Below are 121,896 nucleotides of genomic sequence, written 5' to 3'. Positions count from 1 at the left end.
CACACGCGCGCGCGCGCACACACACACACACACACAGCAGGGGTGACTGGCACCGTGGAGCACTTGCTCACGAAGGCCGCGTTTCTCGTCACCTTGTCCTGAGCAGCGCGCGCATAGAGCGCTGCTTACGCTCACGCCGTGAGAATCCGACAACGCCGTTCCTTTGAAAACATAACTTTTAATGAGTTAATTTCTCCAGGAGGGAAAGGCCTTACAGTGCAGTGTGCAAACGCCCCCAATGTTCACCACCCCGCATAAGACCATGCACTTGTATCGATGAAGTTTTCCTCAAAATTCGTTGAAGTTCACCTTAAAATTTCTTGAAAATTTCCTGAAAATTCCTTCAAATTCCTTGATATTTCCGAAAAATTTCTAGAAATTGCCCTTGGAATTTCCTTCTTGATCACTTTTTCACGTACAGGGTACAGAAAGGGCGTCAAACTTCCCCACCCCCTTCATAAAAAACCTTGTCTGGGCCCGAACACCGAGCCCGTTGCCGAATGCTCGCTCGCAGCGGACATCGCCGTCAGGAAGACGAACTGACGTGGATGCGTCCCGCCGCGTCCCGCCGCGTCCCGCCGTTCCGACAACGCCCTGTTCCTGGCCGTCTGTGGCTGTCTCGCCGACTGACGTCCGTCACCCGTCTAATTGTATCATTACCTCTCTCTGCCAGAGTCGCTAAGGGATCCACAACAAAACGATCATGGCCTCCCTCGGCCAAGCGCGCCAAGCGGGCTAATTTGCGAACCTGCGTCACACCTTCCCCTCTCCTTTCTCACTCCGTCTCACTCGTGTGGATGCAGAGCATTCCAGCCCACTATTTAGTTGCATGTTCGAAGAGATAGTTCGTAGATTACGAAGTATTTTCCTTTTGCTCAAAGAGCTACTTTTCCCCTACTTTCCTTTGCAAGTCCTGTGCGAGGTTTTGAGAGTGCAGTGGGCGTCGCCCAGTCGGGTCTGCCTTCCCGTCTGGCCGTCTCCGAACAAGCCATCCGCAGCCACCAATTTGGCCACTCGGCAACAACAGGGGCGCCGCCCGCCTGGAGCGCTCCTGCAAGCGTCGCCAGGGGACGGAAAAAGGTCATGCTCAAGGGGAAATAACTCCAGCCAAATTTGTACACCAAAATTCATCAAACATGGAAAATTCAGTAAAATTCATTAAAATTAATCGAAAAAAAATTTGACTAAAATTCATTGAAATTTGACTGAAATTCATCGAAATTTGACTGCAATTCATCGAAATTCGACTGAAATTGATTGGATTTGTACAATGAAATTCACAGTGATTTCCCTTTGGTCATGCTGACGTCAACTAGCTCAAATTGGTAAAATAAAGTCCCGCATGAGTGACCCCTCAGGACCTCAATCCATTTAGGTATTTAGTGTCAAATTCGCATCACCTAGCCAAACCTGACTTCGACCGCCGGGTCGGGAACGGTGTCATTTCGACACTTATCATCCGGGTGACCTTTTTGTCTGTTACTTGGGTCTGTTTACTTCGGGTGGGACGCAGAAGAAAGCAGCGAACTCCATCACCTGGCCGGGGCTTGCCCTGGTTTCAGGCCAACGGCGTGCTTGTAACGAAGCGCCGATTGAAACGAGGACTTTGGAGACATTTTGGCTCATCGTTAGGAATTCTGGGTTCCGTGCTAAAGAGGAAGTCTGCAGGAAAGCGTCACCGCGCGGCCTTGCGGGCAAATAACACAGCGCGCCTCGTTTCTGGGGAATCGATTAATCGAATTCGCTCTGAATCGCAAACTGGCTCTTATCGAGTAATCGATGTGCGAAGAGCGCGCCTCCGGGTCGCCCAGCCCGCCCAGCCTGCCGCTGCAGGACGCTGCAGGAGAGTGCTCTGCGCCGCTCTGCGCCGCTCTGCGCAGCGGAAACTCCAAGACGTCAGTGCCACCTGCACTGCACTGAGGCTCCCCGGCGGCGCACCGCGACGCCCTGAGTCACGGACGGCCTGCCAAGTGGACGCTCCAAACTGGTTTGTAGGTCCGCCAATCCAAGGGATTCCCTCGGGGCCGCCAGGGCGCAAGGATGCTGCCTTGACGTCACGACGTCACCGGTGGCCGAGTCGATGACGCACTCGTGGACTCAGCTCGCGTCACTACACCGCCAAACGGACGGACAGACAGACTGACAGACAGAGCTAGGCAAAAAGAGCTCGGCCGAGCCGCCCGAGAGAGTTTAACCACGACGAGGACCGGCCCGGTGTCTTTGTCGGGGAGAAGGTAGAGCCAAAAGCTAAATTCGACGAGGCCAAATGATTAAAGAGGCCAGAAAGGTCCAAGATCCTCTTGGCAGTGGGGAACGAAGAACAAGACCAAAAGCGAACAAGGTAAGAAACGACAAGAAAACGAACGAGGAGACGCAGAGACTTTTCACCTATCCCGTGTTGCTAAGCCACAATGTAGTGCCTCACCTGATAAAGCGACTCCTAGTTCCACGCTTTTTTAGAGTTGCTCTCCGTTGCTCGACTCATTTCTATCGTAATTGGACCATTAAAAAATGTGGCAAAAGGCCAGAGGTTGTTTTTGCGAATGCGCGAGGCGGCAGACAGACGGTGTTGGTCTCGGCCACCGATCGGCACATCATGCATAGGATAAACTGCACGCGGCGCGATGGCGGATGCACACACTGCGAAAATTTGCTGTCGCTGCATGAAAAAAGCGTGGATGACATGATGACACTTTCCTCACAAATCGACGAAATGTTCACCAAGGCTCCATACTTATTGCATGAGGTTGTCACAACCATGTTATCAACAGAATTGATGACATTAACGTCGGGAAAATTTGCCTTGAAATTGACGAGGAAAATTTTTGCAGTGCAAGTCGGCAAGGCGCGACGCTCAAGAGCAAAAACTTGCAAAAAATGAAGGAGGAAGGGAGAAGAAAATGGGAACCGTTGTTGTCGACGGCGAGGGAACAGCCATGGCACAGCCTTGCGATTATCCGCACCCATGACTCACTATTCGCAGGGCCGAGAAAAAGGGCGGGAAAAAGAGCACCCTCGTGACGCACGTTGTTTTTCCCGCCTTTTCCTGCGGATAGTGAAAGCGGTATTGGCGCTCTGCGCTGCGAACAGTCCCCGGTCACCTTCAGGCTCAGGCTTCGGGCACCGGTAACGCTTGACCAGCTAGCCGCTATCCGTCCGAGAAAACACATCCTGCCCCATGTTAATCTCGATTCAAGACTGCGCAAGGTTTCAACCACAGAAAAAATAAGGTGATTTAGCTGTTGGTCTCTACATGAATTCAATGTGCTGAAAAGAAAATCAAAGTTATGAGAGGATGATAAAAACGGTTTTGATTACTTAAGAATGGTAGTAAATTTGATCACAAATCGATGACATTGTCAAAGCTCCATGTGTGACAGCATTCTTTTAAGGAAAACTAGCCTTTAAATCGACACCAAAAGACAACTAAAACCGAGGGGCAAACAACTTCGTCAAAATTTGTACACCGTTATTTCAAATTTACGTTATTTCACGTTATTTCATTGTTATTCCAACGTTATTTCAAGGGTATTTCAACGTTATTTCGCGTTATTTCGTGTTATTTCACGTTATTTCGCGCTATTTCACCGTTATTTCACGCTTATTTTGGCGTTATTTCAACGTTATTTCACGTTATTTCACGTTATTTCACGGAAAATGTACACCTAAATTCAAGTTGTTTGGCCCTCGACTAAAACTTTCCAAGTGTATTTGCCGCTGCGTTTGGCCGAGCGGTGATTTGAGGAAGTCACCGCTTAATAGGCGAGCACGGTAATCACAAGCTTGCTTGTTTATCGGCTTGAACTCGCACGCCTCAGCGGCTTTGTCGCTCTGTCTCTCACGGGGCGTTCCGTAGGGGTGCGAGAGAGACGGCTGGCGACGCCGGCGGCAATGCAACACCCTCCAGCAGGCTGATTTTCCAGGACGGTGCTTCCTTGCTGTCTCTCTCGCTCCCTTCCGAGGCGCCCCACGAGTGCGAGAGAGACAGCGCGACTGTTCGGAATCAGTCTGCTGGAGCCTGGGAACCGGCCGTGACGTCAACGATCCGGGGGGAGGAGGGGGGGGGGGCGGAAAGCAACCGTGATGGTGTGCCTAGTTTGACGAGGACTGTTTGCCCTCAACGATAGTCTTAACGAGTTTCTGAGTCAGAGCCGCCGAAACACTCTCCAGTTGGGCACCACAGCAACTGCAGCTTCGCCAGTCGGCACGAGGCGCTCCGTGTCAAGGAACCATTAATTGAGTTTTTGTCGCATTTAAGAGAGTCGAACCTCGGGTCGCGCATGCCTTGCCATACGATTACGGTGCCTTGCCTCGCTTTCCGACTCGCTGAAAGATGCCTTCCCGGTCTTGGTAAAAAAAGGTTAAAAAAACGTTGCCTTGCAAAACCGAGGGGTGGCTTTCGTGTGGCGTCTGAATTGCCATCATGAGAGTTTCTTAGAGTTAAGGGATGAAGAGTTCAAAAAGAGAGAGATGAAAACAAAGCAAAGAACTCCAGTTGCTCAGGCAGTCTGATTTTCTTGTATTTTTTTTGCGCACGCCAAGATCCACACCCAGTTTGCATTAGCACCTATCCCCTGAAGCCTTTGCCGGCCATCGTGCTGACGACAACAACAACGATTCTGGCTTCCAAAAGAAGGCACGACATTTTACACAACTGTGTCTTAATTGCCGGTCTCCGTTTTTATTCCCGACTGGCTATTCTGGTCATACTGCGGCCTGTCCGTCCCCGTCCGTCCGCACGCGAAAAGGAGTGCTCCTTTTGGAACAGGGCTCCTGCCTTCAAATGTACCCACGCCAGTCCGGCGCCAGTCGCAGTGGTAATCGCTGTTCACAGCCTTGCTGCTCCTACACTGTTTCCGTGCGGTGTTCAATAATTTCACGCCGTAAAGGCTTCGGTTTCAAAGATCTATGCGCCTCAAGGCGGCGCTAGTTTGAGGGGTAACATTGAACCCCCCAGAGAAAACAGTGCATTCCCTTGTCTGTTTTTGTTTTGCTGCTGGTTTTTTTTTCCGCCGCGTGGATAGAGAGATTAGCCCTGACAAGATAAGCACTTTTTCGATCGTGCGGTGGAAGTAATCTCTCGGCAGGGATTGCTGCTGCGGGGTGCAGGGCTTTGGCTACCGGGCACACAGTGCGCCACCAATGGATTTCCTCGTTCGCAGAGCAATCCATTGGTGGGGTAACACGCTCGGTTCGAGCCCCATTTAGCGACTCTGGAGCTCAAAACGCGTTCGGGATTTTGCCCGCCTGCACCGGTCTTCTGGGCCACTGTGGGGCAGAGGGAAGACCACGGGAAGGGGGTATCGCCAGGCCGAGTCCTGCGCCGCTGGTGCCCGTCCCGGCCGCCAGGCGGCGCTGCCCCGCCGCGCCGTGCGTCGCCGTGCGCTACTGACTGCCCTACCCCCACCGCGACCCTTGGGGCGGGGGCAGCGGGGGCAGCGGGGGCCGCGGGGGCCGCGAGGGAGGGGGGCACATGCGGGGGCCGGGCGCGGCGCGGAGAGCGGGCCGAGTGAGCCAGTGTTGTCGGCGGCATCGGCGCGCGTAGACCGACCGCGTTCGTCCCGTTGGTGCTTCAGTTTCATGGATTACCGCCCCCCAGTGGCCACATCGTCATCGTCATCCTCGTCCTCCGCGAGGTAAACAACGGGGAGGCCGACGGCGTGCTGCGCCAGCATGCGCCAGCTGGGCTGCTCGCCGGGCGGCGGCGGAAGCCCCGGCCCTGGTGGCTCGGCAGGGCGGTGTCCTAGTTTGCGAGTGTCCTGCCGCCCGCCCCCGCCCGCCCCCGCGCCCCGCAGGACCCCGCCGCGAAGGGCGCCCTTCCGTCTGCCGTTCCCACGCTGCTCTACGATCATTCCCGAACCCTCGCCGCCGTTGGTGCCGAAAACCCGATCCTGGCCGTGCCGGCCGTGCCATAGTCCGTGCGGTGCGCCCAGTCGCCCAGTGCACTGGGCTTGGTGCACCACGCCTGGGCCGGGAAAGTGCCTCTTGCCGTCTTTGCAGGGTGCGTCCGAGCCGGCCAGGCAGCTGCTCTAGTTGAAGCGCTAGTTGGAGTTAAGTTGCTGCTCTGGTTGGAGTTGGCAAGCCCGCAGAAGGCCCCGCTGGCCGCGACGCACTGCCATGCGATACGGTGGCCAGTGATACAGTGATACACGCGTCGCGACGTGCCACGCGGGCCACGCCACTGCAAGTCGAGTCCAAGCGCACGGAGTGCACGCCTCTCCGGGGGACATTCCACGGAAGCACAGCACGGCAAGCGCGACACAGTGGACCAGAAGACCGGTGGAGGCGGCCAAAATCCCGGACGCGTTTTGAGCTCCAGAGTCGCTTAGCAGGACTCGAACCGAACGTGTGACGCCACCAATGGATTCCTCGTTCGGAGAGCAATCCATTGGTGGGGTCACACGTTCGGTTCCAGTCCTGTCTTGCCACTCTGGAGCTCAAAACGCATCCGGGATTTTGGCCGCCTGCGCCGGTCTTCTGGCCCTCTGTCCCACTGTGCGCGGCCGGCGCAGCCAGCGCGGTGGCGGACCCAGATCCTTCCGTACTCCTGTACTTGTCTAACCAGTGTACGCGCTGGATGAACAAGGAGGGGGGGAGGGGGGCGGAGGACGAGAAGGAGGGACAGAGAGGGGGTTGCCCGGCTATAAATAGGGCCTGGGTGCTTTCCGAACTCCAGCCGCGTGCACGCCCTCCATCGACAAGCCGGCAGGCTCGACCGTCTCGCTCGCACTCGCGAGGCGTTCCGCCGGGTGCGAGAGAGACAGAGCGTCGTCAGTCCGCAGACACAACAGCAAAAAAGGAAAAAGCGCCGCCGGAGTGCTCATATGAGTATTATCGGTATCATTAGCCGGCTGGATCAGACTTTTCCAGACTTCCGTGTGCGCGTGTGCACCGTCTGGAGTCTTCTGGAGAGTCTGGAGTCCCCGCCAAGGATTCGCTGGGGAGAAGGTGGACTACACTGCCAGGGTGGCGTGCCGCGCAGTGCCGCGCAGCGCTGCGGCCGCCGGGTCCACCGCCCGCGGCAGGCGCCCCTCCCCGACCGGTCCCGGCGGGTCGCAGCCACCACGGCAGTTGTTGTCTCGGGTGCCAGCATGCCGGCAGTCCCCCACAGCTGGGTAGCGCCAATGGCTAGAACCGCTAAGCTGGCCAACGGATAAAGAGAACCTGAAATACAATTTGGGACTCGAGTTAATCGTCGTTATGCACGCGCGCTGGAACGGGCCGCGCCGAGCGGCGACCTTCCCGTCGGCAGGGGCGAAAGAAGACCCCCGAGTACCGTTCGGGCGCGCCAATAAGAACCGAGAGTGAACAGCTACGCCGAGCCGAGCCGTCGAGGAATCGAACCGGCGTTCGAGCGCTCGACGCGCGCAGCCAAGGCGGCGCAGCGGCGGCGGGGCGCGGGGCTGCCTGGCGAGACTTTCTTTGTCCTTGGTCGGGGCTCCGATGGGGAGGGGGGGGGGGCTGTCGCAGGGGGTGGGTGTGTGCGCTGTGTGTGTCAGCAAGTCTCCCTCTGCCGCGCGGTCAGCCTGTCTGTGTATCTCCTCCAGTGTGTGTCTATGCGGTGGGGGTGGCGTCGCCATGGCGCGGCCCGCACAAACAGGTTGGGGCCGTTTTCTGGCTTTTCTGCCGCGCTGCCGCCGCCACTCCCGCCGGGCTGGCTCAACACTGAACGCGCAACGCGTCGCAACGCGTCCCACCTCCACTCGCTCGGCGCGTACCCTCGTTTGTGGCGCCCTGGCAGTATCAATGCGGGCCGGGCCCGCTTGAGTGGCGATGGCGACTACATCTTCCAGGGACCGCACAGTGGACCAGAAGACCGGTAAGGAGGCGGCCGAAACTCTAGACGCGTTTTGAGCTCTAGAGTCGCTAAATGGGACTCGAACCGAACGTGTGACCCCACCAATGGATTGCTCTCCGAACGAGGAATCCATTGGTGGGGTATCACAGGTTCGGTTCGAGTCCCATTTAGCGACTCTGTAGCTCAAAACGCGTCTGGAGTTTTGGCCGCCTCCACCGGTCTTCCATTCCACTGTGGACCGTCTTGATAGGACTCCCCCCCCCCCTCCAAGCCGGCGGGCGATCGACCGGCACGAGGTGCGCGAGGCGCGGCGGCGCGGCGCACGCAGGAGGACGTTGTCCCGTCGCACCGCGGCCAGTTGTTGATCCCGTTCAAGGCCGTGCGAGTGCGCCGCCTGCCTGCACCGCCTGCGCCGCTGTGGTGGGATCACTGCAAGTGCAGCGCCTTCGCGACACAAACGGACAGACAATGAAACCCTCGCAAATAAGCAAAGGCACGAGTAGACTGCGATTTTAAGGACACTCGTTCCAGACGTCTCCGCTTGGTCTCCGCCAAAGAAACCGAGGAAAAAGTGGTTAGTTTTAGTTTCGGCTGGGGTGCAAGTGCACCCGCGAGCACACTGCAAGTGCGGCAAGGAACGACAACAGGAGTGTGTTTATCGGCACACCTTGGGTTCGGCGGGTAGTTGCCTCACGGTCCGCGTGGCTCGGCGCGGCTCGGCGTGGCTCCGCGTCCGCCCGGTTAGTTCCCCGTTTCGTAAAGCCCTTCTCGGGGCCCCTCGTCCCCTCAGCGGGCAGTGCGGCGAGCAGCGGCGAGCAAGGTGCAGGTCGGAGCGTCGCACGGTGCGCTGTCGCGCGGCTGTCCGTGCGCTGTCCGGTGCGTCTGTCCGGTGCGTCTGTCCGGTGCGCTGTCCGTTGCGCCTGTCTGGTGCGGCTGTCCGGTGCGGCTGTCCGGTGCGGCCGTCCGGTGCGTCTGTCCGGGCCGTCTGTCCGATACGGCCGTCCGGTGCGGGCATCCGGTGCGGCCGTCCGCGGGAGGCGGGGGCGGTGGCCACGCACACCGGGCCGCGGACGATCATCGTACACGCGTGGTGGCGACCGCAGCGTGCCGCAGCGTGGCGGCCGGGCTGTTACGCCGGAGCGGCCGGAATCCTAGGCGAGTTGTTTTCGTTTTTCCAGAGCAGCGCCAGGGGCGTGGCTATTCCAAATGAAGGTCTCGCTCATGATCCTTTACGACCAGGTGCTTGTTGTTGTTGTTTTTGCTGCCACCGCTTCTCATTTCGCAACGGGGCAGGCTCGCAGGCTGCAGCGCTGTAAAAGCTAACCCGGCCGTTACGACTTTGAGGCGACTGAGGTTGTCGCCCCGCGGTCGCCCCGCGGTCGGCAACCGGACTCGCTGGTTCGACTCCCCGCCCCGGCCAGCCACATTTGGCGGTTCGCTCCGAGCGCCTGGGCGGTAGGCAATCGACACAGCCGTGCGGGCGGGTTGCCTACCGCGCATTGCACAGGCGCTTCCGCACAGCGCGCTACCTCCTTGCCGTTCGATTCGCTCCAAGCGCGACGTTTCGCCACCAAACCAACCGCAAAAAAATTCAACAGAAAATGCCGCCAGGTGGAGCGATGCAGTGCAGCGCTAGTGTCCAGCGCTTTAGCCCGCCTTGCCTGCCTTGCCTCATCCGAAGCGCTGCCCGCCGTCCCGCCTGTTGCCTCCCTTGGCGACCTTCCAGGCCTTCCAGGCCTTCCAGGGTTCGGGCGTAAAACGCGTCAAAGCGAGGACGGGCGCACAACGGGGGGCCACCCTCGCCGATGGCAGCGGGCCGTCCGGGCAGCCAGGCGGCAGCGCCGCGCCTGTCTCTCTCGCACTCTCAGCGCGACGAGGACGACAGTCGGGGCAGGACGACGCCGAGGTGTCCGACTCCGCGGGTCGCCAGCCTCTTCGATTACAGCCACGCGATGTTACAGTGTGGGGTCGCGGAGGCTGCCCGGGGAGTGCCGAGGATGTGCATCCAGGCCGATGCAGCCATGCAGCCGCACTGCAAGGGAAAGTTTGTAGTGGCGTGGCCGGCGGGCGCCCCGCCGTGCATCATCATTACAGTGCAGGCCCGGCCGGCATGCCGGGGAATGCGGACGGCCGGGCGGAAAGGGCCGTAATAGTCCCGCCGCGCGTTCCGGTTCGGCCGCGCGGTTCGGCGGTTCGACGCCGGGCTGCGCCCAAGTCGACTTGCATTGTCCAGGCGCCGGGCAGGCCAAGCCCTCGGCCGAGCCCTCGGCCAAGCCCGCGGCCAAGCAGGCTGCCAGTCAGCGCTCAAATCTGGAGCCGGCCAAACGGGTTGGCGCTTACATCACCCGGCGCCCTGGATCCACCCTGGCCGCTAGACGCCTCCCCCTCCAACGCGATCGCCGGCCCAGGGGCGTAGCGGCGTAGCGGCGCAGCGCTACGAGGCGCCCGCCGCACAAAAACGTAATATTTGCTAGGCGGTGGAAAGCTGGCGTTTGTTGACGCGGCGCGGCGGTGTCGAAGGTTTCGAACGGAAGTTCGTGGAAACGAGGTGGCCGTCAACTCGCTCGCACTGCCAGCTCGCCTCATGACTCTCTCTCTCTCTCTTCCCACAGGGGCTGCTAGACCGTCGCCATGGACATGATCACCATGAACACCGGGCTGGCGGGGGTCGAGCCCGTGGAGGGCAAGTGCGTCCTCGAGGTGCCCGACGACAACCCGCCCCGGCCCCTGACGCCCGTCTGCACCAAGAGCAGGGAGCTGTCCTACCTGCCCGAGCGGCCCCCCGTCGACATCGAATTCACCGACCTCACGTACACCGTGCCGCAGGGCCGCAGCGGTAAGTCGAGAGGCAGTCTGGCACAGTGGAAGTGGCGGCCGAAGTCCCGGACGCCTTTTGAGCGCCAGAGTCGCTGAGTGGGACTCGAACCGAACGTGTGACCCCACCAAGGGATTGCTCTCAAACGAGGAATCCATTCGTGGGGTCACACGCTCGGCTCGAGTCCTGCTCAGCGACTCTGGAGCCCAAAACGCGTCTAGAGTTTTGGCCGCCGCCAGCTCTCCGCCGAGCTCTATTTTTAGGGCTAAAAAGAAAAGCTCCAGGGGACTTTCTTTTCTGTTTGCTAGTGTTGCAGTGGGTTAGTGCGCCCGGCGACCTCGTGGCCTGGTTCGAGCGTCCGCGCGGTTGTAACACCTTTTAAAGTGCAAATAGCGGAAAAGGCAATATTTGAGCTGGGCGCTGCCACCGGCGGAACATGAATGCCCCCTGTCCACACGGCGCTCTCTCTCTCTCTCTCTCTCTCTCTCTCTCTCTCTCTCTCTCTCTCTCTCTCTCTCTCTCTCTCTCTGAGGAGTAATCCTGGAGCTAGCGCTATAACTTAAGCTTAATGCCACAATAAAGCCCTTGAAGAACCTCAGTAACCGACGGCATCCGTGACAGTGGAGCTTCGATGCCACGGAAAATTCGGGGCGTTCAACTGCGTTCAATCCGAAATGATGACGACGTGGCGTCCTTGGCGGTGGGATTGGCTGCGAATCGCACGTCGGCGTGTTGCCATTGCGGCTGCACTGGTCGAAGAGATAGGCTAGTCGGGCCCGAGGGCCGACGGACCCCTGGGCGGCTTGCTCGCCGACTCCGCCTTCTAGCGGCACGAGTTCGCCGCTTCGCAAGGTCAATCAACTCCAATGTCCCACGCTTCGCGCTTCGCGCCCCTCCCAGGCCGCAGTCGAACGCTGCTTCAATCGGAAGCACTCACACACAGAAGCACTACCTTCACACACACACCACACACACACACACACACACACACACACACACACTCACACACACTACATACGCGCACACTGAGACCCGTGGCATAGGCGAAGACCACCTTGTACAGCCCCCAGGTGCCATACTCCCTAAACAGTGTCGGACGCTCACTCACACGCACAAACACACAACACATACACGCAGAAAATTTGGGCGCTGCTTCTCCCTCTGGTAACCCGATCAATGGATTGCTCTCCAAACGAGGAATCCATTGGCGGGGGTCTCACGGTCGGTTCGAGTCCGATTTAGCGGACTCTGAAGCTCAAAACGCGTCTAGAATTTTGGCCGCCTCCACCGGTCTTCTGGCCCACTGTGCGCGACAATGCTCAGCTCATTGCTGGGCCTTTATCGCCTTATTAGATGCACGAGTATTAGCCGCAATAACAATTTGGACGGAGCCATTATCTGGTTGCCCCCGTGAACCTGCAGCGCGAGCAGCGCCTTTGGCAGCGCGGGCTGCTCCGGTGGAGGGGGGAAAGATCTTCAACCTCTCTAGTTCAAATACAGCTGATACAGCACAACCCCTATCTGCCGGCCGGCGACCACGCGCCTTTGGGCCGGGAGGCAGTTTGAGTTCCGAACCGTTGTCCGCAGAACCGAGCACCAGGGAGATGCGTTCCAACCGCGACTTGGCAATGTTCTTGACTTTGCAATGCTCTAGACTTTGCTATGTTCTTGACTCTGCTATGTTCTTGAATGTTCCTCATGATAGCAAGAACGCCTTCCTGGCTGCTGGAATTCTGGAACTGTTTTTTCTCGTATGAAAGAGTTTTGCTGCACAAGCTTCATTTCGCACGCTACTTTTGCTCATTCGAGCGTATCGAATTAGACATGGCATCAAGGCGTGCCGCCATGCAGCGCTGTTGCCGCCAAAACATGTTTGCGGCCGTCCCGCCAAAACGACGCTCCCCGAGGGACAGTGTCGTGACAGTGCTTGTCGCTGATGGCGGTGTTGTTCTTGTTGCGAACGCGTCTGTCTGTCCGTCCGTCCGCCCGCCCGCCGTCGAGACGCGCTCTATGACGTAACCTAATTGCAGTGCAGCTTCGGGATGCACTAGAACCGCGGACGGACTTTACCGTTGCGGCAACCGCGCCATGCTTGACTATACTTTATCAAACGGCGTGGTGCCCGTCCGACGCCCTCCGTGAGAGCGAGAGAGACGGAGCGAGCGAGGCTGGGAGCCTCCGACTTGCCTTCCCGCGGTTTTCAATCCCGGCGAAACCGACGACGCTAGCAGGAAATCATGCGACAATCATTTCGGTATACACACAAGGCGTACTCGAGGTGAAGCAGCAGGCTTGATGCCTGAGGCACTGGAAAAAAATGAGGAAAAAAAAAATAGCTTTGCGTTTCCGCGGGAGTTTCCGCGAGCGTTTCCGGCCTCTGCACTTCCTGAGCCAGCCGCGTTTTTTTGGGCAACAGCTAGGCACGGATCTCGAAACTGGTATTTTTGACGAAATCGTCTGCGGACTTCCCTCATGACTATTATTCCATGATGTGAATTGAAAATGTGCTGATATAAGAATGTTTCGGAGGAACTTTGGCGTAGCGCTGGCGTTCGCGAGCGTCGCCTCTTGCGAGTCTCCCGAAAGGTGCAGGATCCGAAAGAAGTAGTCGGAGAAGCACTCAGTGGAGGAGTGATGACACCTCGGCGCGCGCTGTGCAGACATGCAGACAGGCAGACAGAACCGCGCTTCCCGGAACGGCTAGGACTCGCTTCGAAAGGCATCAACGGGTTAATTCGACGACACTGTTTCTCTTGAGTCGCTGAGCCGCACAGTCGAGGAAGTTACCACAATGTGCCAAGATAATGTCCGCACGGCACAGCGGAGCAGCGAAGTTCAACAGATCGAAAAGATTTAAGATGTACGTTGGCCCGACTGGTTCCGCGCACTGTATTCCTCGCGACTTTGTCCCAAAGCCCTAATGACCATAACACGGCCAGGTTGAAACCCGAACGAGCCAGAAACGAGGTGGAAGCCAGTAAAATCTGTAACATCTGCCTTCAATATCGTCCTTGGCGGCGGCCCGCCTTTTTTTCGTCGCGTTTCTCGGAGAGGCCACGCACATGTCATATTTCCTTCCTATGGTAATGCCCGCCATTGTTCGGGCCGATGATTACCATACTATTTTGTTGTTTTTTTCAATGAGGCCCCCGCAGCCTCCCAGCAGCGCGGCGACAAGTGCCTCCCCGGCGCGCGGCGTTAGCGCGGCGCGGGCAGGACCCGCTCAGGGTCAAGGTGAAAGAGAACCGCCGGGGAAAAGGACGAAAACTCGCGTCGGCCAGGGAGTGCATTAACGCCCATTTCGAGTGCCTGCATCTCGAAAGAGATTCAACAGTTGAGCGCGGGTTGACTTAAATTTGAAATCAAATTTTAAATTTTTCTTAAATTTGTAATCAAACTTTGAATTTTATTTAAATTTGAAATCAAATTTTGAATTTTTGTCATCCTTTTTCACAAATTTTGTTTCATCGCTAGCTACATGATAAAGCTCCAAAAAAATCGCCAAAAAAATGTTAAGTTGTATTGGCTTGCACCCAGAAAAATAACCTCTTGATTTTTCATTTCCTTGGATCTAAAAAACGACAAAAGAAAACAAAAAAAAAGTTAATTTTTTTCTAGATCTAAGAAGTCATTGTTTCGGGGTGTGGCTCCAACCGCCGCCTGCGGAGTCCTGGGCGGGCCGGGCCGCGGGACTCGCGAGTGTGGCGGTGCTGCCTACCGCGGACTTGACAGGCGCCAGCGACCTTTGCTCCGCCCGCTCTGCCTGCCCCTCGGCCGTCTATTCCCGCTACCGTTGTTGCAACCGACCACGTGACGTAACGACCGAGTCTGATCGGCCTGGACGACTGTCCCTTACGCCCCGCGCCCGGCTTCGATTCCCGCCTCAGTCACACACACAAAAAAAAAGCTATGACCGAAAACTTGCTTTCTTTACCTCGAACCTGCCCCGGTCCATTTTTGAGATTTACGTGTCCTTTGTAAACGGTCTTTGTTTTGCCCTCTCCATGGCCAGTGACGTAAGAGTTCCAGTCCTTGCTGGTCCGTCCGTCTTCCAATCTGTCCGCCCGGCCGTCTGTTCAGGAAGTGCATCGATCAGGAATTGCACACCTATTCGTGCCGATGCACTATCGGCCTTGGTTCTCTAGGCAGGTCAGCCCCGGTCATACGGCGCGCCTGTCTGTCTGTCTGTCTGCAGCAGTCCCTCTGTCCGTCCGCTCGCCCGACCTACTGCGCGCGGCATCCTCGCCGCGATCTGCTTTAGATTTCATTTCATTCCCCAGAAGGAAAGTCGTTGTTGTTGTTGTTGTCGTTCTTTTCGCAGCGAGGCGGCACGGCCCGCGCATTGCACGTTTGGGCGAGGGCCGCGTGCAGTCGCGCAAACGTCCAATTCGAGTCGTTTCGCGGCGGACTGCGTTACCACGCTGCGAAATAATTGCGAACGGGCAGCTGCGCACTAGAAACACGATTAAGCCGCGCGATGACCAATGCACTGGCTGCTGGTGAATGTGCGGCGATCGCTCAGCGCGGCTCAGCGCCACTTATTCGAGTGTCGGTCTCGCCGGCCGACATTCGATTACTCGATTAGACCAGTCGTGCCTGCGCAACGAGATTTCTGTCTCGACTACTGGTGTAGCAGCACCACACCCCGTCACTTTCAAAAACTTCAGCAAGGAATTTGAGCATTTTAAATGTAGTTCAGAAAAACTAGGTCGTTCTCCCCCCCCCCTCTCTCTCTCTCTCTCTCTCTCTCTCTCTCTCTCTCTGCCAGGAAACTGGGAAACTGAGCCATCAGCTGAGTGACACCGTGACCATGCGTCTGGAGTCCTCCGGTGCGCGCCGAGCCGAGGGGGAGGGGGAGGGGGGCTGGGGAAGGGAGGGGGCAGCGCCTGCAGGCCTGCAGCACCCAATGCAACCTTGACCCAGTAAGGGTCCCTGTCATACGGTGTAGCGCCGAGGCGGCGCCATTTGACTGCCTTCCGGCGCTTGTTCGCCGTGCCGCGCCGCCGGAACTCACTGCGGTTGCCATGGCGACGAGATCAGCGAGACGTGATTGGCGGGGCGCCACGCCACTGCCACCTCGCGGAGGGAACGACCTGGCGGCGCCTGCGTAGACAGCCCGATTCCGCGCAGCGATTCATCGCTCTCTCTCGCACCCGTGCGGGCCGCCCCGTGAATGCGAGAGAGACAGAGCCACGAATAGCGATGCTCGATATCGCTCTGCTGACTCGGCAAAAAAAAGACAACATTCCATTCCAGCGTTCGCCATTTGATAAGATCGACAAGGTTTTTTCCGCGAAAAGCTAAAAATTTGGCGAAAAGCGCGTCCGATGTGCCCGAAAACAAAGAGTGGCCGCAATCTCGGTTTCAATCTCAGTGCCAAGCTGTCATAATCGTAGCGACACTGTCAAAACGCGCGTCTAGCGCGTGGGACAAGTTGAAACGGAGACGACCCTCACGCAGTCAGTGTCACAAGGAGTCGGAATGAAATGCGTGATCAATCAAAGGGCCGTTCCATTGATCGTTGCGTAGGCAGCCGTAGGCAGTGGCCGGCGTGTGGGCATTCTTCGTGGTGCATTGTCACTGGCAAGTACACTGGCGGAGGCCCGAGGAGGCTCCAGTTTTGCAACGGGCACTGCCACAAATGTTTCTTGTCCTAGCATCTGCCCCCAGGGAAGCCCAACAAATGTTTAAACGTGCCAATACTCCCTTTTTCCCCTTTCCGGTCTTCACCAGACAGTCTCCCTCTGGCGAGGGTCCCCTGATGCAACGCATTACAACGACAAAAATATTCGCCCATCGATTCGATTAATCGAATTCGATTGCCGGCAAGGCCACGCCGACCCTATTTCCTTATCTCAACGCGTGTCTTAAAAATGCGGTGACAGCTTTTTCTTTTGTTGTTCCTTTTTTTCCTGTTTTGCCTCTCTTTTGGAGCGTTATCGTCTGGTCCACGCGCAGCTTGAAAGATTAGATTGGGCCTGACCAACGTAATTTGGAAGGAGTGGATGCGACGTCACAACGTTAGGCACCGCGCTTAGGAGCGTACATTATAATGTGATCTCTCTTTCTATTTTGGTAACAAAGATTGGGCCTTAACGACCTCTGACGCGGATGAAGATCCGTGGTTCGAGTCACATTGGAGGCGGTACTAGTTTAGGTAACAATTTTTTCAAAACCTAATATCAAATTCAATTTTTTTAAAGATTAGGGCTGTACGAACACTCGCAATTTTTACCTTGAGTTTCAAACCCAGAAGTACGAGTTGGTTTTTTTTGCAGGGTGTTGCCTATCAAGCCAGCTAAATTCCCATCCAGCATTAGAGCTTCAAACGGGCGAATCCTTTTAGGTTCCGAGCCGGCATACCTGTTATGCGAGGCTGTAAACAGTTTTTTGCGCATCTCTGGGCGGCGGTGGCGAGCCAGCCGTCCGACTCCAAACCCGTTCCTTTTTCTTAATTTTTCTCTTAGGGCATAGTCCTGTCGCTGCGACTTCCAGAGAGACTTCGTCTTCCAAAATAGAAATAAAAAAAGACCGCAAATATAGGATTAGGATTGGTTGGCCCCGTGACCGCCACGTGTCTAAATCGGAGGTTCCGATCGCGTTTTGGAGTCGAGTTCCGGTAGAAAAAATAAAAGAAGACCTTCCTCGAGACCCACTAAAGCAGATGCCAGGTGATTCAGTTCAAACAAGCATTTCCGTCAGCAGTGTGACCGGAAAAGTAGGCTAAAGTGGAGGCCAAACACCCGAGGGGGCGATGACCTAGGCAACTCCTGGCAAAAGTGGTGGCCGCAGAGCTCGTCGAACACCCGTATTTTTGGCGTCCTTTTTGCCTACTTTTCTGGCGACATCACACCAGTACCAGCGTTCGGAACGCTCCGAACGATCGCGTCAAACTTGAAAAATACAGTGCAGGCGGCGGTGCCAGTGACCGTTCATCGTCAACTCGAGTTCCGCCCGTCGGGGTTATCGGTCAGCGCGCTCTCTCTGTCTCTCTCGCACTCACGCGGTGTCCCGTAAGGGTGCGAGAGAGGCAGAGCGGCCGAACTCTTTGCAGAATCAGCCAGCAGCCGAGGCTCCCCCCACCCCCGGAGCAAGGACAGTTATTGAAGCTTTTACTCAACTTCGTGAATCTTGAATGTAACGTCAGTCCTGGTTCGATTGAATTCGACACACTGCCAAAAAGGTCAAGTCGACGGCTTGCCAGGCGACGGCGAAGTGTGCCTGCTTTGCAAACCCGCCGGGGTTCGGCAGAAACCGGGCCGGGCCCTGTGCCACATGCTCGGGTTTGGGTTTGTGGCACTCGAGGCCGAAACAAAGCGAAGGGCTAGGCCGCGGCAGTGTAAGGGTCTTCGGCCGTCTTATGCCCGCTGAAGAACCGCCTGGCCTACTTCCTCTGCAAAGCGACCTGCACATTCACGTTCGCATTCAGCGGCGAATGTGAAAGTCACTCTGGCAGTGATGGCTAGTTCCAGCGGGACGGCGGCCCGACAGGCCCCAGTCACATTTCGATTCGACGCTCGCAATTCTCGCCGTTGACAAAAGATCAACAGGTCAATTTTTGCTTATTTTTCTCCGTCAAGTTGGCTCGCTCTGCCCAAAAGCGTTCCGATCCGAATTTGCAGCGCGTGCCGATGCCGCTAGCGGCGATGCCTGGCAATGTCGCCAAGTAGTACAGTCCGCAAAAAAATAAAAATAAAAACAAAAAAGCGTCGTATCGGTGCTCCAATTTTTTGGCCGCGATATCTCGGCCGTCCAACAAGTGGGTCAGGCTGCACTGCACTGCGCATGCCGCGCATATCGCGTTGTCTCTCTTGCACTCGCGGGCCGCGCCGCAGGGCCGCAGGGGTGCGAGAGAGTCAGCGCGAATCAGCGCAATTAGCGTCCTGAATCGCTCACTCAATCGTCGAGGACAACGGCGTACACAGTGGGCCAGACGACCCGTGGAGGTGGTCAAAATCCCGGACGCTTTTCGGGCTCGAGAGTCGCTTAATGGGACTCGAACCGAACGTGTGACCCCACCAATGGATTCCTCGCCGGAACGAGAAATCCATTGGTGGGGTCACACGTTCGGTTCGATCCCCATTTAGCGACCTTAAAGCTCAAAACGCGTCCGGGATTTTGACCGCCTCCACGGGTCGTCTGGCCCACTGTGCACTCGGCTGTTCCTAGCGCCTTGCGGTACGCCAAGCCAAGCGACTCGTCGGCCCGTCGGTTTCGACGGATGATGGTTTATTCCACGACCGGCGGCCAGAAAAAAACATCATCACGACTGTTCTAGCGCACTATAAAGTCCTTTCCAGGCGCGCAAACGTACCCACGTGCACGTACGCGTGCGAGTGCCCCCCACACACGTGATCGAGAGATGGAATTTTCCCGTGCGCATTCCTTCAGGCGCTCTGGCCAACCGGCTTTGACCGGGCAGGGCAGGGCAGGGCAGGTCAGTGTTCGCGCGGTCGGCGCGTCAGTCACTGCAAAAGCGGCAATGGGCAGCCGGCCGGCCGGCCGGAGGCGACTCCGCTCGGCTCCGCTTCCTCCTCGGGGATCATTGCGGCGTCTCGGGCCGGGCGGGCGAGGCGGCCGGGGCGGGCCGAGGGGCCAAGGCCGTGGCGCTAAATCTCCGCCGAGACTCTCGATTCGTTTTTTTAGCTCCGAATTTGCGAGTTAATGGCACCACCGGCCGGCCGGCACCGGCAGCGTCTCGCGACTGGCGTACCGCGCGTACACTGGCGCAGCGGCCGTACCGCCGGGCACTGCCGGGAGGGCCAATAACGACATAAAGCGCGCCGCCGTGATTTCACTTTGAAAGTTTCAGAGAGGAGGGAAGTAAGCGATTAGTTTTTCGACATTTTACGACTCTCTTGGAAACTTTTCAAAAATTTTCTTAAATGTTTAGTTTAACTTATTTTTGAATATTTTCTTTAAATATTTTGTATGCACTTGATTCTTTTGGAGCCAGAGTGTGTGCAGAAGTAGTACTATGATTTTCGCGAAGGGTTTCTTCGAGGTTAGCAAGCCCGCAAGCAGAGACTGAAAAGGCGCGCAACCCAAACTATTCCAAAAGGAAGAGTGGCAGTCGAATCGGGGACAGATGGATTTTCGCGAGTAGCCGACTGACACGGTAGTGTCCTACTGGTTGCCGCCGGCTTCAGCGATGCGAGACGTCTGGAGACGTCCTGCCTCGAGACTAGAGACCGGTCTTTTGGCGCGAACTGCCTGGACGGGCCGGCCCGCCTCGCCCGCCTTCAGGCCTTCAGGCCCGGCCTAGGCCCGGCGACACGCCAGGCAGGGGTGCCACAACACAGGCCACTCCCAACTTAACTTCCCAGACGGCCGTTTTCGTCCTTCGCCATGATAGGGGCAGCGTTGCCACACAAGTGGGCAAAAATGTCCTCAGAATGGAGCGCTTGGGCGCGCAGTGGGCCAGAAGACCGGTGGAGGCGGTCAAAATCCGGGACGCGTTTTGAGCTCCAGAGTCGCTAAATTTGACTTGAACCGAATATGTGACCCCACCAATGGGTTCCTCGTTCGAAGAGCAATCCACAGGTGGAGTCACACGTTCGGTTCGAGTCTCATTTAGCGGCTCAGGACCTCAAAACGCGTCTAGAATTTTGGCCGACTCCACCGGTCTTCTGGCCCACTGTGGGGCGCGTTCCTCGCGCTCGGTGCCGGGCCGCGGAATGACAATGTGACCGCAAAGTGACCACAATGTGACCGCGTCGTCGCTGTGCCGCCGGGCGTGTTCGATAAGGCGGGGCGCCTGTCGGCCCGAGCCGTCTCCGTCTCGCGTGCGGCTTATGCCTGCTTACCATCCGACCGCAACACGCTTTTGCTGTCTGGACGGGGACGGTCTGGACCGAGGTGCTTTCCACTTCGCCCACCACCCGCACGAGCCGCGCTATGCGCCGCTGCGGAGGGGAGGGGGAAGGCCCAAGCAGCAGGTCGCCACCTAGCGCGGGCAGGTAAAATGACACCCAGAAGCCAAAACGTGGTGGCATTTGACTTCAAATCTCCCTCCACTGGGTGCAGGCCGGGCTAGACACTCGGCCGAAACGCAGATTCCGTTCACTAAGTCAGTGCGGTTTCGCGGAGCCGCGAAAATGAATTCCCAGACCTCGTTTGGCGACACAAATTGGCGGCACCATCGACTGATCGATAACGCGCGACTTTTCGATCCACCGATATGCACAAGGCGCGCGGAGGCGCGGCCGTTGCTTCACGATATCGCAACCCAAGCCACGATACAGATGAAATCCACTCCGCGACGCGACGCGATGAGTCAACCAAAACAGGCAGATGCAGATGGGGCGGTCTGGGCCGCCTGGTGGGGGAAGTAGTTTCAGCCGGGGCTCAGACAGGGACGCGACGGGCGGGGCGGGGCGGGGCCGTGTCAACGTCGGTAGCTTTGAGCTTCGCTCTTCGACAATCTTGTCTACATTGGTCTTTCGCTGGGGCTTTGCTTCTAACCTGAGCCCTCGACAGCGTTCGTGGGGATGGGACTTCCCTAAGAGCGTTGCCGGGAACTTTCCTCGGTACTTTGGTACTCTGCTGTGAACGAACTCGGTTTCCGACACTTTCCTTCCTACAATGAGTCACTTGGCACTTCGCTCGCGGCGCTTGGTACTCCATGAACTTTGCTCAATACTTGGCACTTTGCTTTAGTCGCTTCCTGCTGCGTTGCGCAAGCCCTGGCGGCCAATTGAAAGCCCGGGCGGAGCGCGCAGCCCAGCGCAGCCCAGCGCAGCCCGGCCAGGGCGCCTGAGTCCGGAGAGTGTAGCGAGTCTGGCTAGGCCAGTCCCGCCCGGCGCAGCCCGGCGCACCGCCTCATGAGAAACTTGCGCTGCGCGGTGCGCGAGCCTAGGAGTGTCGAGGCGCGAGGCTGCGCGGGGCTTAATGGAATAGAGAAACCCGGGGCGGGGCGGCGCCGCGGCAAGGCAGGCCAGGCAGGCCAGGCGTGCCCTAAGGTGCCTCACCGCAACCCCAACCCGCAGTGCCGTGACGTAAACCAAATCCCTTATTACGGACGACCCATGCCGGCATGCCGCGCGCTACTTCGGCCCTCGCCTTGTGTGATCCACTTTAGCCCGGCCGGCCCACAGTGGGCCAGAAGACCGGTGGAGGAGGCCAAAACTCTAGACGCGATTTTAGCTCCAGAGTCGCTAAACAGGACTCGAACCGAAAGTGTGACCCCACCAACGGATTCCTCGTTCGGAGAGCAATCCATTGGTGGGGTCACACGTTCGGTTCTAGCCTGATTTAGCGACTCTGGAGCTCAAATCGCGTCTAGAGTTTTGGTCGCCTCCACCGGTCTTCTGGCCCACTGTGCGACGCGGAGCAGACGGCCCGGCCCGCGGCCCGCGCCAGCCGCGCCAGACGGAGGAACAAAAACAAAAAAGTTGTAGACTGGCGATTCCCGTCCCGGGCCGGTCGGTCCCGGTCGGTCCCAGCCAGGCCGTTATCGCCACGCGGCCATGCGCTCATGAGGGCGGCCGGCCACTCGATTCGACTTTGACACACTCCCCCTCCACCACCCACGCGCCCCCGCACGCCCCCGCACGCGCAGACGTGACTCACGGCGAGTCGATGCACAAGGAAGTGCCCGCAAGGTGCGTCCTTTCGATTGTATCGACTGTCGAGCTTCGATTGCCGCCTCCACTCAACACTCACCTTTTTTCGGTCATAAAATGGAATAGCAAAAGATTCCTAAAGAAAAATACTTTGCTTGCTGCACACACATGTGTGTACACTGAAAGTCCTTTCTCTTTTTCGCTCGGCCCGGCTGCTGAATAAACGTTGCCCTATTTTCTGTTTTTGCCGCAGGCTCCAAGATGATCCTGCGCAGCGTGTCGGGGCTCTTCCGGTCGGGCGAGCTCACCGCCATCCTGGGGCCTTCCGGGGCGGGGAAGTCCACCCTGCTCAACGTCCTGGCCGGCTACAAGTACGTCCTGCCCCACCAGTTACGCCGGCCGCCCAGTGCACAGTGGATTTGCCAGAAGACCGGTGGAGGCGGCCAAAACTCTAGACGTGTTTTGAGCTCCAGAGTAGCAAAACAGGACTCGAATCGAACGTGTGACCCCCCACCAATGGATACAAAGAGAGCAGTCCATTATTGGTGGGGTCACACTTTCGGTTCTAGTCCCATTTCGCGACTCGGGAGCTCAATACGAGTGTAGAGTTTTGGCCGCCTTCACGCGGTCTTCTAGCCCACTGTGCAGTGCGGCTCTCTCTCTAACGTTCTCTCTCTGTCCAGGACGGGTGACGCGACGGGCACCATCAACATCAACGGCCGGCCGCGCGACAACGACGTGTTCCGCAAGTTGTCGCGCTACATCATGCAGGAGGACCTGCTGCAGCAGCACATCACGGTGCTCGAGTCCATGACCATCGCCGCCGACCTCAAGCTGGGCAACACGCTGAGCCGGGCGCAGAAGCGCACCGCGGTAAGTGCAAGGCTCTGGCTGCCTCTGGCTGCCTCTGGCTGCCTCTGGTTGGCTCTGGTGACGCGGCGCGACGCGGCACGACCGCCGCGCGACCCTCTTTCGCCGGGTCAAACGCCACGCCACCGAGCCGAGCCACCGTCACCGCCACCATGCCGCCACACGCCGCCACACGCCGACCCGGCGGTGTCGGATGGGTTGCCTATGGTGTAGGCGCTCGCGGCGCTGCGGTCGAGCGGCCTGCCTGCCTTCCGGGCGCCACACAGTGGGCCAGAGGACCGGTGGAGGCGGCCAAAAGTCTAGACGCTTTTTGAGCTCCAGAGTCGATAGATGGAATTCGAACCGAACGTGTGACCCCATCAATGGATTCCTCTCCGAACGAGGAATCCATTGGTGAGGTCACACGTTCGGTTCGAGTCCCATTTTGCGACTCTAGAGCTCAAAACGCGTTCGGGATTTTGACCGCCTTCATCGGTCTTAAGGCCTACTGTGCGCTGGTTCCACTTGGTTCCACTCTAACGGTGCGGCGGCCGTTGCAGATCGAGGAGATCCTGGACATGCTGCGGCTCACCAAGGCCCGCAACACGCTCACGTCGCGCCTGTCGGGCGGCGAGCGCAAGCGGCTGTCCATCGCGCAGGAGCTGGTCAACAACCCGCCCGTCATCTTCCTGGACGAGCCCACCACGGGCCTGGACGACCTGTCCTCCTCGCAGTGCATCCAGCTGCTCAAGATGCTGGCCCGCGGCGGGCGCACCGTCATCTGCAGCGTGCACACGCCGTCCGCCAAGCTGTTCGACATGTTCGACCACGTGTACATCGTGAGCGAGGGCCAGTGCGTCTTCCAGGGCAAGGGCCGGGACATCGTGCCCTTCCTCGCCTCGCTCAACCTGCACTGCCCCACCACCTACAACCCGGCCGACTTCAGTACGCCACAAACCCATTTTTTACCATTTTTGCGAGTTTTGGTATGAATTTTTAATTCATCCTTTCATGTCGTTTTTAATTTTGCAGTGGTGGAGGCGGCCAGCGGCGAGTACGGCAACCACACGGAGAGAATGTCCGCCGCGGTGGACAACGGGCGGTGCTACCGGTGGTGCAAAGACCCGCGGACCCTCCAACATCAAAGTGAGTTGCCCAGTCAGCGATAAGGTTTTCGCCTAAAATCATCACACAACACTCATTGTTGTACTTTTCCTTTGTCATTGATAGGTTCCAGGACAGACATAGTAAATACAACTCCCAGTGAAAATTACGATTTCAGCAGTTCAAGTTTCTTGCAGTTCAGAATTTTAATGTACCGAATGCTACTGCAAATTTGGCGAGATTCTGTAAGTACTGAGTTCTTAGATTGGCAAATTATGTTTCTCGTTATAAAACCTACATGACTTCCTAACACTTTTTCTATTGATTGTTTCAGGGCTACCTACTACTGGTTACATCAATGCACTTCTTTGTGGCGCTAATATGTGGAATGCTGTTTTACCAAATGGGAAATGACGGATCAAAAACCATTTTTAACTTTGGATTTTGTTTTACATGCATTATTGTATTCATGTACATTCCCATGCTGCCAGTTCTCTTAAGATGTAAGTATACTTTATGCCTTGTCAGTATCTTCATTTAATTTGCTTTTCAAACTAGCATTTAGTATTCTTTGCTATGTGATTTCTTAGTGTCGAGTTAGAATTGTGTATCATGTTTCTGTTTCTTCCCAGTTCCTGAGGAGGTTCAACTTCTTAAGCGGGAGTACTTCAATAGATGGTACAGCCTGAATGCCTACTTTTGCGCCATGACAGTTGCAAGACTACCCACACAGGTAAATTTTATCAACATACATTTAAGGTCATTTTTTTAATTTATGTACAATGTCCACTGTATCAGCATTTTTGCATTTCAGCTCATTCTAGGGCTCTTGTACATAGCACTGGTCTACCCCATCACAGACCAGCCTCTTGAGCCAATGCGCTGTATCAAGTTCTGCGTCATTTGCCTTCTTGTCTCCATTGTATCTGAGAGCTTTGGACTAATCATTGGTTCTGCCCTAAATATTGTCGTAAGTTACAGTTCTGTAAATACAAATGTTTCGCTATTGTACTTCCTTGAAAGCTAATATTCATATTTTATTACTTTTACAGAACAGCATGTTTGTGGGGCCAGCATTTTCTGTCCCATTCATGCTTCTTGCTGTCTATGGAATGGGTAACGGTTCAGATGAAAATGCAATTCCTTTACACTACCGCTTGGCAATGTCATTGTCATACCTAAGATATGGTTTGGAGGGTATTGTAGTGTCCATCTATGGTGACAACAGAGCACCTCTTATTTGTCCTGACACAGAAGTGTATTGTCAGCTTCAGGATCCCCGGCAACTGCTCAGAGAGGTGAGATTTTCTTGAAACTATGTTTACCTCTGAGTTTGTCACCATCAACTCACACAATTCATTTTTACTGACTGTTTCAGATGGGGATGGAGCACTGTGTCTACTGGGTGGATGTTGTGGCTCTTGTGTCATCATTCTTGCTTTTCCGACTACTGTCCTACGTTGTGCTTCGAATTCGTCTGTCGACCACAAAGCCAATCCCGGCTGTCACCTTTATTACCAGGATGGTTAAGACACACTTAAACATTAATTTGCGATGACCAATTGGTGAATAGAGATATGTGAAACAGACTGATTTAAGCCATTTTTCCATGACAAAAATCTGTGAAGCAGGGTAAGAAAAAGCAAAAGAATGGTGGCTATTTTTCTTTTTGTCTGATCTTAAGGTATTGTAAAGTTTTATTTAAGCAAACTCATCTGATTTTTAATGTGAGCTCTGCGAATTAAATTTATTTATTGAAGCATTGAATCTATGCAATATAATGTTTAAATGTGCAGTGATTTGAAACAAGAAGAAACTGATGCAATGCCATGAGGACAATTTTTATTGATTTCAAACTTTAGTTTCTTATTCTCATAAAGTTCAAATTAGTGATGATGAAGCCTGATCTTACATTTGCAAAAGCAATTACTTGAGATAAATTTGCCAAGGTGTTTGTTGGTTTTCATTATATACTAGAGCATACAACATACCCTACGTTTCTGTCTTATAACTACTGTACTATTTACTTATGTTTTTCTCTGAATGCTAGTGATGTGTGAATGTGATAGCTTATTTGCCACATTCTTTCATAATCATCTCTTATGTGATAGACTATTAGACTAGACTAGAACTGTTTGTAAAGAACCACAAAGAACCATTAGTTCTTTTAAGAAAATTTCATAAGGAAAATTATTATTTTCTGCCATGGATAATTTTACTAATAGTATGTAATGTTTTTGCTTTAGCGTTTTGAGCAGTTATAGCCATACATCTAAAGTGAAGAACTGTGATACATTTTGAAAGATTGCAAGAAGTGGATTTATTAGCAATCTACCTATTTTATAATCTTAGATCACTTCATAATTTTTGTAAGATGAACATTTTTGTGTTGAACGACGTGTTATCTGAATGTGTCTTTGAGTTTTTGTTTTAAAATGATTTATAACTGTAAAAATGATGAGTGCACATTTAATGCATTCATAAATGCTTGTGACATCCCATGGCTGACGTAACTCCTAATGGGATCTTTTGCTCAACTATTTTCAAATATATTTTGATAGCATTATTAGCAAGAATACAAAGTGTAAGTATAAGAGCGAATTTTTCAAGGTATTATTAAAGAATATTGAATGTTGTTCATCCATTTATTCCATAAAACGTTGTTTCTTTCACCCTTGAATTCTCAAACCATGCCACATAAACAAAACCTAGTACGAATTAGTGCACAGAGTGACGCAACTCACACAACACAGTCAGCAACAAATTGCTGCCGGTGATGGTTATGTTCAGATTGGAGAATTGTTAGTCAAGGACAAAGGAAATTATGACTCACAAACGAGCGTCAGCACTAAACTGCAGCTGGTGTTGGTTGATCCCAGGCAACGATCCTCTTATCATGCCAAACATAGGCTCCACGGGGCTCCTTCACATTGGGAGGCAGCAGAGAAAGATAGACAGCAGCAGCAGAACCTTTAAATTAAAATGGTACCAAATGAAAAACAACCAAGACACGAGCAAAAATTTAAAATAAGAGATGGGACAGCACTTCATCATACCTTCAGCAATTGTCAGTGGTCCTTGGTGACTTGTCATATCAGTGTCAACATATCCAGGATGGACAGCATTCACAACAACGTCCTCAGGGCCATTTTTGTCAAATTCAGCCTGCTGGATGAATGACAGTTTGCTCACACCAACTTTGGACACGACATAGGCACCGTTTCCCCAACCAAGTGATTCATGGTTGCCATCCTTTGCAGCCCTTTGAAAAATAAATAGAACATTGTAATTTTAACACAGACAGGAATAAAACATGCTTGACAAAAAAATATCAGAGATTAAACTTACTGTACAAAGCTTTGCATCAAATTTGACAGCTCGTCAATAGTGAGGGCAGGATTCAATAATTTCTTTCGAATTGCTTCTCCAGGAATACGCAGAAGATGGCCAGCGGAACTGGACAGATTCACAACTCTTGCATGGGGGCGCAACAAGGGAAACAGTTCTCGGCAGGTGTCGACCAAGGCAAAATAATTTGTTGCTAAGGTTACTTCAGCCTGAACACTGAATGGATCTGTTGCTGCATGCTGGAAGGGAAAACAATGAAATGAAAGAATGAACAATGAAAGAACAACTTTTGACTGTTTAGAATGTATAATATCTGCAAAAGTGGAACTTACCTTAAAAGCAATGCCAGCGTTGTTTACCAGGACATCAAGACCCCCATGCTTCTCTTTGATGAAATTCTTCAAAGCAAGAATACTATCTTTATTGGTAACATCTAGCTGATGAAACTCTGGTTTCAAACCAAGCTGAAGAAAGTAAAGGTAAGATTGATGATGCGAATGTGTTGATTTAAACACCCCAAGCAAATTTAAAATGTACCACAGTATTTACCTTGTTCAATTCTGCAACAGCAGCTTTACCCCGACCCTCATCTCGTGCAGTTAAATAAACGATCCCAGGGAACTTCTCGCATAAGCCTTTCACAATACCAAACCCTATACCTTTGTTCGATCCTGTCACCTGTTGCACAACACAAAGACACAAGTCAGCAGATAATTAAAAACACCTTAGATGTTGAATCAAACAAGCATCATTTTTGAGAATGTTTCTCAGAAGACATTTTAATTTTATATCTACTTTTTATTCACAAATAGCGATATTTTTTTAAGTCCTGCAGGTAGGGCCACGATTTTTTGAAGAACATAGCTGTGATAACTTTATCATCCAGATCCCACATCATCAGCAAAATTCTGTACACCGAAGTGCCAAGGTTAATGGAAAGAGCTGTCACAGCACTGACATACTAGTGTCACTTTGACAGTTTTCACTGGACCACTGGACATAGCACACATAACCAAACTTTCCTAAAGTTTACACTTACAAGTGCGACGGGCGTAGTCATTGTGGTGAAGGCGACTGGGAGATGAAGATGAAGATCCACTGGCTCTGAATAACAAACTTGGAATGTCTGCCTGGCTTCTGTGGCGTAATCGCAGCCACTGGAAGTCACGAGAACGGGCGACCCGCGCAGTGCTAGCCGGTTAATGGAAGGGGAAGGTGAGGGGAGGGGGAGGGGGCATGCGCGCTGCGGACAAGCTGGGCGGGTGGTCATCATGTTTTCGGGACAATCTTGGAACTTTGGTCTTGCGCCCAAATGCGACCCCGAAAACGGAAACGACTCATCTCCAGGACGATAGGATTCGACAAACCATGGTTTACAAACAAGTGACGTGCAGCGTGCAGCGCGCAGTTTTAGCCACCCTTAGGCGCCTGCGAACAGCGAGGTAGGCCACCGGCTCGATCTGTAATACACCTCTGTGGAGACGGTGGCCTACGTTGCCCCTCACAGGGGCGAGGTAGGCCACCGTCTCCACAGCAGTGTGTTGCAGAACGGGCCGATGGCCTACCTCGCAGGCGCTACGTAACTGGCTTAAAGCCCTATATCTAACAATATTCCAATAATTTAAAAATCATTATTTAAAAAAAAAAAGTGTTTTTATTTTCCTTTGACTTTCTGAAGAAGGTCACATGCACAAATCGAGCAGCGGCTTCTTACAGAGTGACAAATTGTTAGTCAATTGAAACACACTGTCAGCACTAATCTTCAGCTGGTGCTGGTTGGTCCCAGGCAACAATGCTCTTGTCAAACCAAACGTAGGCTCCACGGGGCTCCTTCACATTGGTAGGAAGCAGCGACAAATAAATTGCCGCAGCAGAACCTTTGAAAATAAGATGGACGCAAATGAATGAAATGCAACTTTGACACAAGCCAGATTTAAAATAAGAAATGAGGCAGCACTTTGTCGTACCTTCTGCAATTGTGAGAGGTCCTTTGTGGCTTGTCATATCAGTGGCAACGTATCCGGGATGGACAGCATTCACAACAACGTCCTCAGGGCCATTTTTGTCAAATTCAGCCTGCTGGATGAAGGACAGTTTGCTCACACCAACTTTGGACACGACATAGGCACTGTTTCCCCAACCAAGGGATTCATGGTTGCCATCCTTTGCTGCCCTTCAAAAAGTAAATAAAATATTGTGAATTTAAAAAATACAAGAATAAAACATGCTTTACAGAAAAGACCATAGAACTTACTTTACAAAGCTTTGCATCAAATTTGACAGCTCGTCAATTGTGAGATCAGGATTCAAAAATTTCTTTCGAATGGCTTCTCCAGGAATGCGCAGTAGATGACCACTGGAACTGGAGAGATTCACAACTCTTGCATGCGGGCGCAACAAGGGAAATAATTCTTGGCAGAAGTCGACCAGAGCAAAATAATTAGTTCCTGAGGTTAATTCAGCCTGAATGCTGAATACATCTGAACCAGTTTGCTGGGAAGAAAATTTTGTCAAATTAAAGTCATAGAAACAGTTTATGATTATTGATAGAGCAAATATATGCAATGAGTTGTGTAATAATGAGCTCACCTTAGAGGAAATGCCAGCATTATTTACCAGGACGTCAAGGCCACCGTGCTTCTCTTTAATAAAATTCTTTAGAGCAATGACACTATTTTTATTGGTAATATCTAGCTTGTGAAACTCTGGTTTCAAACCAAGCTGAAAATAAGTAGAAACTAAGTATGATACACAAACATATTGATAGAGAGACGTTTAAAATGGATCACGGTATTTACCTTGTTCAATTCTGCAACAGCAGCTTTACCCCGACCCTCATCTCGTGCAGTTAAATAAACGATCCCAGGGAACTTTTCACATAAGCCTTTGACGATACCAAACCCTATGCCTTTGTTAGATCCTGTCACCTGTTTAACAACACAAAAAAGATACAAGTCAACAGAAATCGGAGATGCTTCAGACATTGATTAGGCTCAATACAAGCAGAAATACGCAATACCACAGGTGAAGTTAAAACTCACATGAGGTGAAGCGGTGGTGTCTTATTGAATTAATCTCAGACTTATGACCGCAAAAGCATGATTAACTTGTCTTTTGGTTTGTACAGGGCAGCACATAACCAAACCTTCCACTTACAAGAGCCACTGGAGTAGTCATTGTGGTGAAGATTGAAAGGGACAATCTGCTTACAGTGGCTCAGCAACAGTGTAGCGGGCAAGGTCGGAATGTGTGGCTTCTTCCGTGGCGGTGTCACGAGGGCAAGTATAAAACTACCGAGCCGGCGAGGATTTGTTGTGGTTGTGGTGCAGCCGACAGGTCTTTAGAGAGAGGGGGAGCGTCCCTGCGTATCCCTGCGAAGCGGCGCGTAGGCAACCCATCTGGCATTCCCTGGCTGCGGGCAGCCCAGTGCCCGGGCGCGAACTTCCCCTTGACGGCCGTCACGCCTGTCGTCGTGGGCCTCCGCCGACTCTCCGTGTGTGGATGTAAGCATGTGAGGCCATAATGCTCACGCGGTGGGAGCGGCAGATCGAAAGCCAACCAGACGCAGGCGGATGCGCGCTATCAAGGCACTCGACCGGCAGCCCAGCGGCCCGAAGAACCGTAGCGTCTTCAAGTCCTGCAAGGAGACTCGACTCGAGTCACCACCACCCCGACAAGTGCCAGGCAGGACGTGCTATCTCAACTCAACCGCAACGCGAACGACGAGTTACGAACGTCTTGGAAACGAAAACAAAAACTTATTTCATGAATTCGATTACCTATTTTTCCAATCTTCTGCATTGTGCTGCATTATCTCGGACCGCTGTAGAGATAGACAATTGGATTGCCCTGTTCCTGGTAGTCAGCCCAGCCAAGCCCGTCCTGCGTTGGAGTGCCCGGCTGTAGCTGCAGTCCCAGGCGGAGGGATTGCCGCTCTTTGCCCTTGTGGGTAGGCGGCTCCTGCGACATGGCACCCCCTGAAGCCGCCTCTGGATCCGCCCTTGCCCTTCTCTTTGGCGGGCCGAAGAGCGGGCCGCCCACCTGCAGAGCACCGGCCACACCGAAAGCAACGGCATGGCGCGGCGTCGCCTTGCGTCGCCTTGCGTCGCCTTGCGTCGCCTCTAGAGTGCCAACGAGAGAGAGAGTGCGGCGGCAAGCTTGAGTCTGAGTCAGTCAGTAGAGCAAAGACAGCGGCGCCGTCCTCGCGGTCCTCACGGTCCTCGCCATGCCGCACTCCCTCCCGCTGGTGGCAGGGCTGCTCCTGGCCCTGGCCGCCGGCCGCGGACACGCAGGTGAGCTAGGCCGCGGTGCTGGAGCCGCTGGAGCGCAGTCGTGAAGTGGGTCACAGCTGGGCGTCGCGGCGTCACCAACACGACCCAACACGTGCGTGACGGGCCGTCAGCTTGACAGCAATCTTCACACCTGTCGGGGAGGGTCTATAAGTGCTGCGACTCAAAGGGCTGACATTGTCGGCATTTTTCAAAACGGCGGTGTTTTAAAATTGGCAAGGCGTGCGTAGCTGCAGGGGTTTGTGTTGTTGAATGCCTGCCTGTACTGAGCCCACCGTGTGCACGGGTCGGACCCCTGGGACCTGCGACTTAAAGTGGCAGTGACTATCGCACGGCGTGACGCGCAGGAAATTTCGGGTCGATATCGAGGCTGCTCACTTATCACTGAGTGAGTAGGATATTTACGCGACGCAAATGTTTGTTCTAAATTTGGGGCCCCGCCGCGGGAGTGTGTTTGCCGACGCGGTTAGAGAGGCTGGGGGCCCGCTGGGTCCGCTGGGCCGCTGAGCCCCGCCACCGGCGCGACCGGCTCCTAGCTGCCACGGCTCCTGCCTCACGCCGCACGCTGTCAGCCGGCAGGCGTTACGCACAGGCCATAAGCGCCGCCGCTGTTTGCGAAAAGTTGCATGAACGGAGCGCCCACGTGCCACGTGCGGCTCTGTGTGTGTGTGTGTGTGTGTGTGTGTGTGTGTGTGTGTGTGTGTGTGTGTGTGTGTGTGTGTGGGAGAAGTAGAAGGCGCAGGAATAGGGGGTGGGGAGAGGTGGGGCGGGAAAGACCAGAGAGACAATTTTTCCATCCAGCATCGTATGGTTTGTCGGTGTGTACGCACAAGGCCTCGCTGGCTTCGCCGGGTTTAACGTACGTGAGGACTTTCCCTGAAGTTCGCGCCAAAAGGAGCACATATTTACCGTACGGTTGGTTCACCGGGTGGTGCCCCGAGGGGGGGGGGGCTGCAGATTTGAACGATTAACTCGACTTAGGTCGTTATGCTTCCAGCCTCCAACAAGAGCGATGGCGTCGACATTGAGCACCTCAGCAAGGAGGTGGTGTTCCAGCTGTTCACCAGGTGAGGAGTGGGTGCATCCCAAGTTCAAGGTCGACCGCGGGCAGCGTTGCCGGTGCTGAAAGGGCTGCCAACCTCAGCCTGCCCACTAGGCTTCGCTCGAGAAGTTACCCTGTATGCAGGCAGTTGTTGGCTGCTCTTTTGATCCCGATGCATCGAGGGGGGTTTCGACGCGCCTAGTGTGGCAACACTGACTCCGTCTCTGTTGCAGACACAACACCGGCAAGCCGCACATTCTGGACGTGAGGCAGCCCGAGCTGCTGGAGAATTCACCCTTCAACCCCCTGGTGCCGACCAAGGTCATCGTGCACGGCTGGCTGTCGGGGCAGAAGAGGGAGAAGGGCGCTGGCGGCCCTCTGCTCAAGGACGGTCAGTGTTCCATGTTACACCAAGGCGAGGTTAGGTTGCACCCAACACAACCCAACCTCACTAGCCCATCCTCACGGCAACAACACCTTTGACGGTTGACAACCCGACTGACGCGTGCTTCCTCCATGTTGACACGACTGCCTGCTCGTCTGACCCGCTGTCTAAGCAGACTCGCCGACGGCGCTAACAAGACAATGATTGATCTGTGAGACTCACGATGGGAAACCAGAGTATTGCGCTGAGGAATCCTGGAAACACTTTTTGCTGTCGTGCATTTTGCCCGAAATAGCCTGCCGCGTTAGTGCTCCTTCCGGTTCCGCGTTGCAGCCATCCTGGAGGTGTCGGACTACAACGTGATCCTGGTGGACTGGTCCGGCGCCGACTCCATCAACTACGTGGCGGCCCGACTGCGGGTGTCGTCGGTGGGCACACTGGTGGGCCGCCTGCTGGACCAGCTGGTGTGGACGGGCGGCATGGACACGCACGACGTGCACCTCGTGGGCCACTCCCTGGGCGCGCACATCATGGGCTTCGCGGCGCGCAACGCGGGGCTCGGTGACACGGGCCGCATCACAGGTACGCAGCGGCACGCATTGGCACGCAGCGGGCCACCGGTGCAGGCGGCCAAAATTCTAGACGCGTTTTGAGCTCCAGAGTCGCGAAATGGGACTCGAACCGAACGAGTGACCCCACCAATGGATTGCTCTCCAAACGAGGAATCCATTGGTGGGGTCACACGTTCGGTTCGAGTCCCGTTTAGCGACTCTGGAGCTCAAAACGCGTCTATAGTTCTGGCCGCTTGTGACCCCCCCACCAATGGATCCCTCGCTCGGAGAGCAAGCAGCGCAGTGTGCTGGTGCCGGGTGGAGGATGGCAACCCTTTCCACACTGGTACATCGTGGGAAACGCTTGCCTACTCACGTGGCCGCACCGCGAGTGGGACTTTACATCGACCGTGCCGTCGCGTTTTGTAAGGCAGTGCGAGGAAACGCGACCGAGACAAAAACCGAGGACGGTGAGAACGAGAAAAACTCGTTGATTCGGTCATGCAATGAGTGCTGATGCCGGCACACGCGTTTCTGCGCGATTCTGACTCAGTCACGTTGCGACTCACGCCCACTAAGTGCTCTGACTGCCCTGTGCGTCCGATTACGTGTGATGCGGGGCAGTTGGGCTGCCTGCCTCCACGGCGCAGCAGCCGTGCGCGAGCACTGCAAGCGGCCGGTCTCTTAATTTAGTGTAGTTTCCATTTTTAAAGAAAAAAAAATTAAGTTTCTGATTTTTTTAAACAAAAATCTTGTGAATTTTTTTTCTTGATTGTTTTTTTTTTTAAATTGTGGGTTTGTAGCGCTGGACCCGGCCGGGCCGCTGTTCACCAGCAACGTGGACGAGCGGCTGGACAAGTCGGACGCCGGCTTTGTGGACGTGATCCACACGTGCGCCGGCTACCTCGGCTACCACGCCGCCATCGGCCACGCCGACTTCTACCCCAACGACGGCACCTGGGTGCAGCCCGGCTGCGGCCTCGACTTCGGTGAGCACGGGCCGGTGGAGGCGGCCAAAACCCGGACGCGTTTTGAGCTCCAGAGTCGCTAAATGGGACTCGCACCGAACGTGTGACCCCACCAATGGATTGCACTCCGAACGAGGAATCCATTGGTGGGGTCACACGTTCGATTCGAGTCCTGTTTAGCGACTCTGCGGCGGGGCCACCTTGCTGGCGCGGGCGTTGCATGGGCGGCCTACCCGCCAGGGCGTCCCTGCCTCGCCTCTGATGGGTTTCGCCTGGCCGCTCTGCAGGGGCGTGCAGCCACTGCAGGAGCTACTCGCTGCTGCTGGAGTCCATCGAGTCGCCCGACGCCTTCGTGGCCACAGCCTGCGACTCGTGGGCCCACTACAAGAAGGGCGCGTGCCAAGGCAACGCCACGGCCGTCATGGGCTTCGGCCTCGACCGCAGGTAAGTCACAAAAGACAAAACAAAACAAAAAACAGCGTTACGTTTTCCACATTTTTTAAAATTTTACATTTTTTGCAGGGCCCGTGGCTCCTTCTACGTCGCGACCAACAGGCAGCCACCGTATTCGACCACGGCAAACGTGCCCGCCAGCGACAGACTCAAGTTGACAAAGAACTTCCAGCACTGTTAAACAGAAACCATGCACACTAATTTTTTGGTATGAAGTCTCACTCAATTTTGAACACGAAAAATTCGTTAACGTGGTGCTGCGCTCTTCATGCGTGCAATTTTGTTCGATAAATTAAAAACGCTCAAAATTGAATGAAATTTTCGTGCACATTGTAGAATTAGCGCGAACGCGCCTGTCATGCAAAGTCTGAATAAACTGCACATGCCGGTGATTTAAGCTGGCATTGTCTGTCTGTGGCATTCGAGTTTGGGAGTCCAACACTTCAGGGGCGACAGGTCGTTTCCTCACTATTCATGAGCCCTGATCAAAATGACCATTCAGCACAATTGAAATACATCGAAGACCTCGCTTCGTCGCACAGCAGCCGGTTTGGAACGAGCAAAGACCGCCACGTCGGAAAGTCCCACGCCAACACAATCGCGCTGTTTTCGGCGCGGGAGTTGTGCCTGCGGGACATTTCCCGCTCGCGCCTCCGGGACATTTCCCCTCTCCATCACAATCCACTGCTCTGTCGAGGGAAATTTCCCGCCTTTTCCCCGCGAGATTTTGGCAGGAGGCGACAGCGCTCGGCAATGTCACGGCCAGATAAGTCACATTAACCACATTAAAGAACCATCACTGTCAGTGGCCGTCAGAGGGCCGGCCGGCGGGTTACGGTGGCGCGGATTAGGCTGCCGCTACGCCGCTGCGCCGCGACGGACGAGGCGAGCCCTTCCGATAAGGGCAGAGAAGTCGGCGGCAGCCCGCCGTCTCCGAGCACCGGTCGGCTCGGCGTGGGCGTCACTGCTCGTGTAACTTAGGCAGTCCTGGCTCGTGGCTCGATTCGGCAAAATTTAAGTTGGAACTAAAAGTTTAAAAACAAAAATTCAAATGGAATCGCAACGGACGTTGATGAAATAATGGGCTGTAATCGGAACAAAAGAACCCACCCATCCCCCACAAACACGCACAGAAAGACCTCTTGCCCTTTGGAGAGCGCCTTGCAGGGTAGGCCGCCATCTCCACACCGGAGTGCGGATGGGCCAGCAACATGCCTACCTCGCAGGCGCCTCTTCCAGGGCCGCAATTTCAGTCCCGTTGCCACTGTTTTTTGGGACAACAAAACAACAACAACAACAACAAATCCGCTTGCCCCGCAGTCGTCGTCCGCGGCGACGCGTCGAGGGCGCCGCCGCGTCTTACTTCGACCCCGTCTCTCTCGCACCCCGCGGGTCGCCCCGTGCCGCCCCGTGCCGCGCCGTGCCGCGCCGTGCGTGCGAGGGAGACGGAAGGCCAATAAACGGGATAGAGGGCAATTAGCGCGGACGAGCGCGCGGCCACGCACAGATAAAGAGGCGAGGAGAGCGGCGCGAGCCTCTCTCCGTCTCTCTCGCTCTCCGGCGCGGCGCCTCGCGAGAGAGACGGCGCCTCGTCGGCCGGCGTCTGCCTGCAGCCGGGTACACTGCAAGACTGCAAGCGCACAGAGCGCCGCGCCGGCACGCTGGAAAAGAGCGTGGAATCGCACAGCGCTAAATAAAAATTATTTTGCAATTTTTAAATTTTTTTCTTCTTTTTTAGAATGCCTTAGCATTTATATGACACTGATAATTGCAGACTGCAGAACGCCGCTCGTCGGCACCGTCGGCACGATCACCCGCAAGGACATGGCCGTGTCTCTCTGGAAAGTGAACGCCGCTTCGTCCTGCACTGTTAAAGACAAATTTTAAAATTCCGAAAAAGTGCGTTCCGAAGCGCCGCGGGGAATTTACAAAGGCTTCGTTTTTCAATTTATTCATATTTTTTGTCCTGTACTTGCCGAATACTCACGGAAAATAGACACAGTCTCGGTTTTGGAATTTTCCGCAGATCAAGGGCAAAGTTCTTGGATATTTTAAAAATATTTTTAACTGTGCGTTCGTCCTAATTCGCAATCGACAAACTACAAGCCCGGCGCGGCGCGGCCCGGCTCGGTGGCACAAGCGGCCTAAGCGGCCAAAGCGGCCAAAGCAAGCCATAAAGATTGGCCATTGTTTTCGGAAGGTGCTATTGCCACTGCCCTCTCGAGGGCTCGGACGTTCGCTAATGATACTGGCCGGTGATGGCAACCGTTTGGCAGTGGCGACGGGGCAATAAGCGGCGCTAAGCCCTTCATTTGCGCTGGTTTATTCTAGAAAGATCTGCCCGCTCTTGCTGGGCGCGGGTAGCGATGGCAGGGGTTCAAATCCTGCAAGTCTTTTTCTTTGTCGAACCTACCGTTTCTGGGAGTTGCTTGGCTGATCGGGGAAGGCCCCGACTGTGCGTGCGACTGCGTGGCTGTTTGACGCGTAACTAGGCGAGGGTCAAGTCCCTCATTACCTCCCAGTGTACCTCCCAGTCCAGTGGCGGCTCCAGAGCCGGCCGGAGGGCGGCGCAAGTCAGCACGTTGTGCCTACTTGCAGTGTGTGGCTCTTCGAGTGCCCCATGAGTGCGACAGAGAGCGACGATAGGCCGCCCCATGGGTGCGACAGAGACAGATGGGGGACACGCCACCGTGAGTGACTCTCTGCCCATAAAGCACGCAGTGGCAATTGGCCCCAAGGGACTGATCCTTCCGCGGCAATCAACTGCTTGGCGGATCAGCCGACCGCTCCGTCTCTCTCGCACTCACGGGGCGACGCGACAGGCCAGTGGGTGTGTCATTTGTTGACAGGTCGAAACGGCAGGGTGCCCGCTGCGCTGTAAACCGACCACGGTGTGAAGGTCCACTCGTGTCGTGCGCATCGCCAAATTGGCCTGGCGCCCTATGGCGGCCCATGGCGGTGGCCACCCATGCCGCCCATGCCGCCCGGGGACCTCAATGCGCGAGGCGGCCTGGCACGGCCTGGGTGGCCGGCGAGCCGGGGGGCATGCATCCCCATTCATAAGAGGCATCAGCTCCATTCCATTTGAACCCCAAGAGGCGGTGCCATGCAGCCATACTCCCCACCCCCGCCCCCCGGTCAGATCTGCGTCCTATAATACTCCTGTTTCAGTACACGACATACAATAGACCCTTTCAGTCGTCACCGAGTGAAGAACAAAAAAGTAATCAACAGCCAGGAACTACTGGGAACGTACCCTCTGATACTTACTTTTTGATAACTTTTGTTCTTCCCTCGGCGGCGACTGAAAGGGTTTATTAGAGGAGCAGCTCACGATAAACACGCTCTATCGATCTCTATCGATTGAACTGGAAGTGAGTCACCCCCTCGCTACGAGAGAGTGAAGTAGCTCCCTGATCCCCCAGCCCACCGCGCGAATTTTGGCGCCAACCGGCCAACCGCGCGCCGTTTCCTCCCCCGCTTCCGGCGAGTGACCCATTTTGGGAACCCGCAGAAAACTGGTTGATGGGGGCTGTGCCGGGTTGGCTGGCAGGCTGCAGACCGGCCACCCTCCGAAAGCTCGCTTCCCACCCCGCGATAAGCCTGCAGGGACCTGGATCGCGGGGACAGCGAGATAAGCACGTGGCTCGAGTTATAAAAGGGGCAGGCTCTCCTGGCTGTTTAGTCTTGCCAATTCCGCCCCGCAAACCATCCCACAGTCCCATAACGACCCGCCGACGCCGCCATGGCCAAGGGATTCGCAGTGTGCGCGGCGCTGTGCGCCCTGGTGCACGTCCTGTCAGGTGAGTCGGACGTGGGCCGGAAGACCGGCGGAGGCGGTCAAAATCCGGGACGCGTTTTGAGCTCCAGAGTCGCTAATTGGTACTTGAACCGAACAAGTGACCCCACCAATGGATTCCTCGTTTGGAGAGCAATCCATTGGTGGGGTCACGTTCGGTTCTAGTCACATTTAGCGACGCTGGAGCCACAGAGGCCGGCCTAACCTCAAAGTGGGCGACTAACCTCACTTCCCACGTTTGCAGCCGCCGTGCTGCCGGAGCAGCCGCAGCTGCTGACGCAGAAGGAGCAGGTGCGGAAGTACTTCGCCCACCTGCAGCCCGAGATCGACGAGTGGCGCCGCCTCGGACACCCCACCACGGCCGCCTTCCACCACAAGGACGGCGTGGCCGAGATTGGCTACCTCATCGAGATGCCCGAAAAGGTCTCGCTGCACGCCACCAACTACGCCAGCAACGTGTTCTTCTATCTGTTCTCCAGGTTCGTTCTGGGTGGTGGCACTCTATTTTTGAAAACCATTGGCCACTTCACCTAGTTCAAAATATTCTGAAAAATTATTTCAGGGAGAACCCGAACGGCACTTTGGTTGCGCCGAACGCCCAGGCCTTCACGCTTGCGGGCTTTAACCCGAAGAGGCCCACCAAGGTAGTCATCCACGGCTTCAGCAACACCATCGAGAGCCCTCTGTTCACTGAAATGCTGCCCGGTAAGGAAACCGACTGAGAAAAACACGATGAAAAACGGAAATGTCGCGGTCGGTACTGGTATTCGAACCCGCGCTACTTTGCCGGCAGGCATTTTGGAGAACACGGACTGCAACTTGATTGGAGTCGACTGGGGCAACCTGGCCAAGGCACCCTTCTATATCGAGGCGCGCAACCACGCCACCGGCGTGGGCAAGATCGTGGCCAAGCTGGTGGACGCCCTGGAGCAGGACGGCGGGCTGCAGCTCGAGGACCTCCACCTCATCGGCCACAGCCTGGGCGCCCACGTCGCGGGCTGCACCGGCAAGGACTTGAAGAGCAAGAACAAGATCGGTCGCATCACAGGTACGGCAGTGGGGTGGCCCAATGGGCCAGAAGACCGGTGGAGGCGGTAAAAATTCCGGACGCGTTTGGAGCTCCAGAGTCGTCAAATGGGACTCGAACCGAGCGTGTGACCCCACCAATGGATTGCTCTCCGAACGAGGAATCCATTGGTGGGGTTACACGTTCGATACGAGTCCTGTTTAGTGACTCTGGAGCTCCAAACGCTTTAAGAGTTTCGGCCGCCTCCACCGGTCTTCCGGCTCACTGTGCGGTGTTGGGACTCGACCCCGCGGACCACGGTTCGCAAGCGAAGACGCTAACCACCACCCCACGCGCACGAATACAGGGTTGGACCCCGCCATGCCGCTGTACCTGCTGCTCAAGAGTGACCGCCTCAACAAGAACGACGCCAAGCTGGTGGACGTGATCCACACCTGCGGCGGGCGGCTGGGCCTCGCGGAGGCCATCGGCCACGTCGACTTCTACCCCAACGGCGGCCACCTGCCCCAGCCCGGCTGCGGCCTCGACATCTTGGGCGCCTGCAGCCACGGCCGGTCCTGGCAGTTCATGGCCGAGTCCGCCGTCGAGGTCGGCGCCTTCCCCGCCAGCGAGTGCGACACGCAGAACGACGCCAAGAACGGCAAGTGCACCAACAAGACCGACGGCAACATGGGGCTCAACCTCGAGTACAAGTGAGTGTCTCTCTGCTTTTGTTGTCACTTGGTGGCAATGTCGAGGCTAATGAATAGCATCAAACTTGTTTATGTCATTGTTGCCGCTCATACTGCCATTCGTAGTCTCTCTCTCTGTTTGTGGCTCTAATTGGAATTTGTTTCCCCTCGCAGCGAGGACGGCACCGGCAAGTACTACTTGAAGACTGCGAGCTCCGCGCCCTTCGACCTGTCTGCCCACAGCCGGGCGGAGCAGAGCTAGAACGCTAGACCGACGATGAGTCAAGCCCAAGGCTTTGAGGCAGGCCCTCAGGTCGCACTGTACATTTGTAACATACCCTTAGGCTATAAAGGACCCGCGCAGGGACCGTTATTGTGAAATGTGTAAATACTGTGCAATTTATTATTTTTTTACCTCTTTTTGAAATGTTGCGTGAAATGTGTACCTGGTTACACTGATAGTGTGATGCCAATAAAGACTTGAGCGATGAATAAAACGCCTGTGTTTACGTTCGACAACCACCCGCATACTTCCCCTGAACTATCTGCTGCCGTGCCCAAGTGACCTCAAAACGTCCAAACGCAATCTTGGTAGAAAACAAGTGTTCACGTCTTAAAAAAAAAAAAAAAAAACGGAAAATTAACCAAACAGGCAAAAAAGCTGTGCGACTTGGAAAATTCCAAGGGCACTTTGAAAAATGCCAAGTACGCTTTGAAAACTATCATGTGCGCACTGAAAAAAAAGAAACATGCAGTCAAAATTTCACAGCTCCGAAAAGGACCCCGTGCTTCACAAACGCGTGTATCTTCGTTATCTTTGTACGAAGTTACCGAGACGAGTGAACCTCGTTCGACGGGTTTATCCCAGCGTGGCTCGATTCCGTGAGCTCGCAAGCATTTTCTGCGAACCTTTCTTTCTTTCGTGCAAAACTAACAGCGCGTACTGCTCGCCTCTCACGTATTTGCACTTCGGGACGCGAGCGGTCGGATGGCGAAGGAGCGGCCTATCCGCTTTTGAGACTCGCTGAGTCACACAAATCCATGAACCGTCACACAGTGGGCCAAAAGAACGGTGGAGGCGGTCATTTTGAGCTCCAGAGTCGCCTAATGGGAGTCAAACCGAACGTGTGACCCCACCAATGGATTGCTCTCGGAACGGGGAATCCATTGGTGGGGTCACACGTTCGGTTCGAGTCCCATTTAGTGACTCTGGAGCTCAAAACGCGTCCGGGATTTTGACCACCTCCTCCGCGATACTCCCCTGCAACAAGCAGCTATCTACGCTCACTGTCTCGATAACCGACTATCTGCGGGCGCTCTCCCGACAACCGGCTATCTACATGGGCTGTCTGGATAACCGACTATCCAACATCGTAGCGAGGTTAGGGTTGTCGTATAACGAAGTATTTTTCTCCATGACACTTAAAGCGACTCGTTTACACCATACTTAATCTTGCTTTGACAAACTTTTGACAAGTTTTGGTAAAGGTTTTGCGAGGGCAACTTCATTGGTTGGATAAATAAAAGCATTCAATCTCGCGAGGTGGAGAAAGCAGATAGTCGGTTATCCAGACAGCCCGTGTAGGCAGCCGGTGGCAACTCCCCTTGCCCGGCTGAAACCAGGCTCGGAAGCGGAGCGGCTCCGTTTTCCAACTTTTAAACGAATAAAGCGAATAGAATCTATTTGATTGCCACATAACGAGTACATCAGGGCAACGTAAAATTTCACGTAGATTACGATTCTGCACTTACATTCGCAAAAAGACGAAGGATTGCGGAAATAATCACGGATTATGTTCATATTGCGGCGTCGGCTCGCTCGTATCAGCTCGTCTCATATTTGCCGAGTGTTAATGTAAACAAACTAAAGCAGCTAGAGGAAAACGGTCACTTGCAATCGAAAGATCACACTTTTTCCCTTGGTATAGAGACTATTGCAAAGCTCGAACGCCGGCTAAAACAAGTATTTAAACATAGAAACAAAACCTCCCGGAAAAGAGGTTAGTGGCAAGGTGTCCCTAGGTGGCAATTAAGTAGATATTGGGTTTTAAGTGGCAAGTTGGCAAAAGTGGCAACAAGGGTGAGAATGTGGCATGTGATTGCAAGTGCGATAAAGCTCTAGTGGTAAGTGTTTAATTAAACTCGCATAAAAGGGAGAGAGCGTACGGTAGGGCGCTCCGTATTATAGCCATAACCAATTGGATGCGCAATCCGATGGCGCCCAGCACTTTCTGCACGGCATCAAGCTCTCGGGGAAAATTTTGTGCCCAATACTTGTTAGTGCAGGAATAGATCTATGCGGCCTTATGATGCCAGATGTAAGTTGGAGGCTGAAGGCTTCCAGCGGTAGCCGGACAACGATGAAGTCCTGGCCCGGGTCGCAAGTCTTGATCGGAAGGCGTGCGGATTCGGTTATAGAGTACTGGTGGCGTGGAGCTTCTTGTTGCGGGGGTAATGGTTAAATGCCACTGTACCAAGTTCTGCAACCCGGCATTGCAACGTCCATTTGGGACCTTTAACATCACTTAATTCCCCCGCCCCATACTGGCCGGTGCGTTCCTATGGCCACTTAACATTGGAACTTAAAAGTCCAATCCACTGCCAACCCCGCAAAGGGGCAGTACGCCGCCACTTAAACCACCACAAATGGGCCGCTCGGGCCCCCTGCTTCCTGCCCGGCTGTTCCGGAATTGAGGTTATTCCTCATATTCCCTGTTGTTTCTTTACAGAAATACTTGGTTTGCCGGCGTTCGGCTTTGCAAAGTCCCTCCGCCAAGGAAAAAGGCTGAAGTCGATTGCAAGTGACCTTTTCTCACCTGCTCTTTGTTTGTTACCTACACTCGGCAAATCCGAGACGAGCACATACGAGCCAGAAGACTCCGAAGAACAAATCCGGATTTTCCGCAAACTTATTTTTTGCAAATGTAAGTGCAGAATCGTAATCTACGTGAAATTTTACGTTGCCCTGATGTACTCGTTATGTGGCAATCAAATAGATTCTATTCGCTTTATTCGTTTAAAAGTTGGAAAACGGAGCCGCTCCGCTTCCGAGCCTGGTTTCAGCCGGGCAAGGGGAGTTGCCACCGGCTGGTGTAGGTAGCCGGTTGTCGGGAGAGCGCGCGTAGATAGTCGGTTATCGAGACAGTGAGCGTAGATAGCTGCTTGTTGCAGGGGGGTATCATCCGGTCTTCTGGCCCACTGTGCACCAGCGGTCCGCAACCGGTGCATTGCAACCGGTCCATGGTCCACCTTCGCGCTCAGCCTCAAATAATCCCCCGCCGCAAATTTCGCGGTGCGTTGTCTGATAAGATTAAGTGTATATAAGGAAGCTTCGCGGAGTCCGCGCCCCGCCAGTGCCCGCAGTCCATCGTCCGCCGCCACCATGACCACCACAAGCTGGGCCGTCGTGGCCGCCGTGCTCACCATGCAGGGCCTCGGCTGCGTCTCCAGTGAGTTCCAACTTGATTCCTTCATGGCCCTGAGTTGCAATTTCTCGACTTGACGATGATGGTGATGTACCAGGCCGGGAAGTACCCTCCGCCAGGAACGAGCCCAGGCTGAAGGTCGAGAAGGCAGTCAAGTACTACATTTTCACCAGGTGCGTCTAGTGTGCTGCCCTTCTCTGCTCGTCCGTACCGAGGCACAGTGGGCCAGAAGAACGGTGGAGGCGGTCGAAATTCAGGACGCGTTTTGAGCTAATTGTCGCTAAATCGGGCTCGAACCGACCGTGTGATCCCACCCAATCGATTCCTCGTTCGGAGAGCAATCCATTGGTGGGGTCACACGCTCGGTTCGAGTCCCATTTAGCGACTCTAGAGCTCAAAAGGCGGCCGGGATTTTGACCACCTCCTCCGGTCTTCCGGCCCACTGTGCGAGGAGCCTCAAGATGGTTTAACGGGTGCTTCTCTGCTTGCCCAGGGACGCTCCGGCCGGACTGCGGTTCGAGCTGGACTCGCTGGACTCCCTGGCCGCCAACGGTTTCGACGCGTCGCTGTCCACCACCATCGTGATCCACGGCTACGGCCACGACATCACGGACCCCCTCTTCGCCAACGTCGCCGCAGGTGAGGAGGTCCACCAGTGCACCCGGACCCAAAGAGTGGCATGCCACACGTGTAGGCGTACAGTGCTCCCTCCTTGTAAGCTGCCTCCCTCCAGCCTGATTTTTTTTATTTTCGCTTTGTACCCTCGACCCTCGGCGAGCTCGCCGTCTGACAGGGGTCTGGCGAGTGCAGCCATAAACCCGGACGGTCGCCAAAACGTCGGACCATGGTATGGACCGATAGGTGCCTCCACAATAGGAAGCAGGTAGCACGGCGAGCCCGGCAGAAGGCGTGGTCGGCATCGGGCCTCAACGCGATCGCTTTTATTGGCCTCTCGGTGCGCGAGCTCGACCCTCGCCGTCCCTTGCAACACGTGTTCAACTGTTTCTTCTGTTCTCTCCAACCTGGACTTGTCCCCCGAATCCTCATGTTGGAGGGAGGGAGCACTGTACTCTGATAAGACCTGCAAAGTGGTCACCGGCAATCATTAGCGTGTATAGTGTCCCTGACTAATCAGCTTGGGATATGTGCACTTTCCGAGTTTGTCAGGTCAAAATGATATGTCCAATGATCGACGAGGACCTGGTTTTGATTGAAATCGCTCTGTGTTTCGGCAGTGCTTTGACTTGTCCGCCGGCTCAAGTTGGCAACCCTTTAAAGTGCCTTGCGCCCCTGTTGGCAGCGCTGCTGGCCGCGGACGCGCCGACGAACGTGCTGGGCGTGGACTGGGGCGTGCTGTGCCCCAAGCCGCTGTACCTGACGTCGCGCTCGCACGTGCAGGGCGTCGGCGAGACCGTGGCGGCGCTGGTGCAGCTCCTGGTGGACAACGGGCTGGCGCGCCTCGCCGACGTGCACCTCATCGGACACAGCCTGGGCGCGCACGTGGCGGGCGTCGCGGGCAAAGTCAACACAGTCGGCCGCATCTCAGGTGGGCTCTCTCTCTCTCACCTCCCGAAGTCCGGGTCATTTGTTGGGCGAACAGTGGGCCAGAAGACCGGTGGAGGCAGCCAAATCCCTAGACGCGTTTTGAGCTCCAGGGTCGCTAAAATGGGGCTCGAACCGAACGTGTGACCCTACCAATGGATTGCTCTCCGAACGAGGAATCCGTTGATGGAGTCACACGTTCCGTTCGAGTCCTGTTTAGCGACTCTGAGGCTCAAAATGCGTCTAGGGTTTTCGCCGCCTCCACCGGTCTTCTGGCCCACCCACTGTGGCAAAAAGCTACGGAAAATTCTGTAAACAGCTTGTGGTAATTCTCCGTAGCCCTCTTATCAATATTCTCCGTAGTTTCTTACAGTTTTCTCCGTAGGACCGTGCCGTGGTCTCCGTAGGGCCTTACAGTGTTCTCCGTAGGACTATACAGTCTTCCAGGTCCTACGGAGAAGACTGTGCGGTCCTGTGGAGAATACTGTAAGAGCCTACGGAGAATATTTATAAGAGGGCTACGGAGAATCCTGGCAAAAAAATTAACAGAATTTTCCGTACCTTTTTGCCACAGTGCCGTGCGCCGGCCGCGCGCACGCACTCGTCTCCAAGTCGCGCGCCGGAAGCACGCGCACGTGAGTGCGTCAGGCAGGGCAGGAGGAGGCCCGACTAGTTAGGAGGAGGAGGAGCGAGCGTTCCCAGTTTTGTATTCAAATCGACGCGCCTCGGGATGAGATATTTTGCAGAAGTCTCATGCACTGCTCGCGTCGATCTTGTAAACCACGATGGGCGTGTAGGGATGAGTGTCTGTGCGTTTGTGTTTGCGTGTGTGTGTGGCGGTGTGTAGAGTAATCTAGCCCGACAAACATCCGCATCCTCCAACCACGTGTGTGCGTCGCGAAGTTTCGGCAGTGTCAGACTCATCGTCATCATCCTGAGCGCTGTTGGGACGAAGGGTTGCACTCAACAGATTGCCAAATTGTCACGTTGTTACAGAGTGTAAAAAATGAACGAGCGGAAAGAACAAACTTAAACATATCCGTCAAGACTTTTTAATTTTTTTGGTAATTATTTTAACTGCCGGTATAACCAGTAAGGAGCACGCTAAGGACGCGTGAGTTCACAACCATTGGCGGGAAAACTGGGACCGACTGAGACGCGCGCTGCAGACTGCTTCTGCTTGTTGTTGCTTGACCTAGAGCACCGCGCGCACCGCGCACCGCGGGAAGGCGCGCACAGTTTAACGACTTTTACTCACACGGCTAAAAACACGGATCCTATTTGCAACCTGTCACACAGGCCTCACTTGCAAATTCCCCCCCCCCCGCCCTCCCCTGCGATTCCTGCTTTGGTCGAGTCTCTCTTCCTTTTCACTGTCCTTACAGTATAAATCGCAATTCATACTACTCTCAAGTACACGTTTTCACACAACTCATGCTCTCTCTCTCTCTCTCTCTCTCTCTCTCTCTCTCTCTCTCTCTCTCTCTCTCTCTCTCTCTCTCGCTCTCAGGCCAAATGAGCGGTGACTATATGAGGTGGCTTAGTTCCGCATCTAGCCGCGCTATCGGATTATCTCACCGCGACCTAAGCCACCCCTCTTATTGTTGTTGTTGTTTTCTACTTTTTTAGGTTTCCGTCATTTTTCGGTAGGATTGTCGAGTGGCGAGGCCCTCCTTTACACAGTTCGTATCGGCTATCGACGTTCACTGTCCAGCCTCCACCGAGCATCTCTCGCCTTTTAATGTAGCACTGGCCTGAAAGAGGCCACTGTTGTCGTTGTTGTTTTTGTTTTTGTTGTTGTTGACGTCGTCACGGTGTTGTCGGCCCGCAGGCCTGGACCCCGCGATGCCGCTGTTCTTCGACTCATCACCGGACCGCCTTCGGCCGACGGACGCCGACTTGGTGGACGTGATCCACACGTCGGCGGGAAGGCTGGGCTACCGGGACCCCACGGGTCACGTGGACTTCTACCCAAACGGTGGCACCGTGTCCCAGCCGGGCTGCGGGGGCCTGTTCGCGGACGGCCTGCTGGGTGAGGGGCGGGGGTTCAAATACCCAGTGTTTATTATTTTTTTCGTGCGAATTTTCGTTGTAAAAGGGTGCTTTTAGGGAGCTGCAGCCACCGGCGCGCCCACGAGCTGTACGGCGCGTCCATCGGGAACCGCGCGGCCTTCCCCGCAAAGCAGTGCGACTCCTTCAAGAAGGCCATCGCCAACCGCTGCACTGACGAGGGTGGGCCCTCCGTCAACATGGGGTACTACCTCAACGCGTCCACGTAAGTTTTTATTTTTAGCCCTTTTTTTGGCTGAAGTATTTCGTTGTTAGTTTTTGACGGTGTATGAAAACGTGTTGTTTTCCGTCATGACTTGCAGGCCACAGGGAGTTTACTACCTCACCACTACCGGAACGAAACCTTACACGAACTAGCGAGACTGCGGGTCGTCGCGTCCCCACCAGCACGAGTGCAACGGGCACGTGCATCAACCTGACTCGAATCCTTGAAATTTGTGAATACATACATACAGTTTCGGAGCGTGCGTTTATTATTATTTTATGACGTGCTCGCACGACTCGTTTTAAAAAAAGACCAATCACCTGTCTATTTTCGACATGCACGCATGCAGAAAAATCACATGACTAATAGAAATATTCGAAGAAGTCAGTCGGGCTCGGTTGGACTGGCTATCCTGGAGACAGAACTACAATAATATTTTAGCTCATTTTTTCCACCTTGCCCAATCAAATTTAGTTCTTTTTATTTTTCATGCAAATAATGAATTCTTGAACGATGCAGAAATAAGGAAAGAGTTTTTCCCGGCAATGCGGATTGAGCGTGTGAGTTCCTCTCTGATCTAGGAAAACAAACAAAAATACAGAAAAACTACAGTGTGCCTTAATAATTCCATCCCATTCCGCGCCCGTTGTCGCCGCGGGCCGCGGCTAATCGCTCCATCTCTCTCCTCCCCGCACTAGTTCCCTGTCTCCCCTTCTCCCCCCGCCGTTGCGTGCGTTCCCGCCAACTTTTCCACTTTTCCTTGGTGCGCGTATGCCACAGCGAACCAGAGGTGACCTTGCAGGCAGGACGGCCAGGAAAACGAAAACGCCCTGAGACGGACTTTGAAACATTTGCATTCCGGCCGTTCGAGGCGGATTTTCGGGCTCGCGGATTCCCACACGCGGCGATGGTAATCGGACCAGCAGCACTGACCTCAGACTCGCGAGCTTTCGAGGGGGGTTTCCGACGTCCTCTCCGTGTGCGCGGCCGGCGGGCGGCACACACAACGTGCAGGAACCAGCCCGGCCGCCCAATGGACGATGGGCGAGGCGGGCGAGGCGGGCTCCTTCGGGAACCAGGAATGAAAGACCGACACGAAATATTCCAGTGAGGAAGGCAGGTGTGGCAAGTCGTGGTTAATGTGTGGTGTGTTTTGGACAACTTTGCGGCAGTACTGCTCCCGAACTAAGGCACTCCGTAGCAAAGGCCTGCTAATAGGAAGGTCTAAAGACCACCGCCCCGTCGAGGGAGTTCGATTTTCCGCCTGGAAACCAACTTGATGGCATTACTGCTCGCAAACTAAGGTGGACAATCGCACTCCGTTTACTAGGGTACGCTAAAGGAAGGTCCAAAGACCACGCACCCGTTGAGGGAGTTCTATTTCCCTCCTTGGATTGGACACAGTGGCTGATGTGTACACCTGGTTTTTAATTATTTTTCACACCGAGGGTACTGCCATGAGAAGGCCCCTTCCATTTGGAGGGGGGGGGGGGACGTGGGTTCGCTTGGCGTCGCTAGACCGGTCCCCCGGCTGGAGTAGCAGCGGCCCGCCGCCGGGGTTCTCAGTCGAAACTGGCAACTGTTGCGACGAAGACGAAGACGCTCTTAGTCGTTGCCTCTCGCACTGCCTCAGCCCTCACGGCCCTCACGGCCTCACGATGGTGGCCCCGCCTTGCGCCGAAGCCTTCCAGATGCCGGTGGGGTGGAGGGCGACCGCGGACCAACGCAAGAAGGTGCTCGCCCACCTGGGCACGGACGAGGAGCGCCTGGACGCGGACGCGAGGAGCCTCCGGGCGTGGTTCAACATGCAGCCTCACCTACCGTTCCTGCCAGGTTGGCCGAGTGACGAGCGACGCGGTCTCTGGCGCGCGAGTTCGTCGGTTCGATTCCCGCTCGCCGCTATGTATTTTTGTCGCTTGGAAGTGATGTTTTTACAAAAGCGAAGTACTACCCGTGAGCGCGTTCAAGAGGATGCTTCCATGTTGCAGAGTCTGAGCTCGTGATGCTCAAAGCGTACCTCCTCAACTGCAAGAACTCCATGGAGAAGAGCAAGAAGGGACTCGACAACTACTTCACGGCGCGCACCGTGCACTACGATTTCTTCGGCAGCTACAACATCAACGAGGAGGAGCTGGTCAAGTGCACCAGGACCATGTAAGTGTCCCTCCTTAAAGGTTCCGCAAAAAAAAATGAGGAGATTCTGTACACTTTCTTTCCCCCTAGAACCCTCAGTTTAGCAAAGGACCTGACACCCGACCTGACGCGTGTCATCGTCGCCAACCTCTCGGGTGACGACCAGAGCGAAGAGGACTTCGCGCGCATGTGCAGGCTGAACCTGCTCAAGGCGGACACCGCCATGCGCATGGACACGAACCTGGGCATCGAGCTGGTCGTCGACCTGAGCTACTTCACGCCGAACCACGCCAAGCAGACCCTCCTCAACTTCGGCCTGCTCAAGACCTACTTTGCGTGCATCATGGTCAGTCTGTGCGGCTGTGCAGAGTGTGTTGCCAGCTTGGGCTTGCCTTACACGCGCTTGCTTTTCGCCGACAGGGCGCGCTGCCGACCAGGATGAAGAAACTGCACCTGGTGAACGCGCCGCCCTTCTACGCGGCGTCCTTCAACCTCATCCAGATGCTGCTCAAGGACAAGATAAAAGAGAGGGTGAGTTGGTGATCCTAGCGGACAAGGGCGGATCCACAGAGACGACTTTGGGGCGATGTGGCAAACGCCTTCCCCTCGCTATCCGCTCCTTGGCCATCCATTTTGAACCGAGAAGGGGGTAACGAGTCGCTTCGCGTTGGCAGGTCATCATGCACCCCAACCTCAAGAGCCTGTACAGCTACGTGTCGCCGCGCTACCTGCCCAAGGAGCTGGGCGGCGACCTCCCCAGCTGCGACGAAACGGAAGGTGAGCTGCCTTGTGAAATGGTGGAGAAAGTACACTCTTCAAAAGTATTTTAGGAATTCTTGAAGTTGGGCAAAAAGTTACCTACGAACTTCTAAAAATCTCAAAACCGCCAAGGATTCTGTTTGAATGAGTTTCCAGCAGGTTTAGTTAAAAAAAATATATATTTTTGAAAAGCCAAGCCTCCGAGGACTCCCGGCGCCCATCCTGGGATTTTCCGATTTACTTTTAACAGTGTACAGGCTTTTCTGAGTGTCCAGCTCACGGCCTTGCTGCGACCTGCCCGTGTTGCAGCGCTGTTCCGGCCCGTCTTCGCCGGCTTCGAGGACCACTACGCCCTGCAGCGCACCCTCAAGGTGGACGAGTCCAGGCGGCCGGGCGGTCCCTCCCAGATGCACGCCGAGGCCAACTTCGGCTGCGAGGGCAGCTTCCGGAAGTTGGCGCTGGACTAGCGCGACTAGCGCACTCTCCCGCGTCAAAATGCAAAGACTGTGATCGTTGTCCAAATTTGGGTCTCATCATCGCGTGCATGTAGATTGGCTCACTTCGCACAGTCGGCCAGAAGACCGGCGGAGGCGGCCAAAACTCTAGACGCGTTTTGAGTGTTCCAGAGTCGCTAAACAGGACTCGAAGCGAACGTGTGACCCCACCAATGGATTCCTCGTTCGAAGGGCAATCCATTGGTGGGGTCACACGCCCGGTTCGAGTCCATTTAGCGACTCTGAAAACGCGTAAAGAAATTTGGCCGCCTCCACCGGTCTTCCGGCCCTCTGTGCTTCGGTTCCACAAATCACTTGACCGACGATACGCACGCAACGGAAAGTGCTCGTCATAGGAAAAGGTGTGAGCGTGTCTAGTGTGTGATTGAGTGGTAGCGTTTACGTTATTCCTCCATCGTCGTGTTTTCTCAAATCATCCATTTGTAAAGAATATTAGTTAACAAACCGTGCAGGACTGATCCCCAAAATGCTGGCCAAGCATATCGTCCTGCTATTAGTCAGTAAAGTTAGAATAAGGCAAGCACGCTTTTAGTCATAATACTGTGTAGATTTAGTAAGCACAACAAATATTCTTGTCAGGACTAACTGTTAAATAAATCCTCCAACTAGTTACTGTTTACTTTCTTTTTTATTTCATTGACCGTCAAACACACTTACTAAAAACTGAAACATGATTTAAAAAAATTAAAATTTGAAAACAATAATGTATTTCTGAAAAAAGAAAAAAATTGAAGTGTGTTGACAACAACAACAACAACAGCTTAACAAATAACGAGTCAACAGTGTAGTAAAATTGGGGTATCTACAATTAACGAATCAATAGTGGTAAAATTAGGGTCTCTAGAATATCCAATGGTAAAATTAGGGTCCCTCCCTATTGTCTGTGACCTGGTAGCTGCCTGCAGCCGGGCCCAGAGGCCGGGCCCAGAGGCCGGGCCTAGCCCAACTGTCCGAACTGTTGGGTGAACTCTTCGTAGCGTCGCAGGTCCGCCTCGCAGACCGTGGGCCTGGCGCTCTCGATCACGTCGTAGAAGTCCCTGATGGTGACGCTGCGTGCGCAGACCTGGCAGCGGAAAACAGAACTAGTTACCGGCCAAGCGGACGACGAAGACGCACTCGAACCGAACGTGTGACCCCACCAATGGGTTGCTCTCCGAACGAGGAATCCATTGGTGGGGGTCACACCTTGGTTCTGGTCCAATTTAGCGGCTCTGGGGCTCAAAACGCGTCTGGAATTTAGGCCGCCTCCACCGCTCGTCTGGCCCACTGTGAGACGACGCAGACGCACGCACGGAGAGGTCAGACACAGCGGGCCGTCGCGACGTCTCGGGTCGTCTTATCGCGAGTTCCTCACACTTTGCAAACAACTTTGCAGACGCCTTCCCAAGGACGAGCGCTGCGCTATCAAGCCAGCCCGTGCCGGAAACACCAGACCATTTCAACGTAACGCGTTTTTTCCTGAAAGCGCGCCTCTGACTCTGTGTTGTGCCTTTTCTAGCCCCCCCCCCCCCGGGCCAAAAAATAATACACACACACAAACACAACTTACAGATTCCGCAGGGATGAGGTGTAGAAACCGACGAACGGCGCCTACGGTGTTGCTGGAGCAGGGTGACCACATTCCCCCTGAGAAAACGAAAGGAAACACAATAATAGTGCAGCAGCCTCCACTTCACGCCAACGGCAACAGCACTCTTATCAGCCAAGCTATAAAGTGCAGGGCTCCAGAAAAGCCTAGAGTGTTGCCTACCCTCCCCCACAAGTTCAAGAGGCCGCCGAAAGTGGTTTGTGCCGACTCACCTGCGACGCCGATCCAGTGCGTGGCGGTGGTGAGCTCCCGCACCGGCTGGTACAGGGCGTTCCGCACCAGGTCCGAGAGGTCCGAGCCGGAGAAGCCGGCGGTGCGGTCCAGCAGGTTCTGCCACTCGGCGGCGGGGAGGTTGAGCTCGGAGCCCGGGGCCGTGCCCGTCGTGCCCCCGGCCGCCAGGGTCCGGATGATCTCCTTGCGGCTGTCCCTGTGCGTGGGAGTGAGACAGCGAGAGAGTGAGGACAGGGCCGTGTCGAATGGGCTGCCTACCGCACGGCGCACAGTGGACCAGAAGGCCGGTGGAGGCGGCCAAAAATCTGGACACGTTTTGGGCTCCAGAGTCACTAAATGGGACTAGAACCGAACGTGAGACCCCACCAATGGATTGCTCTCCGGCCGAGGAATCCATTGGGGTCACACGTTCGGTTCGAGTCCTCTTTAGCGACTCTGGAGCTCAAAACGCGTTTGCGCAGTTTTGGCCGCCTCCGCCGGTCTTCTGGCCCACTGCGCAGCGTGTGGCCATAACCGCCTGCGAGGTAGGCCACCGGCCCGAGACGCAACACACCGGTGTGGAGACGGTGGCCTACCTCGCCCCTGGAGTCTTCGGGGGCAAGGTAGGCCACACCCTGCTCGCCGGTGTGTTGCGAGGCGCGGTGGTGGCCTACCTCGCAGGCGCTCCACCCTTGCAGCTTGCAGCCTGCACTGCAACGCGCTGCACCCACCTGTCGGGCAGGCCGATGAAGACCCGGCGCTGGAAGCGGCGCAGGAAGGCGGGGTCGATCTCCCAGGGGCAGTTGGTGGCGCAGACGAAGAAGAGGTGGCCGGCGTGGCCGCTAGAGGGCGCGGCGTCGCCCTGCAGCTGCGTCAGGAGCTCCGTCTTCATGCGGCGCGTGGACTCGGGCTCCTCGTTGGTGCGCCGCCGGCACAGGCCGTCCACCTCGTCCAGGAAGACGATGACGCGCCGCGTGGCGCCGCGCGCCCGAAGCTGGCCGAACAGGTCGCGGATGTTCCTGCGGGCACACCAGTAAAAACAGGCACACTGCCCAGTGGGCCAGAAGACCCTTGGAGGTGGCCAAAACTCTAGCCGCGTTTTGGGCTCCAGAGTCGCTGAATGGGATTCGAACCGAGCGTGAGACCCCACCAATGGATTGCTCTCCGAACGAGGAATCCATTGGAGGGGTCACACGCTCGATTCGAGTCCTGTTGAGCGACGCTGGAGCTCAAAACGCGTCTTGAGATTTGGCCGCCTAGTGGAAACCACGACAGCTACGTACTGCTCTGTGCGGCCGAACCAGCTGGACAGGAGGTCGGCCGGCGTGATGGCGTACAGCTCGGAGTCCACCTCGGCCGCCAGCGCCAGGGCCAGCTTGGTCTTCCCCGTGCCCGGCGGGCCGTACAGCAACACGCTGTGCCACGGCTTGCGCGCGCCTGCAACCATCGGCAACACTACAAGCACTGCCAGCGCACAGTGGGCCAGGACACCGGTGGAGGCGGCCAAAACTCTAGACGCGTTTTGAGCTCCAAAGTCGCTAAACAGGCCTCGAACCGAGCGTGTGACCCCACCAATGGATTGCTCTCCGAACGAGAAATCCATTGGTGGGGTCGCACGTTTGGTTCGAATCCCGTCGCGACTCTGCAGCTCAAAACGCGTCTAGAGTTCCGGCCGCCTCACCTGTGAAGAGGTGCCGGTAGCGGATGGGCATGATGACGGCCTCGGTGAGGAGCTGCTTGGCCTGCGCCATGCCCGCCACGCTGGCCAGCCGCATGTCCGGGGTCACGTGACGGCGCAGCGCGGAGATGTGGTCGCGGACGGCCTCGCCCTGAGACTGCGAGTCCCCCTGCGAGGCGACCGACGCCCCCGACGCGTCGAAGGACGTCGACAACTCCGGCGAGCACGACGGCGAGCCCAACGGTGTCCTGGCCGCGTCGGCCATCAGCAGTTGCGCCATGGTGCGGTTGCGCCCGATGGAGTCGTAGACGGCCTCGAGCACCTGCAAGTCCAAGTCCTGCAGCAACCCTCATTCATCACGCATCATTCATTCATTCATCCATCCATCCATACCTTGATTTCTTCTCTGTTCCAAAACGGATTCTGTGCACAGCTCTCAACAAGTCCCAAGCTGGTCGAAAAAGAAGCCAGAAATTCGACCGAACTCATGGTCACGCCCTCCGTTTCCAGCGATTCCGTGATCTTGTCCAAGCTGAAAATGAAGTCACACTTGTTCTGAAGCTCCGCGACTCGGACTCAACTCGACGGCAAACTAGATATTTCAAACAAACTTACCACTCTACAGCGACTGGAATGGTAATCAGGCGTCGAACACGTGCACAAAAAACATTAGAATTTGGAGCCCAGTATAACATAATGAAGCCATTTTTATCTGCACTCAAGAGAATCATGACACACAGGGAGCGGGAGTGAAATGAACGCAAGTTACTTAACCTGTGAGCTTAGAATAACGCCCAGCTTTCAGTACGTTTTCAAAACTTTAACTATGCGATATCGTTGCTCGGTCACCACAGGAGAGTTCAAACATGTGACAGCGAAGGTCTCCGTCTTGGGCAAAATTAGCTTCGAATAAATAAAAGGGAACTGTGCTTGTTCAACCACTGTACTCTCACCTTTCAGCTGTTCGGCCAAAGGCACTTCCTGATCGTCTGCTGCCATACTGCTCGGACTGATTTCACAGAATAATTTCAACAACTTGTGCAACGAAAATTTTTCTCTCCTGATGTTTCCTAAAGATCCCATGTCCTAATCATCTTACAATCAAGGTACGGATTATTGTCAAAGGAAAACGCAAGCGAATCGGTTCCGTTTTAGTGCAGGCAGCCGTTGACGTTTGAAACGAGCGGGGGTTCGTTCTTGACCGTGCGCTTCCTTCGCGAAACTTTGACCGTTTCCGATACACGACAAAAAAATCTCTTTCGGAGATCTTTTGGTTTTGATCTAACATAAAATGAAGGAAACAAAATCGATCTAAGCTAAGTAATCGAAGGGAGCCGAAATGTGACCGCACGTTTCATTCCAAAGTCATTCTAACCCCACTCACCCCACCCCACCGCGACTGTACTGTACCACTCCTCTCCCCCTCTTCCTTCCCATTACAGTCTAAGTGTTCAAAACAGATGATATTTAAAGCGTGTGTTCATTCATGGTTCATTGGTAATTCAAAATTTAAAAATTCACAGGTTACTAGTTCAAGATTTTAAAGCAAAAATTGTCGAAAAATAACGGATGGGAAGGATGTGTAAAAATAAGAGCTACAGTTTTCTGCATTAACTGCACATGTAAGAAGACGTTATTTAAAGTACCATGGTTTTCTGTGTTGTATGTAACTTTAGTGAAGCATGGCAAGTCCAACATCCGCAAAGCTCACTAAGGAAAATGTGTTCTTCGGAATGAAACAAAGACTGTACGCAAAATGTCCTTTATTGTTCAATACAATAACATACAATCTAACAGGTACAAACAGAGTGAAATACAGATAAAGACGAAATTAAGACTTTGATCTTGAGTTAACATTGAATTAAGACAAGAAAAGTGCTTTGGCCAGACAAATAATATTTATAATACATGCCTAAGATAATAAGTTTGTACATGCTGGTGTTAACTTGCAAAAAAACAGTGCATATTTCTTGTACAATTCTCATAAGAACAAGAAGAAAAAAATCACTGAAAAATTAAATACCCTTCAATGGGAGACACAGCTTTTAAGTAGAGGGATGTCATTTAAATATCATAAATACATTAGTTATTCACACATTGAATGTCACGTGACATTCCTTTCGACTGAGGTAAAAAAAAAAGAGATCTATCAAAATCAAATGCATTAAAATGCAAACAATAAATCTATCATACAACTGTAGTTGTAAAGTAATCAAGTGCTTCAGGCATAATCAAGGGGATTATAATATACTGATATACAGGAAGGCAGCTGAGCACGCTGCGTATGGGCAGGGGGCTGATGAGGTGGCGCAACAGAGGGATACGTAGATGAATATGGGATAGGACGAAGAGGCATGGGGTAGTGATTGAGTCGAGGAAAAAGTAGATGATGAAGAAGGGCAGGAGGAGTTTGTGGCCGGGATGAAAGATTGGTGGAAAGAACTTGAAGTGGGAGCAATAAATGGGGAGGAAGTTGGCACGTGGGGGGCAGGCGGAGCAGGGTAGGTGCTCAAGGGAGCGAAGGGAGAGGAGGCACTGGGCACAAAGGAAGCGGTGAAGGAGCCGGGGGGCAGAGAGGTGCCAGCGGGGTGGTATGGCGGCACTGCCTGGCTTCGCTGACCCTGGACTTGGCCCTGCATCTGGCTTTGGACTTGACTCTGGATTTGGCCCTGAACCTGGCCCTGGACCTGAATCTGGCCCTGGCGGGGCGGCTCGGCCGGAGTGGCGGCGGCCTTGAGCAGAGCGGCGTCCCTGGCCAAAGACAGCAAGTGCGCCACCTGGGTAATGGGCACCAGCCCCATGTGCGCCGAGTCCTGGTGGTCCATGAGGCTCCAGCTGTCTGGGAAGGTGCGGGGACAGGCCGAACAGGAGCAGCCGCTGGCGGTGCTGGCGGGGTGCTGGCCCTGCTGCTGGCCCTGCTGCTGGCCCTGCTGCTGGCCCTGCTGCAGGCTCGCCGGAGCAGCCCGGTGCCTCTTAATGACGGGCAAGGGCAAGGACATGTGGCGACTCTCGCTGGTGTGCTCGTGCAGCTCGCTGGGGCTCGCGAAGGTGCGGCCGCAGTTTGGCTCGCGGCACATGTAGGGCTTGGTCCCTGGGTGTCCCCTGCAGGCAAACAAAACACTTGGGTCAGGACTCGGCCAAGCGAGGCACCAACACGGCATTCAAAATTGGCTTTATTATTTTAAAACATTAATTCTTTTGTTTTGGCTGGGGCCTACCTCTTGACGTGACCCGCGATGCTAAGGTACGTGCTGAAGCCCTTGTTGCACAGGGGGCAGACGAAGTGGTGCGGGGCGGGGTGCGCCTGGTTCCAGTGGATGTCCAGCAGCTCCTTGGTGACGAAGGGCAGGGAGCAGGCCAGGCAGCGCTGCTGCGAGTTCTCCCTCACGTGCATTCTGCGGTGCCTCTGCAGCTCCAGGGGGCTGGCGTACGACATGCCGCAGCCCCGGTCGTCACACTGGAAGGGCGTCGCGTCGGCGTGCGCCGCTTTTATGTGCTTGGTCATGCTGGCTGGGGAACCTACCTTGTTGCTGCAAGAGACAACAAGACATTTCTGTTGAGCCACAGGGCGGAAGGGAAAAGCTTCACAGTACAGCAGAAATTATCATCCATAAAACTACAAAATAGCAGAAGTATATACAAGAAGGCTAACAAAAGGGTGTTTAAATTTTGAAAATGACAAGAACTAGAACGACTATCCACATTGAAAAGTTGTGCAAACAGTTAACGACAGAGAGTTACGTCACTTTCAGGCGATTGAATGACATGAAATTTCATGTAGTAATTATAAACTTCTTACTTGCAAATAGGGCAGGCAAGGCAGGTATCATGTCTTGGGGCGTGGAGTTTGTCGCGAACCGAGGACAGGTGCAGAGTGAGCATGACGTCAGAGGGGAAGCAGGCAGCACAGTCAGGGCAGCGGAACTCCTCCAGGACTGGGGAGGGGTGTGCAAGGGCGGTGTGCAACTCATTCTGGGTTTGGGACCACGACACAGTACTGCGGAAAGAAAACAAGCAGGTTACAAACAAATGTTTTGGCTATATCCAGGCTTGCTTCCCAACTACAAAGAACACTCAGCTGGGCTCATCTACTTCTTTCTTTCTTCACAATTTAATACGTCAGACTTGTGAAATGTGAAGAACGCTCAGCTGGGCTCAACTAATTTAATACGTCAGACTTTTCAGCTATCGTCAATTTCCTATTCCGAACGCCTCTGATGGTGAACCTGATGGCAAGCCCAGCCAAGCGAAAGCCCGACTCACCTGCACTGGCCACAGGGGCGCTTGTTGCCCGTGGCGTGGTGCTGCAGGCGGTGGCGCAGCTTGTCTTGCTCCGTGTCCAGGGCCAGCCCGCAGTCATCGCACGCATGCAGCGTCTCGCCCCACGTGCCCTCGTGCACGCCGATGCTGGGCTCCCAGGGCGCGGCGGGGCTGGGGCTGGCTGACGGCGAGGGCCGCGAGGGCTGCGTCTGCGGCGCGTGCCACCGCGGCCGCCAGGGCGCCGGCGGACCCATGGGCTGCCTGGGGGCCACCTGCGCCACCTTGGTCAGGGGGGTGATGGCCTCGGACAGGTTCTTCTTGACGTGGACGATGACGGAAGGCGCGGCGGGCGCGGCGGGTGCGGTGGGCCGCGCGGACACCGGCCCGAGTTCGTCCTCCAGGTCCAGCAGTTGGGGCAGCTCGGGCTCGGGCTGCGTCGCGGAGCTCAGCACCGCTGTCGCGGCTGTCGCGGTAGGCGCCGAGGCTCGCACACTCAGGTCCTTGACGGCGTCCTCTTCCGGACTGCGACTGCGGGGCACCGACTGAGCAGGCTCACTGGAGGAGCTCAAGTCGAGGGGCGACGACGGAGACAGCGGCTTGGAGCTGCCGCTCGCTGACGATGCGGGCGCTGACGGTGCAGGCACGTCGGGGGACGGCCGGGGCAGGGACGACGCCGCGGCCGACGTGAGCGATAAGGGCATGTCTGTCGACACCACAGACTTGCAGTGCAGGGGTGCCACCGCCGCGGCCAAGGACGCCGTCGACGAGGTGGGCACCAAGGGGAGGGCCGAGGACTTCGCCATGGGTGGGGTGGCCGCACTGGCCACGGCCGAGTACGCCACCATCGGCGCGACGGACGCTGACGTCAAGGAGGTGGGCGCCAGGTGGATGCACGACGCCCTCATCTTGCCGGTGCGCGCCACGGGCAAGGACGGCGCCGATGAGGCAGGCGACGACCTGGGCAAGACCACCGCCGGGGTGGACGCCGGCCTGGCCACAGAAGGGGCTGAAGACGGCTTGGATAGAGGCACCGCCAGAGATGGAGTTGAAGCCGGCCTGGCAAGAGTCACCACCACAGAGGGGATCGTAGACGGCCTGACCAGAGGCACCGCCACAGAAGGGATTGAAGGCGGTCTGCATAGAGGCACCGCCAGAGACGGTGTGGACAACGGCTTAGATAGATTCACCACTACAGAAGGTGTTGAAGACGCCCTGGATAGAGGCACCGCCAGGGATGGGGTTGAAGACGGTCTGGTTGAGGTGGACGACGGCTTGGATAGATTCACCACCACGGACGGGGTGGATGCCGGCCTGGGTATAGACGCCACCAGCAAAGCGATGGATTGCAAGGGTGGCGTCGGCGACGAGCTCGGCGCTAAGGGGGACGACGACATCCTGGAATGGGCGAACGCTGCAGAAGGCGGCGACGACGTCGTGAGAGGAAGGCATGGCGTCGTCTTGAGCGTGGAGAACGACGGCAAGGCCATCGTCGGCACGGACGCCTCCGCGGACGACGCCGCGGGCAGGGACGGCGTCGGCTGCCGGTTCGGGTCCACTTGGACCACTTGCACTCCCCGGCCTTCAAGTTTCTCACTGGGGACTGGCGCCACTCTCGCCGTGTCCTCGCGAAGCACGTCCCCGGGCAGCCCCCGACGAGACAAGTCCTCTGGAGCACGTCCCTCCGACGGCACTTCAAGCGCAAATATTTTCTTTGGTGGTTCGATTGACTCCATGGCCATCGGCGGTACCTCAATCATGGGTTTCTCGACCTGCAAAAATATCAGTTAAAAGTGTTGATTGAAGAAAGGTCCCTTTCCGTCCCGAGGTGTTTGGACAGGGCCTCATTCGTAATTTGAGACATTACTATAAATTTAAAAAAAATCTCTAGGCGGGATTACATTTGCTGCGCCCGAATTTTAGCCACATTTTAGTAATGCCAATAAGCCATGACGATAGAGTATGAGATTACCTTTTTCTGGCTGGGGGCTGCCTCTGCTTCAGATACTATTGGGTCTGGCTCGTCCGATAGAGGGTCTGTTTCTGTGGTCATTGACACCCAGTCCGATTCCGGTGTATTTAATTTGGCCGGCTCCATTACGAACACCTCCACTGGCGCCGTTGCGGGCGCCATAGGAAGCGGAGTCACATTAGTCACTGTTGCCTGAAATTGAAGAAAATTTAGAAAAGCAACCAGGACAGAAACCTCAAACAACAAAGCAAAATATAAAATTATGGCAACAACAATGACTTGAGATACGTAAGCCTAGGCCTGCAAACTGAAACCAATAACTTTCAATTACCTGCGTCACTGTTTCGCCCGACAAAGTCATGCGTGAGGGCTCTCCTAAGATTCCTGTACTGGGTTCTGTCTCTATCGTCATTTTATCGTCAGCAGCCTGGGGCTGCAGATTGTCTGCATCAGCGGGAGCCGGGACCACCCTGCAGACGGGCGGCTTGGACGGCAGGCGTGCGTTGAGGGGAACGTCATCCTAGAAGCAGAACGGGGAAAATTTGGCAATTCTCTACCACAGGTAGTACCGCAAAGTAAATAACAAAAGTACTGCCTACCTCACTGTCGGTTTCTTGGCTGGCGCCTGTGTCTGGGACTGCCCTACTGGGCTGGACGCTGGCCCCTCCGCGCCCGCGACCGAGGCCGCGCTTCCCGCTGCCACGCGGACGGCCCCGCTTCCTGGGGCCGGTCACGGCGGGCACGGCGGGCACGGCGGGCACCACCCCCACGGGGGAGGGGGAGCGGGCGGCGCGCGCGGCGGCGCCTCTCCTGGGGGAGGCCGTGACGCCGGCAAAGCGCGCGCTGGGCAGCATCAAGTTCCTCTTGCGGCAGGCCGCGCAGTCGCACAGGTAGCGGTAGGGGCAGTGGCCCTTGTGGCCGCGCAGCTTCACTTCTTTGTCGTGATTTCGGCAGAACGCGCAGTACCTGACCTGGAAGAGAGGGGACGGCTCCAGGAGGGCGCCCTCCCTCCCCCTCGCCTCCAGGGAAGGCCCCTCCATCCCGTCCACATACGGCCGGCAGTTCACGTCCACAGAAGGCCTCTTCTTGGCCACCTTGGCCTCGACCTTGTCGTCGTCAGTGGTGGCCGCAGCCGGCGTGGCCGGCGCAGAGTCCAGGTCGATCACCAGAGAGAACGGATCTTCGGCGTCGTCCTCCTCGCCAGAGTCAGCCTCCGCGCCCGCCGCGGTCTCGGGCACCTCGGCGTGCACGAACACGACAAGGTCCTGCTTCTCCTCGGCCAGCGCGCCGCTGGACACTTTGTCGGTCGTCACTGCAGTCGTATCTGTGAAACGAAAAAACAGTCAGTGGAGCCTCTTTACGAACAACTGCGAGAAGTAACGACCTCGAGTGGGTTTTGGTCACTCTGAAAACCACACCTGACTTCACCACATTAGTCAATTCACTACCTTTCTCTTTCGTTCCTCTGGCCAAATTGGGTTAGCTAAGGAAACAATATACCGACGCTGTGTTAACTCACCTAATCTGTTAGAATTTTGGTCAACTTCACACTCGGGATCTATTTCAAACTTTTGGTCAATTTTATATTTTAGGTCAATGTCAAACTTTTGGTCGATATCACGGTCAACTTCTTTCTTTGGATCAATTTCACACTTTTGGTCAATATCACACTTTTGGTCAATTTCACTCTTTTGGTCAACTTCACGCTTTGGTTTTAGATCACATTTCTCGTCTTCACTTCTCCTAAAAGGAACGAAAAGATAAACAAATATATATAAAAGTCGGTGCAGTGCTTGCGGCTCCGAGGAACCACAAGTGAAACCTCAAACAGTGTACTCACATGGCGGGGTCGCAGCCGCACCGACACTGGCTGAACTTGCACAGGTGGCGAACGCCGATCTCGTCCACGGGGTTGAACAACCCGTGGTGGCGGCAGCGGACGCACGGTTTCAGCCCCCGCTGGGCTCTGCGAAGACAAAGATATCATCATATTGCCCACCGGTTATAGCTCCGTCGTGGGGAGGGAGAGGCTCGCATAGCGGAGGGAGAAAAAAAGGAAAGACAGCTAATTGAACATTGTCTGTTAGGTGGGGTGGATGGATTTAAAATTAGATTCCAGGGGTAAAGCGCAATGGACGTTATGATGCCGAGCCGAGCTCCAGTGGAAAGACCAGCGAAGGGGATTGGTGAAAGGGGGAAGGAGAGGAGAGGAGGGAAGGGGAGGAGGGAAGGGGAGGAGGGAAGGGGAGGGAGAGGAGGGGAGGAGGGCAGAAAGAAAGAGAAAGGGGGGGGGGTAATCAGGCGGGGCGCGGTGGCAGACGAGTCGGGGATCCGGGATTGAGAGACGCAGGCAGGAACAAGCAGAGAGTCACAATAAAATGAAGGCGGCGGAAAATCGCGCCAGACAGACACAATTACGAACGAATCGAAGACTCACCTGGCGGGGCGCTCCCCGTTTCTCCTGTAAGCGGCGTTCTCCCTCCTCTTGTCGAGGGTGGCGCGGCAGCCCTCGCAGTCGCACGTGCGGTACGGACACTCCCGGGCGTGGCCGTTGCCCCAGGCCGACTCCAGGCCGTGGTTCCGGCAGAGCTGGCACTGCCGCGGGCTGCGCTGCGCACCCCTACGGCGCCGCCCGGAGGACGCGGGCGAGATGGGCACCGCGACGGGCATGAGGCGCGCGGAGGGCGGCGTGCGGGGCGTGCGGGGTGACGTCGCAGAGCACCTTGGCCGCGATGTGGGGCCCCGCCGAGGACTGCCCCGCCGTGGACTGCCCCTCGGCGAACGCGACGCCCGCTGCGGAGTCCTGGGGGACGACAGGGAAGGCCTGCCTGGCCGCCGGACGTCGCCGTCGACGGGTGGCCGTCGAGGAGAAGTCCGACGCGTGGGCGCGAGGCGTTTCGGAGAAGCCAAGGCGGTCTTCTTAGGGGGCTTCGCCACGTCCGCGACGGCCTTCTCGGGGGGCGCGGCTGTGGCCTCTGTGCTCTCATCTGCAGACCCGAAGTCCTCCTCCTCGAGGTCGTCGAGCAGGGCCTCCAGGTCGATGTCCTCGATGGGGGTGACGCGGCCGTCGACGGCGGCCTCCGGCGCCGCGCTGCTGTTGAGCAAGAAGGCCGAGATGGCGTCCACGCTCTCCTCCGTGGCCGACGGCGGCCGCGCGGTGGCCGGGGGCGGTGCGCAAGGCGGTGGGCCTGGTGGCAAGCTTGGCGGCGGCACAGGTCTCGGTGGCGAGCCAGGCGGTGGACAAGGGACGCTGCTAGGCGCCACAGGCGGCGGCACGGGTTTTGGAGACGTCGCGGTGCTTGCAGCAGGCGGTGGCGGTGTGGGCAGTGATCGCCGGCCTGGGATCAAAAGGACGATTAGCTTGGGAATCGGCCGACATTTAAAAAGATTAGCACGGGCAGTAAATACCTGGAGCCTTGCTGCCCGCGGTCTCCGGGGCGTCGTCTACACCGGGGACAGGAGGCAGGTCGCAGGGGCCGGCGCGGAGAGCGTCACGTTTTGCCGCCGCGGCCGCTGACTGGCGTCGGGCCGCCTCCTGGCGAGGAAGGGCAACCTTCCTGAAGAAGCCGATATCGTCCGGGACGCTCGCTGGCGACGCGCGGTCGTCCTTCCTGTCGCTGTCCTGGCGGGCTTGCTTCAAAAGGTCCTGGTGGAGGAGAGGAAAGAGTTAGGCATGTACAGCATCACGCAGTGCAGTGCTGGCAAAGTGACAAACAGCAACAACAACATGCAGGTACTCACCGCCTTGTCCGGCTGCTTGTCCCCTTCCTCGTCAGCGTCCTGGTCGCTGCCGTACGAGGCCACGAGGGTGCCGGGCGCGGCGAGGCGAGGCGCCCTGGGAGGGCGGTAGCACAGCACGCAGGCGCAGTCCGCGAAGGGGCATTTGTGGTAGGCGTAGGCCACGCGGAGGTTGTGACGCTCGCAGTGCGGACACACGCGCCTCATGCGAGCCGAAGTCTTGGCGCGCAGCCGCACCGTCGCCCTCAAGCAGTCCTCGCAGGTGCAGGAGCGCTTGAGCGCGCAGCTCGTCTTGTGGACGAACGTGAAGCCCTTATGGTAGCCGTGGTTGCGGCAGTAGACGCAGGACACGGTGCGCGGCGGCGGCGACCGCTGGCGGCCCAGCTTCATCCCGCGGCGCAGCTCCTCTTGCAAGACGTCCTGCTTCTCCAGGAACCTGTCCACGCTCTTGGAGTCGCGGGTCTGGCGCAGGATGGTGGCGATGCACAGGTCGCAGCAGCACGAGAAGTAGGGGCACACCCGCTTGTGCATCGGCGAGAACTTGACCTCAAGTCCGTGATTCTGGCATAGATTGCACATCAAGGGGTGGCCGCGCGGACCACTGCCATAATGCCGGGAGCGGCTGTCGCGACTCCCAAGACCGCCGCCGTAGCTTCCAAGGCCTCCACCTCGGCTCCGATGGCCTCCGCCGCGAGTCCCAAGGCCGCCTCCGCCACTGCCAAGGCCGCCTCCGCCACCTCCAAGGCCGCCTCCGCCACTTCCAAGGCCGCCTCCGCCACTGCCAAGGCCGCCTCCGCCACCCCCAAGGCCGCCCCCACGACCCCGCCTCGCGCCACGCGACCGCCCCGCCAGGCCCGTCAGGCGGTCCAGCAAGCTGTAGCCTTCCTCGGGGTCGCTGGTGTCGCTCTGCATCCTGAAGCCGATGCTGCGCGTCGAGCTGCGGCTGTCCGTGCGCGTCGAGCTGCGGCTGTCCGGCCGAGTCGGGCTGGAGAAGGGCGAGTTGGACGCCCGCTCCTCCGAGAGCGCCGTCTTCTTGGCCGGGCCGCCGTCGCTGCCCCTGCTGGGGCTCCGGCTAGCTCTATCCCGCTTCCCGTTAGAAGCGGCCGAGCCGTCCTTCTTCGTCGTGGCGACCTTCGCAGCGTCGCCCTCGGCACCGGCGACCGTCGCGACGGCGTCCTTCGAGCTAGTCTCCTTCAAGACAGCAGTCTCCTTCAAAACGACAGTCTCCTTGGAGATGGCCGTCTCCTTGAGGATGGCAGTTTCCGTCGGGGCGGTGGTTTCCTTCGACACAGCAGTCTCCTTGCAGGTGGCAGTCTCCTTGGAGACGGCCGCGGCCATAGGAGTGGCTGGTCTTGCATACGCGAACTTTGCATCCCAGCGGCTCTGCATCGCGCTCTTGAGATCCCCACTTCCGACAACCGAGGCGTCCTTCTTGACTGCGTCGATTCCTCCAACCAACAATTCTTTCTTGACGAGCTCTATCCCAGGAACCGAGACTTCCTTCTTGACGTAGCTCTTCGCAGCACTCGTAGGATCCTTCTTCACCTGCTTGGCGTCCCGGTGACTTGCCGAAGCCGCCTTGGTCGAGTCGCCGCCGTGCTGACTAGCTGACTCCCTCTTGACGGGCGTTCGGTTCGGCTCTACCTTGATGCGGTACGCGGGGCTCTGCTTCTTGTGCTTGGCGGCCGGGGTGCGGCTGCGCTCCCGCTTCAACAAGACCGTCTCCGCCGTGGACGGGGTCCTCGGCGTGGCGGTTGGCGTCCTGGCCGGCGTCTGGATCCTTTCCAACTTGATGATGATGGGCGTCAGCACGGGCGGGGCTTCGGGCGCGGGCTCCGGAGGGGGCGGTTCGCTGTCCGCCAGCTTGTCGTTGATCTCCTGCACCCTGCGGAGGACCACCCGCATACTGTCGGCCACGCCGTCGTCGGCGTCCTGGTGCCCGGCTGGACCCTGGCCGTCGGGGCTGAGGAAGCCCTTCCGCAGGTTGATGTCCTAGAGAAAGGATCGGTAGAGGCTCAGTGGTTGTAAAAACCCAGGTCTTTATTGCCCCCCTCAGCGGCATCAGAAAAGTGCTCGATCCGGAGACGGCCAAAGGGGGTGAGGCGGGGAGTGTCGGGTGCTCGGCTCCCCAGCGGCAGGCCAGCGGCCGGTTGGAGTCCTTGCTCCCGAGGCACGGAGGTACGAGTGCCCCGCGGGCCGCGGCGCGGGCCTCCCCGCTTCATCCCCTTTGGCCGTCTCCGGGTCGAGCGCTTCTCGGATGCCGCCGGAGGGGGCAATAAAGTCTACACCCCGAAAGCACAGGAGGATAGGCTCGCTGTCTCTACCAGATTCTTACTCTAAGGTTGATGTTGATGCGGCCGCCGCGGCCTCGGCCTCGCCCGCGCCTCGTGGCGGGACTGCGCCGGCCCTGGTCCACGATGCAGCGGGTCACGATGCGGTCCGGGCTGCGGTCCGGGCTGCGGTCCCTGCTCGAGCTTCGGCTGGTGCTGCTGCGCCGCGAACGGTGTCGCCGGCTACGCTTCTCGCGGCCTGACCGCTTCCGCGCGCGCCTGCTGCGCTTGCTGCTCTTGCTGCGGCTCCTGACGCTCTTCCTGCTGCGGCTCCGCGAGCGGCTCGTGGAGCGCCGACGACTGCGGCTGCGTCTCCTGCCGCGGCTGCTGGACCGCCAGCGGCTGCGGCTCCTAGACCGCCTCCTGCTTCGGCTAGACGAGCGCCGGCGGCTGCGGCTCCTGGATCGGTCCGAGCTTCTGCTTCTAGAGCGCTGCCGGCAGCGGCTGCTGGAGCTGTTCTTGCTGGGGCTGCGACTCCTGGACCGCGAGGGCCGGCGGCTGGGGCCGACATCGCTGTCGCTGTGGCTCCGCCGTCGGGTCCGCGGCGACCGCGCCGCGCTGCTGCCGCGGCTGGGCGGCGAGATGGACATGGAGATGGAGCGGCGCACGAAGGACTCCGACAACTGCCCCACCGTGGCGCCGCTGTCCGTGCTGCCGCAAGGCGCGGCCTCGCGGACGTCGCCGGCCTCCGGGACCACGGGGTGGCCGTCATGGTCGCCGTCCTTGAGGTCCGATATCACCACCAGGTCGGCCGCGTCCCAGCGGGCGATGCGCTCCTGCTCCCTCTTGAGGGCCTCCGTCAGCGACTCCAAGCCCATGTCCTCATCGAACTCCCGGGGCGGCGCCACGCTGCCGTCGTGGTTATCTGCAAGGCGACATTTTACTTGACTTTCATTTCAATCGCCCTGCACACCTACAAGCCCCTCCAGAAGCGCCTGAAAGGTAGCTAAATAATTATACATTCCGCCAGAGGGCCGAAAAAAGAAAAATGGCCTGATACCCCTAGCCACAACCCTTTTGAAATTTCTTGGCAGGCCACTGCCTTCCAGTCTACCTTGTCGACACATGAATTGCAAACAAACCCCAACAGAACAGAAACATATGAAACACAAAACAGAGCAACACAAATCAAAACTACGACAAGAAATGAATAAAAAGGCCATCCTGAAAAATTGACGTGGTATGTTTCAATACCAGGTTTCACTTGTGGAGCGGAAATCAAATTGCCATTAGAGATGCGAACGGTTAAATAGCAGCCTTTACAGTCAAGTGAAAAGTGAAAAATAAATAATACGCTAAAACCAGAAAGTCATGATGATCATGAAACAGAGCACAGAATAGCTTGCGATGTTGAACTTTAGGAAGTCACTCTGTTATATTGACTGTGCGACTGCACTAGCATGAAGTGAGCTAGTCAGAGGGAGAGTTCGGCAAACCATGAAGCGTAATTAAAGCCCTTGCTCAACTCACCAATGGTATCGCTGGCGAGGTTGTCATTCTCGTCCACTGTGGTCTTTATGTCCTTTGTCGACAGGTGGTCCGGCGGACGCCCTTTGCTCTGCCCATCACTCTGCAACACGACATCAAACGGACAAATTAACAAAAAGCAAATTGAAATTTGATTGGGCAGGGAGGGGTGCTGGACAGGGGCTGTGGTCGTGGTCAGTGTAGTGGAGTGCCGGTGGGTGGGCGGGGCGGAGCGGGGTGAGGGGCAGGGGGGGGGGAGGGTTACGGACGGCCGTTCAACAATGTCGCGGCCACGGCGCGGACTACCCTAACGACGACAGGGAGAGTCACTTTCTCTCTGTCGCACTCATGGGGCGGTGCGCAGAGGTGCGAGAGAGGCAGAGCACGACAGAGCGACTGCTCGGCATCGCTCGGCTGACTCGGCGCGGCTAGCGCGGCGCGACGCCCTGCCGAAGATGAACCAACACACTGGCAGAGGCAAAACCGCGCGGAAGTGGCGGTGGCTGCGTGAACGTACCTGCTGATGCCACCGGCCTGTCCCCGGGGCTGCCGAGGGGCTCTCCTCCATTTGTTCGGTTGATGCACTTAAATTCGAATCTGGAAAAAATCGACTCCGTTAGAAGTTTCGATGCGGCCGCAAGCGAAGCCGCCGAAACGCAGCGCCTCCAGACGAAAACACTTCACTTTCACAGACACTCGCACGGCGTCAACACTCACGTCCACAGAAATGGCAAACACTTGAATCACTGTCACATGGTCACGTCGCGGGGGGGCGGTTTGGACCGCGGGGCACTGCGAGACGCTGCGAGAGGTGATCACTGTACACACGGACAGGCAGGTCTGGACTGGGCGGGCGGGCGGCGGCGCGGCGGTCCCGTCCCGGTCCGGGCCTGAGCTTGGCTGGGCTGCGCGCGGGGGAGGGAGAGGGGGGTGGGGGCTGCGCGCCCCGTGCCGCCGTGCCGTGCCGTGCCGTGCCGTGGCGTTCGGCGGCGGAGGAAGCGCGGGTAGGGGCGCGGTGGCGGTGGTGGAGGTAGGGGTGGTTCTTTTGTAAACACTGCGGGGTGGCGGGGGACGGAGGGGGACGGGGCGGATCTGCACAGCAACTTGTCACTTCATTCCGAACTTTTATTTCCACTGCGGTGATAATTGTTTTACAGCCGAGTGCAGTTTTTTGCGCGTTCAAGGTGCAAATGGTCTTCTGGGTGGCGGGACACTGGGCGGCGCGCCTACCACTGCAAGTTGCACTTTCAGCCCGGGAGCGATCCGATACAAGTGGAGCACGCCGCCCCTGCCCTGCCCCTCCCCGGGCCTTTTGATTGGGTGAGGGTGCATTGACATCTGATTCTCGTGTTTTTTGAATCGTACCTGAACCTCGTCGTGTCGAGTCGCGCTCGTTTTGACAAAAACAAGCCCAATTTTCACCGGATTGAAGAGGAGACGGCGTTGGGGGAAGCGAAGTGAAGCGAACGATGTGCACGGGGAAGCCACGTAATTTGCTTCCGAGTGGGGTGGAAGACCGGCGGAAGGGGTGTTTCGCGGCTTTGGAGGAGCCATATTGAGCGAAATGAGTTTTTGAATCCAATCAAAGCAGGCAAATCGAAATGCGTCGCAGCGAGAGGGGAGGATGGTGCAGGCAGCGTGCAGCCAGCACACAGTGGTCCACTGTTCACGACAGCAGACTCATTCCAAACTTTGTTGAGTGCACTTCGCGGCCGCTCTGTCTCTTTCTCTCACACCAAAGGGACGCCCCCAGTAAGTGCGAGAGAGACAGAGCGACGAATCGCTAACGAATCGCTGGAAAGGGGCGCGGGCACAGCCAGGGCACAGCCAGGGCACAGCGCGTGGTGCCCCTGTGAAAGGCGGCGAGGGCAACCTTGGATCCAGATATATCGTCATGCCAACCAGCGGCCGCGACGCCGCGCTGGTACGCTGGTAGGGGTAGAGGGTTTAGAGAGGCTCTCGGGGCCCTTCTCGGGGTGGCCTTTCCGGCTAGGCGAGGCCTCGCCACGCTACGCCGCTACGGCACCAACAACGACCCTAAAGCAAACCGACGCCACACTGGAAAAAATGCATGGGACTCGTTGTTCAAGCTCGCCACAGAATTTTTACAGTTCCGAGACAGCGACGCGGCAATGGAGCATTTCGTGATTTTAGAGGCCCGCTAGGTCACGCGTGTTAGCGTGGTCTTGTGTGAGCGCGTGTGTTTGTGTTCTGCCTGTCCGTCCGTCCGTCCGTCTGTCTGTCTGCCTGCCTGCCCCTAAAGGCGACTGGCAGCCATTTAGTTCCGAGATCTTTTACTTCTTTTTATTGTTTGTGACGACGCCACGCCACGCCACGCCGTGCCACGCCGGTCCAGCAGAGGACCAGCGTTTCTGTGGAATGATAGGGGGCAAACCGGAGCGTGTTGGGCGACGGCGTGTACTAGAGCCCTTGTAAAAGTACATCCCTTTTCGTTTTGTCGGGAGGGAGGTGGCTGGCGTGGTAGGGGTCTGCGTCGTGTGTAACCAAATTGTTTTGGCGCGAATTCCGGACGTCCCACCCACCCGCCTTGACTAACCTGCGGCAGCCTCTGTCGCGATTTCATGGCTGTTCCTGCCGCCGCCGTTTCCTGCACTCTGGCGCCGCGGCGCCGCCCACAGTGCGAGGGCCAAGGCTGGCCAAGGGCGCACAGTGGGCCAGGAGACCGGCGGAGGCGGCGAAACTTCTAGAAGCACTTTGAGCTCCAGGGTCGCTAAATGGGACTCGAACCGAACGTGTGACCCCACCAATGGATTGCTCGTCGAACGAGGAACCCATTGGTGGGGTCACACGTTCGGTTCGAGTCCCCTTTAGCGACTCTGGAGCTCAAAACGCGTCTAGAATTGTTGCCGCCTCCGCCTGTCTTCTGGCCCACTGTGGGGCGCCGTACAAGAGTCGACGCCGCGGCCGCGGCCCGGCACTCGCCGAGGATGGCGGCGACCCGCGCGGCCGCGCTGCTGCTCTGCTTCACGTGCGCCGCGGTCGCCATCCTCCTGCCGGTGAGGGCACGCCGTCAGACCACGGCGTCGACGAGCACGGCGTCGACGACCAGGCCGCGGTTGCGGCGTCCGAAGCACTGCGCGCCGCGCCGCCTGGAAGCACCACGACGGCGAGGATGTTGCCCGCAGACTGATTCCGAGAGTCGCTTTGGGCGCTCTGTCTCTCTCGCACTCGTGGGGCGTCGCGTACTGGTGCGAGAGAGACGGGGCGACTCTCGGAATAAGTCTCCTGGTCGGCGCGCCGCGTGCATCGTCAAAAGCGGCGGTGTCGTGCGCCGTGCCGTCGTGTGCCGTCTCTCTCGCACCTCTACGGAGCGCCCGCGAGTGCGGCAAAGACAGAGTGTCTGCCAGTGTGCCGCCGTGCCGGTGGTGTCGGGTGCGGCGTCGCGGCGTCGCGGCGTCGCTTCCTTTCGCGATTCTCGCTTATCGTCGGCCGCCCCCTGCACTCTTACTGTAATGCGCTGGCTTATAATTTGTGAAATGCTTGCGCGAGCTTGCGCGGCGCGGCACGCATGCCTGCCAGTGCGCGGGGACGCATACAGTGTACTCCACTCGGCACGCGGTGGTGGCAGCTGTGTGACAACCGTAACGCAGCATCAGGCAGCCAGGTCGAGTCGCACCGTCTCTCTCGCACTCACGCAGGGGCGTGCACACGAGCCCCCCCCCCTTTTCCCCGGAAGGATCCCCGAAATTTTCAGAAATGACGTCCGGGGCGCCAAAGATGTTTTATAAATTTGCGTCACAAATTGGCAAACTAAATGTGTCACAGAGCCTACTTTACTTTCCTCCCCTGGAGCCTGAAAAGCGAAAAGTGTCACATTGATGACTCCGCGAGGCGTTTGGTTTTTAGCTCGCTTCGCTCGCGTTATCCGATATTGTTGCTTGCATAGAAAGTCAGTGAAACCCAATACGAAACCTATTTTTTGTCGTGTAAGGGTTTTCGGTTTTTAACAAAACCGGCAAGAGATTTCCCCCCCGCCGGGCACGCCTCTGCACTCGCGGGGCGTTCCGCCTGGGTGCGAGAGAGACAGAGCGACGGTGCGTCCAATTTGTTTGTGCTCGCAGTCTCCCTGCGGACCGAAGCGCGGCGCGGTGCTGCGCGGCGCGGCGCCCCCGCGGACCGGGGTGGCCTCCCTGCCGGCCCTGCCGGCCCTGTCCGAGGGGCAGCAATGCTGGCTCAGCTGCCTGTGGTCCAGGGACCGGTGCAAGAAGTGCTGCCGGGAGGCAGCGGAGGGCGGCGAGGAGGAGGAAGAGGAGGAAGAAGAGGAAGAAGAGGGGGTAAGTGTGCCAACCGCGCGCGCAACTTCCATGTGCAATGTGCAAATCCAATTCGTCGTGATGTGGCAGTGTGTTTTTGTTGTGACGGTCCTCCCAATGATCCTCTTATCTCCGAGTTTTGGGGTCAAAGTGGCGGGCCTGGTGGAGGGCCCTGAGAGCCTGGAGGCCTGGAGCGTGGGACGGTGAGGCTCTAGGGGTGAGGCTCACCACACCACCCTTCGATTCGTGGAGGTGCAGTTGCAGGCCGGGGTAAAGTAAAAAGTGGAAATCACCCAGAACAACGAGAAGGAGGCGGGCTGGGTGATAAATTTCCGGAAAGCCTCGAGTTCAATGGCTGTGCCGCCGGGTGCCGCCTGCACTGCCTGCACTCGTTCCAAGAGGCGTCTTGTCGCTCTGTCTCTCTCGCACTCACGGGGTGTCCCCTTACAGGTGCGAGAGAGACAGAGCGACGAAAGCGACTCTCGGAATCAGTCTGCTCTCTGCGGGCATGTCGCCACTCTGACGGACGGACGGACGGACGAGCGCTGTTGTGCGGCCGTCGCTCTGTCTCTGTCGCACCTGCGCGGGACGTCCCTTGAGTGCGAGAGAGACAGAGCGAGCACTGCGCTGCACTGCGCCGCACTGGGCCTTTCCCGGCGTCCGCTCCCACCGGCGGCCTGGTGCTCGCTCAAAGTGCCCTGCCCGGTGAATAGGCATTGATTGCACGTCGAGTTGTCGACCAACTCGGAATATTGACCTCTTTCTGGCTTTCCTGGGCCAACTGCCACTGGAAGGACTGAGGACGTCGGATGTCCAGTGGCCGACTGACCTTTTATCATGTCCACGCGAAATTCAGTCGAGTTGTACTTTTGCATTGAGTGCACGAGTGCACCCTCTGGCGGCGCACAGTGGGCCAGAAGACCGGTGGAGGCGGCCAAAACTCCCGACGCGTTTTGAGCTCCAGAGTCGCAAAATGGGACTGGAACCGAACGTGTGACCCCACCAATGGATTCCTCGTCCGGAGAGCAATCCATTGGTGGGGTCACAAGTTCGGTTCCAATCCCATTTGCGACTCTGGAGCTCAACACGCGTCCGGGATTTTGACCGCCCCCACGGGTCTTCTGGCCCACTGTGCGTCGTCCATGTGTGTGTGTGTTGGAGGGCAATTCAGCATTCACCGGCAAATTCACTTTAGTAATTCCAACCTTCTGCGTCGCACAGGAGGGGGAGGGCGACGGCGAGGACGAGGACACGGTGGTGGTGGTGCAGGAGGAGAGCGTGGCGGCCTTCGTGGCGTGGCAGGCGTACCGCAACGCGTCGTCCTGCCTGGCGCGCTGCACGCCCTTCACGGCGCGCGACGTGTACCGCATCCTGGAGGACCCCGGCCAGGACCCCGACGGCGTGCAGCGCCTGGCCGAGGCCGTGAGCCAGGCCGCCGACGACGGCGACGCCGAGTACTGGGCGGAGGTCCTGTCGTCGCGCCGCCCCGTGTCCGTGGCCAAACTCTGCGACGACCGCGTGCACTGCTAGAGCACTGCTAGTGGACGGAGTGCTTCCTGGAGGCGGGGGCAGCCACCCATTTCCGAGAAGCGTCTGCCTCTCTCGCACTCGTGGGGCCTCCCGTGTTGGCGCGAGAGAGACAGAGCGACGACAGCGACGGCCACCATTTCGCCGCCTCTAATCCACTCTCTGCCGGCGGGGAGGCGGGAGGGGGAGGGGCACGCAGTCCGCCAGATTCAAATGACCTACATTGTGCCGACAGGAACGGCAGCAAAGCAACGCGAGCAAAAGTTGAAAACATGCCACTCGATCGCGTGCTCGCATCGCCGGCGAGCTCCAGACAGCGAAAATCAGTTTATTTTCCAATCAAGCTGCTCGTCCGGAGAGCCGGAGTTTATAGAACGGCACGTGGCTGGATTCTTTGGATTCTCCCGTCGTCGGGCCGGCGTTGCCACAAGAGGGAGGGAGCGCGAGTTAGATAAAAACAAAACACCCCAGCTGTGGAAGAAAGACCGAGAGTCCGCGCCACAGCCCGGGGGGCAGGCAGCCCAGCAAGCGCCCCTGGTAAACGCCCGGGCGGTAGGCAACCCAGCCAACGCCACCTGTCGCGAGGCTAGAGCCTCGTCCGGGGGCCGCCTGGGAGGCAGGCCACCCATCGGGCACGCGGCCGGGGCCCGGGGGTGCGTAGGCCACCCAACGCACGCTTACTCTCGGGCTGGGCCGATCCTTCGTAGCTACTACAGTACACCTACGTTTGAAACTTGTTCCCGGATGGTACACTGGAATAAATGTGATTTCGTACTTGACACCACGACACTGGGAAGTACAGCCGCTGGCGTGGGGAGGCGGGCGAGGCCGGGACGAGTCCACTAAAGGCAGGACGGGACGGGCTGCGAGTTCAGAATCCGAACTGCTTCCGCGCCTGCGCGCCGCTCTCACGAGTTTCTATCTTGCAAAAAAAATCTCTGTCTCTGTCGCACCCACACGGGACGCCCCGTGAGCGCGACAGAGACAGAGCGACGCCTTCGGAACCGGCCGACTGATTCGGCGGCATTAGCGCTATCAGGGGGGAATCTAGGGAATCTAGAGACAGATTTACCCGCAAAGCAGTCTTCTCAGGGACAGCCCTCGAGGACGGCCGAGGACGGCAGCACGCGGCAGTGCGCCAGGTTCCCTGAAAGCCTGAAAGCACACTGTAAGCCCTCAAGCCGCTCCTGCACTGCAAGGAATCCAACTCGCGCCTCGGCAGTGGCGGATCCGGAGCCTGCCTCAGGGTCGCCGCAGGACTTTTTGCCCAAAGTGTGGCTTTTGGCCTACCTTTCGGGGGGACTCTGTCTCTCTCGCACTCATGGCGTAGGTGCGAGAGAGACAGAGCCCAAACGTGTGGCCCAGCTGATTTAGCGCCGGGAATGGGTGGAGTGACGTCACCGTCGGGGAGGCAGATGCAAAGCCCCCCCCCCCTCCCAACTGACCGTGCCCGCGGCCTACGGCGCCTCGTGCGGGGCTGGGTTCGGAAACACCCGCAGATCACCCACAAGTCGCGACGCCATCCTCCGTCCTCGTCGCACCGCCGCGCGTGGCCGGCCCCGCGTGGCCCCGCGCTGCGAGTGCGAGTGAGAGCGCGATGGCGTGGTGCCCGTGGTGCACGCGGGGGTGGGGGGCAAGTACTCGGCGCACCAGTTTGATGGCGTAATACAAGCCGCCCATTGTTCTAAATTTACCTAGTGGCTCAGTGCCCCCCTCTGTCCCCCTCATTCATGCCCCCTCTCCTTCCCTGTCACTTTCGGGCGGTTTGGTCAGACTCCAGGAAGCCGGATGCGGGAACTGTAAGGGAGACGCCTCGTCCGGCGAGGGGGGGGGGGGAAGATGTCTGGATGGCCGCGTGGAACTCGAAAGTGTTGGGCTCAAAGGGCAGTCCACTTGGGCCTCGATTTCTGTTGCAGAAACCCTAAATTTTACGCGTTCAAAAATTTAGGCTCAAACTTTGTTGACAATTTTTGTGTCGATTTCGACGATTCTGAGTGCATACTTTTTGGTGATAAATTTTCATAAGGAACTTAGGTGTCACATTGTGTGACCCCTTCCGGCTCCGGCCTCCTCGTGGCGACGCGGTGCGACGCGGTGCGACGCGGTGTCGCGAGGAAGGTGGAGCCGTGGAGATAGGCATGCCTAAGGCATGCCGGACCCACCCAGCGAACACTCTCCGAGGCTCTCCGAGCGGCACTCCGTCTCTCTCGCACCCTCACGCGGCGCCCCGCGCGTGCGAGAGGGACGGAGAGCGGGTGCGCCTCGCGGGGAGGTGCTTCGCAATAAATCCGCGAATGGATAAATCACACCGCGGAGTGGGAAATAAGCGATGAATCATCTCAAGTGGCGGCGTGATGCGCCAAGACGGCCAAAGCCGTGACTGGGCCAGTATTCGAACCCGCGGCCGGGCCGGCCGGGGCCGGGCCGTGACGCGACAAAAGGCGTGACAGATAGCAGTAGTGTCGGCGTGCAGCGCCCGGCCCTAACGCTGCCGGTGAAACTTCGAGTGGAGGAGGTGCACGAGGAAGTCAAAATCGCATTTTCAAAAAATGCAGAAAAATCGAAAAAAATGCCCCCCCCCGATGACGTCATAAGTGATGTCACGCCTTCGACTTCAGTCGGTCAGTTTTCTGGTGGTGCCGCTTCGATTTTTGCTTATTTTACCGCCGTTCTGTTTTTACCCTCACTGACCTGGCCCTACTACTCGAGCGGTCTGCTTTTCTAGGTCCCGCGCCATGTTCCTCAAGTTGGACAGGCGGGGCACGTGGCATCCTCGAGGAGGCAGTGGGAAGGTTGCACATGCAGCGGACACACACACACACACACACACACACACACACACACACACACACACACACACACACACACACACACGCTCGAGAGGCTGCCAAACGGTGCGCAATCAAAATGCAATAAAATTTTTGCTTTTGAGTCAAGTGAGGCGCTGCGAGTATTTTGCGGCGCGCATCTCTAAGGAGCGATTCCGGACAGTCAGTCGCTCCGTCTCACTCGCACCCCCGGGGTACGGCCGCACGCCCCGCGAGTGCGAGAGAGACAGGGCGACGGGGCGCCGCGCCTTCGATTCGATCATCGCGGAGGACGCACGTGAGGGGACTGGGGGACTGCATGCCACTTTAATGCAATAATCGATCCAAGAGATCCAAGAGATCGAAGAGGTTGATGTCATAGCATCAGCATCCTTTGCTATCGCGCCAAAACAGCGCTGAAACACTCCATCAGTTCACTGGCCGGCGCACAGTGGGCCAGAAGACCGGCGGAGGCGGCCAAAAGTCTGGACGCGTTTTGAGCTCCAGAGTCGTCAAATGGGACTCGAACCGAACGTGTGACCCCACCAATGGATTGCTCGTTCGGAGAGTAATCCATTGGTGGGGTCACACGTTTGGTTCGAGCCCTGTTTAGCGACTCTGGAGCTCAAAATGCGTCTGGGATTTTGGCTGCCTCCACCGGCCTTCCAGTCCACTGTGCGCGGGCTCGACTTGCTCCACGCCCCACTTCGAGGACGTGTCGTAGTACGTCGTGGCGTAGTACGACACTGTGACAGTGTTAGTGTTCGCTCCACCCCCACCCTTCGTGCACATTCACGCACGCACACATAAAGACTCACAGATACACAGACACAGACAGACAGTGCATCAGCGTGCACTGGTGTTTTCCTGACTGGCGGGCGAGAGATGCTGATGCAAAATTGCGATGAGGATAAAATGCGCTCCGTTTAGATAAAGGGGGAACACCGACGGATGACGAAAACAAGTCACATGCAAGAGTAAAGACGAAGAGAGAGAGAGAGAGAGAGAGAGAGAGAGAGAGAGAGAGAGAGAGAGAGAGAGAGAGAGAGCGAGAGGGACGAGAGAGAGAGGAGACAGCAATGGGACCGGGGCACGGCGGCCAGCTTGCTGCACTTTTCAGCCGGCCTGCATCAGCAGCCGTGTGATTCAGTCGGCCAGTCTGTCTCTCTCGCACCCTTACGGAGTGCCCTACGAGTGCGACAGAGACAGCGCGATGACGAAACAACTCTCTTCCGAATCGCTCGTGTCTTATCAGTGGGGATGGGGTGCCGGGGGGGGGGGAGGGGGCTTAGAGGTCCCCCTATGTGACAGTAAGAATGCAGCAAACGCCGTCCGCGGCCCCGCGCTGCCTCTCGCTAAGCGCTTTCGAGACGTGTGCGGTATTCAGCGCGCGGCGCGGCGGGGCGGGGCGGGGCGGCGCGCCAATCCAAGGGCAAGGTCTCTGCCGAAGGAAACGGGCGCCTTGCTTCGCCTTGCTTCCACATTTCTACGGACTCTGCCACAATCTGGAGCGATCTAGGAATGCCGCCCTGCGACTCGGCCGGCCAAGTTCCTCATTATTTCGGCTTCATTTTCGTTATCTCGCTGCACGCTGCTGGGGGACGGGCGCCGAAAAAGAGAGCCCCTCCCAATGTTCTCACGTCGCGTTGCACGCGTTGCACGGATGGAGTGACCCACCTGTTGGGGCTCGACGCTGCAGCCACGTGTCGACTCGGTGACGGCCCTGTGGCGTGGCGGCCTAGTTGTGGCCCTGTGTTGCCTCTGTGACAACCCTTCTGGCGGCCCTTGTGACAGCCCTGTGACAGCCCTGTGACAGCCCTGTGACAGCCCTACGGCCCTGTCACCAGTCTATCGACGCCCGCCACCAATGAACAGAGCCGCCACTTTAACTGTTGGCCTCCGTTCCGTCGATGTACATATTGGAAAGGCTTGGCGGAGCGCAGTGGGCCAGAAGACCGGTGGAGGCGGTCAAAATCCCGGACGCGTTTTGAGCTCCAGAGTCGCTACATGAGACTCGAACCGAGCATGTGACCCCACCAATGGATTGCTCTCCGAACGAGGAATCCATCGGTGGGGTCACACGTTCGGTTCGAGTCCTGTTTAGCGACTCTGGAGCTCAAAACGCGCCTAGAGTTTTGGCCGCCTCCACCGGCCTTCTGGCCCACTGTGCGGAGGAAGGCTGCGCCAGCGCGCCTCGCCCCAAAGTAAGAGGACACTCTCGACCCGCGAGTCCGCGGGGCCGCGACGACGCCGCGATCTGGTTCTGGGAAACAGAGCCGGACAGTGGACGACTGTGGCGTCGGCCAGCACCGCGGGAACAGTCCGTCAAACTCGACCGAGCCAACCGGAAATGCAACGCACTTGTCGTGGCTTCACGTCCGCGTTTCAAATCGAAAACAACAAACATTTGTTTCAATACATCCTGGTCGATCATAACGGCCCTCCAAACGGTGGCACGTGGAAGCTACGTAGTGTGGGCCCCGAAAGCCGCCTCGGCCGGTGACTTCGGTGAGTAGTTTTTGGTGGAATGGCTGTCGCCTTGGCATTCCCCGCGTGCCTCGCCGATACGAGGCCCTTCACTGATAAGGCGAGGCAGCCTTGGCGCTCCCGAATACGAATATTAATTACGCTGCGTGTTGTAAAAGGGCCCGCAGCAAGTGTCACATTCGTATTGGGATTCATTGAGGCCGATAATGGACGTTGTCTCGCTCCTGCATTGCGTGTTCGTTCTCTCTCTCCCTCTGTCCCTCCCGCATCTCTCTACGACATTTGGGCGCCAAGCGGCCAGTACTGTATGGTGAGCAGTTTTCTTAGTGCTTCACCCAGAAAAGTGACATTTGGAGGCCCTTTTCACATTGTTCTAAATTCAGAGGTTGGCACCTCTGAGGGGCTCAAGGGCTCAAGGAAGTCGCCTTGAAGAAAGTAAAACCACCTTGCCAACGCGTGTTCCTGCACAGATAAGTCTTTTCGATCTGCTTCGCGTGATCCAAAGCGGTTTCCGCGGTGCACCCCAACCGAACCGGGCCGCGTGACAGACGTGCTTTTATCGACAGTGCACCGCGCACAGCAGTACAGCGCCCAGGGCCGGTGTGGGCCGGTCGCAGGGTCCAACGCAAGTCCTTGTACGTAGCGCTGTCTAGCGTTGCCGGGCCGGGCCAGGCCGTTGCGTCAGGATAGCGCTCACCCTATCCCTGCGCCAGCCCGCCATTCTGTCTGTCTGTCTGTCTGTCTGTCTGTCTGTCTGTCTGTCTGTCTGTCTGTGCCGTACTTTAATATTTTCCCATTCTCTTGAATACGCATCCCCGGTTCGGTTGCAAGACTTGTGCAATTAAAAACCGAGATGCGGCTAGGAAAAGCATGAACATTTTAAAACAAAACTGCCTGTCATTCTGCCCGCCCGTCCGACTGTCCCGCTAATCAGCCCGTATCGGGCCACGCTCCGCCACGTGGTGGTCAGCGCGGCGGTCGTCTAGTGCCTCTTGGAGGCCCAGCCGCGACCACCGCGGTGGTTACGACGAGGAGCCCTACGCGACACCAGCACGCCGATGCGTCGCTCGGTCTCTTCCGCACTCATGGGGCCGCCCCGTGCCCCGTAGGACCCGTAGGGGTGCGAGAGAGACGGAGAGAACCGGCCTGCAGGTTCGGCTTGCAGACTGCAACGCTGCAATACTCTGGAGGGAGAGGGCCTCGGAGGGCTCGCCACGGCGCGGCGCGGAGTATCGGCGTGGCGATCTGCGAGGACCGCGGGGACCGCGGACCGCCAAGCCTTTCCTCTTGCCTCCAGCAGACTCAGAGTCTATCTCTCTCGCACTCATGGGGCGGCCCGCACAGGTGCAAGAGAGACAGCGTATAATTTTTTCAAAAAATAAAATACTTTTTGCTATTGCAGTTTTTTTCAGTCTTTTTGGCGGCGAGCAGGGAAGCCTCGCTTATAGCCCGCCCCGCCGCGTCCCGCGCCTACCCGGCGAACCTGACCCCGAACGCGCCGTGAACACGCCGCTTGACGAGCCAGATGCCAAAGTGAATGTTTCAGGTGGTGCTTGCCCTGTCCGCCCAGCGCGGCCCGGCGCCCCTCGAGAGGCTGTGCATCTGTGTGCATCGCCCGGCCAGCCAGCCCGCGGGGCCGTTCCATCGCCGTCTCTCTCGCACCCAAGGGATGCCCATGAGTGCGAGAAGCAGGCGGAAACCGCGGCGGCGCACGGTGGGCCAGAAGACCGGCGTGGAGGCGGCCGAAACTCTGGACGCGTTTTGAGCTCCAGAGTCGCTAAACAGGCCTCGAATCGAACGTGTGACCCCACCAATGGATTCCTCGTTCGGAGTGCAATCCATTGGTGGGGTCACACGTTCGATTCGAGTCCCATTTAGCGACTCTGGAGCTCGAAACGTGTCCGGGATTTTGACCGCCTCCACCGGTCTTCTGGCCCACTGTGCGCTGTGTAGGGAGGGTCGGAGACGACATGTTCGGCTAGGCTAGACGCTGCTAGACGCTGCTAGACGCTGCTAGACGCTTATCAGGCAGGCGGGCCTGGCCGGGCTGCTCGGCGCGCTCGGGGCGGCGAGGCAGGTTGTCGGTGCACTGCCACGGCCTGGCCACAGCCACAGTGCCGGCCCAGAGCCCACTCAGCCCAGACGAAGCGAAGCGCCGAAGCGCCGGCAGGACGCCGCCAGCGAGCCAGCGAGGCGACGGGACGGGCAGAACGCCGCGGCCGCGACGCGAGGGACGCGACGGCACCGGGACGGCGACGGCACCGGGACGGGACACCGCGGCGAACCGTTGGCGCGGCACCACGCGACGCGACGCCGAACCGCGACCGCCGCGACGCGCTGGACGCACCGCGACGCGGAGAGACGCGGAGAGACGCACGCGCGGAGAGACTTGCGAGTCGCGCTGACGCGTTGACGCCCCACTGGATTGAGGGAATTCCCTGCAGGCCGCTGACGTCGCCGCAGGTAAGGACCGTGACAGCGTGACAGCGGCGCAACGCCCTGTGTGCCAGAAGCCCGGTGGAGGCGGTCAAAATTCTAGACGCATTTTGAGCTCCAGAGTCGCTAAATAGGGCTCGAATCGAACGTACACGTTCGGTTCGAGTATACTGTTCATCGACTCTGGATCTCAAAACGCGTCCACAGTTTTGGTCGCTTCCACCGGTCTTCTGGTCCACTGAGCAACGTCTATGGACAGTGGACAATACTGGAAAGAGTCTGTAATTAATTTGTCACCACATAGCTAGTTACATTTTCTCACCAGATTTCCTAGCTCACAATACTTTTGGTGACAAAAATTTTGGCTCTGCATAGCGCGCGTTTGAGCGCTGCAGCGTTCAAACACTATCGTTACCACTCATACACGGGTACTAGTCGTGCCGCACCGTTACCACACTGTGCACCGTTCGGCAGTGTTGTCAACAAAGTTCTACGCATGTGAGCGCGCCGAGTGTCGCCGAGTGGTGTGCCTGCTTGTTCGCCCATCTCCCAGTCATGCATCGAGTACCCGGGCACACGGTGTGTGTTGGGCTGGGTGCTTTGGGCAGCCAACCACGCGGAGCTGCGCGGAGCCAGCTAGGCAAACCTTCTGGCGCGAGTTGAACTTGAACTTGAACTTGCCTGGCGGGCTCGAGTCCGCTTTGGTCGGTTTGCTTCCACACTGGGAAATGAAAGAGTCACGATTAGGACCGCATATTTTGGTCGAGGTGGATTTTATCCCCCAAATTTTGGTGAAGACTTTCCGACGAAGTCCTGCTAGGTCCCTCAAGGTTCTGCAAGGTTCTGCATGGTTCTGCAAGGTCCTGTAATGTCCTGCAAGGTCCTGCAAGGTCCTGCAAAGGTCCTGCAAAGGTTCTGCAAAGGTCCCCCAAGGTCCTGAAAGGTCCCACAAGGTCCTGCAAGGTCCTGCAAAGGTCCCACAAGGTCCTGCAAAGGTCCTGCAAAGGTCCCACAAGGTCCTGCAAAGGTCCTGCAAGGTCCTGCAAAGGTCCTGCAAGGTCCTGCAAAGGTCCTGCAAGGTCCTGCAAAGGTCCTGCAAGGTCCTGCAAAGGTCCTGCAAGGTCCCACAAGGTCCTGCAAGGTCCCACAAGGTCCTGCAAGGCCCTGCCGGCCGCCGATAGGGGCCACATAAAAGGCGGCATTCCCCCTAGTTACTGCCTGGCCTCGCCACTCGGCCGTAACCTTGGTTGTGCACCTCGCGGAGTTTTGCCCGTTCTGCCTGCCTTTCGTCCTGCTTCGCGACAAAGGTGCGACTGTCCTCCCGGACCGCTCTCGGCGCCGAGAAGGTGCTTGTTTGCTCCAAAATCGAGGGGGGACAGTTTCAAATTCGTAAATACCATGCGAATTTTTTTTTTAAATACATTTTTTGGTAAAGTTTTGCTTTGAATTTTCCTGTGAATTTTCACAGATTAACACGGAACCTTTGGTGTCTCTTATCATCGCTTGGCTATTGCCGAACTTTTCGGCCTAACTGACAGGAAGGAGAAAATGCATCGCAAAAGACTCCAGGACTTGAACGCGCGGCTGGACAAATTCATTGATGCGGCCAGCGCGTGCATGCCGTGCAGTACACTTGAAGGAGTGCATCGCCGAGTGGAAAGGGGGGGGGGGACATGAAAGCTCTATTATCGCTAACCCGATCAGCGGACATGTGCTGACTGTGGTCCGGTCGGGCCTGCCATGGAGCCGTCCTGGAGGGGGTCCTCGTCCTGGAGGCAGTCCTCCTGGAGGGAGTCCCGGGGGAGTTCTCGTCTGCACGGCATTCCTGCCGCCATTTACTCGGCCGGGCCGCACGCAGACGGTGAGTTTGTGTGTGTGTGTGTGTGTGTGTGTGGTGTGTGTGTGTGTGTGTGTGTGTGTGTGTGTGTGTGTGTGTGTGTGTGTGTGTGTGTGCTCGGGCAGACGGGACCCTCGCACCCAAAGTAAACAAATCGTCCGTCTCGAGAGCGGCGAAATGGATCGAGTCGTCTTCGGCGTGCTCCGCTCGCCTCCCTTCGGCCCCTCCGGCCCCTTCAGCGCGCCACTCCAGATTCGTCCCTGTTTTCGAGTCAATCTCAGTCTCGTTTAGCGTGCCAAATGTCCCACTTTGTTTTCGTTTTCGGCCACACTCGCCGAGTCAAATGTATAACACGCCGCAAATTCAGGAAACAGAAAACTTTGTACACTGCTCCGAGAATTTTCGGAACTGACTGTGTACTGCTGAGGCCGTTGCAAATTTTCGACGATCAAATGAATTTACGGAATATGGCTTTCTTTGAGTCAGCCGGTTTCTCCTCTGTTGACTGGGCTTTTACTGGCCCGTTTTGACTGTGTTTACGAGTGTGTGCGCGGGATTTCAAGAGTCGGCCGTCGACCCTCTCTAGGGTGGCACCACTGTCAAATGCCCCCGGCGTTGACGTTGCTACCAACAGCACATATTTTCGAGTCGTTTTCCAATATTTTTGTAAGTCAAATTTTCGACGCCGTCAGAAGTCGAAAATTCACTGTCAAACATCTAGTCGTTTTCACCAATAATTCAAAATGAATGACTCGGTGTGATTTAATACTACTGTTATCAATTAGAATTTTTTTAAAACCTTTTTTTTTAAATTTTTTGAGTGCAGTGGCAGTGTCACGTCACGGCCGCTTCCAAATCCTTTCGTTTATGAGCCGGTCCGCCATAACGCTAACGAATCTGCCGGCTGCCCCGGTCACTTTATTGTCCACATTCGCCTGGAGAGAGAGAGTTAGAGAGAGAGAGAGAGAGAGAGAGAGAGAGAGAGAGAGAGAGAGAGAGAGAGAGAGAGAGAGAGAGAGAGAGAGAGAGAGAGATTTGGAAGGCGCTCTTTTCCCAACGACGTCGTACACAGCGTCTCGTATGTACAGTTCGGTTGGGCAGCCTCGGGCCTTCGGGCCTTCGGGCCTTCGGGACTTGGAGTCTTCGGCACGCCAGGGCCGCCAGGGCCGCGGGCCGCGCTATGGTATGCGGGTGCAGTACGCCGCGGCGGCCCGTGGGGCCTTTAGGCCTTACTTACCGCGCTGATTCACCCGGGAAGCATTTCGCGCACTTGATGTGCGGCACGCTCACTCCAACGCGGCCAGGGCGGGGCGGGGCGGGACAGACAGGGCGTGTTGCATAATGTCACGGAGGAAATGTAGTTCACGGGCAGCCAATGGGACGATGCGCTCGATGTGTGTGTGTCTGTGTGTGAGTTGCGGCGCCAATGTGTGTGTAATGGCTGGCGCCCACCACCCCTTAATCGCACCGATTCCACACACACACACACACACACACACACACACACACACACGCATGCATGCACACACATACACATACACACACACACACACACAGACTCTGGCACTGGGCCGCACCTGTATGACACCTGTCCAAGGCGGAGAGCAATCATCTGGTCCCTGTAATGGGTACGTGTGTGAGAGAGACATTACACGCTCAGACGCACGCACACCAAACCCGGGACATTTTTGTCTGACTTGACGTAGAGGAATAGCTTCAAAATCGAGAATGTTTTTATGTTATGTTCTTTGATTATTTTTGAGAAAAAAAAGCGATGCGAATTTTTTGGAGGCAATAAGTGGGCCGCTTTTATGGCAGAAGGCCCTTACTCTCTTATCACTGTATGTCGCACGGTCACACACTGTCACACACGGTCACACACTGTCACACACTGTCACACGGCGGCAGTCCGTCGCTGTCGCGTCACTGCGTCGCGCTTTCCAAAGAGACAGGCTCGCTGGACGTCGCTCTACTCCCCCTGGCCCGTCAGGCGCTGCCGGTTATTCTAACGATCGATTAATCGATTGATATAATCGACAGATTTATAGTGACAACCGGCGGCGGGCGGCGCGATAGTCAAATAAAAAGAAATTACCCAATTTATGATTCCCCGATGTCCCACAGCTAAATCACTCGCGGGCAGACGACCTCTAATCGCTGCCTGATTTTTAAGGGGCTTTAAAGGGTTTTTAACTTTAAATTCGCACAATGCGAGCCGACACCCCCTTCAAACGGGTCCGATCTTCGCCCGCAAAAATTCGTTGTTCCGAAATGGGGGAAAATGACCATGGGGGGGATTGGTTGCCCCCGGCTTACCCTTAGACGGTATTAGTTAATTCAGCCCTTAACCTTGCCATTCAGATTAGATTGGCCTTGGCATCAGATTTGGAGACTTCAGCAGGGGGCCCTTAGAGGGTCGCACGGGTCCCCCCCAATGGCTTCCCCCATCCGACTTTAAAATTAAAATAAAAAGGGACTCCAGAAAAAATTTGTTTTTTTTTCCCCGATCAACTTTTTACCACAGTAATGGTTTTTTTTTTTTTTCTTTTCGGTCTTTGTACCTAAATTAATTAAAGGCGGGGGGGCCGGGTTTATTTATTTTTGGGTTGCGACTTTAGGGACGCCCCCGGCAAGAAGCTCGCACCCTCGCTAGCGAAATCGTGAGTTGGCAGCGGAAGCGCGGACTGACCAGATAAAGCGCAGTCACGGCACCGCCGTCTCTCTCGCACTCACGGGGCGTCCCCTGAAGGTGCGAGAGAGACAGAAAACGACTCAGTCTGCAGGAGGGCTTGGGGCTCCTGCCCGGTGCCGATGAGGAGATAATCACGCTCAGAGATTTAAATCGATGCGTCGTCAGCATTTATGGGACTTCCCCGACGGGGCAACGCATAAGCCCGGCGTCATTCTGGGGTTTAGGTTTGTCTCACCTTAACGCCTGTTTCCATCCTGTCCGCAGAAAACGACCCTCCGCCCGAGCATGTGCCTTGGCGGCGGCGGGAATCGAACCTCCGACTCGATCTCCAGAAGAGCAGCTAAGCGCGGCCGGTCGTGAAAGGGAGCCGGCCGACCCACTGCGAAAGGTGAGTGACAGAGAGCGCATGACTGGCTGACACGCACAAGTGACGCACTGAGCGACGGAGTGATGCGTGGGGTGCCCATTCAGGCATCGCATTTCCAGTGGTACTCGCGAAAAAAAGCTCAGCGTGAAATCTTGATTTTTGGAAAAAAGTGTCTTGGTTCAAGAACTGTCTTAAATTTTAGATCAAAACTTTAAAATGAAGATTTTTTTTGGCACAAAAACAGCAACAAGAAAATGAATATATTTTAAACATTTCTCGAGTACAAAAATTTTTTGAATTGAGAGCCCTGGCGCTTTTGTATTGCACGTTCAGGAAACGCGTTTTCGCTCGTCTGCGTCCCGAGAGCTAATAATCAATAACTCCGCAGGGGTGCACGCACACCGCGTCACAGAGCTCGTCGTGAAATTTAATTGTTTGATTGACTTGACAATGCTCAGCATGCACCTTTTCCTTTCGCTGCGACGACCCTCATCGGTCCCGTGCTTGGCGGTCTTGGCAGCGGAGCCAGGGGGTCATTAAATGCAAAGTTTCCTCCTAGAGAGAGACAGCGTTCTGATAAGGGAAGGCCCCACGGAGTTGACACACGGTATCTCTGCGCGCCGATGGCACCTCACATCTGGTGCCGTTCTGGCGCCAAAAAGGGCACTCCCGATCTACCCGAAAAATGATTGGCTTGGCTCGGCTGATGCATTAGCCGCGTACCTGGGTCGCTCCGCTCGCAGCTGTCGCCTCGAAAGACGTGCACACTCTGCCAGCTGCAGATACTCCCATGTGACAGGTTGGATGGGAGCTATAACGTTGTCGCTGGCACGGCTACATTTTACTTTGCTTGCCTTACAAGCTGGAGCCAGCACGGTATTCCCTCGATGCTCATTTCAGTCGAAATATTCCTCTTACTTCATACCCAAGGAATGTAGGTCCGAGAGTCAAAGAAACGCTGCACCGAACATTAATAAACTTGCAACCATCTTTCTCAGGATGTGCATAGTTTTTCGAGCATTTATCTTCAGGGGAAGGGGCTTCTGTAATTCATCTCGGAACGTTACAACAGTCATAACACTTGTCACTCTCGATCTCTCGATCTCTTCTGTGCCGTGGGAATTCGCGAGGCATCATTTGTCACGATTAAAATTGAAGAGTTGGTATTTATTGAGAAGCAGTCAGTCGGGCGGGGGCAAGCGCGGGGAGGGAAGCGCATGATGAACTACGACCAACTCAGTAGCATCTCCCCAACACCTTCAATCAAATAACCATCATTTATATGCAACTCGTAGATTGGCCACACAGTCGTGTGTGTGTGTGTGGTGTGTGTGTGGCGGGATGTTATTACACACACGTGCTAAGTGGATCACAGACACACACACAGACGCACTGTGCAATTTCCTTGCTCGTGCGCACATCCAAGTGAGCTTTGTAAAAACCTTTCAGGCAGTAGTCTCCTTTCCGTCCCCAAATTACGTGGCCGCCGCTTCGTTTCTGGGAGGGGCGAGCGCCGGGCCGGGCCGGGCGAGGAAGGCGCGACGACGAGGCACGACACGGCAGGTGAAGTCATGAAGCCGCAAATCATCTCGCCATCCTATCCGCGCGTGCACGTGGCGCACCGACGAGAGAGAGAGAGAGAGAGAGGGAGAGAGAGAGAGAGAGAGAGAGAGAGAGAGAGAGAGAGAGAGAGAGAGAGAGAGGTGTGTGAAAAGGTCGTTACTGGAATTAACAGCGCAGCGCAGCGCCGCGCCCCGGGCTCACCGCTGCACCGCGACGACCGTCCGTCCGTCCACAGTGGGCCAGAAGACCGGCGGAGGCGGCCAAAACTCTACACTCGTTTCGAGCTCCAGAGTCGCTAAACGGGACTCGAACCGAGCGTGTGACCCCACGAACGGATTCCTCGTTCGGAGAGCAATCCATTGGTGGGGTCATACGCTATGCTCGAGTCCTACCCCTGACAAACTGAGGGCCAGGTCAACTCGGGGGTGACTCGGGGGTAACTCAAGGGGAAGTCGGGGGACTCGGGGGAACTCGGGGGGAAGTCGGGGGGAAGTCGGGGGAAGTCGGGGGGAACTCAGGGGCAAGTCGGGGGGAACTCGGGGGGAACTCGGGGGCAAGTCGGGGGGAACTCAGGGGCAAGTCGGGGGGAACTCAGGGGCAAGTCGGGGGAACTCGGGGGAACTCGGGGGCAAGTCGGGGGGAACTCAGGGGCAAGTCGGGAGGAACTCGGGGGGAACTCGGGGGGAACTCGGGGGAACTCGGGGCAAGTCGGGGGGAACTCAGGGGCAAGTCGGGGGGAACTCAGGGGCAAGTCGGGGGGAACTCGGGGGGAACTCGGGGGCAAGTCGGGGGGAACTCAGGGGCAAGTCGGGAGGAACTCGGGGGGAACTCGGGGGGAACTCGGGGGGAACTCGGGGGCAAGTCGGGGGGAACTCAGGGGTAACTCGGGGGCAAGTCGGGGGAACTTGATCGACTCGCCCAAACACTAGAAATACGCTCCAAACTAGCACCGTTGCCTTTGTCTCGTTGCCCCGATTCTAAAAGTGCCCCTACTTGCCCCTCTAGCTCAGCGGTTCCCAACCTTGGGGTCGCGACCCCAAATGGGGTCGCGAAAAAATTTTGAGGGGTCGCGGCGAGGTGGCTGGGGTCGCCTGGGGTCGCGGTGGTTTCCCGGCTGGCCCACACGCCGAGCACTGGCTGCTTAAATGCCGCAAAGTTGATCAAAACGGTCACAAATGTGTGTAAAAGATCGTGTTTTGGGTCGACTTTAAGCATCCACTGCTTCTGATCCGAGGCGGTAAATCGCCCTCCCTCAACGGGCAATTGGTCTTTGGACCTTCCTTTTGCATGCCTTTGTTACGGAGTGCAATTATCTGCCTTAGTTTGGGAGCAGTTTTGCCGCAAAGTTGATCAAAACGGTCACAAATGTGTGTAAAAGATCGTGTTTTGGGTCGACTTTAAGCATCCACTGCTTCTGATCCGAGGCGGTAAATCGCCCTCCCTCAACGGGCAATTGGTCTTTGGACCTTCCTTTTGCATGCCTTTGTTACGGAGTGCAATTATCTGCCTCAGTTTGGAAGCAGTACTGCCGCAAAGTTGGTCTAAACAGTCACAAATGTCTGTGAAAAATCGGGTTTTGAGCCGACTTTAAGCATCCACTGCGTCTGATCCGAGGCGGTAAATCGTCATCCCTCAACGGGCAATTGGTCTTTAGACCTTTCTTTAGCATGCCTTTGTTACGGAGTGCGATTATCTGCCTTAGTTTGGGAGCAGTTTTGCCACAAAGTTGATCAAAACACGATTTTTCAGACATTTGTGACCGTTTTGATCAACTTTGTGGCAAAACTGCTCCCAAACTAAGGCAGATAATCGCACTCCGTAACAAAGGCATGCTAAAGAAAGGTCTAAAGACCAATTGCCCGTTGAGAGATGACGATTTACCGCCTCGGATCAGACGCAGTGGATGCTTAAAGTCGGCTCAAAACCCGATTTTTCACAGACATTTGTGACTGTTTAGACCAACTTTGCGGCAGTACTGCTTCCAAACTAAGGCAGATAATGCACTCCGTAACAAAGGCATGCAAAAGGAAGGTCCAAAGACCAATTGCCCGTTGAGGGAGGGCGATTTACCGCCTCGGATCAGAAGCAGTGGATGCTTAAAGTCGACCCAAAACACGATCTTTTACACACATTGTGACCGTTTTGATCAACTTTGCGGCATTAAGCAGCCAGTGCTCGGCGTGTGGGCCAGCCGGGAAACCACCGCGACCCCAGGCGACCCAGCCACCTCGCCGCGACCCCTCAAAATTTTTTCGCGACCCCATTTGGGGTCGCGACCCCAAGGTTGGGAACCGCTGAGCTAGAGGGGCAAGTAGGGGCACTTTTAGAATCGGGGCAACGAGACAAAGGCAACGGTGCTAGTTTGGAGCGTATTTCTAGTGTTTGGGCGAGTCGATCAAGTTCCCCCGACTTGCCCCCGAGTTACCCCTGAGTTCCCCCCGACTTCCCCCGAGTTCCCCCCGAGTTCCCCCCGACTTGCCCCTGAGTTCCCCCCGACTTCCCCCCGACTTCCCCCCGACTTCCCCCCGACTTCCCCCCGAGCTCCCCCGGCTTCCTCCCGACTTCCCCCCGACTTCCCCCCGACTTCCCCCCGACTTCCCCCCGAGTTACCCCGAGTTACCCCTGAGTTACCCCCGAGTTACCCCCGAGTTGACCTGGCCCTCAGTTTGTCAGGGGTATTTAGCGACTCTAGAGCTCAAAACGCGCCCGGGATTTCGACCGCCTCCATCGGTCTTTCTGGCCCACTGGCGCCGTCCTCCTCGCGTCGCTTGGCGCGGTCGCGGGGGAGGCGCCGCACCGCGAGGCGCTTATCTCACTGGTCCGCGGTAAACAGCGCCACGCGTCACCACCAGCATTGATTCATTGATTTCACTGCTTGGCTTGCGTCGTGCGGTCAAGTTCAACAGTGGCGGTCAATGTCAAGGCCTCGATGGTCAAAAGTCATGAGCAGGCGCATCAAAAACAAAAATCATGGCGATCCAGTGGTCGAGAACAAAGACCACGGCAGTCAAGCCGGTGGCCGAAACGGAGACCGCGGTGAGCAGGTCGTGCTCACGGCGATCAAGAAGTGCCGCGTGCCACCCGCCCCAATTAATCGCGGCACGAGAACAGAGAGAGAGAGAGAAGAGAGAGAGAGAGAGAGAGAGAGAGAGAGAGAGAGAGAGAGAGAGAGAGAGAGAGAGAGAGAGAGAGAGACGGCACGCGTACGCAGCGCGCGAACACGGGCAGGCCGAGTGAACGTCTCGGCGTCTCATGACGAAATGTATTAGTTCTTTGGCGGGAGAGTCTTGGGTTCGGAGAGTCTGGGGACGGTCCCCTCGAGAGAGACACCTCAACCGCAACACGCTCGGTATGCGCCAAGCACGGCGAAGCACGGCGAAGCACGCGCCAACGTCACAGGGATTGTTTGCCGTCGATAATAGTGGCGGGAATGTGCGCCTATTGGCTGCCGTGCTGCCGTCTGCGCGGCGAGGCGGCGCACAGTGGGCCAGAAGACCGGTGGAGGCGGCCAAAACTCTAGACGCGTTTTCAGCTCCCGAGTCGCTAAGTGGGACTCGAACTCGAACCGACCGTGTGACCCCACCAATGGATTGCTCTCCGAACGAGGAATCCATTGGTGGGGTCACACGTTCGGTTCGAGTCCCGTTTAGCGACTCTGGAGCTGAAAACGCGTCTAGAGTTTTGGCCGCCTCCACCGTGCGGCGTGCGGTGCGCGTGTGAGTGGGACAGTGAGAGTGCTTGTGTGTGGTCGCCCGGCCCGGCCCGGCCCAGGCCATTCAAAGGCACTCAAAAGGTGGCACATCCCGAGCGAGGCGAGTCGCCGCACTGATTAGCAGCCAATCGGGAGCGTGCCTTGGCGCGCCTCGGCGTGTCTGCGAGACGGACTGGCTTCCTGCAGTGCATGCCCATCCCATCGCTCATTCACACTGCATGACAGGATGCAGTGCACTAGGTGGATTTGCCTGATTGCTTCGGTTAATGCAGGATCCGGGCCGTCGCTCCGTCTCTCTCGCACCGCAGGGCGCACCGCCGCGTCCCGCCGCGCCCCGCTCGGGTGCGAGGGAGACAGAGCGCCGCGAGGTGCGATGAGTAAATGGGAGCGCCATTGTTTTGATGGCTGCGGCGTGGCGGCCGATGGCTGGCCAATGGGAGCACGCCGATGACGTCATCCGTGACGCTGCCCTTCTTGGCCACCGCGGCCACGGCGGCCACGGCCAGGCTTCGCGTCGCGCTGCGTCGCACGTTCGGGGAAACGGAGTGGAGTATCCGGTGTTGGGAACGAGTGGCTTCATCCGGAAAGTGGAGGGGAGGGAAAGCCTAGATCCTCACAAAATCCCCGGAAGAAATAAAATGAAAAGGCGACGCGTTTTGGCGGCAGTGGCCGCGTAGCCGCGCGTCTCGAATCCACAGTTCCCATTGTAAGACTTTACCTCCGAAACGTGTGAAACGAAACGTGCGCTCGTTCGTCAGCAATAATTCGAGCCGCCCGCGATTCTGTCTGTCTGTCTGTCCATCCGTCCGTCTGTCGGTCTGTCCGTCTGTCTGTCTATCGACCTGCCTGTCAGTCCTGTCCGTCCGCCCGGTTCGAGAACCCGGTTCGATGCACTTTTGCATCCATCACTTTAATGTGTCGTGGGTAAAGGATGCGCGGGGCGCGGGGCGGCCGGAGACTCGGTCAAAGGCGGCCGCAGTGGCGCGGCAAGTCCAGCGAAACCCAATATCGATCCATCATCCGCGAGCCGCGGACTCGGACGCTGATTCAGATTCAGGTTCGGATTGGCGCTTCACGTCGGACAGGCAGAGAGACTAGTGCGCGCCAAAACACAGCGCGCGGTGCGGCAGGCGGTGCGGCTATTAGGTCTCGCGGGCCAGGGAGGGAGGGGAGGGGGGAAAGCAATCACTCCCCGAATAAGCCCGCGGGAGGGGGGGGGGGGGTGTAGCTTGGCTGCGAGCACGTGTCGCGAAGTGGCAAACAAAGTGATACACTAGATACCGCCACTCCCCGCCCTCGCCGCGCTCGCTGCATTCCAAGCACGCCGTCAGTCCGAGTGCCCCCCTCACCCAAAGCTCCGCGGGGGGGCGTGGCGCCAAGGGGGGGGGGGGAGACGATGCACCGGAACAAAGGCGTCGTTGATTCTCGAGTACAGCTGTCGTCAGTCTCTGTCTCTCTCGCACCCTCCGGGACGGCCAATGAGAGTGAGAGAGGCAGAGCGACGGGTGGCGGCAGGCGGGGCCCAGTGGGGCCCAGTGGACGGCCGGCGGCTGACCCAGAACACGCACTTACTCGCAGACGTCACTGATGATGCCACAGAGGCGCTTCGTCGCTCTGTCTCTGTCGCACTCGTGGCGCGTCCCGCAGCGATGCGACAGAGACAGAGCGACGAAACTGTTCTTCGGAGCGCCTGTAGGGTAGGCAGTCCCGTCGAACAGGCGACCCCGCCGCGCTGCCTACCTCCCAGGCGATTGCGATTGATGCCTCGACGATCGTCTGGCTTTCAGGCCCGCCCTGCCATGTCGGTGATACACCAGCACGTGGCGGGGAGAGAGAGGGCGTGACGAAACAAGCGCTATTTTCTAAAGGGACCGGCGAACCTTTATGTCCTTATCATCGGCCCGAGAACAGAGCGTCTCCAGGCCGCTGTTAGTCGCCCTGTTCACATATCCAACAGCCAGTCAAACAAGGCTATCTGGATATAACTACCTGGAAAGGCTCTTGATAAGGCGATAAGGCGTCGGCCACAACACGGATAGTGTAATGAGGTGTTATGCACCGCACTGCATCGCACTGCTTCGCTTTTCCAAGTGCGCCACAGAACACCGTGTGACCCCACCAATGGACTCCTCGTTCGGAGAGCAATCCATTGGTGGGGTCACACGTTCGGTTCGAGTCCTATTCAGCGACTCTGGAGCTCAAAACGCGTCCTGCATTTTGGCCGCCTGCTCCCCTCTTCTGGCCGACTGTGCGTTGTCACCCTCTTCTTCGCCTGCTCCAGATGCTGGAGGCGCTGGGCGTGCTGCTGGTGCTGGCGCAGGGCGGCCTGGACGGCCTGGACGCCGCCAGGGTGGGCCTGGGCGTCGCCACCGTGACCGTGGCCCCCGACCTGCAGGGCCCGTACTGCGCGCAGATCAACAAGTGCTGCCCCGGCCGGCTCGACGAGTGCTCCGTGCCCATCCTGGGCACGCTGTGCTACTGCGACACCTTCTGCAACCGCACCTACAACCCGGACTGCTGTCCCGACTACTTCAACCACTGCCACGGCTACAGCGGCTATGAGCCCTTCGAGGGCGAGGAGACGTGGACCAACCGGCCGCCGCGGCCGCCGGGGTCCCTCACAGGTGAGCCCGACAACCTGTCTCTCTCGCACTTGTACGGGACGCCCCGTGAGTGCGAGAGAGACAGCGCACCTATCATGTGTGGTCTAGCCCGTAATGGTAATGCAACGTAGGCAGCCATGCGGACTGAGGCGCGTGGCGGGACTGCCTGCACCGCAGGCGCTCGTACTGTCAGAGTCCACGGTTTAATTTTGTTTTTTCAACTTTCCGTTACGTTGCCTGTTGCAGCCGGGTGCTTCTTCAACGGTCGCCACTACCCGCTCGCGGAGACGATCAAGTTCAACTGCAAAGACTGGTGAGCCGTCGCTACTCCACGCGCGAGAGACTTGGGGAAGCTCCGCGCGCGGGGTAGTCACAGGGTTCCCTGTTTCACGTGCTGTGCGAGTTGCAAGAAGCACGACCTTGGCCATACTCCTTGTCCGAGTGACTTTCCATGCGTGGGCGGTCCCTTGCGCGAGGAGTATCGCCGAGGTCATGCAGTGTGCAGCGGACTAACTTGCTCTCCTTTCGCTTCCGCGCAGCAAGTGCGTGCAGATGGCGGACAAGGCGGAGATGCTGTGCTCCGAAGAGACGTGCCTGATCGACACCAAGGTCCTCGAGTGGGTGAACCGCGACCAGGGCCGCGACGCGGACGGAGGGAAAGGCGCCGGCCGCGGCGGAGGTGGCGGGTTCGGGGGGTCCGAAGGGTGGCCGACGAAGGGGCCGCCGCGGTCCCGGTGGACGGCCTACAACTACACGCAGTTCTGGGGCAGAACCCTCAAGGACGGCATCAGTCTGCGCCTGGGAACGCTGCAGCCCTCCGAAGCGGTGAGGAATCATCTGTCTCTCTCGCACGCCTCAGTGGGTCAGAAGACCAGTGGAGGCGGCCAAAACTCTACACGCGTTTTGAGATGCAGAGTCACTAAACAGGACTCGGACCGAACGTGTGACCCCACCAAATGGATTCCTCGTTCGGAGAGTAATCCATTGGTGGGGTCACACGCTCGGTTCGAGTCCATCTAGTGACTCCGGAGCTCAAAACGCGTTTTGTCCGCCTCCGCCGGTCTTCCGGCCCACTGTGCGCCTCCTATGAGTGCGAGGGAGAGAGAGTGACATCCCTGGGCTGCGCGCTGCGCCGCTGTGCAGGTGCTCAGCATGACCCCGCTGCGACACCCGCCGGAGCCCCCCAGCTTGCCGGCCTCCTTCGACGCGCGCAGCACCTGGCCCGGGCAGCTGTCCGCCGTCCAGGACCAGGGCTGGTGCGGCGCGTCCTGGGCGCTGTCCACCGCCGCCGTGGCCTCGGACCGCTACGCCATCATGTCCCTGGGCAGGGAGGCTCCCCGCCTGGCCGCGCAGCACCTGCTGGACTGCAACAACCGCAAGCAGCACGGCTGCAACGGCGGCCACCTCGACCGCGCCTGGTACTTCACGCGCAAGTTCGGGTGAGTGACAGTATGACAGGACAGGGCAAGCCGCACAGTGGGCCAGAAGGCCGGTGGAGGCGGCAAAAACTCTGGACGCGTTTTGAGCCCCAGAGTCGCCAAATGGGACTCGAACCAAACGTGTGACCCCACCAATGGATTGCTCTCCGAACGAGGAATCCATTGATGGGGTCACACGTTCGGTTCGAGCGACTCTGCGAGAGAGACTGTTGCATTGCCCCTGCTGCAGGCTGGTCCCCGACGCGTGCTACCCCTGGACCGGGCGCAACGACACCTGCCACGTGCCCAAGAAGGCCACGCTGCAGACGGCGCGCTGCCCCCTGCGGGCCGTCACCTCGCGCAAGGCCAAGACGGAGCTGTACAGGATGGGGCCCGCCTACCGCCTCGACTCCGAGCAGGACATCATGAGGGAGATCATCAAGTCGGGGCCCGTGCAAGGTGAGGAAGTCGACGCCACAACCCTCGACAACTATTTGGAGCTATATTGCAATGTTCATAAAAAAGCAATAATTTTTTTTTTTAAATCAGACCGTCTTATGTGTTAAACTAACAATAAATAAGTCCACTAAAATAATAATTTTTTGTTAGATATCTAATATGTTTTCCTTGTAATTTTTACAGCAACAATGCAGGTCTTCCACGATCTGTTCACCTACCGGTCCGGAATCTATGAGCATGTGCCAATTGAAGAGATGGAACGCTCAGGTTTTCATTCAGTGAGAATCATTGGCTGGGGTGAGGAGGAAGGAGTCAAGTACTGGGTGAGTCGAACAACTTCTGCCAAGTTGAATGAAACTGAGTGACCTTAAAATTTGTGTAGTTCATGACTGATTTTATTTTTGACCTTCTTTTTCAGCTCGTTGCTAATTCGTGGGGTGAATGGTGGGGAGAGGGTGGCTTTTTCCGAATCCGGCGAGGAGTCAACGAATGCCAAATTGAACACTTGGTGCTAGCTGCTTGGGCACACACCCACAATGCCATTACAGTGTGAACCTTTAAGACAGATCCGCAAGGCACATGAAAAGCCCCTGGGGCCAAGGATTGACATTGCTACTTAAGTGACCCAACAATGTTCAGCAAAGAAAGCAGTTGTCTGCAGATACAAACCCCAGTGCATTTTCCTATGGATGATTTAATTCAACAGGGGCCTTATACTGGGTCAATGCACTATGGAAGTTTGCCTCAAAGACGGAATAAAAAGAGGCTAAATTATTGAATAAGTAGCACACATGGTATCAGCCATTTTATACGGCTGTTTCTGGCTTCCATTTTTAAAAAGTGACTATGACATTAATGTTGTGGAGATTATAATTCTGTCCAATGAATTCTTCTCAGTTTACAGTATGCTTCCATGCTGAACTAACATGCTCATTAAGTGTGGCCAGGCATTCTGCTTAATATCCTGTAACCACTGCCAGAGCAAGAGCTTCTGTAGACCTGTGTTCTCACCTTTGTATTATTAAGAGTGTTACCTTACTGTTAATGTGATGCTAGCTTTAAGTGTCTTCTGTGATCTGTTACATTTTGAATACATAGATTAAGATTCCTAAATTTAGGTATTAGCTTGGAACTAGATAAAGTAAAGAAAAAAAGAGGCTTGCTAAATTTTCCTTGTTCTGCTATTCAAAACCCAAGGCTGAGACATTTACTATGTTGTGCTGATGCCATTGTTTTTATTTTTTACTGTGTAAGACAGATGGAAATAAGAAAATTTAACTGTGTTCAGTTCATATTATTTTTGTTTACTCCCCAAAGAAATCATTCACAATCAGTTTTGGTCAATAAATTGTAAATTAATATGCCATAATAAATGGACAAAATTTCTAACTCAAGTTCTGCATTATTACCATTTCCTCTTGCCTTGCTTCTTGTTTCGTTTGTCTTTCTCTTCTTTGACCTGCTGTATCTTTTGCCTAATTCTATCAATGGATTTTTTATTTCTGGTATTTTGATTGACGCCTGACATTTTCTTCTTAAGAATTTCATCCATTTTCTTCTTTGAATTAGCCCTAAAAACATTGGAAAAAGTGTCAAAAGGTTGTACCTTCATGAACCAATAAGATACACAAAGAAAAAAAGAAATTCAAAACTTACTCGTGTCTTATTTTCTTCAGATTTCTCTTGGAAGTATCTGTAAGATCTACATCAAATGATGACATCTTCCTCTTGTCACCACCTGCAGAACAACATTGCAATTTATTCCCATTAGATGTAAAGTAACTAAGTACCACAATAATATAATGAAACATCATGCAACATTAGAGACAAACCTGAGTGTGCTTTTCTATCATAAACTGTGGCTATCTTCTTTGGCTTCCTCTTCTTCTTAGCAAGTCGTGCTTGTAGAAGGGAAATTTTATGCATTTCTTTTTGCGCACGACCCTCAGGTGTATTCTCATCAAACATATTTGCTTTCTGTTTCTTCAGCTTTTCTTGTTTCTTTTTGGCTTTCAATTCCTCTTTTTCTTTCTGTTTCTTCTCAGCTTTAGTAAGTTTAGGAGCTTTAGGATCTGACAGACGCAATTTTTCTAAAAAAAGAAAAGGAAAAAAGAATAAAGAAAATGAGATTAGAGCTTAGTTGATTAAATTGTCTGACATACACGGCATTGCCTCATAAGTTGCATTACTTTTTTCATCCTCCCTTTCTTGTTTATTCTGGAACCAATCCCTTTTCTCAGATTTCTCTCCAAATAATAGTTTTTCAGCCTTGTTGGCTTTATTCTCTAATTTGTTAATCTCACGCTCATCAGCCTCATCTTGTAAGATTCTCTTTATTTCACCTTCAACTTGTTGACATTTTCGTCTGTACTTGTCAATAATTTCTGAAAGAGCAAATCACAATTAAGCATTGTAGACTAGATAAAAGGTACATCTCACCTCAGATAATGGAAGAGAATGACACATTACCTGGGGGAATAATTCGATTTTTCACAGGTGTTGTAGCATTTTTAATAACATCTTTTACTAGTAAACGCTCATATTCACCAGCTAATGAAACAGAAATGCCACTTCTTCCTGCACGAGCAGTACGACCCACTCTGTGAATGTAATGTTCAAGGGTTGCTGGCATCATAAAATTAATTACCTGTAAGAAGAACCCAATGTCAGCAATATCATACAAAACAAAACTACAAATATTTGTCTAAAAAGAAAGTCACTTACTGATTTTACACCACGAATGTCTAAACCACGAGCTGCAACATCAGTGGCAACTAAAACATCCAAATCTTCTTCTTTGAACCTACGCAAACTCTCCAGACGTTGAGGTTGTGTTAGATTACCATGAAGCTCCCCAACCTGTTGGGAAAGGTTAATAATGAAAGAGGCTCATCCAAAAGCGAAACATAGTTTTGAAAATGAAATAAAGCAGTCCATTTATTCATCATGAAACTATGCCTTGAACTGCAATTCTAAATAACAATGGATTACCTTAACTCCTAATAGGCCTAGTAAAAGACGAATCCGATGGGCAAGTTTTTTAGTTGTTACAAAGACAATGGTGTGGTCCCTAAATGTACGGCATACTAAAGCTGCCAAAATAGCTTCTCGGTCTCTTTCATTTCCACGACGTATCCTAGGAACCAAAGAAGATTTCATAAAAAGAATTCCAAACTGCAGAGATATGTGAACAAACTAAAATATTATTATCATTATTATTAACGTACCTGACAAATTCTTGTCTCAAATTTAGAGCAACTTGAGAGTTGGTGTCAACAAAAATTCTGACAGGTTTAGTGAGTGAAATTGATACAAGATCTTCAACTTGGTCAGTCATTGTTGCAGAAAAGAGCATTGTTTGACGTGTGCGGGATGTTTGTTTTACAATTTCTTTCATTTGTTCAGCAAAATTCTCATCCAACATTCTGAAAGAAGAGTCATGATGAAACTCTACTCAGTACTCAAATAAATAAAAGTAAAGTAATAACAATTACCTGTCAGCTTCATCCAGAATAAGAACCTCAATTGTAGCCAGGGTAAATGAAGGGGCATTTTTGGCATGATCAATCAATCTACCTGGTGTTGCAATGACAATGTCAGGGTTTTTACGAAGTACATTTTCCTGCAAGAGTGAGAGAGGGAATTATTTAATGACGGGTCAACAGCAGCTTTCAGCTCTTGGAATAAAATGCACTAACCTGAGCTTTCAAATCCAAACCTCCCACAGAGAGACCAATTTCTATAGTTGTGAACTGGCAAAGCTGTTTGGTGACTTGATAAACTTGAACACCAAGCTCACGAGTTGGAACTAGCACCAGGACCCTATTGCATCAATAGACCATCTTAGTAAAGCAGAGAGGGGAGGGATACCAAGTACACTTCCAATGCCAATATGGTGAATACCTGGTGGCTACTTGCTGACTTGTCCTATAGAGGAGCCGTTCAATAATGGGAAGCATGTAAGCTGCAGTTTTGCCTGTTCCTGTGGCAGCACACGCACAAATATCACGTCCTTGCAATGCAACAGGTATTGCTGCAGACTGAATAGGGGTAGGGTGAATAAAATTCATAGAAGTTATGGCCTGTTAACAGAAAACTGAATAAGTAATTCTACAAGCAAGCTGTTGTTTACATGCTAAAATTTATTACAGTAGACCAAATTAGAACTCATTTTAAGTAGGATGCTTGCCTTCACAAGTGGTCTGGACAGATTCATTTGACTAAATGTGGAACTTTCATCAAAGGGAGGAGCATCTTCAAAGAAGTCATCTTCCGATTCTAGTTCCTCAGCCTCAACTTTCAAAACATTAGACCCTGGATCTTTGCTTTGACTTTTCTCTGACCGCTTCAAATTTCTCTCTTTTAGCTTGATGTCATCTAATAAAATAAAAGTCATGAGATTTTAAACTCATAACAGATAAATGTATGGGTCACACTGAAGATGCACAATTTACCTCGTTTTAATTCATCATCAGATAGTTCATAATCATTGACCCCGTCATCGTGATTTACCTCTTCATTGTCCAAATCATCATCATTAATGCCAGCTTTCTTCTGAAAAAAGAAATAACAATTGAAAAGGCAAAGAAAGAACAAAAGATAAAAAATGCAAAGTTACACTTACTTCTTTCATTAAGCGTTTATTTCTGACTGAAGAAATCTTGTCTTCAATTTTTTTGTTTGCTTTGCGTTTTATGAATTTAGCAACATCATCCCAAGTATCATGGTTATATTCCTGGACACTTGACACAAACTGGAATTCCGGACTGAAATCTTCATTGTGAGTTTGCTTCTTTTTCGTTGGCTGGTACTGAAAGCAGACAAGGCAGACAAAATAAATATTGCAGCAGAAAGGGCGAAGAGGTTAGGTTTGCAATGTTGGTCGATCTTCAGAGGAGTGGACGCTGGTGACAGAAAGTGTGAGTGAACTCGGAAGCCCTGTGCATAGAGCTTAATTTTAACTCATCATTTAGTCAAAACGACGAATGAAGTTTTGTTTTTAAACACGATGAATGCAACACTGTCGGTCCGACACGTGTGGGGAAAAGAGACGAAGTCATTGCGGTCTTGGCACTCACACTTTCTTCCTGGTCCGAACCGTCCGAGAAGTCCTCGACTTCGTCGTCGTCTTCAATGGTTTTGATGCAGTCAAATTTGGGCCGACTCATTTTTACAAACAGTGTCTAGTAACCTAAACTTCAAAACACTGGTAAACACACTCACGGACAGGTTTCCAGAGCCTTCTGTCTTTTCACCGCGGGGACTCGCACTGCGCGCCATCTATCGGATTGGTTTCGAAACAGCGGGACCGCGGGCGCAGGCCGCGGGAAACTCAACATCGCGCCGGTAAGGTGCCCGGTTTTACGCCTCTCTCCTCACACTTTAGGCTCCCGAATACCGAATAAAGACTGAAAAGTGAATTCATAGGCAATTTTTCCTTGGTCGCAGGTCACATGTCACATCGCAGGATGGTTCCGTTCGGCAGCGGCAGTGTCCGCCGCGGCGCTACTCCACGCGTCGGAGCCACCCAGACACAGCAGGGGGTATCGCCCAGCAAAGTTAAGGTTGGCGCTTGCGCTGGCCTCCGCCAGCCTCCGCGCGCGTGGCGCGTCGTCGAGTCTCGTAAGGGAAAGCGACAACAAATTTCCTCTGTCATGTTTGGCTTGTAGTAATATACTCCTTGATTGTCTACCCTCGTCTTCATAGCTTTCACGTGGCTTGCGGGAGTTCCCTCAGTTGGACCGATCCCCGCGTCATTTTCAAAACAAGAGACTGGGGGAAGTACATGCCAAGTGCGAGAGAGACAGTCGGCGTCATCAAGGGAACGTGTCCCGGTGATGGACGGCGTGTTTGCCGCGGCAATCGGCACGACACGAAACTGCACCCCCCCCCCCTCTTCCAGTGGGGGCGCGCTGGCACGCTGACTGATTAACAATTGGACCGGAGCCCGCGGCTCATCAGGCAGCCACCGACCAGGACCGACTAGGACCGACTAGGACCGACTAGGATCGACCAGGAAGCAGCCGTGGTTGCAGGCCAACTGCCCCTAGCCACCACTTTCATTTCAGGCGTACACAATGTTACGGGATTACGGGAAATTATCTACACTCCAAATCCAGGGTGTCTAGAAACTATACGCCTTAGGCGTATGCCACAGAAATGGAACTGCCTTAAGGCGCCTTGATTCTACACGCCAAAGGCGTATACCCCATTGAGCACCTTTTGCAGATAGAAGTTAGCATGTGAACACCATTGGTCGAAGGAAAGGTGCGTGCATTGTAGTACACACCCTGGATCATAGGCACTGAGCTCAACAGGACTCTAGGTGCGTTGAATGCAAACACCGCCCTTGGCCGAGGCCATGCCTACCGAGGCCTTAAAGGGTGTTTACATTCTACGCACCTTGAGTCCTGTTGAGCTCAGTGCCTATGATCCAGGGTGTGTACAATGCACGCACCTTTCCTTCGACCAATGGTGCTCACATGCTAACTTCTATCTGCAGGGGTATACGCTTTGGCGTGTAGAATCAAGGCGCCTTAAGGCAGTTCCATTTCTGTGGCATACGCCTAAGGCGTATAGTTTCTAGACACCCTGGATTTGGAGTGTAGGGATAACGCGCAAAATTTTGGAAAATTGGTTCAAAAAGTTGAAAAATGGCTAAAAAATGTAGAAAAATTATAGAATTTTGTCAAGGATGACGTGATTACGGCATGGATTATCGGAGATTAACAGCCAATTTGTAGAAAGGATTACGGGAGTGGAGGTCCCCTCGAACTGCCCCCAGCACAAAGAGCCACGGCCAGACGACCGGTGGAGGCGGCCAAAACTATAGACGCGTTTTGAGCTCCAGAGTCACTAAATGGCACTCGAGCCGAACGTGTGACCCCACCAATGGATTGCTCTCCGAACGAGGAAGCCATTGGTGGGGTCACACGCTCGGTCCAGTCCCATGTAGTGACTCTGGAGCTCAAAACGCGTCTAGAATTTCGGCCACCTGCTCGGTCCTGCGAGAATCAGGACGTTCAGGAGTTGCATTGGGGCCGCAGTGCGCCCCGTCGAGCTGCCCGCCACCCGGCCTGACTGCACTTAGACGGTTTGTTTTTCTTCGCGTTCGATGTGCAATCGCACAAACCCGCTAGCAGCTCCTGGAGTTTCCAGTGCACCGCCGCCTCGCAGCGAAACACGAAACCTTTGAATTCCTGCAGCGAAACTTTGGCCGAGGCTTTGCTTCTTCAGCCCTTGGACGGGGCGGCGGACGGTCCTCCCTCCAGCCCTTGGACGGGGCGGCGGACGGTCCTCCCTCCAGCCCTTGGACGGGGCGGCGGACGGTCCTCCCTCCAGCCCTTGGACGGGGCGGCGGACGGTCCTCCCTCCAGCCCTTGGACGGGGCGGCGGACGGTCCTCCCTCCAGCCCTTGGACGGGGCGGCGGACGGTCCTCCCTCCAGCCCTTGGACGGGGCGGCGGACGGTCCTCCCTCCAGCCCTTGGACGGGGCGGCGGACGGTCCTCCCTCCAGCCCTTGGACGGGGCGGCGGACGGTCCTCCCTCCAGCCCTTGGACGGGGCGGCGGACGGTCCTCCCTCCAGCCCTTGGACGGGGCGGCGGACGGTCCTCCCTCCAGCCCTTGGACGGGGCGGCGGACGGTCCTCCCTCCAGCCCTTGGACGGGGCGGCGGACGGTCCTCCCTCCAGCCCTTCACTTCTCGCGCCCCACTCATTTGGCAGTCCCGGGAACGACGGAGGGAAGCGGAGACTGCTGAATAAAAATGGGTTCTTGTTTCCGAAACCGCTTTGGGCGAACCGTACCCTGATCGGAGCTGCCGGAGCACGAATTGGACTCTGATGTTGGTCCATTCTACCCCCTCCCTCTCTCTCTAGCTCTGTCACTCCCCCCTCTCTCTTGTTGCTTCCAGAGCGCGGCCAAACAAAACGGGAAACTTTCTTGTCATCTGCAGCAGACCGATTCCGCACCGCGTTTCGTCGCTCTGTCTCTCTCGCACCCGCGCGAAAGCCCCGTGAGTGCGAGAGAGAGAGAGAGAGAGAGAGAGAGAGAGAGAGAGAGAGAGAGAGAGAGAGAGAGAGAGAGAGAGAGAGAGAGAGAGAGAGAGAGAGAGAGAGAGAAGAGAGGAAGAGGGAGGAGAGAAGGAGAGAGGAGAAGAGAGAGAGAGAGAGAGAGAGAGAGAGAGAGAGAGGTGGCGCGGCGAGCGTAATCCAGATGGACGAAGATTAAATGCACCGGTTGCATCGTCGAGCCGCCAGCGGGCTGGTTCCGAGACGGCGCTTCGTCGCTCTGTCCCCTTCGCACTCGTGGGGCGTCGCGTCTGAGAGCGAGAGAGACAGACCTCAGCCTGCCTACTTGGTAGGCAAACCTTACAACACCGGTGCCTTGTGGGAACGGTTGTCCGCTTAACACGGCTCCAACCATGCACTTGCACGTCGAGACGCAAAAACTCGACAAAATGCATTATTCCTTGCTCGCCCTCTCGCCAAGACGTGAGCAAAGAATGAGAGAGACGCAGCGAGAGAGAGAGAGAGACAGAGAGAGAGAGAGAGAGAGAGAGAGAGAGAGAGAGAGAGAGAGAGAGAGAGAGAGAGAGAGGGGAGAAATAAGGGGTTAGAAATGCAAGGGCGGGCGCGCGCTGCACTCGGCTATTGTTTCCGACCCCCGTTTCTCTCTCTTTCCCTCTCTGTCCTTCTCATCGCGGAGACTCGTGCTTTAATTTCGGCCCCTTCCTGCCAAGGGAAGTGGCTTGTGGCGCGCATCCGGCCCGCTTTCATCTCATTGTGCACAACCTGGGGTTTGTTTCTCTCGCACTCACGCACACAGGCAGACAGACAGACAGACAGACAGGCCGACAGACGGACGGACGGACAGACAGACAGACAGACAGACAGACAGACAGACAGACAGACAGACAGACAGACAGACAGACAGACGGACGGACGGACAGATGGGACGGACAGATGGGACGGACTCCAGCCGGCGAACACCCCGCGCTCCCTCTGACACGCGTGTTTACACACGCGCGGCGCGAGCGCGATTCCTTCACACGCGCAATAACACCCCCACTGACGTCAGAAACGGTGCGTGCGGTCACGTGACACGCCCCGGGCCGGGGCCCAATTACAAGGGTCCACACCCCCACACGCACGCAGTCTCTCTCTGTCTCTCCCTCTCTCTCCCCTGGTCCTGCTCGGTTTGTTCGACGTGTTCGTCGCGTCACTTTAACTTGGTCATGTCCTCGATCCCCCCGGCAGCGCGGCGAGGCGCGGCGAGGCGCGGCGAGGCGCGGCAAGGCGCCCGGAGCCTGGCCCGGAGCGGCCCGCCCCGGACACGGTTCAATCGCCGGCCCGGCCCAGCCCGGCCCAGCCCGGCCCAGCCCCCGGACCGCGGGGGCGTGGAGGCGTGGTCACGGCACTGGAAGGAAAGCGAAAACACGTCGTCCAGGGAGCGGCACTGTGGTACTGTGGATTTGGCGATCAACATGAAAAACGAACCACGCCGCGGGGGCGGCAGGCGCGCAACGGGGGGTGCCACCACGCACAGTGGGCCAGAAGACCGGTGGAGACGGCCAACTCTAGGCGCGTTTGAGCTCCACCGTCGCTAAATGCGGCACGAACCAAACGTGTGACCCCCCCACACCGATGGATTCCTCGTTCGAAAAGCAATCCATTGGTGGGGTCACATGTTCGGTTCGAGTCCTATTTAGCGACTTTGGAGCTCAAAACGCGCCTAGAGTTTTGTCCGCCTCCTCCGGTCTTCTGCCCCACTATGGTGGTGGTGGTGGTGAGGGGGGGGGGGGGCACCGGTTGAAGGAAGTGTGCAGTCACGCAAAGGCCTGCTTCCTGCTTTGCATTGACCACCCCGGGGCATGCAAGCGGCTCACCCGGGGGGCTGTTGAAAATACTTAAGCGCGCGGAGACTTCATGCAGTGCGGGTGGCAACCTAGGTTCCTTTCCGCGGAAACGCAAGTGAAGCAAAACAATATTTTTTCCAACAGTGTAGAGCGAACAGCTCGAAACGGATGACGCGTCAGACGACGTCTAATCACTCGGAACTTGTTGCTGCGCTGCGCGCCACAGTGGGCCAGAAGACCGCTGGAGGCGGCCAAAACTCTAGACGAGTTTTGAGCTCTAGAGTAGCTATGCAGGGCTCGAACCGAACGTGTGACCCCATCAATGGATTGCTCTCCTAACGAGGAATCCATTGGCGGGGTCGCACGTTCGGTTCGAGTCCTGTTAAGCTACTCTGGAGCTCAAAACGCGTCTCGAGTTTTGGCCGCCTCCAGCAGTCTTCTGGCCCACTGTGCACGCTACGCGTGACCCACATCGGGGACTGTGTCCAGATGATTGTGCGGGCGGGACACAGCCTGAACACTGCTTTTTCGCTCCGTCTCTCTCGCACACTGCGGTACGCCCCGCGAGCGCGAGAGAGACGGAGCGACGAAGGGGAAGGGCACGGGAGTGCGGCGGGCTGCCTACGCCGCGCATGGCAGGCGTCAACACGCGAGCCTCCTGTCGTCCTTGTCGTTTTCTTTTCTTTCTCGCCGTCCTCCTCGTCGTCCTCCATTCCACGGCGTTTGGCACACTGTTAGTACCTCTTTGGAGGGCGGTACTGGGTAGGGATGGCACGTGATCTGGTGGCCTTCAATCGCTGGGGGCGGCTCCAGGGCCCGGGCCAAAGCTCTCTCTCTCCGTCGCACTCATCAAATAATGGGTCTCTGGCTGGCGCGAACCCAGCCCAAGCCTGGAACGAGCCTGGAACGAGCCCGGCCCAACCCTGGAACGAGCCTGGAACGAGCCTGGAACGAGGCTGGAAGGGGCTGGCTGCCAAACAGCGGCGTTGCAGCGCCCAGTTTACGCCGTTTGTTTTCTAGCACAAAAACCAAGACAGTGATTTTAAAAAAATGATGTGGAAATATTAGAAAAACCACAACAAAACAATGCAATTACCTAGTTTTTGGAGCCCAAGATATACACAAGGAGGGTGGACCTAAAAATAAAATGAACAAGTTTTGCTTGGAGCTGTTTGGTTCTGGACAGCGTAGGCATGTTGTTTACCGGGCCTGGACGACGAAAGCTGAGCCCCCGTATCGGTGTCCTGGGTGAGGCCCGGAGCCGGGCCGAGCCGGGGGCCTGGAGGATACAGGGCTCGCCAACCCGGTGACCCAGGGTCAGTGTTGCGAGCTAAGAAGGCAAACAACGCCCGAGATGCACAGGTGACGAAAGGGGTGGCTACACTCTAAATGTTGCACAGTGAAGATTCTCCATATTGTGGTGAAAATGTTCCATATTATGGTGGTGCAGCTGACTTCGTAACATACCATTGAGAATTCACTGTACCTTTTAGACATTTTGACGAATTTCGTTGGTATTTATGGAGAAAATCTCCACCATAATATGTTGGTGCAGCCTTTCACCGTAAGACATTTACAGTGTACTCAGGCAATGTCTTGTCAGAGAATCCATGGTGGGTAGCCTAGTCACACATTGTTCACACCCCTGCGACAGTGAGAGGTTTCTGCAACAGCAGCTGAGCTGTGGACCGGTTCCTGTCGCGAACGAAGTAGGCTAAAATGAGTTTGCCGCCTTTTTATGCCGCTGCATCCCGAGGGGGCAAAAACTCGGGATTTCCGTGTACACATGATTCGGAAAACGCAATGATTGCGAATGGTTTTAATTGATTTCATGGCTGATTTTGCCTTATTTCGCGACGCACCAGGGTGATGTTGAGCGTGATTGCGTGTGATTGTGTTCGGAAAGAAATGATTTCGGACTGATTTGGCCTGGTTTCGTGTGATTCTGCCTAATTTCGGTATTTTAGTGATTTTGGCTGATTTCGGATTGCTTGATTTCGCGTGATTCTCAATAATTCGCGCGTGATTTCGGGGGCCGTGTACACATGATTGCGCGAGTTTTTGCCCCCTCGCTGCATCCCCTAAAGTTTTTTTCTTTTGCGGCTGGCACGCCATTTACATGGGCAGGGCGGCGAGGCCCGGAGCAACAGGCCGGCTGGATTATTGACCGCCCGCTCGCGGCTTCGGTCTTTATTGGATTGGACATGTTTGAAGGGAGCCGAAGGGAGCCGAAGGGAGCCGAAGGGAGCCGAAGGAAGTCGAAGGGAGCCGAAGGGAGCCGAAGGGAGCCGAAGGGAGCTGAAGGGAGCCGAAGGGAGCCGAAGGGAGCCGAAGGGGGCCGAAGGGGGCCGAAGGGGGCCGAAGGGAGCCGCAGGGGGCCGGAGGGAGCCGAAGGGGGCCGAAGGGGGCCGAAGGGAGCCGAAGGGAGCCGAAGGGGGCCGAAGGGGGCCGAAGGGGGCCGAAGGGAGCCGAAGAGAGCCGAAGGGGGCCGAAGGGAGCCGGGCGATTGCGGGGACAAATCCATCCACATGGTGGCCCGAACGTCGAACTTGGAACCTTGGAACCCCGGAGCCTTGAAACCAGCGCCAGCCAGCCTTGCTAGCGCCCCGGGGCCTCAGGTGCGCCTTCAGTCGTGTGTGCTAAATTTCTATCATTGACATCACCCCGACCCGCCCCGCCCGCCCCGCCCAGCCCCACCCCGCCCCGCCCCGCTCCGCCCCGCCCCGCCCCATGCGTCTTTGGACATGGATGGCCGCCCAGGCAAATTGAGGACGGCAGAGACGTCGTTCTTCGAATCGGTGTGTTCTACTCGCTCCCTGCCTGCCACCGCCTGCCGCCGACCCCGGTCGGGGCTGCCAAATTTCCTGGTCGGCGGCAAGACGGCCGCGCCGACGAGTCCGCAGATCATACACGCTAAAAATTACGGGACAAACAAAACCAAAATTAAAAAAAATGGAAATGCTGGCTGGAATTAACGTAATCAACGAAAAATCTTCCCGACCGGGTGAAATTTATTTAAATCGAAACTGGGCGTTTCCTGTCTGCCCCGGGTTAGCAAGGGTCCCACAGTCTTGAGTGGAATCCGAAGCCAGTTGTTAACGCGCGTGGCGAGCGTGGCCCGGCCAAGCCAAAAGCCGTGTCCAATCAGCCTAACGACTTTCGGCCAGAGTGATGCCTGGCGATCGACTGTTGCGTTGCCCTGGTGGCCCCTTCCCCTCGCGTTACGTGCTTCGTGGACGCGAGGCGGGGCGTGGCGGGGCGTGGCGGGGCGTGGCGGGGCGTGGCGGGGCGTGCGGGGCGTGGTGGGCGTGGCGGGGCGTGGCGGGCGTGGCGGGGCGTGGCGGGCGTGGCGGGGCGTGTGGGGCGTGGCGGGGCGTGGCGGGGCGTGGCGGGCGTGGCGGGGCGTGGCGGGGCGTGGCGGGCGTGGCGGGTGCGTGGCGGGGCGTGGTGGGGCGTGGCGGGGCGTGTGTGGCGTGGCGGGGCGTGGCGGGGCGTGGCGGCGTGGCGGGCGTGGCGGGCGTGGCGGGGCGTGGCGGGGCGTGGCGGGGCGTGGCGGGGCGTGGCGGGGCGTGGCGGGGCGTGGCGGGGCGTGGCGGGGCGTGCGGGCGTGGCGGGCCCGCACCCCTGGCCACGGCGCCACGGCACGAGGGCCGCTAGCGCCGCCGCCAGCGCCAGTCCTCCCCTACGTCCCGCTCCGAGAGCACGAGCCAGCCAGGCCCCAGCCAGGCCCCAGCCAGGCCCTTCGTAGCGACCGCGCGACGCGTAGCCCACCAGGCCCCACCAAGCCCCACCAGGCCCCACCACCGCGCCGACCGCCGCCTCCACTGTGTGGTGAGTCCCTGACTGAAGCACATCACACACGGGAAGTGGGAAAAGGCCGGCAGAAATACAAATGTGCAATCAAAACTTCATTCATAATGCAAACAAAAAAAAAACACTAAGATTTTAAGATGGCAAAATATTTTTGGAATATTGACGTGAAGTGAAATTACTGGGCAGATGTAGTGGAATTCCCCGCAGTCCTGACGAGTGTCCAATTTGTCCCTACTCTGGCTGAGCGTTCACGGTGCGAGGGAAGTCCCTGAAAACGGTCTTCGTGGCACAAATTTCTTAAACAAAACGACAGTTTCACGAAATAATTTTCTGGAAGCAGTAACTTTTGTTGATTTGCATAGATATTGTTCCGATTTGAAGTAAAAAATTTCGTGGCACCAAAGAAAATTTTTCGAAACCAATAAGTTAAATTTTTTTTTTTAATTTTATTTTTTAAATTTTTTTTAAAAGGAAGGCCTACAGCAACTCGTCGTGTTTGCCGCGCAAAGTTAAGTCGCGAAAGTGCGCTCTGGCCTCCGGCCAAGTGGGCGGCGATTGCGCCGCGGTGCAGTCCCTTGCAAGAGCGGTCCTAAGGGCCGGGACGGGGAGCGCGATCAGAACGCCCAGGGCTTGTCCATACCGTCCGCAGAAGAAAAATAAATCAGTTTCCAAACGTTTTTAATTTTTTCAAATTTATCATTTTTTTTTAGAGTCGCCACCTCCATTCACGTGCTGGTCCACTTAGTTGATTGTGTGTGCCCCGGCCATAATCAGAGCGATAGTTTCGTCCATTGATCGCATTTGGTGCGACGCACAACTGGTTCCCTCCGCGCCCCGCGGATTATTTGGATGGCTTACTTCTTGAAAGCCTCGCTGCTTTGCCATTAACGCTAACAACGCCTGCCCGCGTTTTTCGGCCCAAACTCTGATTATTCAGCCAGGATGTCCCCCCTCCCTCTCCCCTCGGCGGATTGACGTGTTGGTTTACAGCTCGCAGCAAATTAGGGGCGAAATCGGGGGCAAAATCGGTCGAACTTTACAAATTTGTGCTCAATTTTCACTTATTTCCCCCCTTATTTTCCCCTGAAATTTTACTTTATGATCAATCTTCACGAGATGTTTATTTCAATTTCACTAAATTTTAAACTTGATTCGTGCTCTTTTTTTAACCTCTCTTCCATTTTTGCGAGCGTCTTCTCGTTCGCTTTGGCGCCTTTTTGCCGCATTTTCCGCGACTGTACTCGGCGAGGTACGTCGTTTGGGCCGTCGCTCGAAGGCGTGATAGCGCCGACAGTGGACTGGCAGTTTACTTGGGTGCGTCCAAAATGGTGTCGATGTATCGATGGTATCGGATCGACCCATCGACGCTAACTCGATAAAGGGCGACACTCCGTCTGGCGCCCTTCAAAGGGCCGCCTCGACAAGGTCAAAGGCATAATTTAAATCGATTTTAATCGAATGGAGGGACCGGAGAGGGAGTTTGGTGAGCGTCAACGAGGATGTGTTCGCAGCGCGCCACTTTGGCGACGGGAAGTTTCGAACCGAGGCCTGCGAGCGGTGCCTCGGATTAGGGCCCTTCCGCAAATTAGCTGCTTCATGTCCTTGCCGCTCCCTATTCAATGGGTGCTAGGGAAACAGGAGCGTACCCTGTGAAACTTTGCTTGATTTTCCTCGTACTCGACCTCTGAGAGAGGAACCTCACGACTTCTTGGACTTCTTAGTTCAGTCCAATCGACCTTCTTATTTTTTTAAAAATATTTTTTTGCAGTGTGATAGAAGCCGACCCTTTGTTGCGAAAAAGCAGGGCAGCTACACCCACAGCGCAGAGAGCACGGCCTCCCCGCCGGGCCGCGGCCGGGCCGTCTCTCAGCCCTGACAGTTGTGTCGGAAATAATTGCGCACAGTCACCGGACAGAAGGCTGACTCCGGACAGTCGCTCCATCTCTCTCTCTCTCTCTCTCTCTCTCTCTCTCTCTCTCTCTCTCTCTCTCTCTCTCTCTCTCTCTCGGCCACGGGGCGCCCCCGACCCGGGCCGTGCGAGAGAGACGGAACGAGATTTAATGAAAGGGTGCGATGACCACACGCTGCACTGCGAGTGGCCGCCCGACGAGGAAGAACGGACCGTTACGTCATTTACACTGAAAATCTATCGGCGTGACTTCGTGCCGCTGCAGAGGCGTGAATAATGTGTAACACCAATAAACGGCATGACACAAAAGTCACGCCAAAAATCGGCGTGACTCAGAAATTCACGCCAAATTTTGGTGTGAATTTCTTGTCATGCCGCTTTTTGGCATGACTTGTCTCTTAAAACGCGTTGTCATTCACGCCAAATGACGGCGTGACTCACATGTCACGCCGTTCATCGGCGTGAATTTCGTGTTACGCCAATTTTTGGCGTGACTTTTTGTCACGCCATAATTTGGCTATGTGTCCGACCATTACGTTTTCAGTGTATGCATGGGCCGCCCACTTACGGCAGATTGGCAATCATTGGAAATGTTATGTATATTCCGAGATTCATGCCGCGCTGTCTCGGCTGCCGACCCCTCCCCCTCCAAATCGCAGACTACTGTGACGCAAAAAAAAGGGATGAGGTTAAACCCTCGGTTACTGTATCATGCCTTCCTCACATCGACAGTAAACACGGCGACGTTTTGCCCACTCCTTTATAGCGGACCGTAGGAAGGAAGAAAGACGGAAAAGTATCCCCCCTCTCTCCCCCCTTCTCTCTCTTTCTCTCTCGCTCTCCCCTGTGTGTGGGTGGGGACGTTTCTACAGGGTGGAGGCTGCTTTCGGTGGCAGGTGCTGCGTCCAACTGTTTCCGCCCTTGACTTTGATTCGCCGACCCTTCCAGCTGGACAGAGAGAGAGAGAGAGAGAGAGAGAGAGAGAGAGAGAGAGAGAGAGAGAGAGAGAGAGAGAGAGAGAGAGAGAGAGAGAGAGAGAGAGAGAGAGACGGGGCGACGCGGGATGAAGACGGAACCCCATGGGAACACCCATATCGAATTCACGTGGAATCGATGTGGAGGAACGACGTGGATGTTACGTGGATGATCGAGTCGATCATCCACGGGATAGCGGTACTCGAGTATAGGTGGATTCCACGTGGATCCAGACATATCGAAATGTAATTTCCACGTGGATAAGAGATAGATATGTCGATTTGATAGGAACTCTTAAACGTGCTATCCACATAGAATCCATATCAGAAAATTCGCGATCCCCATCACATCGATGTTGATTCTTCAGCGGCCATCTGCTGCCCATGGGGACATCCCTTACCCTAACTCGCCTTATCCACCCACCATCGATGTTACATCGAGGCGCATATCGGTCATTCCTAACACTTTTGTTAGGAAGCCCTCAAGGTTAACTCCCTTGAGGATGTCTAAAAATGAAATGACCGAGACCTTTCGTTCAAAGACTGCTAAGTCCTCTGGAGCTGCCCGATGTGCTTTGTTATTTAGCTCTGGGATATGGTGAATGTGGCATCCTACTAGCAGCCGAGGGTAAGGAATGACAAGAATATCAGCAGGCCCTCTGTCGGCAGCTTTTAAAACTAATCGAGTTCCAAGGTCTTCACTCATCTTCATTCAATCCACGTGGAAGCGTCCGAATCTACTCAGATGAATCCCGCATAAAGAGACGACTTTGTTTCAATGAATTTGGATACGTATGATCGACATCGAGATCGTGTAGAATAGGGCCCAGATGGCCCACATGCGGGCCAGCACCATCTAACCATATTGAAACTTCATGCTCCTAAACACGTCTCTCAACCACCTAAAACGCCCGGTGGATCTAACGCGGTGTGATCTACATTTCAAGACATACTGAGAGTCAACGTGGATGCGTAGTGTGGTGTTCCACATCTCCGAATGCCTGTGAATTACCTCATGGATAGAGAATGTTTTTATCCACGTCGATCGTGCACCCATCAAAACACATCGAATAGAAGGCCTCCAATCCACATCGAATTGCACATCAGTAATCAACGTTGAAACCAGGGGTCAGAGCCCACATTGATTGTTCGCTTTGAATTCAACGTTGATGACATATTAATAACAGGTGGATAAATCCACGTGGTCTTATCCACCTTGTCCACAGAGATTCTACGTGGATGGAATATGGGTGTTCCCATGGGGAAGGTCGTGGAGGGTAAGAGAGGGGAAGCGGGAGGGGGAATTTCAGCATTCTTGGCATGGTCGTGACGCAACGAGTGGCCTTCACACCGTGACACTCACTCCCTCCGCCTTTGTGTGCGAGCAATGCGAGTCTGTAGAAGTGCGTGTGTGAGTACGTCTGTGTGGGCTGTAACGTTTTTTACCTGGCCGTCATGCTGCCAAGAATGTGCAAAACGAGACGAAAAGCGAGTGAAATCAAAAAGATGCTTGAAATGGCTCCGGTGGGGTCCGTTTGCACTCGACTCAGGGCATGCGCAGTCGGTCACAATAATAATACACATGAAGACTTTCCATGTCGACTTTCCCTGAATCGTATTATTTTCCCCCTACGAAAATTGCAGTAAAAGCGACCATGACCACGACCATGACCGGAAGTTGGATCACCAGCAGCTGCTAGTAATTGAAGCGGCCCCTTTGGGATGGGACATGAATTGAATGGTCGCTGCGCAGCGCGTCGCCGCGTCGCCGCGCCTCGGGTGGATCGCGAAATAGGGCCGGAATAGTCGACGGGGAAAGGACGCTCGCACGAAAAAAAATGAAAAAAGGGACTCTGTTATTTTTTCTACACGCCACGGCGTTTTGAACGATGACCCCCAAAGTTATGGATATTTATTCATGCACCTTGATCAAAGAGCGGACGAGCGAGCGCGCGAGAGAGATAGAGAGAGATCATCGTTAGGAAAGTAGCCCGGGATTGGCGCCTACTTCTTTAACAGTTCGGCGGCGTCAAGGGCTGAGAGTCACCTCGCTGTTCCTTCCACGTGTCAAGCAAAGACTCAGGTGGCGGTTCTGCAGATTTGTCCGTCCGGGTGTGTCACAGGTCCGAGCTGACGCAGTCAGGGAGTGGCCTCGTGAGCCCCTGGGAGGTAGGCCCCGCGGAGTGCGACGCGAGTGGCGGGTTGCCTACGCCACGGTCGGCGGGCGCTCGGCACGGCTCGGCTCGGCACGGCACGGCCCTCCATGCGCAGTCCCTGCACGTGGCGACTTTGAAAGAGGAACGGTGCGCTGGGGTAGCTGGCGACGGCGCGGTGACGGACCGTTTTGACGTCAAAACCAGCCCGGCACGCCTCACCCGCCCGGCACACTGGCGTCCACGTGATGGCGGGCCCATCGCAACCACACTGGAAAAGGCTCCCCCCGGGTACGATAGCAGTTTTTAGCAGTCAATACCTTTACTTTAAAACCTACACACTCTAAATGTTCTACAGTGAGAATTCTCCATATTATGGTGAAAATGTTCCATATTATGGTGGTGCAGCTGACTTCGTAACATACCATTGGGAATTCACTGTACCTTATAGAGATTTTGACGATTTTCGTTGGTATTATGGAGAAAATCTCCACCATATTATGTTGGTGCAGCCTTTCACCGTAAGACATTTACTGTGCAGAAGAAAGTTGAAGACACAAGGTGCAAAACTACTATTACAAAGCCATTAGGGACGCGTGGGTTTAAGTAAGTGAGAAGAATGGGCAGTATGGGTTTCATTAACAGAAATGAGGGGAGAAGGGGCCGCAGAAAGGGAAAGGAAAAAAAGAAAGAAAAAATGGAGGCTAAAGCCAATTTGGCAGTTTGTCTCCTCCTTCCGAGGAGCCCGGAGCTCTTGCAGGGTTTTGGAAAGGCGCGGTGACAGACGGGCTTTGAGCCTTCAGACCTTCAGACCACCCTGAAAATAAGTTCGAGCCTCAACTATCGAAGCGGCGACCCTTGAGCGTCCGTCCCTCTTGTCGTCGTCGTCGTCGTCGTCGTCGTCGTCGTCGTCGTCGTCGTCGTCGTCGTTGTTGTTGTTGTCGTCATCGTTGTTGTTGTTCTTGTAGTTGATGTTGCGTAAAAGGGTCGCTCTGCAGAAAAACGTTACTGCAAGAGACAGTCTCTCTCTGCAGTGTGCGTAAAAGTTTTTTTTCAAAATCATTATTTTTGACGCCCGCGGCCTCTCGATCGTGACCAAATGAAGGGCCGCTTTTTGTTTCTTACTTCGCGTCTCTCGAGGCGCTGTGCAATCGCGGCGAGTTTGCTCGCCACATCCCGCGGGAAGCTTGTTGTTTGGTCAACCTAATAAAGAAGGTGGAGCACTGCAGGAGCCAACAACAACAACAACAACAACAACAACAACAACAACAACAACAACAGAGTTTCTATTTCATTGAATTTTCTTTTGAACAGTTCTTAATTTTTTACACAGTTTAAACAGGTGAAAAGTAGAAATTTTCACGAACTTAATGTGTGTAGGCCTGTTTTTTTATGGCAGCTTCATGCAATAATAGATCTGCATCCACTTCCTGAAATTCTTGATTCATTCACCGCGGCTTACAGACTGCTGCTAGCCCGTGCATTAGGTATGCACTACTTGCTTGTGGGTGGGCACCTGTGGGTCCGGAACGGCTACTCACAGTTCACAGCGTCGTCGCAGTACCACATGGGCTGACTCAGAACAGTGCTGTCTGTCTCTCTCGCACCGACGCGGTGCGCCCCGTGGGTGCGAGAGAGACAGAGAGCGCTGCCCGGTGGAATGTCCGGCGAGCGTGTTTATTTACCCAGCGTCCCTACACCGGCCTCAAGCCTCAAGCCGGGCCCGAGGCGGGGAGGCACGTCCCCCGCCGTCTCTCTCGCACCCCCACGGCCGCCCACGGCCCTGCGGCGCCCCGCGTGAGAGCGAGAGAGACAGCGCCACGGAACAAGGTTCGGAGTGGTGCTGCTCTAGCACACCCGGTGGCCAGGCCAACAAAGGTCTGATTCGGTCCGCTGTCGTTCCGAGCAGCGCGGCGCCGCACAGTGGGCCAGAAGACCGGTCGAGGCGGCCAAAATCCCGGGCGGGTTTTGAGCTCCAGAGTCGCGAAATGGGACTCGAACTGAACGTGTGACCCCACCAATGGATTCGTCGTTCGGAGAGCAATCCATTGATGGGGTCACACGTTAGGTTCCAATCCCATTTAGCGACTCTGGAGTTCAAAACGCGTCCGGTATTTTGACCGCCTCCACCGGTCTTCTGGCCCACTGTGCGAAACCGAGAAAAAAGGGAGACCGGAACAAAAACACGGTAACACAGTCCCGTCGGAAATGAGGCACCGATTGAGGCCAATTTTCTGCATCCCCTCGGCGAGACGGCAGAACCGATAGCCGGAAGTTCCGAGACGAGACGCGGTTTCGGGACGTTTTTGTCTGGGAAAAGAAAAGAGTCAAGGTGAAGGGGAGAGACGTGGCCTGCAGAAGCAAAAACGCCAGTCGCACAGTGAGCCCGGGAATTTGAGGAATTCTAGTTTTGCCGTCACTCGTAGCGAACGTGATTGAGGGCAGGGACTCCACGTGTGGGCACATTTGGCTTCTGGCATGCACTGGACCCTACTTGCCAACAACCAATATTCTGTGCTGTACAAATAAGAAGAAATTTGTTACACTGAGAACGGGGCGCTTGCACGGGGCGAGTATAGACGACCCACAAGGTGTAGGCGGAGCCCCTCTTCGTTCAGAATGCGTGTGTGGGTACAAGTGTGGGGGTGTGCGGTGCCCCACGAGAGAGAGAGGGAGGGAGAGAGAGAGAGAGAGAGAGAGAGAGAGAGAGAGAGAGAGAGAGAGAGAGAGAGAGAGAGAGAGAGAGAGAGAGGCCGGCCCACAAATGCAAAACATCAGGATGAGTAGACCTCCGTAAAAAGCCCAGATGGAAAGGTATACAGTGCACTTTGGAGAGTTGCCGGCCGACTGCTGCCCCCCCTCTCTCTGCGGCTGAGTCCGCGTCTCACGCGTAAGTGGCTTTTGGCGGGAAAGTGGAGGCGTATGAGAGAGAGGGGTGATGTCATGAGGTGGGCAGCAGGGCGGCGGGGCATCCTCGTTAGTCAAGAGCGGAAAGTTACCGCGTGGCGTCCGTCCCTCCCGGCGGGGCTAGCGCCGGCTAGCAGTGCTTTCGTCACTCTGTCTCTCTCGCACTCGAGCGGCGGTTTCGCAGGGGTGTGACACAGCGAGTGAGTGCAGGCCACTCGCCGGCCGGTCAGTTAGTCACCCTCTCCCCGAGTGCGGTGCGAATGGAACGAAGCGCCCTCCTGGAGGCTGCAGGGCTCACGTCCTGGAGAGTGCGGTTCACTGTTAAAAAAAATTACTGAAATTTCATAATTTTTTGTAAGAAGTCGATTTACTTACATTCAGTCTGAATTTTCATACCAAAACTTTCATACTTCGCGGTCTGAAAGTTTCAGACGACGTTAGTCTGAATTTTCAGATCAACATGTTGTATGAAAAATGATACCAGTCGGTCTATTTTATCAGGCTAAGTTGTACGAAGACATTGAACAGTCGCACTAAAAAATGCCACTCTGTAGAGTAGAACACAAATCAGCGAACTTTTGCCATCGGTTTATCGTAGACGCTCAGCGGATCGTCTCGGCTCAAAAATTAGGTACAGGACAGTAGACTCCTACTTGCAAAGGTAGTGAAGAGGCTAGAGGTGTCTGCTGAATTGCGAGGGAGAGCGGCCTTAGCCCAACCACGCGCCGACCCGTGGCCATGCGCGAGAGTGAAATTGTATTCTTTGTTAGTTAGCTTATACTGCACTTATTAACCTGAATCTTGCTTTGGTGCGCTCATGCCCTTTCAGACAATCACTTGGAATAAGTTTGTAACAAAATATTCGCAATTTCGCCTTCAAGTGGCAATTTTAGCTCCAAAAGATCGTCCATGCGACACTAGCGCCACCTAGCGGATAGAGCAATAAGTGTCCATTTCGGAGCTCTGAAACATTCTCTATGCTTTTGCGACACTAAACGTAAATATTATTTGAAATACAACAGTAGTATTGATAAAAATTCTGAGAAAATCGAAAAATGTACTAAGGGGACGGGGTTTTTTCATTTGTTTTCCGATTTTACAAGTATGAATTTTGTTTTCGGACGACAATGTACAAAACTTGATAACCATCGCTCTAAATATTCAGACTTGCTAGTCTAAATTCAAATTTCAGACAACAGGTCAAACTTTTCAGACAGTTGGTCTTAATATTCGTACCCTTTTATGAATTTACGATTCAGACCACCAAGTAAGACGAAATCAGTCTGAATTTTCATATTTTTTTTAACAGTGAATTAATTTACACTAATTTCACTTTTCATTATTTTGTTTCGAAAAAAATGTCAAGTTGGCGCGCGTTAAGCAAGTCTCTAGGTTTGCAATCACACTGTTGTGTCTCTAGCCGTGCGCTAAGGCAGTCCAAGGCAGCCCATGGCACAGCCGAGACGCAGCCAAGGTTAGGGGGAGGGTGCGAACCAGTGCGAACAATGCGGCCCAGTCTTCCATCACCTCGCACTCCACAATAACGCGATAAGATTACTTCGATAATGCGACATGTCGTAATTAAGGCGTGTTCAGAAATTTGTTTGCGCAATCTGCTTCTCTCTGTCCCTGTCCCCCTCCAGGACACAATGGGCGACTCGAGACGGCAGAAGAGAGAGAGAGAGAGATGAGAGAGAGAGAGAGAGAGAGAGAGAGAGAGAGAGAGAGAGAGAGAGAGAGAGAGAGAGAGAGAGAGAGAGAGAGAGAGAGGCGGGTGGAACAAAGCCCCGCTTCATCTGCACTCCACTGAGCAGAATGCACGCGGACCGAATTTTAGAAAAAGAAACCTCACTTCACTCAGAGAGAAGCGGTTTCTTTCATTCATTTGTCTCCGTTGAAGTTGAATGGACGGACACGTTGCCCTGGCGCGAGCGGTAGAATTACCTGAGAACTGACCTTTCCACATTTATTTTATTCCAAGCTCGGACGCGGGAAAATGGTCGCCTTCCCTATTAGTTCAGTTCGGCAATGGCCTATCCTCAACTCAACACACAAAAATTTACAGAAAGATTAAACGTGCGTCTCGGTGGCGGCGTCCTTTAAGTCAGACACGCTCCGCCACTGCAAATAATCCCAGCGGGTGGCTTTAACGCGTTTAGCACATGATTACAGCCAGGGCGAGAGACAGGGCGAGAGCCAGGGCGAGAGCCAGGGCGAGAGCCGGGGACCGAAAGTCCGAAAGTCGCGGCGAAGCCTCTCTGTCGCTCCGTTTGTTCCCACCGCCCCTCCCCACCGCCTCTCCTCGCCCCCACCCCCTCCCCACCACCTCACTCCCCACCCCGTCCTCTCCCCACACCCCCTCTCTCCCCACCACCCCTCCTCTTCCCACCGGCCCTCCTCCCCCCTCCTCCCCCACCACCCCCAACCCTCCTCCCAGCCCGACTGGCTAATCCCTTCGGTGGAAAACGGCAAGTAAATGCAGTTAGGAACACGACCTGGTCCGCCACCATGATGATGGCTTATAGTTTCACGGAGTTGGCAGCGGTCTAATCTGATGGAGCGCTGCGGGATTGGCGGAGGGGTGCGTGGGGGTGTGAAAGGAGCAGGGGAAGGGGGAGAATCACACTAAACATCTATGAACATAAATTTGTAAACGCGACTGGTTTTGGTTCCACGCGAGACAGATCCCCCACTAGGCGGCAGAACGGGGGGTTGTTAGCCAACCAGAGCATGTGTAAGGCGGGACACAACTTTGGGGATGCTGCCTCGACCGGGAAATTCGTCACAAATTTTTCTCTCACCTCAGAGCAGACAAGATTACTCACGCCGGTGAAGCACTAACGGCAAGCCGAGGCGGTTGAAGCCCTGGGCGTGAAGACGTATTGTTCCGCACTCGAGTACTCGCGGAGCCCGACTGGAACAGCCAGCCAGGCGTGATGTTCACACTTCGAGTTCGTCACCGCCAGGTGCCGAGTCGCGTGCCGCAGCGAGCACACTGTCAGAAACGGACTCTGTTCAATCGTTAGCCCGAACAGTGTGCTTCATCGCTCTGTCTCTCTCGCAACGGGGGGGAGCCCCAGGAACAGAGTGTTTCGTGTGTTGTTCGGAACGTGGCGTCGCGGCTACACAAACAGCACGGTAAAAACGGTCCCTGGTTTTCCCAGGAACCCCCTGGAAATTGCCTATACCTTTACCATTGGCTTCCTGGGAAAACCAGGTTCCGTTTGTACCGTGAGCGTATCTGCGGAGCGTCCGCGAGGCCAACGTAAATATCGGCAATGTAAATATATTTACGAAATATGCGTGTGTCCTACCACCCGACCCCACTAATGGACTACTCTCCGGAAAAGCAATCCATTGGTAGGGTCACACGTTCGGTTCGAGGCCCCTTTTAGCGACTATGGAGCTCAAAACGCGGCTAGAGTTTTGGCCGCCTCCATCGGTCTTCTGGCCCACTGTGCGCGAGGGGCCGTTCCTAAATCACGCATCGGACTAGGAGTCACGCCTCCGAGACCCGGTCGACCCGCCCATCCGATAAAGAACCCGGGAG

General features: G+C 55.6%; 13 protein-coding genes across 15 annotated transcripts in view; 7 read left to right on the top strand and 6 right to left on the bottom strand.

Annotated features, from left to right (window-relative positions):
• The first annotated feature begins 5,503 nt into the window (after window positions 1–5,503).
• On the top strand, window positions 5,504–26,778 carry LOC117648149 (ATP-binding cassette sub-family G member 4-like). Its single transcript, XM_034390402.1, has 12 exons — window positions 5,504–5,636; window positions 10,411–10,634; window positions 22,431–22,548; window positions 22,861–23,050; window positions 23,587–23,971; window positions 24,059–24,172; window positions 24,257–24,375; window positions 24,465–24,633; window positions 24,763–24,863; window positions 24,945–25,100; window positions 25,183–25,428; window positions 25,509–26,778. Exons 2-12 carry the CDS (start codon window positions 10,430–10,432, stop codon window positions 25,686–25,688), a joined length of 1,983 nt encoding a protein of 660 aa, XP_034246293.1. The 5' UTR covers window positions 5,504–5,636; window positions 10,411–10,429; the 3' UTR covers window positions 25,689–26,778.
• On the bottom strand, window positions 26,762–28,704 carry LOC117648155 (carbonyl reductase [NADPH] 1-like). Its single transcript, XM_034390412.1, has 6 exons — window positions 28,518–28,704; window positions 28,028–28,156; window positions 27,811–27,942; window positions 27,479–27,717; window positions 27,187–27,392; window positions 26,762–27,100 (listed from the first exon to the last, which is right to left on the bottom strand). Exons 1-6 carry the CDS (start codon window positions 28,536–28,538, stop codon window positions 26,979–26,981), a joined length of 849 nt encoding a protein of 282 aa, XP_034246303.1. The 5' UTR covers window positions 28,539–28,704; the 3' UTR covers window positions 26,762–26,978.
• A 405-nt stretch (window positions 28,705–29,109) lies between these two features.
• LOC117648167 (carbonyl reductase [NADPH] 1-like) lies at window positions 29,110–31,166 on the bottom strand. Its single transcript, XM_034390438.1, has 6 exons — window positions 30,635–31,166; window positions 30,277–30,405; window positions 30,068–30,199; window positions 29,733–29,971; window positions 29,446–29,651; window positions 29,110–29,355 (listed from the first exon to the last, which is right to left on the bottom strand). Exons 1-6 carry the CDS (start codon window positions 30,653–30,655, stop codon window positions 29,234–29,236), a joined length of 849 nt encoding a protein of 282 aa, XP_034246329.1. The 5' UTR covers window positions 30,656–31,166; the 3' UTR covers window positions 29,110–29,233.
• A 367-nt stretch (window positions 31,167–31,533) lies between these two features.
• On the top strand, window positions 31,534–35,591 carry LOC117648163 (inactive pancreatic lipase-related protein 1-like). Its single transcript, XM_034390423.1, has 7 exons — window positions 31,534–31,770; window positions 32,765–32,834; window positions 33,043–33,200; window positions 33,528–33,776; window positions 34,549–34,734; window positions 35,001–35,157; window positions 35,236–35,591. Exons 1-7 carry the CDS (start codon window positions 31,704–31,706, stop codon window positions 35,345–35,347), a joined length of 999 nt encoding a protein of 332 aa, XP_034246314.1. The 5' UTR covers window positions 31,534–31,703; the 3' UTR covers window positions 35,348–35,591.
• A 3,217-nt stretch (window positions 35,592–38,808) lies between these two features.
• Window positions 38,809–41,160, top strand: LOC117649280 (pancreatic triacylglycerol lipase-like). The gene is made up of 6 exons (XM_034391890.1): window positions 38,809–38,969; window positions 39,210–39,444; window positions 39,528–39,670; window positions 39,759–40,013; window positions 40,339–40,684; window positions 40,838–41,160. Exons 1-6 carry the CDS (start codon window positions 38,912–38,914, stop codon window positions 40,923–40,925), a joined length of 1,125 nt encoding a protein of 374 aa, XP_034247781.1. The 5' UTR covers window positions 38,809–38,911; the 3' UTR covers window positions 40,926–41,160.
• A 2,791-nt stretch (window positions 41,161–43,951) lies between these two features.
• On the top strand, window positions 43,952–48,163 carry LOC117649287 (lipase member H-like). The gene is made up of 7 exons (XM_034391904.1): window positions 43,952–44,112; window positions 44,186–44,261; window positions 44,582–44,727; window positions 45,389–45,634; window positions 47,462–47,662; window positions 47,740–47,905; window positions 48,003–48,163. The coding sequence occupies exons 1-7, from the start codon at window positions 44,046–44,048 to the stop codon at window positions 48,055–48,057; spliced, it is 957 nt and encodes a 318-aa protein (XP_034247795.1). The 5' UTR covers window positions 43,952–44,045; the 3' UTR covers window positions 48,058–48,163.
• Window positions 48,164–48,316: 153 nt separating this feature from the next.
• LOC117649271 (clavesin-1-like) lies at window positions 48,317–51,931 on the top strand. The gene is made up of 7 exons (XM_034391878.1): window positions 48,317–49,738; window positions 49,894–50,059; window positions 50,129–50,384; window positions 50,459–50,569; window positions 50,713–50,815; window positions 51,107–51,359; window positions 51,559–51,931. The coding sequence occupies exons 1-6, from the start codon at window positions 49,363–49,365 to the stop codon at window positions 51,262–51,264; spliced, it is 1,170 nt and encodes a 389-aa protein (XP_034247769.1). The 5' UTR covers window positions 48,317–49,362; the 3' UTR covers window positions 51,265–51,359; window positions 51,559–51,931.
• On the bottom strand, window positions 51,922–55,989 carry LOC117649255 (vacuolar protein sorting-associated protein 4-like). 3 transcript variants are annotated; one of them, XM_034391848.1, is made up of 9 exons: window positions 55,742–55,989; window positions 55,404–55,500; window positions 55,182–55,320; window positions 54,792–55,110; window positions 54,394–54,547; window positions 53,842–54,129; window positions 53,113–53,327; window positions 52,862–52,938; window positions 51,922–52,375 (listed from the first exon to the last, which is right to left on the bottom strand). In XM_034391848.1, the coding sequence occupies exons 1-9, from the start codon at window positions 55,869–55,871 to the stop codon at window positions 52,250–52,252; spliced, it is 1,545 nt and encodes a 514-aa protein (XP_034247739.1). In that variant the 5' UTR covers window positions 55,872–55,989; the 3' UTR covers window positions 51,922–52,249. The 3 variants fall into 3 exon arrangements, with proteins under 3 accessions (XP_034247739.1, XP_034247749.1, XP_034247757.1); XM_034391858.1 differs by having other exon boundaries at window positions 55,404–55,416; XM_034391866.1 differs by lacking the exon at window positions 55,742–55,989 and adding an exon at window positions 55,563–55,735 and having other exon boundaries at window positions 55,404–55,416.
• A 545-nt stretch (window positions 55,990–56,534) lies between these two features.
• On the bottom strand, window positions 56,535–61,752 carry LOC117649421 (nascent polypeptide-associated complex subunit alpha, muscle-specific form-like). The gene is made up of 7 exons (XM_034392207.1): window positions 61,617–61,752; window positions 61,349–61,537; window positions 61,018–61,209; window positions 59,052–60,817; window positions 58,588–58,785; window positions 58,007–58,318; window positions 56,535–57,890 (listed from the first exon to the last, which is right to left on the bottom strand). Exons 2-7 carry the CDS (start codon window positions 61,427–61,429, stop codon window positions 57,029–57,031), a joined length of 3,411 nt encoding a protein of 1,136 aa, XP_034248098.1. The 5' UTR covers window positions 61,430–61,537; window positions 61,617–61,752; the 3' UTR covers window positions 56,535–57,028.
• LOC117654493 lies at window positions 61,533–69,443 on the bottom strand. Its single transcript, XM_034401159.1, has 11 exons — window positions 69,270–69,443; window positions 69,070–69,149; window positions 68,556–68,655; window positions 67,091–67,950; window positions 64,759–66,747; window positions 64,426–64,663; window positions 63,455–64,355; window positions 62,858–62,983; window positions 62,537–62,760; window positions 61,811–62,341; window positions 61,533–61,537 (listed from the first exon to the last, which is right to left on the bottom strand). The coding sequence occupies exons 2-11, from the start codon at window positions 69,118–69,120 to the stop codon at window positions 61,533–61,535; spliced, it is 5,025 nt and encodes a 1,674-aa protein (XP_034257050.1). The 5' UTR covers window positions 69,121–69,149; window positions 69,270–69,443.
• A 12,512-nt stretch (window positions 69,444–81,955) lies between these two features.
• Window positions 81,956–98,017, top strand: LOC117650812 (tubulointerstitial nephritis antigen-like). The gene is made up of 9 exons (XM_034394417.1): window positions 81,956–82,110; window positions 86,877–87,000; window positions 94,536–94,878; window positions 95,104–95,170; window positions 95,397–95,682; window positions 96,001–96,296; window positions 96,526–96,734; window positions 96,918–97,057; window positions 97,153–98,017. Exons 3-9 carry the CDS (start codon window positions 94,536–94,538, stop codon window positions 97,285–97,287), a joined length of 1,476 nt encoding a protein of 491 aa, XP_034250308.1. The 5' UTR covers window positions 81,956–82,110; window positions 86,877–87,000; the 3' UTR covers window positions 97,288–98,017.
• On the bottom strand, window positions 98,018–102,001 carry LOC117650801 (probable ATP-dependent RNA helicase DDX27). Its single transcript, XM_034394406.1, has 15 exons — window positions 101,813–102,001; window positions 101,359–101,544; window positions 101,189–101,288; window positions 100,924–101,111; window positions 100,638–100,816; window positions 100,433–100,556; window positions 100,229–100,356; window positions 99,962–100,159; window positions 99,726–99,870; window positions 99,459–99,593; window positions 99,204–99,381; window positions 98,924–99,118; window positions 98,567–98,824; window positions 98,391–98,472; window positions 98,018–98,305 (listed from the first exon to the last, which is right to left on the bottom strand). Exons 1-15 carry the CDS (start codon window positions 101,900–101,902, stop codon window positions 98,140–98,142), a joined length of 2,352 nt encoding a protein of 783 aa, XP_034250297.1. The 5' UTR covers window positions 101,903–102,001; the 3' UTR covers window positions 98,018–98,139.
• An 8,300-nt stretch (window positions 102,002–110,301) lies between these two features.
• The window catches only part of LOC117654086 (QRFP-like peptide receptor), a 99,210-nt gene continuing 87,615 nt past the window's right edge, over window positions 110,302–121,896 (top strand). The window contains exon 1 of the mRNA XM_034400258.1: window positions 110,302–110,421. The gene's annotated coding sequence lies outside the window, so the exon portion shown is untranslated. The remainder of the gene's footprint in view (window positions 110,422–121,896) is intronic.

The sequence above is a fragment of the Thrips palmi genome, unplaced genomic scaffold (assembly GCF_012932325.1).
Source record: "Thrips palmi isolate BJ-2018 unplaced genomic scaffold, TpBJ-2018v1 HiC_scaffold_10, whole genome shotgun sequence".
In the NCBI taxonomy this organism is placed as follows: Eukaryota; Metazoa; Arthropoda; class Insecta; order Thysanoptera; family Thripidae; genus Thrips; species Thrips palmi.
This window is presented reverse-complemented; position numbering and strand designations above follow the sequence as displayed.

Coding starts and splice junctions, on each gene's coding strand:
- LOC117648149 (XM_034390402.1), top strand. CDS start 10,430: ATGGACATGATCACCATGAACACCGGGCTGGCGGGGGTCGAGCCCGTG. Junction 24,173..24,256: donor GCGGACCCTCCAACATCAAA/GTGAGTTGCCCA, acceptor TGTCATTGATAG/GTTCCAGGACAGACATAGTA. Junction 24,634..24,762: donor GCTGCCAGTTCTCTTAAGAT/GTAAGTATACTT, acceptor GTTTCTTCCCAG/TTCCTGAGGAGGTTCAACTT.
- LOC117648155 (XM_034390412.1), bottom strand. CDS start 28,538: ATGACTACGCCCGTCGCACTT. Junction 28,157..28,517: donor TGACTACGCCCGTCGCACTT/GTAAGTGTAAAC, acceptor GTTGTGCAACAG/GTGACAGGATCGAACAAAGG. Junction 27,943..28,027: donor CTGTTGCAGAATTGAACAAG/GTAAATACTGTG, acceptor TACTTTCTTCAG/CTTGGTTTGAAACCAGAGTT.
- LOC117648167 (XM_034390438.1), bottom strand. CDS start 30,655: ATGACTACTCCAGTGGCTCTT. Junction 30,406..30,634: donor TGACTACTCCAGTGGCTCTT/GTAAGTGGAAGG, acceptor GTTGTTAAACAG/GTGACAGGATCTAACAAAGG. Junction 29,652..29,732: donor TTGATGCAAAGCTTTGTAAA/GTAAGTTCTATG, acceptor TACTTTTTGAAG/GGCAGCAAAGGATGGCAACC.
- LOC117648163 (XM_034390423.1), top strand. CDS start 31,704: ATGCCGCACTCCCTCCCGCTGGTGGCAGGGCTGCTCCTGGCCCTGGCC. Junction 32,835..33,042: donor GTGTTCCAGCTGTTCACCAG/GTGAGGAGTGGG, acceptor TCTCTGTTGCAG/ACACAACACCGGCAAGCCGC. Junction 33,777..34,548: donor TGACACGGGCCGCATCACAG/GTACGCAGCGGC, acceptor GTGGGTTTGTAG/CGCTGGACCCGGCCGGGCCG.
- LOC117649280 (XM_034391890.1), top strand. CDS start 38,912: ATGGCCAAGGGATTCGCAGTGTGCGCGGCGCTGTGCGCCCTGGTGCAC. Junction 39,671..39,758: donor GTTCACTGAAATGCTGCCCG/GTAAGGAAACCG, acceptor CTTTGCCGGCAG/GCATTTTGGAGAACACGGAC. Junction 40,685..40,837: donor GGGCTCAACCTCGAGTACAA/GTGAGTGTCTCT, acceptor TTCCCCTCGCAG/CGAGGACGGCACCGGCAAGT.
- LOC117649287 (XM_034391904.1), top strand. CDS start 44,046: ATGACCACCACAAGCTGGGCCGTCGTGGCCGCCGTGCTCACCATGCAG. Junction 44,728..45,388: donor CTTCGCCAACGTCGCCGCAG/GTGAGGAGGTCC, acceptor CCCTGTTGGCAG/CGCTGCTGGCCGCGGACGCG. Junction 45,635..47,461: donor CACAGTCGGCCGCATCTCAG/GTGGGCTCTCTC, acceptor GTCGGCCCGCAG/GCCTGGACCCCGCGATGCCG.
- LOC117649271 (XM_034391878.1), top strand. CDS start 49,363: ATGAGAAGGCCCCTTCCATTTGGAGGGGGGGGGGGGACGTGGGTTCGC. Junction 50,060..50,128: donor GTCAAGTGCACCAGGACCAT/GTAAGTGTCCCT, acceptor CTTTCCCCCTAG/AACCCTCAGTTTAGCAAAGG. Junction 50,570..50,712: donor AGGACAAGATAAAAGAGAGG/GTGAGTTGGTGA, acceptor TCGCGTTGGCAG/GTCATCATGCACCCCAACCT.
- LOC117649255 (XM_034391848.1), bottom strand. CDS start 55,871: ATGGGATCTTTAGGAAACATCAGGAGAGAAAAATTTTCGTTGCACAAG. Junction 54,548..54,791: donor CTACCGGCACCTCTTCACAG/GTGAGGCGGCCG, acceptor CGATGGTTGCAG/GCGCGCGCAAGCCGTGGCAC. Junction 52,939..53,112: donor GCACTGGATCGGCGTCGCAG/GTGAGTCGGCAC, acceptor TCGTTTTCTCAG/GGGGAATGTGGTCACCCTGC.
- LOC117649421 (XM_034392207.1), bottom strand. CDS start 61,429: ATGACGATAGAGACAGAACCCAGTACAGGAATCTTAGGAGAGCCCTCA. Junction 58,319..58,587: donor CTTGCCTGCCCTATTTGCAA/GTAAGAAGTTTA, acceptor TGTCTCTTGCAG/CAACAAGGTAGGTTCCCCAG. Junction 57,891..58,006: donor ATCGCGGGTCACGTCAAGAG/GTAGGCCCCAGC, acceptor GTTTGCCTGCAG/GGGACACCCAGGGACCAAGC.
- LOC117654493 (XM_034401159.1), bottom strand. CDS start 69,120: ATGGAGGAGAGCCCCTCGGCAGCCCCGGGGACAGGCCGGTGGCATCAG. Junction 68,656..69,069: donor CAGGCCGGTGGCATCAGCAG/GTACGTTCACGC, acceptor GTCGTGTTGCAG/AGTGATGGGCAGAGCAAAGG. Junction 62,761..62,857: donor TGCGGCTGCGACCCCGCCAT/GTGAGTACACTG, acceptor CGTTCCTTTTAG/GAGAAGTGAAGACGAGAAAT.
- LOC117650812 (XM_034394417.1), top strand. CDS start 94,536: ATGCTGGAGGCGCTGGGCGTGCTGCTGGTGCTGGCGCAGGGCGGCCTG. Junction 95,683..96,000: donor CGCTGCAGCCCTCCGAAGCG/GTGAGGAATCAT, acceptor GCCGCTGTGCAG/GTGCTCAGCATGACCCCGCT. Junction 96,735..96,917: donor CAAGTCGGGGCCCGTGCAAG/GTGAGGAAGTCG, acceptor TAATTTTTACAG/CAACAATGCAGGTCTTCCAC.
- LOC117650801 (XM_034394406.1), bottom strand. CDS start 101,902: ATGAGTCGGCCCAAATTTGACTGCATCAAAACCATTGAAGACGACGAC. Junction 101,545..101,812: donor GTTCGGACCAGGAAGAAAGT/GTGAGTGCCAAG, acceptor GTCTGCTTTCAG/TACCAGCCAACGAAAAAGAA. Junction 99,119..99,203: donor AAATCGAATTATTCCCCCAG/GTAATGTGTCAT, acceptor TTGCTCTTTCAG/AAATTATTGACAAGTACAGA.